Source organism: Salmo trutta, chromosome 34 (assembly GCF_901001165.1).
Source record: "Salmo trutta chromosome 34, fSalTru1.1, whole genome shotgun sequence".
Taxonomy (NCBI): domain Eukaryota; kingdom Metazoa; phylum Chordata; class Actinopteri; order Salmoniformes; family Salmonidae; genus Salmo; species Salmo trutta.
In genome coordinates, this window is record NC_042990.1 from 12,666,212 (window position 1) to 12,810,390 (window position 144,179).

General features: G+C 43.4%; 6 protein-coding genes across 9 annotated transcripts; 4 read left to right on the forward strand and 2 right to left on the reverse strand.

Moving 5' to 3' along the window:
* Window positions 1–10,198: 10,198 nt before the first annotated feature.
* LOC115173608 (DNA-binding protein RFX5) lies at window positions 10,199–23,501 on the reverse strand. Of its 3 annotated transcripts, none has more exons than XM_029731871.1 (11): window positions 23,336–23,501; window positions 14,574–14,723; window positions 14,363–14,396; window positions 14,187–14,269; window positions 13,602–13,685; window positions 12,962–13,087; window positions 12,663–12,779; window positions 12,264–12,342; window positions 11,947–12,145; window positions 11,710–11,807; window positions 10,199–11,575 (listed from the first exon to the last, which is right to left on the reverse strand). In XM_029731871.1, the coding sequence occupies exons 2-11, from the start codon at window positions 14,681–14,683 to the stop codon at window positions 10,520–10,522; spliced, it is 1,986 nt and encodes a 661-aa protein (XP_029587731.1). In that variant the 5' UTR covers window positions 14,684–14,723; window positions 23,336–23,501; the 3' UTR covers window positions 10,199–10,519. The 3 variants fall into 3 exon arrangements, with proteins under 3 accessions (XP_029587731.1, XP_029587732.1, XP_029587733.1); XM_029731872.1 differs by having other exon boundaries at window positions 11,713–11,807; window positions 23,336–23,498; XM_029731873.1 differs by lacking the exon at window positions 13,602–13,685 and having other exon boundaries at window positions 23,336–23,499.
* Window positions 23,502–23,925: 424 nt separating this feature from the next.
* LOC115173609 (proteasome 20S subunit beta 4) lies at window positions 23,926–28,098 on the forward strand. The gene is made up of 7 exons (XM_029731875.1): window positions 23,926–24,096; window positions 24,624–24,830; window positions 26,374–26,520; window positions 26,827–26,908; window positions 27,288–27,404; window positions 27,535–27,623; window positions 27,871–28,098. Exons 1-7 carry the CDS (start codon window positions 23,981–23,983, stop codon window positions 27,881–27,883), a joined length of 771 nt encoding a protein of 256 aa, XP_029587735.1. The 5' UTR covers window positions 23,926–23,980; the 3' UTR covers window positions 27,884–28,098.
* A 20,442-nt stretch (window positions 28,099–48,540) lies between these two features.
* Window positions 48,541–54,530, forward strand: LOC115173610 (retinol dehydrogenase 12-like). The gene is made up of 7 exons (XM_029731876.1): window positions 48,541–49,050; window positions 50,062–50,196; window positions 50,485–50,676; window positions 50,860–51,021; window positions 51,111–51,230; window positions 52,009–52,213; window positions 54,111–54,530. Exons 1-7 carry the CDS (start codon window positions 48,984–48,986, stop codon window positions 54,205–54,207), a joined length of 978 nt encoding a protein of 325 aa, XP_029587736.1. The 5' UTR covers window positions 48,541–48,983; the 3' UTR covers window positions 54,208–54,530.
* Window positions 54,531–54,924: 394 nt separating this feature from the next.
* Window positions 54,925–78,146, forward strand: LOC115173611 (vacuolar protein sorting-associated protein 45). Its single transcript, XM_029731877.1, has 15 exons — window positions 54,925–55,190; window positions 56,746–56,880; window positions 57,459–57,519; window positions 60,302–60,381; window positions 60,673–60,741; window positions 60,924–61,061; window positions 61,138–61,248; window positions 62,606–62,740; window positions 63,328–63,441; window positions 63,682–63,849; window positions 66,054–66,212; window positions 66,462–66,569; window positions 66,686–66,807; window positions 67,117–67,248; window positions 77,417–78,146. Exons 1-15 carry the CDS (start codon window positions 55,098–55,100, stop codon window positions 77,499–77,501), a joined length of 1,710 nt encoding a protein of 569 aa, XP_029587737.1. The 5' UTR covers window positions 54,925–55,097; the 3' UTR covers window positions 77,502–78,146.
* Window positions 78,147–79,590: 1,444 nt separating this feature from the next.
* On the forward strand, window positions 79,591–97,684 carry LOC115173612 (pleckstrin homology domain-containing family O member 1-A). Of its 2 annotated transcripts, XM_029731878.1 has the most exons (6): window positions 79,591–80,013; window positions 80,620–80,766; window positions 90,003–90,143; window positions 93,300–93,404; window positions 94,116–94,217; window positions 94,368–97,684. In XM_029731878.1, the coding sequence occupies exons 1-6, from the start codon at window positions 79,987–79,989 to the stop codon at window positions 95,676–95,678; spliced, it is 1,833 nt and encodes a 610-aa protein (XP_029587738.1). In that variant the 5' UTR covers window positions 79,591–79,986; the 3' UTR covers window positions 95,679–97,684. The 2 variants fall into 2 exon arrangements, with proteins under 2 accessions (XP_029587738.1, XP_029587739.1); XM_029731879.1 differs by lacking the exon at window positions 93,300–93,404.
* A 20,919-nt stretch (window positions 97,685–118,603) lies between these two features.
* On the reverse strand, window positions 118,604–134,950 carry LOC115173613 (acidic leucine-rich nuclear phosphoprotein 32 family member E). The gene is made up of 7 exons (XM_029731881.1): window positions 134,334–134,950; window positions 127,738–127,887; window positions 127,465–127,587; window positions 123,393–123,555; window positions 123,182–123,303; window positions 123,025–123,067; window positions 118,604–120,421 (listed from the first exon to the last, which is right to left on the reverse strand). The coding sequence occupies exons 1-7, from the start codon at window positions 134,385–134,387 to the stop codon at window positions 120,339–120,341; spliced, it is 738 nt and encodes a 245-aa protein (XP_029587741.1). The 5' UTR covers window positions 134,388–134,950; the 3' UTR covers window positions 118,604–120,338.
* Between the last annotated feature and the right edge of the window lie 9,229 nt (window positions 134,951–144,179).

Below are 144,179 nucleotides of genomic sequence, written 5' to 3' on the forward strand. Positions count from 1 at the left end.
TACCTGACGGGACTGTTTACGGTCGTATTGTTGTTTTGTTGCCTTAGAGTTAAAATAAAGTGAATATGAGCACTTCACACGCCGCATCTTGGTCCCCATTAGACGACCCACGTTACAGAAGGAATCACAATTAATCAATATTTATGGGCTGTAGTGATGTCATTCAGGGTAACAAAATATTGTCATACAATATAACACCAGTATTTTATATTAAAATACCTTACTTTTTTGTTGACTCGGAGAGACAAAAACAAAGCTCAAAGAATAAAATGAAAGATATTTTCATAGATGTTTGCATTTCTTTTCAGTGTAAGGCAGGAAGTTTTTGTAAAAAACCTTCAACATATTTTGAGTTGTACCCGTGACACATCAAATATGTGGTATTCAAATTAAAATGTAATTTTTTTCTGGGTAGTTATATTTCTGCCAGTCTAAGCATGGATATACAGTCGTGGCCAGAAGTTTTGAGAATGACACAAATATACATTTCCACAAAGTTTGCTGCTTCAGTGTCTTTAGATATTTTTGTCAGATGTTACTATGGAATACTGAAGTATAATTACAAGCATTTCATAAGTGTCAAAGGCTTTTATTGACAATTACATTAAGTTGATGCAAAGAATCAATATTTGCAGTGTTGACCCTTCTTTTTCAAGACCTCTGCAATCCGCCCTGGCATGCTGTCAATTAACTTCTGGGCCACATCCTGACTGATGGCACCCCGTTCTTGCATAATCAATGCTTGGAGTTTGTCAAAATTTGTGGGTTTTTGTTTGTCCACCCGCCTCTTGAGGATTGATCACAAGTTCTCAATGGGATTCAGGTCTGGGTAGTTTCCTGGCCATGGACCCAAAATATCGATGTTTTGTTCCCCGAGCCACTTAGTTATCACTTTTGCCTTATGGCAAGGTGCTTCATCATGCTGGAAAAGGCATTGTTCGTCACCAAACTGTTCCTGGATGGTTGGGAGTAGTTGCTCTCGGAGGATGTGTTGGTACCATTCTTTATTAATGGCTGTGTTCTTAGGCAAAATTGTGAGTGAGCCCACTCCCTTGTCTAGGAAGCAACCATACACATGAATGGTCTCAGGATGCTTTACTGTTGGCATGACACAGGACTGATGGTAGCGTTCACCTTGTCTTCTCCGGACATGCTTTTTTCCGGATGCCCCAAACAATCGGAAAGGGGATTCATCAGAGAAAATGACTTTACCCCAGTCCTCAGCAGTCCAATCCCTGTACCTTTTGCAGAATATCAGTCTGTCCCTGATCTTTTTCCTGGAGGAAGTGGCTTCTTTGCTGCCCTGCTTGACACCAGGACATCCTCCAAAAGTCTTCGCCTCACTGTGCGTGCAGATGCACTCACACCTGCCTGCTGCCATTCCTGAGCAAGCTCTGTACTGGTGGTGCCCCGATCCCGCAGCTGAATCAACTTTAGGAGACGGTCCTGGCGCTTGCTGGACTTTCTTGGGCGCCCTGAAGCCTTCTTCACAACAATTGAACCGCTCTCCTTGAAGTTCTTGGATCCGATAAATGGTTGATTTAGGTGCAATCTTACTGGCAGCAATATCCTTGCCTGTGAAGAGATTTTTGTGCAAAGCAATGATGACGGCACGTGTTTCCTTGCAGGTAACCATGCTTGACAGAGGAAGAACAATGATTACAAGCAACACCCTCCGTTTGAAGTCTGTTATTCGAACTCAATCAGCATGACAGAGTGATCTCCAGCCTTGTCCTCGTCAACACTCATACCTGTGTAAACGAGAGAATCACTGACATGATGTCAGCTGGTCCTTTTGTGGCAGGGCTGAAATGCAGTTTAAATGTTTTTTGGAGATTCAGTTAATTTGCATGGCAAAGAGGGACTTTGCAATTAATTTCAATTCATCTGATCACTCTTCATAACATTCTGGAGTATATGCAAATTGCCATCATACAAACAGAGGCAGCAGACTTTGTGAAAATTAATATTTGTGTCATTCTGTACAGTTGAAGTTGGAAGTTTACATACACCTTAGCCAAATACATTTGAACTCAGTTTTTCACAATTACTGACATTTAATCCTAGTACAAATTCCCTGTTTTAGGTCAGTTAGGATCACCACATTATTTTAAGAATGTGAAATGTCAGAATAATAGTAGAGAGAATTATTTATTTTTGCTTATTTCTTTCATCACATTCCCATTGGGTCAGAAGTTTACATACACTCAATTAGTATTTGGTAGCATTGCCTTTAAATTGTTTAACTTGGGTCAAACGTTTTGGGTAGCCTTCCACAAGCTTCCCACAATAAGTTGGGTGAATTTTGGCCCATTCCTCCTGACAGAGCTGGTGTTTCTCAGTCAGGTTTATAGGCCTCCTTGCTCGCACACGCTTTTTCAGTTCTGCCCACACATTTTCTATTGGATTGAGGTCAGGGCTTTGTGATGGCCACTCCAATACCTTGACTTTGTTGTCCATTTTGCCACAACTTTGGAAATATGCTTGGGGTCATTGTCCATTTGGAAGACAAATTTGCGACCAAGCTTTAACTTCCTGACTGATGTCTTGAGATGTTGCTTCAATATATTCACATAATTGTCCTCCCTCATGATGCCATCTGTTTTGTGAAGTGCACCAGTCCCTGCTGCAGCAAAGCACCCCCACAACATGATGCTGCCACCCCCGTGCTTCACGGTTAGGATGGTGTTCTTCGGCTTGCAAGCCTCCCCCTTTTTCCTCCAAACATAACAATGGCCATTATAGCCAAACAGTTCTATTTTTGTTTCATCAGACCAGAGGACATTTTTCCAAAAAGTACGATCTTTGTCCCCATGTGCAGTTGCAAACCGTAGTTTGGCGGTTTTGGAGCAGTGGCTTCTTCCTTGCTGAGCGGCCTTTCAGGTTATGTCGATATAGGACTTGTTTTACTGTGGATATAGATACTTTTGTACCTGTTTACTCCAGCATCTTCACAAGGTCCTTTGCTGTTGTTCTGGGATTGATTTGCACTTTTCGCACCAAAGTACGTACATCTCTAGGAGACAGAATGTGTCTCCTTCCTGAGCAGTATGACGGCTGCATGGTCCCATGGTGTTTTTAGTTGCGTACTATTGTTTGTACAGATGAACGTGGTACCTTCAGGCGTTTGGAAATTGCTCCCAATGATGAACCAGACTTGTGGAGGTCTACTATTTTCTTTCTGAGGTCTTAGCTGATTCCTTTTGATTTTCCCATGATGTCAAGCAAAGAGACACTGAGTTTGAAGGTAGGCCTTGAAATACATCCACAGGTACACCTCCAATTGACTCAAATGATGTCAATTAGCCTATCAGAAGCTTCTAAAGCCATGACATCATTTTCTGGAATTTTCCAAGCTGTTTAAAGGCACAGTCAACTTAGTGTATGTAAACTTCTGACCCACTGGAATTGTGATACAGTGAATTATAAGTGAAATAATCTGTCTGTAAACAATTGTTGGAAAAATTACTTGTGTCATGCACAAAGTAGATGTCCCAACCAACTTGCCAAAACTATAGTTTGTTAACAAGAAATTTGTGGAGTGGTGATTACGAAAAATGGGCATAAAATTATTATTATTTTAAAACACTTAATGTTATTCTGAATGACATTTTACTAGGGTATGAATTAGATCATATGCAAATACTCCACTAGACAAGTATTTATAGGGATTATTAATATGAATTAAATCAATCAATGCCTGGGATATATCAAGCAAGTATTTTTATATTCCATAAGTATTATCAGATTAACTGTTTTGTACAGATAATTATCAGATTCAAGTTACAAATGCTGGTAAACACTCAAATACATTTAGTTGAAATGTTTTCACAAAAGTAGTGCACCGGGCCTTTACTAGTCCTGTATTAGTGGACTGATATAGATGTCTTCAGCGCAGTCGTTATTTTTCAGTTCGTTCATACAATGTTTCAATATTCTCATAAACACCTTGTTGATGCAATGCTTCAATATACGCAGAATGTTTCCCTTACCTGGCGAATAATGCAGACGGGCAAATACAAAAATGAGCTGGGCGCACACATTATAAGGAACATCTCTGAATGCAGAGCAACCATTTTGGTGGGAATAGCACGAGACAATGACACTGTTATGGTACACTGTATGCGACTTCATATAGCCTGTAGCACGGGGTCTGCAACCTTGTTCATATGAGCAACAATTTAAAATCGTTCCTACAATTTCTAAAGATCTGCGTGCCAGTTGTGGTTTTCATATAAACATTGTAGGCTATCTCAACTGTGCCCACAAAATGTCTAACTGCCCACTAACTGAATAGCTTAATTCTAGCTGGCTACGAGACAGAGGCTGTCCATTCATCCACACCCCACGGAGCTCCCTGATGCCTATCGTCACCTGTAAGGAGCCGTGCTGAATCATGGGCGCCGCCTTAATGTGTACAAGCTTCTTCATAGTTTGTTTGTCTTTATGCGTCCTTGTCGATTGTAGGCCAAACTAAATTATTTTTGATGTATGCCTTTTATTTCAATGCATGTGTAGGATTTATCTGACATAGTTTGCATTCGCAGTCAGCTGTTTTACGCTCTGGTTACTTTCACATTGATGTCGGTATTTGAAGTCGTCCTTGATACCGTGTATTATGCATCTATTTCATGTTGCACTGTATGCACTGTAGTGATGGGCCGTTCGCGAACGAGTCGGCTTTAAGAGTCGGGTCTTGAAGGTGAACGTTGGGAGCCGGTTCGCATATTAGCAGAGCCGAATCTATTTATATAAAAAAATATTTTTTAAATTAAGATATGAATAATCAAAATATTTAAATTAATATAATTAACTAATTCAAAGAACGAAAAAAGAAATAAAATAATATAGGCCTAAATGCTCAAGCGCACACACATTCGTTCTGAAAGATCTGCAGATCCTCTGAGCTGGTGGAAGAGCAAGGCCTCTGTCTACCCACGGCTTACTAAAGTCATGACAGGGAGACCGCATAGTGGCCACATCCGTTCCCTCTGAGAGGGTCTTCTCGAAAACAGGACAAATAATTACTGAGAGAAGAAACCGCATCAGGAACTCGAAAGTTTGGCAGCTTGCATTTCTGAACGCAAATCTCTCATAAAAGCATAATATGGTCAGCATTGCTGTGAGCTGCTGGTTATAACATGGCAATGAAGAACAGAGAGAAAAGAGGGACCAGTTTAATGTTTTAAGTGGGATGCTGCAGTTTTGCACATTGTTATTTATTTTTCTTTGATATGGTGCAATATTCTATTATGCTGTTCAGATTGTATTCGTTTTGAATGGTTAGATTTATATGCACTTTGTTTATATACATTAAAAAGTTATACTTTAGATGCAAATGTTTAATAGCATTATTTTTCATAACAAACCAATGCATTTTTAAGGTAGAGTATGATTTAATTTAGTTAGAATTGTTTTAACACCAATCATAGTCAAACTATCGCAAACTGTTTGACTTGAAAAAATACAAAACAAATTTTTTTTAAAGAGCCGTTTTGGAGCCAAACGAGCCGGCTCTTTTTGGTGAGCTGATCCGAACGAGCCGGCTCTCTGAAAAGAGCCGGGAATGCCCATCGCTAATGCACTGTTCCACAGGTAGGCTAAATGAGTCAACGTAGCCTATGAGGTTGAATAGTACATTGTACACGCCAAACCTAATATATACCTAATATCGAGGTGATAATATCTGGGGGACATTTGTTTGTTTTTACTGTTCTCCAAATAGCATTTTAGAGTTTTAAAATTGTGTAGAATTACAGTAAATGAGCTTCAACTGGTGGATGTATTTCTACTCACCCCACTTTGACATACCGTCGTTTTTTTCCCAATAGTCATTAACTGAGTTTGACTCTTAGCATCTGGTTTGGAAGAGCTTAATATGGGTTCTGAAATTAGGAAGAGCTCAAAACGGCTCCATTGCCTTAATGGATTAAAAACTCTCTCCCTCACTCTCCCTCCCTTAAAGTCCAACTGCAGTGTCCTTTTCAGCTCATTTAACACCTGATTTACTTAACAAAAGGCACATCTTAATAGGTGATCCAGGTGTGCTCTTATAAATGTGTGTGTGTGTGTGGAGGCTTTCCTCTTTTGTTCTGTATTGTTCCTCAAGCAAGTGGGGAGGCCGATGACATCAGAGGGTCATCGGACCAACTACTTGAATGGCCTACTCCATGAAGTTTACACTATTTCTCTCGCTCAAATTTATATGTGGGATATTGTTTTTCAACAGGGAAAGTTTCAAAATAGCTGGAGTGCGTCTTTAAGAGAAGAGCAAAAAAATGACACAGAAATGATCAACACCCAACATCTCTCCAGTTACCTTTTAACAACATTTATTACAGTCAGCATAGGAAAATATATTCACATTAGTTGTTGTTGGCATCATTTTGTTTAGCTCTGTTTTTTTTTTAAAAGGAGGCATAGATATAGATGTAAATGACACAACTCTGAGACAATGATTTAGAAAAAACAACTCAAACAATTTCAAACAAGGGCATTCAGAGTTGCACGTATAAAATCACTAACATGTAAGGTGCAATTCTTAATGATCAAATCAGGATTCTGTTTTTTATGTGCACACCAAATTATAAATTATTTAATCTTCAGGTATAAATAAAGTGCAAAACACAACCTGGGGGAATATAATGTTAAACTAAAACAGATAACTTAACACATCTCATTGTTAAACCCTTAGTCAATACATTTTATGTTTTGACGTATGATTTCTAATCTAGGAGAGTAACAGTTTTTTTAATTGAATCTTAGAATAATAGAATTACTGTCACATAAAACCATGCATGGACAGATTTTTTTTTAAACTGGAAGTGCCTTTGAAATTCAAAGACATTCATGTTAAAACTGGACTTCAAATGACCTGTACAATGAATGAAACTTTAATGACTCATATCAACAAAAGCACATATGATAAATAATGTTTTTATAGATTTGATAAAACAACAATAGCAAAATGACTAATTTGCAATCTTCTTATTTGCATGACTCAAACAAACTGCAAAGCAAAGCTATGAAGCTATTTAATTAACCACTACATAGCTAGCCGGGCTAGTTTACAGAGGGTTACCACCATCAACAGAGCATCTACAGAGCTTGACCGTGGTCGGTCATGATGTGGTTTGACCGCCAGTAAAGGTCAAGGCACCGCTACCCGGATCCCGATCCTTATCTTTGATTCTCTAACCCGTTTCTTTTGAGCACCGTGGCTCCACAGTGAAAGTTCTCCCACTCACTCATTCACTTACTGCAACACTCATTTAACTGCACACTAAAGGACCTGTACTCACTTAGGGAAGGGGTTACCCATGTGTGTCCCCTGGGCCTCCAGTTTATCAGTAGTTTTCATTCAAAGTAAAACCCACCTCTTACTGATATTAACTTGATCTGTCAATTGACGAATACAACTCTGAGATCATTGCTAGCTCATACTCCAATGTCATCAACGACGATAAGTTGAGTTACTATAACTATGCTCATGTAATTACACAATTAACAGACCAATAGAATATACTAGATCAGGGGTGGCCAACCCTCCTCACAAGGTGTGCACTGCAGGATTTCATTCCAGCTCTGCTCTAACACAACTGATTTACCTAATCATGAGCAGCTGATTAGTAGAATATAATCAGGTGTGTAAGAACAGGGCTGGGACAAAAGCCTGCCAGCAAGAAGGTTGGCCACATGTATGTATATGGTTGGTCACCCTTGTACTACATACTGGTTTGGGGAGAAAATCTATTAACAGGGTTTGAAGACAGACATAGGGAATCCCTGTTTTCCCGGGAAATAGTGTAGTGTGTAGACAAACTTGTGTCCTCACCATTACAGTACCAAATTAATGCATCATGAATTTACATAAAGTTTCTCTCTTCATAAGCCCATAGTTTACAGAAGGACAATAACATGGCATAGGCTAATAATAAAGTCTAATTCCGTAGTACTTATTCTCAATTCAGTCAAATTTGACCATCAACTCTAATGAAAAATAAAGCTAACATCGCCTCTTTTAAAACTACCTTAAGCATATAGCAGGTTTTTAATCATTGTTTTAATTCCTAGTAATCACTACTATTATATGTTCTAACCAACAGGCTCTTCCCTTTTTGATTTCTTCATATCAGTGCAAATATTCTTGTCTGCTTCAATTTCATTCCAAAAGGGCTGAGGCTGGGGATTACAAATTGAAATCTCCCATTGTCAAAGGACGGAAGGTATAAAAAAACACAAAACCAGCCTATTTAAGGTTGATCATACTTTGGATGATATGCTGGGATTGGATTGAAGGGTATCAATATCTTACATTATCATGTACTGTTATGTATTGCAATATGTCTCAGTTCAGCACCAAAGATGTATGCCCCCCTAGGCAAAGCAAGAGGCTGAAAGTTTGGCAAAGGGTGACTAAGCAATAGTTGTCTCTGCCAGACAGTTTGAAAATGTGAAAATTATATAATATTTATACCCTCTAGGACTAAGATACAACATCCATAACTTATAAAAAAAAGGGCTTGGCAACCTACATTAGTATTAGCTTAGCATCAGGCTAAATCATTTACTAAATCTGCGCTAATATTTCATTATGTCTCTTTGCCACGCTCAAGGTTTTACACTAGGCTCGCAGGTTTGTGCTTTGACGCTTTCGCCGAGGTGATGCAAGTTCAAAATTCAAAGGCATATTTAATGACTGTCATAGTCTAGCCTATATGCTGTCTACGTTTCGTAATCTACGCTAAATCTTTGACAGGAAGTGCTGTAATATTGGCATGACAACCTGGTAAGTGCTCGTGTTGTGTCACACTCCAGCTTAATTGATTTGGAGAAGGGGGAGGGGGCAAACTTACAATCTTGTCACACAATTTTTTACAACACTGTGGCAGACCCAGTTCTGATGCTTGACGGGGGCATCATTTAAATGCAGCTCCACCAGCAGCGAGTCATGCCTTCTCCTTTACTCTGGAAGTCTATTTGAAAGCACAACTACAAACATCAACATAACACAACCAAAGATATACAGTTGAAGTCGGAAGTTTACATACACTTAGGTTTAAGTCATTAAAACTCGTTTTTCAACCACTCCACAAATTTCTTGTTAACAAACTATAGTTTTGGCAAGTCGGTTAGGACATCTACTTTGTGCATGACACAAGTCATTTTTCCAACAATTGTTTACGGACCGATAATTTGACTTATAATTCACTGTATCACAATTCCAGTGGGTCAGAAGTTTACATACATTAAGTTGACTGTGCCTTTTAAACAGCTTGGAAAATTCCAGAAAATGATGTCATGGCTTTAGAAGCTTCTGATAGGATAATTGACATCATTTGAGTCAATTGGAGGTGTACCTGTGGATGTATTTAAAGGCCTACCTTCAAACTCAGTGCCTCTTTGCTTGAAATAGAACTACTTGGCCATAATGACCATCGTTATGTTTGGAGGAAAAATGTGGAGGCTTGCAAGCCAAAGAACACCATCCCAACCGTGAAGCACGGGGTTGGCAGCATCATGTTGTGGGGGTGCTTTGCTGCAGGAGGGATTGGTGCACTTCACAAAATAGATGGCTTCATGAGGGAGGACAATTATGTGGATATATTGAAGCAATATCTCAAGACATCAGTCAGGAAGTTAAACCTTGGTCGCAAATGGGTCTTCCAAATGGACAATGACGCCAAGCATACTTCCAAAGTTGTGGCAAAATGGCTTAAGGACAACAAAGTCAAGGTATTGGAGTGGCCATCACAAAGCCCTGACCTCAATCCTATAGAAAATTTGTGGGCAGAACTGAAAAAGCATGTGCGAGCAAGGAGGCCTACAAAACTGACTCAGTTACACCAGCTCTGTCAGGAGGAATGGGCCAAAATTCACCCAACTTATTGTGGGAAGCTTGTGGAAGGCTACCTGAAACGTTTGACCCAAGTTAAACAATTTAACGGCAATGCTACCAAATACTAATTGAGTGTATGTAAACTTGTGACCCACTGGGAATGTGATGAAAGAAATAAAAGCTGAAATAAATCATTCTCGCTACTGTTATTCTGACACTTCACATTCTTAAAATAAAGTGGTGATCCTAACTGACCTAAGACAGGGACTTTTTACTAGGATTACATGTCAGTAATTGTGAAAAACTGAGTTCAAATGTATTTGGCTAAGGTGTATGTAAACTTCCGATTTCAACTGTATATTATAAAAAATAAAAAAACACTGAGGGGAGTTCCTCTCAGGGAGAGTAGCACTTAAAACCTTGTAAGGTCCGAACCCGTAAATACCCCCTCCTCGTCATCAGAACTACGGAACTGCTCACAATTACAAAGACAAACATGCAGTTAGAGTCACAGCAAAGAGTTATAAATGGAAGGTCAACAGGGATTAATAGTGTTTTGGCTTCATCGATCCTTCTTGGCTCTCTGCGCTGCCAATCTTGGATTTCCACCAATCGGGGAGAAGACGCTACCTGGGAGAAGATGATTGGGGGTGGTTATCCTCACCCTGAGGGTAGTGCTCCTTAGTCTCTGGGACAAGGAAGGCCAGGGCTAGGTTCTTTAGAGCTGTCATCGGGTGTGGGGCCGCCCTCCGACCTAGCCTGGCCAGTGGGGGTCGAGCTAGCCTGGGCAGTGGGGGTCGGCAGATCGTCCGAAGGCTCCATGGGGGTGAGGGTGATCTCCACCTCCCCTCGATCCTCCAGCACAGTGGGCAGGGGCAGGCGATGCTGGGGGGTAGACTGGGAGTTGTTGTTGTTCTTGGTGATGATGGTGGGTGGTCTCGGGGCCCTCTGGATGACCTCTACCATGGCCCTGCCCATGTCCCAGTTTGTGTGACTGGCCCCTGACAGCAGCAGCACGGGCCGTGGGTCAGTTTCGAGCACCACGCCCCGGTGCTCTGGGTCGCCTGTGTCCGCTACCGAATGCAGCTGACCTAGCACCAAGGCCTGCTGGTCCTGGAATACGACCTCCACCACCTGGGAGGAGGAGGAAGAGCAGGCTTTCTGGATCACCCCTCCGGTGAGGGAATTCATGATAGGGGCTTGGTTGACCGAGGGTAAGGGTGGAGGGGGCGGCTGCGGGGGGGCGGTGTCCTCTGGCCGTGGCTTCCTGGGTCGCCCTCGTTTCCGTTTGGCCGGCGTGCCTCCCGGCCCGAGGCCCCTGCTTGCTGCCTCGGGGGCCCGTTTGCCCGCTGTGCGGGCCCTCTGCACCACCGACATTGGTGCCACGGGCGCCATGGTGTTTGGCGGGGCTTTTTCCCTGTCGGGGTAGGAGAGGCTGACGCTCTGGGGGAGGATCATGACGGGGAGAGCGCCCCCTTGCTGCTGGGGCAGGGCAGTCATTGTGATGACTTTCACACCACCTGTGTCTTTGGGCGCCAGGGAGGGGGGCGAGGAGCGCACCGAAAGCTGGGACTTTTCCGGGATGGAGCTGCGAGGCAGGATTCGGGGCAAGTGCTTCATCAGAGCCTCCACCTGCAATTCACGACCCCCCGGGCGTACCGACTCCGCACCTTTAATTGGCTTGTCACTGGACTGCAGTTTCCCTGGCAACGACTGATCCCCAACGTCTTTATCCCTCTGAGAGAAACAACATCAATGTGTTACATAAACTCAATATAAGTAGACATGGCTCATTATTACAACTTCCAGCCCAGCAGTTTGTTCATGTACTTTGCGTTTAGTCTTTGAAAAGGTATTGTTGATGCACTCACTACCTTAGCTTCAGAGCCGCTCCCTTCCGTCTCCGGCCCACCTCCTTTGGATGGTACTGGGTTCTTCTTGATCACCTTGTGGGGCTTTGCAGGACCTCCTGTGAGACAGAGAAAAATCACACATGATTACAAGAAATTCCAACCATAAGATGGTTGCGGATGGTATTGGAGATGACTGAACACAGTGTAACGAGGACGACTGAACACAGTATGATGGAAATGAGGACACAGACTCACCTGCCATCGCGGCAGAAGTGACGAGTTCAGCCTGGCTGCAGCGCGGGTTGACGATGTGCTCCTGCACAAGAAAACGGGCGATCTCGACCACTGTGTCAAAGGAACGCTTGAGGATCTTCTGGGCCCAATCACAGATGAGCTCACAAGCCGCCTCCGTCACCTCTTGCTTGTAGGTCTGCACCAGCTCCGTCAGCTCCGACTACATGGACGTACAGCCTTAATCACTACTGACAGTCATTTTTGCACTTAGCACACTACCATTGCTTTTGCTATAGCTATCATCTAACCAGGAAGTGCAGTTGGCTAGTCATACATACCGGGTCGTTTTTCAGGTCCAGGTTTGGCAACAGTGGCATGTTGAGCACCGTCTTCCTGCGGATTCCACTATAACAATACGTGTCAGCGGAGGAGTTAAGGAAGAACTGTAGACAGAAAGGGGAACCCCACCCTCTCCACTTGTCAATCAATTATAGTAATACTTTTTTGATCCTTTGTACTCTGTGGCATCATTCTATCCACATTTCCTACATTGTGCAACAATATAAAATAGGATGCATTGAAGTATGGGTGAATCCCTGAATTCCATCCAGCATTCAGGGAGACGCTTGAATATTTCATTTACAGGTGTCAATGCAGTTGTGGCAAAAAAAAGTACAATTGTGTTAAAATGCTTAAAGGGCCTCCCAAAACAACCTCGTGACAGACTGAAAGGATATTTGGACTGTCCCCTGCCACCGAGCCTCCGGGCTTTGATGTTGGGGAAGATGTCACGGATGATCTTCCCAAAGTTGGCAGCGCTCAGAGGCCGGTGCTGCAGGTTTTCACAGTATCTCCTGGGGGATTAGAGTGTAAGAGATCATAACATTAGCTGGGTTGTTTTCATTAGGGCACACTGTAGCAAAGCGTTTGAAACGGAAAACGAAAATGAGTATTTCTTATTGATGTCCAGGTAGTCCGGGTTCACAAGTACATTTGTAAGTCACAGTCACAGCTGTGCCTCATGACATGAACTTACTTGTAAGTCTCGTAGACGTCTTGCTTGGGCAGGCAGGTGTCTGCGTGCTCCTCCAGGTGGCTACGGATCCAGTTGCAGGTGTGCAGCTGGTCAGCTGTGTTGAAGGAGCTGGGGTCACTGCTGCTGCTGCTCAGGACAAACACAGCAAAGCAGTACATCTCAGCAGCCATGTTTTGCTGATAAAAATATATATTTTTCTTATGGCGGGAAAGAAAGGGACAGTTCAATGTAGACATTTTGAAACAAGTTAAGGCGGTGAACATGAAAAAAAATTATCTAAGGAGGAGATATACACATCCCCAACCGGTGCTGGGCCCCCCCAAAAAGAAAGATAAAAAGCCAGCACAAGGCTCATGTTGCTGCTGTTTTATTCCAGCTCAAACATGCATTGCTGCACTGGCAATAATAATAATCAATGTGCACTCACATTTTGGCAAGCAACTAAATAACAATCACAAATTGTCAATCATTGTGTCAACTGTTTATAACAGATTTATAAACTACTTATAATAGCATTTATGAATTGTTTTAAGTGTAAAGTGTTATGGGGGGGGGGGGTAAGTCAGTATGTGACTGGGTTATTGAGCTTTGTATACATGTTGACAATAACACCCATGAAAACGTGGACCTCTTCCCTTACCTTGGCAGTGTTCTCTCCTCCAAAGCTGACATCGATGCAGAAATACACCACCGCCTAAGTTGTGCCAGCGGGGCCATTGCCAGACTGAGAAAAAGAGTTTGGGGAATTTGGAGATGCGTGCATGTTCGAGATACATAGACCTGCATGGTCTGTTGAATCTCTGCATCTCAAACGCACACAATAACATCCAGATCAAAACTAAACTTAAACCACCAGCAGGTAGGCACAATGCACCCCCTTCTGGATGGACCACTGCGGCAACGCTTGCTTGCATGACACCTAATGTATCTCTAATGGACTGAATAGGAAATAAAACAAAATGGAGGAAGGCCATCCACGGTAGGGCTGCACATCATGAAAAAGACCTCCACCGTGCCACTGAGGACAAGCGGCAACAACGAAAGGAGAGGCTAAACATCAACCACTATCAGCCACTACCACCACACACACACTGGCCTCTTCAGTGGGATTTGTGGGTCATACATCAGCCTCTTCAGTCATCTGAAGAGCCACAAATATGTCCCTCCAGGAGGACAATCATAGAGTGCTAGACCCAGAGTGATTGCTGATGATAATGATGCTCACCTTTTCTCCCCTGAACTGGGGCCAGAAGGCAGCTGGAGGTAAAGGTAGAGTTTGTCGTTGTCAGAGAAGCGCTGCACATCTTGCTGTGGGTAGGAGAGACATAGGATACAATCTGGGTCGTTCATAGACAAGGCAATTCATACACAGAGCAATACCAAAGATATCTTGGCACTCACCAGGATAACGTCCACTCTGCTCTGTACATTCTTACTGTGAAAAGAAAGAGCTATTACAAACACATTTCTGCAGACTTTCTAATGACACTGATGGATAAGCTGTATGAGATAAAGGGCAGGAAATGTTGGAGAGGGTGCTGATACTACACAATATTTTAGTTCATTTTGATGATTTAAGCAGTGGCTGTGTGGACAGAGGTGTGGGACTTACGAGATGTTGCTCTTTAGTTTCTGCAGCAGCAGGCTAGGCTCTGTGTCTCCCTCTTCTGAGTCCAGCCCCTCCCGCTTGGAGGGGTCCGCCTTCAGCCTGTCCTCCGTCATTGTTTGCTCACACAGCGGTGGCAAACACACCCTGAGGCCTCTGAAATTAGGAGAGGAGGGGTAATTGTGATAACACTGTTCTAAGCACTGTGGAATTTGCTGGGGGCTGTCATTTGATATTTTAAAAGCAACTTTTAGTTTTAGTTGAGGATGGAAAATCTATCCCTCCACATCCAATAACGCTAGTTTTTGGACATGCACAATGTTAGTAAATGTTCAACTCATAAGCTGCCCAACAAGACAAGACAGAAGAAGCCTTAATTTCGTTTCATTTAAATCGAAATGGAAACTATGGATCATATCTGACTATGATGATGGTACTACTGATAGGAGTTAGTTTCTGATTAAATCCACCAATGGAGTGGAGCAGAGACCAGGCTTTGTGGAATTCAGCTCCAATTACATCGATTTGCCCAAGGTCAATACTTAAAAAAAATATCTATGACTAAACCCTTACCTATGTTTATCCTCTTTATTTGCATGCCTTTCTTTGATTGCTGAAATCCACACTTTAAAAGAATACAACCATTGACTGTTTGCTCATTGCTCAACAGGTAGCTTAGTGGTTAGAGCGTTAGGGTTACTGGATCAAATCCCCGAGCTGACAAGGTACAAATCTGTTGTTCTGCCACAAGGCAGTTAACGCACTGTACCCCAGTAGGCCATCATTGTAAATAAGAATTTGTTCTTAACTGACTTGCCTAGTAAAATAAAGGTTCAATTAAAAAAGTAAGATGGCAACGCAAATGCGTATGTGACAATTGAATCTCACCAAGGAAACTGTCCGTGAGTATTTGATAAAAATGTATTGAAAAGTGGTAAAAAGTCTGGAAAGTTAAATCAGCTAGGCTGGATTCTGTGCAAGAATTAAGGCTATTGGCTATCTGACAGGCTCACTTTGCCGTTTAACTCGTCATCTTTCTTCTCGAATCCGCAGGACATAAAACAATATAGAGGTAAGATGGATATCGATTTTGAGACATGACATGTAGTATTTTCATATTTTGGTATACACTTTTCATATTAATTCAAAATTCCTGTTCTTTTTTCCAGGATTTCTCACAAAAACAAGCGTATCTCTGTGAAAATGTCAACGGAGCACTGAGCATATACCAAGATTTTTTCAAAGCCTTTTACATTTAATTCAGCTCGTGTCAAGTTAATTTTGATTTTTGTGACCCGCGGAAACAACTTTGAATATGACGACCACAAAATGTAATATCATCAAAAGGGTTAACCCGCACCGCTACGTCAACAGAGCTCTGTGGTTATTATTGTATGTATTAGGTTACGAAATCCAACTTTTTGGATACAACGTTAATGATATGTTAGATAAATACCCCACTGAACGATTCATTACATGAATAATCATATTTATCTGGGTAAAATGTATTTTAGTGAAATTTCATCACCAAAGCGCATTTTTACCCACTCTGGGCAGAGTGGCTGGACATCCTAAATCAGGGTTCCCCAACTGGCTGATTTTATTTGTCCCCCCAAGTTTTCTGAAAATTAAAAAAAAAAAAAAGACTAAAGATACCATAAAAGCAGCTCTAACGTGATGTCCAAACTGGCTACGCGTGTGCGTTTGCATATTGAGTTTGTCTATCCCCACCAGACGTGATCAGGACACAGAGGTTGAAATATCAAAATGGACTCTGAACTATATTAATTTGGGGACAGGTCGAAACATATGAAACATTAATGGATATTTAGCTAGCTAGCTTTCTGTTGCTAGATAATATGTCCTGGGATATAAACACTGGGTATTACATGTACAGGGTCCTTTTTTGCTGGATCTTTGTAGAATATCGACCTATTTTGAGTCACATAAAATCATGTGTTCTCTACTCCGACAATTAATCCAAAAATAAAAGGGGAAACCTAGTTAGTTTCTAGTAACCTCTCCTAGTTCAGTCATCATCTTCTTCTGTGGATTTTATATGGCGGTTGTCAACCAACTTTAAGGTGCCTTACTGCAACCAACGGACTGGAGTGTGGACCTCGTTCATCTTTCAATCACCCACGTGGGTATATGCTCATAAAAACCAACGAGTAGATGGGAGAGGTGGGACTTGCAGCGCTTCAAGCGTCTAAAATAGAGCAAAGTTCTATTTTAGCGCCTGGCTACACAGACACTTGTTGACGCACACGAGCAATTTGGATGAAATTATTGAATAACATGCATGGGCACATATATTTTGAAATACTTGGGCACGCAATGCGGCAGGTGTTGTCAGCATGTAAGTGATTTTAATTTTGGAAATCTGTTCCAAAGTATTATAATATAGAATATGATATATTCCAACGCATAATAGAGATATATACAGTGCGGTCCCAAATTATTGACAACCTTGATAAAAAATTGCAATAATGACTGTATAAAATAAATAATCCAAATACTGAGCTATATTGTATTCAAAAATAATAATTGGGAAATTACAGTGCCTTTAGAAAGTATTCACACCCCTTGACTTTTTCCACATTTTGTTGTGTTGCAGACTGAATTTACAATTTGCTTAACAAGTCACTTAATAAGTTGCATGGACTCTGTGTGCAATAATAGTGTTTAGCATGATTTTTGAATGACTACCTCATCTCTGTACCCTACACATACAATTATTTGTAAGGTCCCTCAGTCGAGCAGTGAATTTCAAGCACAGATTCAACCACGAAGACCAGGGAGGTTTTCCAATGCCTCACAAAGAAGGGTGCCTATTGGTAGATGGGTAAAAATGTAAAAAGGCAGACATTGAATATCCTTTTGAGAATGGTAAAGTTATTAATTACACTTTGGATGGTATATCAATTCACCCAATCACTACATAGATACAGGGGTCCTCCTAACTCAGTTTCGTAGAGGAAACCACTCAGGGATTTCATCATGAAGTCAATGGTGACTTTAAAACAGTTACAGAATGTTATGGCTGTGATAGGAGAAAACTGAGGATGGATCAACAACATTGTAGTAACTCCACAATACTAACATAATTGACAGAGTGAAAGGAAGGAAGCCTGTACATAATAAAAAATATTCAAAAACATGCACCTGTTTGCAGTGGTGTAAAGTACTTAAGTAAAAATGCTTTAAAGTACTACTTAAGTCGTTTTTTGGTGTATCTGTATTTTACTTTATATTTTTGGCAACTTTTACTTCACTACATTCCTAAAGAAAATAATTTAGTTTTTACTCCATACATTTTCCCTGACACCCAAAAGTACTCGCTCCATTTTGAATGCTTAGCAGGACAGGAAAAGGGTCCAATTCACGCTCTTATCAAGACAATATCCCTGGTCATCCCTACTGCCTCTGATCTGGTGGACTCACTAAACACACATGCTTTGTTTGTAAATGATGTCTGAGTGGAGTGTGCCCCTGGCTTTCCTTGAATTAAAAAAAAACAAGAAAATGGAGCCATCTGGTTAGCTTAATATAAGGAATTTTTAATTATTTGTACTTTGACTTTTGATACTTAATTATATTTGAGCAATTACATTTACTTTTGATACTTAAGTATATTTAAAACCAAATTATTTTAGACTTTTACTCAAGTAGTATTTTACTGGGTGACTTTCACTTTTACTTGAGTCATTTTCTATTAAGGAATCTTTAGTATGACAATTGGGTACTTTTTCCACCACTGCCTGTTTTTACCAAGGCACTAAAGTAATAATGCAAAAAAATGTGGCAAAGCAATTCACTTTTTGTCCTGAATACAAAGTGTTATGATTGGGGAAAATCCAATACAACGCATTACTGAATACCACTCTCCATATTTTCAAGCATAGTGGTGGCTGCATCATGTTACGGGTATGCTTGTAATCGTTAAGGACTGGATTATTTTTCAGGATAAAAAATAAATGGAATGGAGCTAAGCACAGGCAAAATCCTAGAGGAAAACCTGGTTCAATCTGCTTTCCACCAGACACTTGGAGATGAATTCACATTTCAGCAGGACAATAACCTAAAACACAAGGCAAAATCTATACTGGAGTTGCTTACGAAGAAGACAGTTAATGTTCCTGAGTAGCCAAATTACAGTTTTGACTTAAATCGTCATGAGAATCTATTGCAAGACCTGAAAATGGTTGTCTAGCAATGTTCAGCAACCAATTTGACAGAGCTTGAAGAATTTTGGAAATAATAATAATTGGCAAATGTTGCACAATCCAGGTCTTAGAGACTTACCCATAAAGACAACTGCAATCGCTGCCAAAGGTGCTTCTACACATTTTTGACTCAGGGGTGTAACAAGTTCTTCCACAACTATCTCGACAAACCATTTCTGTATGGACCTCGCTTTGTGCACGGGTGCATTATCATGCTGAAACAGGAAAGGGCCTTCCCAAACTGTTGCCACAAAGTTGGAAGCACAGAATCGTCTAGAATGTAATTGTATGCTGTAGCGTTAAGATTTCCATCACTGGAACTAAGGGGCCTAGCCCGAACCATGAAAAACAGCCCTAGACCATTATTCGTCCTCCACCAAACTTTACAGTTGGCACTACACATTCGGGCAGGTAGTGTTCTTCTGGCATCCGCCAAACCCAGATTCTTCCGTCGGACTGAAGATGGCGAAGCATGAATCATCACTCCAGAGAACACCTTTCCACTGCTCCAGAATTCAATAGCTGTGAGCTTCACACCACTCTAGCCGACATTTGGAATTGCGCATGGTGATCTTAGGCTTGTGTGTGGCTGCTCGGCCATGGAACCCATTTAATGAAGCTCCCGACAAATAGTTATTGTGTTGTCGTTGCTTCCAGAGGCAGTTTGGAACTCAGTAGTGAGTGTTGCAACCGAGGATAGACGATTTGTACGCGTTATGCGCTGCAGAACTCGGCGGTCCCATTCTGTGAGTGTGTGTGGCCTACCACTTCGCAGCTGAACCGTTGTTGCGCCTAGATGTTTACACTTCACAGTAACAGCACTTACAGTTGACCCGGGGCAGCTCTAGCAGGGCAGAAATTTGACTAACTTACTTGTTGGAAAGGTGGCATCCTATGACAGTGCCACATTAAAAGGCACTGAGCTCTTCAGTACGGTCCATTCTACTGCCAATGTTTGTCTATGGAGATTGCATGGCTGTGTGCTCGATTTTGAACACCAGTCAGCAACAGGTGTGGTTGAAATAGCCTAATCCACAAATTTGAAGATTTTTTTTCAATAAATTTGCCAACATTTTTTAAAACATATTTTCACTCTCATTATTGGGTATTGTGTGTAGATGGTTGAGAAAAATATATATTTTATCCATCTTGAAAATAGGCTGTAACAATAAAATGTGGAATAAGTCAAGGGGTATGAATACTTTCTGAAGGCACTGTATATTATTTTATACTTTCAGAGAAAGATATTTTGTTGAAACCAGTAATAGTTTCTTCTCACAAAAACGTAGGGGTCAAAATTATTAAGACCCCTATAGATTCTTATAAATACAGTAGTCAAAAGTTTAGTATTTGGTCCCATATTCCTAGCATGCAATGAGTAAATCAAGCTTGTGACTCTACAAACTTGTTGGATGCATTTGCATTTAGTTTTGGTTGTGTTTCAGATTATTTTGTGCCCAATTATAAATTAATGGTAAATGTATTGTGCCATTTTGGAATAACTTTTATTGTAAATAAGAACAGAATATGTTTCTAAACACTTATACATTACCCTAATATGGATGATTCCATGATTATGGATAGTCCTGAAATGAATAGTTAATAATGATGAGTGAGAAAGGAAGTTATAGAGGGTCAAAGATCATAACCCCAAGACATGCTAAGACATGCTACCCCTGTTATTGGTAATGGTGAGAGGTTAGCGTGTCTTGGGGGTATGATCTTTGACCCTCTATAACTTCCTTTCTCACTCGTCATTATTGTTTCAGGTCAGGATTATAATCAAGAATAGTCCTGCAAAAGTGAAATAGTCGTTTTTTTCATTGCAATCTCATGTCAATATATTCAATGTCGTATCAATATGAGCATTTTTTTTTATGAGAAAAACCTGAGTCTGGTGTGTACTGTATAGCCAAGATCAAGTACAGTGATGTGTGCTACAGCTACACAGAAGGGTGCAATTCGGGGCATTCCTGCATCTGCATTACCCTCTTTCTATTAGAGGTCGACCGACTATGATTTTTCGACGTTGATACCAATTATCGGAGGGCCAAAAGCCCCTATGCCGATTAATCGGCCGATTTTTTAAAATTGTTTTTGTGATAATGACAATTACAACAATACTGAATGAACACTTATTTTAACTTAATATAATACATCAATAAAATCAATTTAGCCTCAAATAAATAATGAAACATGTTCAATTTGGTTTAAATAATGCAAAAACAAAGTGTTGGAGAAGAAAGTAAAAGTGCAATATGTGCCATGTAAGAAAGCTAACGTTTAAGTGACTTGCTCAGAACATGGGAACATATGAAAGCTGGTGGTTCCTTTTAACATGAGTCTTCAATATTCCCAGGTAAGAAGTTTTAGGTTGTAGTTATTATAGGAATTATAGGACTATTTCTCTCTATACCATTTATATTTCATATACCTTTGACTATTGGATGTTCTTATAGGCACTTTAGTATTGCCAGTGTAACAGTATAGCTTCCGTCCCTCTCCTCGCTCCTACCTGGGCTCGAACCAGGAACACATCGACAACAGCCATCCTCGAAGCAGCATAACCCATGCAGAGCAAGGGGAACAACTACTCCAAGTCTCAAAGCGAGTGACGTTTGAAACACTATTAGCGCGCATCCTGCTAACTAGCTAGCCATTTCACATTTTTAAAAAGTTACAAAAATATAGCTATTTTTTTAAATCGGTGGCCAAAAATACCGATTACCGATTGTTATGAAAACTTGAAATCGGCCCTAATTAATCGGCCATTCCGATTAATCGGTCGACCTCTACTTTCTATTGCTAAATTCTTAAGCTAGGACAGGCGGGAGCGCTCCAGTACAGTAGGTGGTGTTAATGCACAATAATGTTGGATGCCAGCCGCTAATACATCCCACAGAAGAAGGGGCGGGGGCGACAACGGTAGCTAGCTAGCCGTACACCGGTAGACAGTGTCCTTCATCCCCACCTGTGATGCACTGTTTTCTTGCAGTTCTGTTAACTACAGTGGGGGCAGGTGTTTGGCAGGCAGGAGCGAAGGACACAGCAGGCAGGAGCAACACAGTGTGCTAGCTAGCACACGGTGTCCCTAACTATCAAGCTAGCTAACACACAGTGTCGCCTCAGCCTGCTGTGCTAGCGGGAGTGTATTTCACCACCGCCTGTCGGCCCACAGCAGAAATCTGTGCCTGACAGGCAGGGGCGAAGGACACGACTTCCACAGCAAGTGGGAGGCGGGGGCGACACCATGCCCTAGCTAATTAGCAAGCTAGCACACGGTGTCACTAACAAGCTAGCTAGTTCGCTAGCACGTGTTGTCCCCCCAGCCTCCCGTGCTAGCAGGAGGTGGGGGCGACCGGTAGACAGTGTCCTTTGCCCCCGCTTGTCGGGCACTGTTTTCCTGCAGTTCTGTTAAAGATAGTGAGGGCAGGCAGGAGTGAAAGGCATCGAGGTGGACTCCGCCAAAAAACTCACATAATACTTGTATTTTCCTTTTGACTCCACATTCAAAAGTGTCATAAGCATGAAGACATCGAGGAGGGGGGCATTCATCCAGGAACCAATGGGATGCTCATGGGGGGAGGGGTTCGTGAAGGAACCAATGGGATGCTCAAGGGATGGCCACATGCAGGAACACCCCGAATTGCGGGCTGCAGTTGCACACTATTGCAGCTACAAGGCTGTCCCCAAAATAGAAAATAAGTCAATCAGTTGAACAGCCAGGGACACTCCCACTACGACACCCAACGCACTATCAGTGTCTGGAAAAATAATAATACTTGGGAGTAAAACATGCACGATGCTGTCTGCATTTCCAAAACATGACAAACTGGCGATTACGTAGGATAATTAAAGTGTTCCTAATTATCAAGCTTGATTGGCATAATACAATGGCGCAATGACAGAGTGCAGCCGCTGCCAAGCTGGCTCACCCGGCTGTCACTAGCACGGTGCCGAAATACTATGAGGCATGGTTTTGGCGTACCAGTACCTGCCATGACATGGGTCTTTTTCTTACTAGCGTTGCAAACTACTCGCTTGCCTCTCAGCTAGCCACTTCCATTATTTGAGATGGTTAACAGTGGCTTTTTCATGTCACAGCGTATGCTATTGTATGGTCATGCGCTTGCTATTTGCATACTTCCCGCTTTATCGACACAACATGTTTCAATTCACTGTAGCTAGCTTGCTAGCTAGCCATCTCGCTAGGCACACACTGGTGGTCAGTTTTTTGGGAATAGAAAGCACATATTACAAACGAACAACAAATAAACTAGTTTGATAGGAATTTAACACATGTAGATTCACTGAATACTATTATTTAATCTTAGCAAGTGACTAACGTTAGCTGAACTTGATAGCTAGCTAGCTGGGCTAGCATTAGCAAGCAATGAAACACCTTTTGAAACATGAATTGTAACAGAATTCAAACTTTTTCAACAATATATCAAAGTAATGTTTAAATTGCGCATGTTATTCGGTGATATATATAATAAAAACCTATTTGACTATTTATTTTATAAAAGAAAAAGAAAGTACCTGAGCCAAAGATACAGCAAAAATCCCCTTTCAGATTTTTTTGTGATTGGACAAATATGTCATGTCTGCCTGACTACAAAGCAAACGTAAATTCCAATTGGTGGATTGTTCTAATTCTACTCGGATACCAAGTGTAACTTAAATTCTATTGGATCAATTGCTTTATTTTCTTGCTAAATATTATTCTGATAGGAGGCGTTATGGTTGGTCTGCCCAGTAACTGAGCTGATGGATCGTCTAAGAAAATTCTGCCTAGTGACAGAAACTTGATTGGTTTACCCAATATATCAATATTTTATTTTATTTTGGGCTGACCGACCCTATGCACAGATCTAGAATCAGTTTACTACTCCTCTATCCTAACGTCGCCTTCTAAACACTGGAAACGTAAACCTGATCTAGTGCAATTTAACTCCACTCTGATTTTACTCCTTTCCTTTTGACTAAATCATCGAAGATTTATAATAAAACTAACAGTTATTGATGAGTTTCTTGTTTTATTTATTATACTTCGGGTTAAGGTTTACATGTGGTTATAAATAAGAGACATAATGTTTGGGTTTTGTTAGAATTGTCTGCTTCCTGTATCCCATAATTCCATATTCTTTGCGTCAAACTGTGTCGTCACATCCGCACATTTGTAACATGGATCCAAGCGGTTTGAAGCTCAATTTCTGGGAGAATGGACCAAAACCCGGACAATTTTATTCGTTTCCTGGCAGCAGTTTAGCCCCAGGATGCGGACCTATCAAACACACTCTGTAAGCAAATCCTTTTGAGTGGAGATCCCTAATAATGTCATCCCACTTTCGATTTCCTCGGTACGCTGCAGTGCTGTATCATCATGGTGGAGCTAGCCGATGTAGTTAACGTTAGCTCACTGACTACTGCACTATTATTCAGTTGGGCTACTAGTTAGCTAAACTGAATATGTTCACGCGCTATCTTATTCTATTTCGCACAAATTGACTGACGTGATAAGTTTCCCATCTATGCCTCGCCAGTTATCTACCTTATCATATTGCGCTTATGGGTAGCTAATGCTAGTATGACATGGCAGTGAGGTAGCTATCTAGCTAACAAACTCACCACCATAAAGGATGCTGTAGAATCATAGAAGCATATTATGTAGCTAGTCCTACTCCCGCCATATATGTTATATATGCGCGTGCATGAGTCTAAATGGACGTTCAGCATGCATCCCTCTGTATTGCATTTTTGGTGTTACGTTAGTTTGTCATGGGAAAGTTTTATTAGCTATCTACATTTTTCCCTCCCCAAACTTTAGAAACCCCATGGTGACGGGAACATCAGTGCTGGGAGTGAAGTTTACAGGTGGAGTCATCATCGCAGCTGACATGCTGGGCTCCTATGGTTCCCTGGCACGGTTCCGTAACATCTCTCGTCTCATGAAGGTGAATGACACCACCATCCTGGGCGCTTCCGGCGACTACGCAGACTACCAGTACATGAAGCAGATAATCGAACAGATGGTGTAAGTTTGAGGTTTCTTTCAGAAAAATCTGATATGCTGTCTTGGTCCTTCATGGCGAATATTTACATTGTTTTAAAAGTATATCTTTTTGGGACATTTTAATTTATTTATTGTAGACTCTTGTTAAAAGGCACATACACAGAAAATGGAGTAGGGCATAATATATTCATGATAATAGTGTGGTTTTAGAAAGGAGAAACAGCAAGAGATGCCCCCAGTAACTCAGTGACATTGGCACACAGAAGCAGATCTGACTGTATCTCTGTCAATGACATCAGTGTGTTTGCATATGCTAGTGTCAACATTCTTTATATACAGATATTATCCATTGACAGAAGTATATGCACAACATGAGAGGAAATAATTAAGGAATGAGGTTGCGTTAAACTCCAACTTCTTTCCCTAATCAGCCAATTGAAAGTTGCTTAGTTTCCCAAGGTACCACATAACCGCTCCTAGCCGAACGTAATTGTAAGTAGAAAAATAAAAGTGCTTGGCAGGTTGTGCGTCTTGGAATGCACCATCCCCCAAAATTTCTGAATGTGTTTTGTTTTTTTTCTTCCTCCAGATACATTTGGAGATTTCTTCCAATAGACAATTTTTTTTAAACAATTTGTTAAAAATGTAACCTTAATTTAACTAGGCAAGTCAGTTAAGAACCAATTCTTATTTACAATGACGGCCAAACCCGGACGACGCTGGGCCAATTGTGCGCCGCCCTATGGGACTCCCAATCACGCTGGATGTGATACAGCTTGGAATCGAACTAGGGACCGTAGTGATGCCTCTTGCACTGAGATGCAGTGCCACTGAGATGCCCCGCTGGTGCCATTCGGGAGACCAGGTGGTGCTACAGGGAGCATTGAACTGAAAAAAAATTGTGGAAGGGTGTTCATTTTAACCACTGAATTAATACATTAATTTATGTACATCTGTTTTTGGTTTTTTTACATCTTTAAAGAATTTGTAAAAATGGTTGAGTACAATATTTTGCAATGAGGGATACATTTGTACACCCAGATATCTAAAATGCTGGACCGCTGGGATATGTAACGGAATAGATTACTCTCGTCTATTGTTCAGTGGTAGTAATGCAGACTTCCAATTGGTCTTGTATCCTGCAATTTTGCTAAAATCATTAAAGATATCTAAAAGGTGGGGGAAAGAGTGAGAAACAATCTGGAGGAATAATATGTCATCAGTATAGAGATGTGATATTTGGTGCCATAGATTGTAATGGGATCATAGCAGACTGACTACGGGTTTGAGAGAAGGTAATTAACAATGAAGAGGACATCCTTGGTGTGCACTTCTGGAGATGGAAAACTAACAGAAGCAGATGTTTGCAGATAGATTGGAGTATAGGGTCTGGATCATTGATACAAAGTATAATAATGGGTTTTAAGGAGATTGGGGCAGGCTCTTCTTGTTTTAATGGTTTCTGGCAATAAGGAGTAATTGCCCTCACTTGGAGTGCTGAAACCTTTGCTTGGTTATCTCCCTGAGGACCACCACTGATCAGGTCTGTGTGTTTGCATCCCAGGATCGACGAGGAGCTCCTGGGGGACGGTCACAGCTACAGCCCCAAAGCCATTCACTCCTGGTTGACACGGGTAATGTACAACCGCCGCAGCAAGATGAACCCACTGTGGAACACTGTGGTCGTTGGTGGATTCTACAATGGCGAGAGGTGGGATGATTTTTCAGCATCTTTAACTAGTCATTTTTTGTCCTTATCAGAAGTTATGCCAAGACGTGGAAGTCTTGAAATTGCTTAGCAATTTAGGAGTGCCGTTGACAATGTTGTCATGTTAGATTGAATAGTTTAACCATGACCGTGTTTTACACCATGACCCTGGTTAGTTTTTGCCTTTTTAACAAACCTCATACCATGGTCTTGATGTTAACATCAAACTGGCTTGAGACCTGCAGCTATAAATATTGTAACTAGCTACATCAAAATAAATGCATAACTTGTCATCTTGTATTTCTCTAGCTTCCTGGGCTACGTGGACAAGCTGGGTGTGGCCTATGAGGCACCTACAGTGGCGACAGGGTTTGGTGCTTACCTGGCCCAGGTGAGGACAAATAAGCTAATGAACACACATGAGGGGACTACTACTGAGAGTCAGTACTAACTTCTATACATTTCATAGTTTAGAATGTATCTTTATAAATCGGAAAGATGCCATAGTTTCTATTCTCACGATTGGCTAAAGTAGTCATTTATTTTTAAAGTCGTCGAGCTACACGTTCATATAGAAATAGTGGCAACCCCTTCGGGGATAAGAAAAGGAATGAGTATAATTGGAAGTAATCTGTACTACATGATGCGTCTGCATCAAATTCTGATGTTACTTCATGGTAATACTGTATGTGAAAATGAATGTTGGAGTTCAACACGGACCCTTGCAGTACGTATGGGTTTGTTTAAGGTTATTCTGTGTGTCCATGCAGCCCCTGATGAGGGAGGTGGTGGAGAACAAGGTGGAGATCACTAAGGATGAGGCGCGGGCGCTGATTGACCGCTGCCTTAAAGTGCTGTACTATCGCGATGCTCGCTCTTACAACAGGGTGAGTCGTTAAGTCTTGTAACACTCCTGAATTTTTATTAGTTATTTTCAACAGCATATAGTGAATGTTTGTTTTTGAAGCTACCAGTCTCATAGCTATTTGTGACATGACTGATGTGACTGTTTTTTAGCATGAGATTGCCATTGTGACAGAAGAAGGTGTGGAGATTGTTGGCCCCTTGTCCTGTGAGACCAACTGGGAAATTGCCAACATGGTCAGGTAGGTTATAGCCACATGACTCATCGTGACTGTCCAGTCAGAAGTGTCCAACAAGGTCTGTGAAGTTGGCATGTTTAGTGTACTTGTGTGTAATACATCACTTGATAGGAAATAGTTTTTAAAGCTGCTGTCATTTGTCCTAAATTGATCATAACATTTAACTGAAAAGATACGTTGTGGATTATTTCACACAGCATGTGCCTGTATCTCACGTGATATGAACATGTCATTTTCTTTTCTTTTGCAGTGGGTTTGAATGAGGACGATGTTGCCGATTCAGGACTGTACGTTAAGCCACACTATCAGTCTGTTCCATGACATTCTAAAATGTTAGCGCTTTAATAAGACTGCTATGTAACCAATTTAGTTTTTCCCCCTTTTGTAATATGAAAAATAAATGTACATTTCTGAATGGGTGAGTTAATTAAACTTGAATGACAATCAGGCTTAAAATAAATCTGGAAGTTCTGAGAAATTAGATTTATATACTGTAATTGGAAAGGTCCACACACAAGCAGAGCTAAGGGTAAAGGTTCTTGGGGGGGGAAAATAAGACACCTAAACACTTGTTTTTGGTTCAACCATACAGAACTGCACCTAACTACGCTGTTAGTACCTCAAAGGAAACCCCACCATTAAAGCAGGCTTGACGCTTTATTTGTTATTTAAAAATGGAAAATAAAAATATGTGAATGAGCCCAGGGGTAGGATGTAATCCAAGAGAAAGTCAGTAAGGCATTGAGATTTCCTTGAGGTAATTTATCACTGTGGACAGGATTTCTTTAAAGGCTAGATCGCTTTCAGTACATAAACAAAAAGTAGATCAAATGAAGCAATGTCTGTCCGCTTACATGATAAAAATAGAGAAGCCGGTCTTTGGAGGATATATTGGCACGGGTGTTAGGTGAAGCATACATTTGTCATTTAGCAGACACTCTTATCCAGAGTAACTTACAGTAGTGAGTGCATACATTTTCATACTGGTTCCCCCGTGGGAATCAAACCCACAACCCTGGTGTTGCAAGCGCCATGCTCTACCAACTGAGCTACACGGGGCCATACAGAATCATACATTCGAGTGAAGTTAAATATATCAAACAATCCCTACTAGAAGTGACATTTTGATCCCTTAAAAAAAAAAGATTTCCCCATATCCAATTTGGTAGTTTAGTCTTGTCCCATCGCTGCAACTCCCCTATGGACTCGGGAGAGGCGACGGTCGAGAGCCATGCGTCCTCCGAAACGACCCTACCGAGCCACACTGCTTCAAAACACTGCTCGCTTAATCCTTGAAGCCAGCCGCACCAATGTGTCAGAGGAAACACTGTCCAGCTTGCAGGCGCTCCCGGCCTGCCACAACGAGTCGCTCACACATGTCGCTACACCCGTAATAACATCTGCTAAATGTGTATTGTGACCAATAAAATTTTATTTAAAGCGCGATGGGACAAGGAAATCCCAGCCGGCCTAACCCGGACGACGCTGGACCAACTGTGCGCCGCATCATGGGTCTCCCGGTCACAGCACAGCCTGGGATCAAACCGATGCAGTGCCTCAGACCGCAACATTTTGATCTCTAAGCCAGGCTATGAATGACAGTTTCAATCAATTCTAAGAAGTTTGAGTACAAGTTATTTACAAAGTCTTTAGTCTACAGTGTTGATGGAAAGAGACTGATTAATTGCATAAAACAGGTTAGTCATATTTAATATGATTTAACCTTAGGGTTACACGTAAGACAAAAACGTGTACCACAGCAGCTTGTGATAGAAAATGTACAAAAACACTTCATTATGTGAATGTTCCACCCACAAAATAGCAAAAGTTACCTCACCTTCCCAAGCGAAAGGAATGAATGTGTGCACACAGTTAACAGGGGTTTGGTAAAGTCTCCAGAGCTATACTATCTCTGCTTCAAATGTCATGATTCCCTTGGTTTGAAACAGTGTTGAATGATCCAAGTCCGTAGTCTCTACAGTGAGTTGCGTGTCCGCAAATGATCAATCTCAGTTTCCTCAAAACCATGGAAAGATTCCAGATCGCTGTCCTTCTCAAACACCTGTTTAAGAGCTTGAGGGTTGGGTGTCGGCGAGGGCAAGGTGTACTCAGACGTAGTGTCCGAGACCACCCCTTTGTCCTCTGGCTCCACTTTCATTAGCACTTCAGAGCTCCTCTTTGCCGACTTTGCTTGAGAAAGCTCGACCAGAGCCTCGGTCAGGCTCTGCGCCAGTTCAGCTGGACCTTCCTCTCCTTCCTCCTGTGGCGGTGTGCTGACCATCATGAAGGACTGCTGGAGGATCTTGGGCTGTGTCGCCAAGCACGAGACCACGTCACCCAGACATTCCACCAGAAGTAGAGCCAGGTCGCCCGGCCCCAGAGCCACAGCTCCTTCATTCTGGGTGTGCATATCGCACCAGCGGGCCTGCAGGAACTCCTTCATAACAGGCACTACGCACAGCTCCAGGGGCTGCAGGCGACAGGAGCAGCCGATGGGGATCACCGCCGGCAGGGTGTTGCTGCTGTTGAGAGCGGCCAGGAAGTCATTGGCCAGGTGGCCGTGGTGGGTGTCCATGATCAACAGACCTTTTCCCCCCGCCTGGGGGTTCACGTGCTTCTGCCACACCTTAGAGAGCCACAGCTGGAGCCGCTCGTCGTCCGTAAAGCCCTCCGGGCGCGCCTCCAGGAAGACAGAGTTCGGGATGGCCTTGTGGCGGTGTGGAGGGTTGCCTTTGAGGAACACCATGGTGGGCAGCATGGTGCCATCGGCCAGCCCTGCTAGGACCACCTCTATCAGGGGCTCCCCGGTGCCGATCAACTGGAACGCCTCAGGGCTCGTCTTGAGCTTATCCAGGTCCAGGAACACAGAGAGCTCGTCGACGCATCCCATGGAGGGTGGCCGGAAACCGACATCTTTGACCTGCTTGCAGACAAAGCGAGTGAAGATGCGGACACTCTCGTAGACGTTGCGCGGCAGCGGGCGCTTGGCCGAGCAGGTGGCCTGCAGGCTGAGGTTGTGGCGGAGCATGAACTCCACAGCCCACTCGTAGAACTCACCGATCTCGTGCGACTCCTCCAAGGCCTGTGTGGCTGTCTGGAGCAGGTTTTCCTCTGTGACTGGCAGCTGCTGCTCCCGCTGGCACATCACCCACTCTGCGATGCGGTCCGTGCTCCAGATCCAGTCTTTCTGGAGGCGCTGGTTCTCCAGCTGCAGCATCCAGTCCTGGATGAGCTCTGGCTGGGTGCCAAAGCGCAGGGACGCTTGGGGGAAGCCGCTGCATAGGGCGTAGAGCAACACCTTCAGCTGGCGCAACGTCAATTTGGTTGCCCCCTCTTTCCTGGATTTGCCCATCCTGGCCTCTCCTCCATGGAACAGCTCTCCGTTGGACCCGTGGGACTCCACTGCCTGGGGTTCCATCACATGGCCCAATCCTCCGACCTTGGGGGTTGTCCAGGCACCATTGGATGGAGCAGTGGAGGGCATGGTTTTATTAGGACCAAGGACCGTGATAGTCATGCTGGGCTTGGAGTATAGGAGTGGTTTGATAGAGAGCTGGGTGGAACTATTGCCAGCTGGTAGCAGATGGATAGGCACAAAGGACCCACCTTGACCCGGGCTGATTTCCGTAATTACAAAGCTACAGGAGGAATGAAAACAAACATGTTCATTATTACATTTTTCAGGAAGCTCAGTCAATGACACACACATTTGATAATACAGCAATGGAGTGTCACAGTGCAACCAAAGTGTAAATAGACTTGAGAGCCAACTCCAGGTCTGTCCAGCAGTAAGTCATTTCACTCAATATGTAAGAGGATACTAAATACCTTTGAGAAGCCTCCTCGGGAACTCCTGGATGGAAAAAAGAAACATGAAAAAGGTTGTCATATAGAAAAGTTTGACCTTATACAAAGATACTTAAATATCAGAAGGTGGAACTCAAAACAATGTCTGGTCCCGTGTGGCTCAGTTGGTAGAGCATGGCGCTAGGTTTGTGGATTTGATTCCCATGATTCTCTGGATAAGAGCGTCTGCTAAATGACAAAAATCTAATGTAATTACCTTCCACCTCCGGCTTGTTGAAGCTTGCAGCATCATGGTCTTGGTGATCCACCAGATGGTTGGCCATCATATCTCCGACCTTGGTCTTGTAGTTACACGACGTGCACCTCATCTCATCCATTCTGACATGGGACCAACAGAGGGTTCAGAGTAGTCGGTATTATAAAAACACACTACATTCAGTTAAATACTGCTAAAAAAATTCAGACTAAATGATTGCTACCTTGGGTATGACTCGTACATGGCCAGGTATTGGGTGGTGCTCTTACGAGTCACGTGGTTACTGCAAGTGAAAAGAGACAACCTGTCTCATACACCTTTTTCCAATCGCACACATAATTTCAATGACCTTCAATGGAAGAAATCATTTGGGAAATCTTCAGTTGACAAAATCTTGGTGTTGAGTGACATCACTCACTTGATCATGTGGTTGGCATAGGCGCGGGAGCAGCAGGTGCAATAACGACACAAGGAGCAGTGGACGTAGGTGGGGAAGTGGTTGGCAAAGTCGGGAATCTTAAAGGCGCACTCCATGCAGTTCTGTTGGGCCAGCGATGCACTGTGGGGAAGGAGGTGAAATGAAGGCAGAGGCAGGTTACCCATAGTGCACAGCGATGGAATGTCCAAGCTTATCCATTTTACACATTCAACACTGCTCCAAATTATAAACTGTCAACAGTTTTACTATACGACAAAGCTAAACACTTTGTTTACAGTATTTATTTAAACACAATGGAGTCTGAATAAAGCTTGGAGTCAATTCCATTTCAAGTCAATCAAATCAGGGGGAAAAACGTCAACTCTCTTCTACCTCATCTGGAACTTAGTGAGCAGCTCCATCAGGCTCTCGACAGGCTTCTTCTTGGGCTCGGGTTTTTGGGGAGCAGACGGAACGTCAATCACTTTGGAGGGCCGGAGGTCTCCTCGGCCAGAAGACTCCTGATGGAAGTACTGCTTACCCTGCAGCGCGTAGGCCCTGATGGTCACCTGGAACAGAGAAATATTCTTAGACCACTCTACTAATATTCCCATTATGTACAGGGAAAATGCATACATCACAGCGATAGATTTTCCCATCACAGAGAAAGTACAGACAAAAATGCAGATTATAAACTGGGTGGGTCGAGCCCTGAATGCTGATTGGCTGACTGCCATGGTATATTAGACAATATACCACGGGTATGACATAACATTTTTACAGCTCTAATTACGTTGGTAACCAGTTCATAATAGCAATAAAGCACCTCTGGGATATGTGGTATATGGTCAATGTACCACGACGAAGGGCTGAATCCAGGCACTCTGCGTTGTGTCATGCGTAATAACAGCCCTTAGCCGTGGTATACTGGCCATATACCACACCCCCTCGGGCCAAATTGATTAAATATCACACTCTAGCAATCACTCACACGTGCGCACATACATTGACACACACTCCTCACCTTGGTCCCAGGCTTCAGGCCCTCCAGCTGCCGTGGCTTGAGGTGGGTCTTGTGGTACTGCACCTTGTGCTCTGCCCGGTCCTTGGCAAAGAGGAACTGCAGCCGGCACCGGTCGCATTGAAACACTGTTTTTTTCTGCACATAAACACACAGGAAGAAAAACACAAGGAGGGTTTCAGAAAGAAAATGGAGTGGAAGAGACTCGCTGCCAACGGCCATAGATGTAGCATGTCACCTCATTGGGTTTACCTGGTGGCGGCTGTAGTGGTTCTGGTAGTTGCTGCTGGAGCGGAACAACTTGAGGCAGTAGGGGCACAGCAGATTGGCCGTGCCGTTGTGGACCTCACGGAAGTGGGCGAAAACGTCCACATACAGGGACGAGCGGTAGTCGCACACCTTCACATGAAACCATGAGACTATTTTAAGGGTGAATTGCATTAGGAGACACTACATGTTGATATGGTGAGCTTTCCCCCAGGACAGGACATTGCATCTAAATATATAGACTTGGTTTGGACATTTAGGCTTAGCCCTTAAGTGTTCACTGAAGTTGTATAATAAAACAGCCCTCAAGTGATTAACGGTGAGTGAAAGTAAAAGAGAAAAGAGTGCAGAGATTCAGTGTGTGAAAGGAGAGCGAGTGGAAGAAACGGTACAAATAATGACCAAGTGGGCAACGTTTACCTGGCAAATGTAGGGCATCTCTCCTGGTTTGTGCATGCTCTTCATGTGCTGCAGGAAGACAGGCTCGCTCTCGTATGCCCACTCACAGATCTTACACTTAGCTGTGACGAACACAGAAAAAAGGCCGGCGTGTCACATAAGCATTCAAAGTGCTCAGTCCTCTTGCTCTATGCACTTACTGAACGTCACACTGGATAAGAGTGACTGCTTACTAGAGTAGCAACGAAATGTCTTAAAATTCACCCAATACCTAACAGGGTGATATTTCAGCACCCAGTGCTCATTCAAAATGATTTGACTGTGGGTGAAGGTGTGGGAGAATGTTGGTGGGATGGCAAGTGCCAATAGATTAACTTTGTTTTAGCGACTATATGTGGTAGGACAGTGGTTGGTGGGTGAGTGGGGAGCGAGCTAGTCCTCACCGGTGGACTCCAACTGGCTGTGGACGCTCTCCACGTGGCACTGCAGGCGGAAGGGCGTGGCCAAGTTGCGGAAGCAGTGCTGGCAGGCGGTGTGCGTATCCACATCGCCGTTCTGCTGCGCCGTCATCTCCACGTGGTGGCGCATGTGGTTCATCAGCCTGGAGGAGAGGAAGGGTGGAAAATGGAGGACAAAGAAAGGGTACGATTTCAGTCAATTCAACAAAGCAGAATTGTTTAAGAACGTAACCTGAATTCCCGTTCCACCACTCACTTGATGTTAGTCTTCAGGGTCTTTTCGCAGTGGATGCACTTGAAGACGCCCGGCGGCTTCTCCACTGGTGCGCCACTCAGGCTGCGGCCCTTGTCCACGCCGTAGTAGAAGTCCTCCACCAGCATGATGAGCTTGCCCTGCTGGTCAGCCTCCAGGATTGGGCTGCCTTCCTCCTCCGGGTACACCGGTCGCGCCGGCGTGGTGGGTGGCTCCTTGGAGGTTTTGAAGAAGGATGAAGAGGAGGAGGCGGCTTTGGATGACTTGGACTTAGATCTGGAAGATCTGGAGGGTTTGGAGGAGAGCTTGGCCGCCGCATTGATGGCATCCAGGCTCAGGGCGATCTGCTTGCTGCAGAGCTAGAAGGTAAGAGTGGGGTAAATATCAATATTCATACATCTCTATTACAGTGGGGTAAATATCAATATTCATACATCTCTATTACCATTATAAGAGTGTAATACTTCACCGGGTAGATGTCATAACAGCAGAGGATTTTGCCACATGAAGAGAAGCTTTTAACAACAGTCCTTCACGGTCAGGGCTAATAACATTAATACATCACCCAGAGATCCACTAAATAAGTTCTATACGTTCCCCAAAAGGAGAGTGTAAAGTACATCTAAGGCACACTTACACACATGAAGCCCCGGAGGGCGTTGACCAATTTGTACTCGGATCCACAGCGCTTGCACATCTTTGGCTTGGCTGTGGCTGGTGCAATCACTGCAAAGGGAACACAACAGAACTCTGGATAAGAAGAAAAACGATTTAATGTGCCAAATCACAGAACACAACAGTGGGCTTGGTCAGTAGTTAATGACCTTTGACTTCAATAGGATATTCTATTAGTATGGATCATTTCTTGTTTGGAGTGGTGAAAAAAACCGACAGGCTACACAGTAGTAATATCTGAAAGATGAATGCAGTACCAACCTATTTCTGTTTGCTGTTACAGGAAAGTGGTGTGTTCCTGGAGACTACTAACCTCTGAGGGGTGCACGAGGAGAGGGCGCCGTGCTCGGACCACTGGTAGCAGGGGACTTGGTAGAGCTGGGGGCTGGTTGCAGGGTCGGATACCGCTGTATTTTGGGGGCGACTGTGAGGGGTGCAGTCCTCACAACATGGCTTCCTGCTGCACCTGAAGAACTGGCTGACACAATCCCTACACACACACACACACACACACACACACACACACACGAAAATGGGATTAGTGTCCCAAGACAAAGCAATGATTCATAACAGATTACACAAATCAGAAGATGTTTTTTTTTTTTTTTTTTTTACAATAAAGATAGCCTTTATTTACTCTTGGAGACTACACTTAAATTCATACTGACAATAATTAGCTGAGACTGCAATTTAATTTATAATCCCTGTGTTCAACTTGTTTTTTTATTTATTTAACTCAGCAAGTCAGTTAAGAACAAATTCTTATTTACAATGACGGCTCACCCCGGCCAAACCCTAACGACGCTGGGCCAATTGTGGGCCGCCCTACGGGACTCCCAATCACGGCCGATTGTGATACAGCCTGGAATCGAACCAGGGTCTGTAGTGACACCTCTAGCACTGAGATGCAGTGCCTTAGACCGCTGCGCCACTCTGGAGAGACTGATGGCCCACAAGGACTAGAGCCTTCCTCACCTGTGACAGACGGCATGGTGGTGGGGAGGGCCGCGGGGGAGGATGAGAGGGTGACCCCGCCTGAGGCCACAGTGCTGATGGTCTGGACTCCGTTGGTGGTGCGGATGGTGAGGGTGACGGGGATCCGCACTGTGGTGAAGCCGCTGGTGCCCGGCCTGCCCCTGGACTGAGACAACACCTGCTGGGGCTGTAGCTGCAGCTGGGTTCCCTGGACTAGAGGAGACAGTAGTTAAGAGCCGCTCACAATAGGCGGGTTTTCATTAACAGGTTTATTAGGCAACAGCAATGTCGCAAAAAAAACAACATTGCGACACGTAATGAAAACGGCAGCTATAGGAGAAATGTTCTAATGATGGACAACATTTGTATCCGTTTGACAGTGGTGGATTTTTATTTTGTTAAACTGTCTTTATTTCTACAACTGATGACGGAAATTAATTTGTATTTCCTGAATTAATTTGTATTGCCGAATAATTTTGATGGTATGTGGGGTACGTGATGTCATCACTAAGACCTACAGTTGAAGTTAAAGTTTACATACACTTAGGATGGAGTCATTAAAACTCGTTTTTCAACCACTCCGCAAATTTCTTGTTAACAAACTATAGTTTTGGCAAGTCGGTTAGGACATCTACTTGGTACATGACACAAGTCATTTTTCCAACAATTGTTTACAGACAGATTATTTCACTTATAACTCACTGTATCACAATTCCACTGGGCCAGAAGTTTACATGCACTAAGTTGACTGTGCCTTTAAACAGCTTAGAAAATTCCAGAAAATTATGTCATGGCTTTAGAAGCTTCTGATAGGCTAATTGACATCATTTGAGTCAATTGGAGGTGTACCTGTGGATGTATTTCAAGGCCTACCTTCAAACTCAGTGCCTCTTTGCTAGACATCATGGGAAAATCAAAAGAAATCAGCCAAGCCCTCAGAAGAAAAAAAATTGTAGACCTCCACAAGTCTGGTTCATCCTTGGGAGCAATTTCCAAACGCCTGAAGGTACCATGTTCATCTGTACAAACAATAGTACGCAACTATAAACACCATGGGACCATGCAGCCGTCATACCGCTCAGGAAGAAGACACATTCTGTCTCCTAGAGATGTACGTACTTTGGTGTGAAAAGTGCAAATCAATCCCAGAACAGCAAAGGACCTTGTGAAGATGCTGGAGGAAACAGGTACAAAAGTATCTATATCCACAGTAAAACGAAGCCTATATCGACATAACCTGAAAGGCCGCTCAGCAAGGAAGAAGCCTCTGCTCCAAAACCGCCATAAAAAAAAGCCAGATTACGGTTTGCAACTGCATATGGGGACAAAGATCGTACTTTTTGGAGAAATGTCCTCTGGTCTGATGAAACAAAAATAGAACTGTTTGGCCATAATGACCATCATTATGTTTGGAGGAAAAAGGGGGAGGCTTGCAAGCCAAAAGAACACCATCCCAACCGTGAAGCACAGGGGTGGCAGCATCATGTTGTGGGGGTGCTTTGTTGCAGGAGGGACTGGTGCACTTCACAAAATAGATGGCCTCATGAGGAAGGAAAATGATGATATATTGAAGCAACATCTCAAGACATCAGTCGGGAAGTTAAACCTTGGTCACAAACGGGTCTTCCAAATGGACAATGACCCCAAGCATACTTCCAAAGTTGTGGCAAAATGGCTTAAGGACAACAAAGTCAAGCTATTGGAGTGGCCATCACAAAGCCCTGACCTCAATCCTATAGAAAATGTGTGGGCAGAACTGAAAAAGCGTGTGCGAGTAAGGAGGCCTACAAACCTGACTCAGAAACACCAGCTCTGTCAGGAGGAATGGGCCAAAATTCACCCAACTTATTGTGGGAAGCTTGTGGAAGTCTACCCGAAACGTTTGACCCAAGTTAAACAATTTAAAGGCAATGCTACCAAATACTAACTGAGTGCATGTAAACTTCTGACCCACTGGGAATGTGATAAAAGAAATGAAAGCTGAAATAAATAATTCTCTCTACTATTATTCTGACATTTCACATTCTTAAAATAAAGTGGTGATCCTAACTAAGACAGGGAATTTTTACAAGGATTAAATGTCAGGAATTGTGAAAAACTGAGTTTAAATGTATTTGGCTAAGGTGTATGTAAACTTCCGACTTCAACTGTATCAATAAAGCTCCACTACACATTTAATTCTAAATGCCAAAGCCTACTGCTTGCTAAATCTATTTTTTCTACTATAACAATTATGTTTTTCTTTGCAGGAAAAGGATTTTCCTGACTTTTAAGAATGCCTAAAATTGCTACACCTTGCTTTTCTGGGTTGGCTGGATGCAAGTTTCACCATTCAATTATTTCAGCTTTACAGGAGTGCAAGTTCCACCATGGCACGGACCGTGGCGATATGTTGAAACATGAGAATTATTAGAATATGGCAAATATTAGTCCATTCTAGCATTCTATCAACGGTGGCTTTTGTGGACTACTGGAGACATGAAACAGTTAAGTGGGAGAGGATACAAGCTGTTGCCAATTTATTAGTGTGCAAGGAACTCCATTTTTATTCAACACTAGGTTTTTGCGAGGTCCAGCTGTTTTTATTGACACAAGACAGTTCATTGGAAACGCACCGTAGCAGGCAATTGTTGCATCTATTTTCTATGCAAACTTACTAAATGTCAACAACAAAATTCACTGGAATAATAATGAAATCATACAGTAGCTATTGTCTATTTGCATTTTACAAAACACTACCCACAGATAAAATATACATTTTCGTTCTTTTGTGACACAATAATAGAACATAAAACACATTTCTCTGGATCCCACTAAAGGTGGTTACTTCTAGGTTTCAGGTGGGCTGTGAAATAATTAGTTAGGACATTGGTAAGATAACAAGAATAGACATGTCTAATGCAGGCTGCTGAGGGGAGGACGGCTCACTACTATGGCTGGAACTGCGCAAATGGACTGGCATCAAACACATGGGAAACCATGCGTTTGATCTATTTGATACCATTCCACCTATTACGATCCAGCCATTACCACGAGCCCGTCCTCCCCAATTAAAGGTGCCACCAACCTCCTGTGGTCTAATGTTAGCTACTTACCACCAGGCAGCACAGTGATGGGCTGGCCATTCAGGATATATCCTACTGGTTTGGCACTTATGGTCTGTCCTCCCCCTTGAATGTTCTGCACCACAAAAAGAGAACGTTCACAGCAATGACTCGAGGCTCATTATTCCTGTAGCAAAACACAAGTCCATGAAGCGCTGCCTGGTCCACTGTTGTCAACCTAAATGTTCGCTGCTCAGACGCAATCTAATGAGAACAATCAGGGCAGGGTTCAGATAGAAATATAGAATGAAGAACCAACACGTCCCTCACCTGTGTGGTGAATATGATGTTCTGCCCAGTGGTGCTGCCTGTGCTAGGCAACATAGTGGTCGGCATATGCAGCACCTGAGGCATGGAGGTCTGAAAAGGCTGCAGCACTTGAGTCATAGCCTGCGTCAAGACCATTGGCTTGGGTAGTAATGGTGCTGCAGAGATGGGCAAAAGTCAATATACTCCCTATGAGGCTTACACCGATTGCTTACATGTGTCCATTGAACCATGTTTTATTCTACTGTGACTACACGTCAGTAAGTAAAGAAATAAGTGAAGTCAAAATAATGGAAACATTTGAGTAAATGAGGGATAAAGTATATTGAAAGAAGGCGCTTCCACACAGGTGTAGTTCCTGGGTTAATTAAGCAATTAATATTGCATCATGCTAAGGGTCAAGTATAAAAATGCTGGGAAGTCCATCATTTTGGCTACCATGGCTATGCCCCCATAGGATGAAAATGGATCCATCCACAGGGCACGAGCATGAAAATGATGTAAACCATATGCCATGGCCGTCTCAGTCACCAGATCTAAACCTAATTTAACACTTGTGGGAGATTCTGGAGCAGCGCCTGAGATAACATTTTATTTTTGAAAAATGGTGTCACATCCCTCCAATAGAGTTAGAGTTACTTGTAGAATCAATGCCAAGGTGCATTGAAGCGGTTCTGGCTTGTGATGGCCCAACACCCTATTAAGACACTTATTTTGGCAGTTACCTCATATTCCTATATTTTTAAATACACTACATGACCAAAAGTATGTGGACACCTGCTCATTGAACATCTCATTTAAAAATCATGGGCATTAATATGGAGTTGGGCCCCCTTTGCTGCTTTAACAGCCACCGCTCTCCTAGGAAGGCTTTCCACTTGATGTTGGAACATGACCATTAGTAAGGTCGGGCACTGATGTTGGGTGATTGGGCCTGGCTCGCAGTCGGCATTCCAATTCATTCCAAAGGCATTTGATGGGGTTTAGGTCAGGGCTCTGTACAGGCTAGTCAAGTTCTTCCACACTGATCTCAACAAACCATTTCTGTATGGACCTCGCTTTGTGCACCGGCGATGAATTGTCATGCTCCTGAGTGGCGCAGCGGTCTAAGACACTGCATCTCTGTGCTAGAGGTGTCACTACAGACCCTGGTTCGATTCCAGGCTGTATCACAACCGGACGTGATTGGGAGTCCCATAGGGCGGCGCACAATTGGCCCAGCGTCATCCGGGTTAGGGTTTAGCAATCATTGTATGCAAGAATTTGTTCTTAACTGACTTGCCTAGTTAAATAAAAAATGCTGAAACAGGAAAGGGCCTTCCCCAAAATGTTGCCACAAAGTTGGAAGCACAGAATCGTCTAGAATGTCATTGTATGCTGTTGCTTCAAGATTTCCTTTCACTGGAACTAAGGGGCCTAGCCCGAACCATGAAAACCAGCCCCAGACAATTATTACTCCTCAACCAAACTTTATAGTTGGCACTATGCATTGGGGCAGGTAGCGTTCTCCTGGCATCCGCCAAACCCAGATTCGTCCGTCGGACTGCCAGATGGTGAAGCGTGATTCATCACTCCAGATAACTGGCTTCGACTGCTCCAGAGTCCATTGACGGCGAGCTTTACGCCACTGTAGCCGACGCTTGGCATTGTGCATGGTGATCTTAGGCTTGTGTGTGGCTGCTCGGCCATGGAAACCCATTTCATGAAGCTGAAGTTGCTTCGAGAAGCAATATGGAACTCGGTAGTGAATGTTGCAACCAAGGACAGACGATTGCTATACGCTTCAGCACTTAGCAGTCCCGTTCTGTGAGCTTGTGTGGCCTACCACTTTGCGGCTCAGCCGTTGTTGCTCCTAGACTTTTCCGCTTCACAATAAGAGCACTTACAGTTGACCAGGGCAGCTCTAGCTGGGCATAAATTTGACGGACTGACTTGTTGGAAAGGTGGCATCCTATGACGGTGCCACGTTGAAAGTCACTAAGCTCTTTAGTAAGGCCATTCTACTGCCAATGTTTGTCTATGGAGATTCCATGCTGGTGTGCTCGATTTCATACACCTGTCAGCAACAGCTTTGGCTGAAATAGCCAAATCCACTAATTTGAAGGGGTGTCCACATACTTTTGTATATATAGTGTACCATTCCAGAGCACTCACCAAGGGCAGACATACGTTTGGTTGTGATGTTACTGCCATCACTGAGGGGTATCACTGAAGTGTCATCGGGAGGTGCTGGTACTGGGAAGGCGATTTAAAGAACCATGAACTGACGGTAGAATATGACAATACAGACTCACCATTTACAGTTGTCTATTTTGAAACTGTTGCATATGAGAATTGAGTCCCAAAACATACAAAATGACATGACCCCGGGAAGCAGGTTACATTGAGCCTGCAAACCACACACTCACCTTTACTTGGGCCCTTGCTTGTTTCTTCCATTTCCTCTTCTGGTTGCTGTTGCCACGGCGTCAGATCCTCCTCCACACACTCCATGTGGAGCTCTGAGTCAGTCACATTGACCTCAGAGTCTGTCATGTTGACGTCTGAGTCCGCCATGCTCATATCTGTAGATTAGTTGATATAATAAGGATGTTATGATGATAATCTATGATCAACTTTTAGGATATTGGCACATAATGTGGACAAGACGGTGTGGCAATCATGCAGTCAGAAAGTGGAGGATCAACTCTTGCTCCTTGTGTATGTTATTCACTGTGTATGTGTTGTCCAGTTTTAAATGGACAGCCATTGTGGGTGTAGTTAGAGATTAAAAAAATAAAAAAAAGTATGTTATTTTTATTGTCTTAACCAAATTGTATGCATGAACTGTGTGTATAAATTCCATTAATATAATAATTTAAATATATTAAAGCTACAAATACACTAATAATAACAAATATTGAGGCATTCCACTGACATATATATATATATATATATAAATAAAACACGCCTAATGCACGGCCTAATAGAATAATGTTAAACAAAATGTACAGTATATACTTTGTAATGTATCATTTAACATGATCAAAATGTCATTTCAATAGCATGACCCCACCACGTTCTCTGTAGAGGGCAAACAGCAGTTTTGATTCTTCTGCTTTAATTACTCATAAGCAACGATCAAGTTTCAGTTATTAGCTACTAGCCGGCTACATTCGTTGGAAATAAAACATAGCTACATTTTGAGTTAGCTACGATTAGCTAACTAGCTACCAGTAACTCAGGGTGCGAGGAGAAAATGATGCTCATGTACGCTGGTCCAAGATCAGCTTCCTGTCTTCTAATCTTCACTTTCCATACAAGTAGTACAAACTAACTTGTCCTGGATCAGTAGCTAGTGACGTTCGGATATGTGCAGTGCGCGTGTGCATTGAATCCTGCAGCACACTCTGCAACATGGCTCCATGCAAAACAGCAAGACGTGAGCTTGAGCTAACACCACTGCTAGCTAACTAGTTAGCAAGCAAGCTAACTGAGTTCAACAACTAGCAACATCTAAATCTATTCACGAAGCATGCCATGACTCTGACCTTGTTCACTCTTTTTCCAAAGTTAAATAAAAAGGATAAAGTACAATAAAACGTGGATATACGTTACGTACCTTACCATGAAGTGAAAAACAGATCTGTAGAAGAATGGTGACTGCTACCGTTTTTCCCTTTTCGGCTCGCTTAGGACGGCACAAGCAAATGCCTACGTCACTTCCAGTTTTTGATGTAGACACTCTGATTCGCTACAATCTTAAAAACGGGCGGGGTGCCCATCTCCATCATGAAAAGCACACGATTCTAACTTTGTTGACGTCTTCCAAAAATCTAATTTGTTCAAATTGGATTTGCAACTCATAATACACCCGCAGATATATTTTTATACATTTGTGTAAATTATATGACTATCTCCACATTATGCGATTCTTAGTACAAGTTGTCAGACGGTTTGTTACAATGTTGCAGCCAATGTTAAAGTCTCACCACTTTCGCTTTCAAATAGTCGTAGAAACTGCGATTACCAGAATCAATAGTAGTATGCTAATCTACCTTCTAACCAACGTTAATTTAGTCAATCTTCCATTTCAACATGTTTTGAAGAATGATCTGCAAATGATGAAGTTACTTGCACGACCATCTTAACACCAACACTGCTCTCAAACGCCAACCCGATATAGTTAAGGCCCCACAACCAAACTAACGTTAAACTAGTTTATACTTCTGAATGTCTTTCTTAAAATATTGGGGGATTTGCGTGTATTGTTAGGTATTACTGCACCGTTGCAGTAAGAAATATAAGCATTTCACTGCACCTGGGATGACATCTGCAAAATATGTTTAAAAATAACATTAAATTTGAGCTAGGCGAAACCAGAGACTTAGCAGAACAATTCAGAGAAAACGTAGCTAGCTCGTGCTTGTGTGTGGGTTCATTTAAATAGACGACGTCGTAGGTGTTGGCTAGCTAACTAATTTAGCTAGCTAACAATCTGTATGTAGCCTCGAACACCAGTCCAGCTGCCCGATATAAGACCAGGGTCGAGTGACAACTGGAGGTATTAGCAGTGGCTGACTAACGAAGCTAGTTAATTAACAAACCGACAAAGTTGGTAGCAAACTGTTAGCTAGCTAACATCATTGCTAGCTAGCTAATAATTCACGTATCGAACTGGCTGGATAACGACGGTATAACTAAAGTTAGCTAGCTGAGCTATCTATCTAATATTGTTCTACATGTGAATATGAACCATAGCTAGCGATATGGGCAACCGCCTAAAACAAATATAACTTTACCTGGCTAGGCAAAGCGAAAGCTAGCTAGTAGCTAGGTACCGGTAAGAGTAATTTTACGCGGCATCGCCGGTATACGTACAGGAGCGCCCCCCTCTGGCGGGCGAATTACAAAATTCACGCGACCAACCATCAACCCCAGTGATTCTAATCAAACAATGTTTACGCATATTTCCTCAATGTTGCAATTGATTAGATTATTTCCAAATGCACTACTAACTCAATATCGATATCAGTGTAGCTTGCCAGTCAAACGTCAACAGTATGATTACCAGATTTTTACTTATAATAAAATAATTTGCCAATGCAAAATCTAGCTATAGCTTTTTGTCCTATTTGCTTTGACTATCGCTCTTTTAAAATAGTAGCCCTACAATAGGCCAGTAGATGGCACACTAGGTCCTACCCATAGACTTGGTCCTACCATGTGTCATCATACTGCTACCAATGTCGAAATTGAGGGGGAGCAGCTGGACCATGGTTAAATGGAATAGTAACTGAAATATGGAAACTGACTGTAGAAAGAAAAAAAGAAACGTCCCTTTTTCAGGAACCTGTCTTTCGAAGATAATTCATAAAAATCGAAATAACTTCACAGATTGTAAAGGGTATAAACACTGTTTCCCATGCTTGTTCAATGAACCATGAACAATTAATGAACATGCACCTGTGGAACAGTCATTAACTTCTTCAGAATTGGTGTCCCTTCCACAGGACAGCTGAGCAAACACAGGCTAATTTGATTAGCATGAGGTTTTATTTATTTTACTAGGCAAGTCAGTTAAGAACAAATTCTTATTTTCAATGACAGCCTAGGAAGAGTGGGTTAACTGCCTTGTTCAGGGACAGAACAACAGATTTTTACCTTGTCAGCTCAGGGATTCGATCTTGCAACCTTTCAGTTATAAGTCCAATAAACAAATTAGGCACATTTGGGCAGGCTTGATACAAAATATTGAACAGAAATGCAATGGTTCATTGGATCAGTCTAAAACTTTGCACATACACTGATGCCATCTAGTGGCCTAAATCTAAATTGCACCTGGACTGGAATAATACATCATGGCCTTTCTCTTGCATTTCAAAGATGATGGTACAAAAAAAATACAAAAGAATGTTTGTTTTTTTCTTTGTATTATCTTTTACCAGATCTATTGTGTTATTTTCTACTACATTCCTTTCACATTTCCATAAACTTCAAAGTGTTTCCTTTCAAATGGTACCAGGAATATGCATATCCTTTCTTCAGGGCCTGAGCTACAGACAGTTAGATTTGGGTGTCATTTTAGGCGAAAACTGAAAAAAAGGGGCTAATCCTTATGAGGTTTTAAGACACTTACAGCTTACAGACAGTAGGCAATTAAGATCACAGTTATGAAAACTTAGGACACTAAAGAGGCCTTTCTACTGACTCTGAAAAACACCAAAAGAAAGATGCCCAGGGTCCCTGCTCATCTGCGTGAACATGCCTTAGGCATGCTGCAAGGAGGCATGAGGACTGCAGATGTGGCCAGGGCAATAAATTGCAATGTCCATACTGTGAGACGCCTAAGATAGCGCTACAGGGAGACAGGATGGACAGCTGATCGTCCTCGCAGTGGCAGACCATGTGTAACAACACCTGCACAGGATCGGTACATCCGAACATCACACCTGCGGGACAGGTACAGGATGACAACAACAACAGCCCGAGTTACACCAGGAACGCATAATCCCTCACTCAGTGCTCAGACTGTCCACAATAGGCTGAGAGAGGCTGGACTGAGGGCTTGTAGGCCACTTGTAATGTAGGTCCTCACCAGACATCACTGGCAACAATGTCGCCTATGGGCACAAACCCACCGTCGCTGGACCAGACAGGACTGGCAAAAAGTGCTCTTCACTGACAAGTTGCGGTTTTGTCTCACCAGGGGTGATGGTCGGATTTGCGTTCATCGTCGAAGGAATGAGCATTACACCAAGGCCTGTACTCTGGAGTGGGATCGAATTGGAAGTGGAGGGTCCGTCACGGTCTGGGGCAGTGTGTCACAGCATCATCGGACTGAGCTTGTTGTCAATGCAGGCAATCTCAACGCTGTGCATTACATCTTCCTCCCTCATGTGGTACCCTTCCTGCAGGCTCATCCTGACATGACCCTCCAGCATGACAATGCCACCAGCCATACTGCTCATTCTGTGCGTGATTTCCTGCAAGACAGGAATGTCAGTGTTCTGCCATGGCCAGCGAAGAGCCCGGATCTCAATCCCATTGAGCACGTCTGGGACCTGTTGGATCGGAGGATGAGGGCTAGGGCCATTCCCCCCAGAAATGTTCGGGAACTTGCAGGTGCCTTGGTGGAAGAGTAGGGTAACATCTCACAGCAAGAACTGGCAAATCTGGGGCAGTCCATGAGGAGGAAATGGACCACAGTACTTAATGCAGCTGGTGGCCACACCAGATACTGACTGTTACTTTTGATTTTGACCCCCCCTTTGTTCAGGGACACATTATTCCATTTCTGTTAGTCACATGTCTGTGGAACTTGTTCAGTTTATGTCTCAGTTGTTTAATCTTGTTATGTTCATGCAGATATTTGCACATGTTAAGTTTGCTGAAAATAAACGCAGTTGACAGTGAGAGGATGTTTCTTTTTTGCTGAGTTTATAACCTTTCACATATAGTTTAATATAATAACTCCTGCAGATTTATGCATTTTTTGCAGTTAAATGATACAAAAAATATTAATTTTGTCTCGGTAACAGCAGTGAATTAATATTATCTCTTGAGAAAATGCTAAGTGCGTGTAATGTGTGTTATTGACTCTGTTATACAAGCAGACAGTATTTCAACCACATAAAATAATAGTGCCCAAGACGAACTGAAGTCTAATCAGAAACGTGTTTCATTGTTTTCTCAGCTTTTCATTTCCTTAAAACCTGTCAAACTCATTACATTGGACATTTTGCACGTCTTTCCACTGTTTTGGAGTTATTGCGTTTTCTCCTGGTCCCTAAAGGAAACAGACAACTTTACCGGTGTTAATTCGATTGTTCCATTCATTCTATCGACATAAGACATTATTCTGGTGAGCACTACTTCTAGGGCAACAAGTAATGACCGAAGAGTATGTATTTACATTTTAGTCATTTAGCAGACGCTCTTATCCAGAGCGACTTAAAGTAGTGAATGCATACATTTCATACATTTCATTTCATGCATTTTTTTTTTTTGTACTGGCCCCCCGTGGGAATCGAACCCACAACCCTGGCGTTGCACACACCATGCTGGCGATGCAAACACCATGCTCTACCAACTGAGCCACAGGGAAGATGTAAGATGTATCTATACTGAACAAAAATATAAACGCAACATGTAAAGTGTTGGTCCCATGTTTCATGACCTGAAATAAAAGATCCCAGAAACTTTCAATACGCACAAAAAGCTTAATTCCCTCAAATGTTCTGCACAAATTTCTTTACATTTCTGTTAGTGAGCATTTCTCCTTTGCCAAGATAATCCATCCACCTGACAGGTGTGGCATATCAAGAAGCTGATTAAATGGCATGTTCATTGCATAGGTGCACCTTGTGCTGGGGACCATAAAAGGCCACTCTAAAATGTGCAGTTTTGTCACAACACAATGCCACAGATGTCTCAATTGTTGAGCGAGCGTGCAATTGGCATGCTGACTGTAGGAATGTCCACCAGAGCTGTTGCCAGATAATTTAATGTTAATTTCTCTACCATAAGCAACAACTCCAATGTTGTTTTAAATAATAGGACAGTGTGTGTTTGAGGAGTATTTCTGTCTTTAATAAAGCCCTTTTGTGGGGAAAAACTCATTCTGATTGGCTGGGCCTGGCTACTCTGTGGGTGTGCCTGGCTCCCAAGTGGGTGGGCATATACCCTCCGAGGCCCACCCATGCCCAGTCATGTGAAATCCATTGCTTAGGGTCTAATGAATTTATTTCAATTGACTGATTTCCTTATATGTACTGTAACACAGTAAACTCGTTGATATTGTTGCATGTTGCGTTTATATTTCTGTTCAGTAAAAGTATAGTTGATAAACAAATGGCCTACCAAATGTCTGAAATTATAAGCAGAAACTTGAAAGTAGCCAGTACACTATACGGTCCAGTCTGGAGTATCAGCAAAACAAATGATTATGGTGGATCGAACTGCGCAGGTAGCCTACTTTTGAAGTCATCACACACAACACCCATAATAAGCGCGACTGAGCCTGCGCAGACCGCGAAAAACAACATTAGATGTTTACATGCCACAGTATCCCATCTAAAATCAACATATCCCAGGCATCTTGTCCTGGTTTCACATAACCGGGATACACGTTTTTTCGGGTTATTGTAAACGGGATATGATGTTTATATGCATCAACTCAAAAACAGAATACTTAAGTATCCCGAATAATAACGGGATATTGGTGTGCATGTAAACGTGCTCACTGACTGGTCAAGGGAGTAGTCCTGGTTTAATCGGACTATAAGACTTTAAACCTCGTATGTAAGATACTTAGACCTATTCATAGCTACTCGATATGTATCACTGCTTGTGCTATAACAACATTTAAAGCAACCCAGTTCAAGAAGACGAACCAGACTCGATAAGCTCATGATTTACTAGGCTAAAATGTAATTGTCTTGTCTGGGGTGGTCAAATTATTTTGGCAACAACAGCTGATAAGATGTGGAAAGAATTGAAGAAAAACCAGCTAGTCAAGTACGGCGCTGTGACCACGGTGTCAACCATCAGTAAGTCACAGCTCTATTGCTTTGCAAGTTATCTTGATGTATTGTAGGTTTCAGACCTCATTTCAATTACTTGTACAGTTTTCTGTAACGGTAAAATAGTTTCTAACATTTCTACATGGACATGTAGTCTCGGTAAATTGTAGCCTCATTTCAACAAAACCAGGTTAACACTAATAAACTACCCACAGAGAGTAGTGTATATCAAAACTGACCGCGTGACATATGTTGTGACATACGGGATGAACAATTCTTCAGATTGTATTATACATTTATCTTGATTTACATGAAAATCAAAAGAATCACTGAAGGATGACTGACCGTGGTATGTGGTTCATTTGTATTGTAGTGTCTGTTTAAGGGTTGTGATTTTAAACGTGTTTATTCCCTGTAGCTCCAACATGCTGATATATACTATTATGTGTGTAAATACTTTATAATTGCACATACAGTATATGCTACCTTGTCCATTAAGTATATTAACAATTCCTACTCCCACAACAAAGGGTCTATTGCATAGACTTGAAAAATGTTAAACCTGGATTAAATTTCGTTTGGTAGAGACATTTTAATCGTGATAGATTAGGGTTTGTGATATTCCTCCCATGTGGAACCAGAGTCACTGTCTTTTGAACTGTTGTCTCAACAGCACCTATTTAGACACTGTCTCCTATCGGCCTTAGACTTTTTTACACAATGCCAATAACAAAGGTCGTGCCCTCAGTTGCTTGATCTTTCCCTGTCCATGGATTGACCACATTGGTGCGCCAAAATGAGGATGTTTTATCTTCCACATGTTCCAAATATAGTCCCATGATTAAAAGCGATAAGTAGCAAAAGCATTGTGGGCCAATGTGACCAATGACCATGCTTTCTATTCCCATGACTTAGGCTGCTGACCTGTCAGTTCTTACACAATCTACAGGCAGGGTGCCTCTAGTGCAAGGTTCATAGGTCAACATAAGAAGAAGTAAGAGTGATATTTTGTCTCAGTGTCGTTTGTCTCCAAACCAGGCTATGTTTTACTGAGAAAGTGGATCGCCGGTGGGATATGCCGCAGCCGTGCCAAGCTGCATGGAAGGACTGTGGTGATCACTGGTGCCAACACTGGTATCGGCAAGGAGACGGCCTGGGATATGGCCATGAGAGGTACAGTAGGCATATACCACTTCTCTATTGGACTGTAACTGTGTTGTGATTTGCATTACCTTTCATGGGATGTCGCTTTTGAACACAAACAAGTTACAACGCAATCTGAGGAAAATGGGGGTTTTTGTGGGGGCTATTCAATGGAAGGCATGAGTATAGGGGGCTTAGTGATGGGGTGTGGTACATTTGTGGATGTTGTTCAGCTGATGATAGGGCTGATCCTATATATTCTATTGGAGGGGAATGTGATGAAGGTGTTCTCAGACGGACGGTACTGCGTGTTCTCAGGAGCCCGGGTGATCATGGCTTGCCGAGACCTCACCAGAGGAGAGGCCGCTGCAACAGAGATCCGCAGTTCTACTGGAAATACTAACGTGGTGGTGCAACAACTAAACCTGGCCTCCCTCGGGTCAGTACGACAGTTTGCCAGAGAATTCATTGCCACGGAGACCCGTCTGGACATACTTATCAACAACGCAGGTGAAAGCATCAGTTTCATTTACCCAACATGCTTTGAGAGCCTGAATTGTGTTGGTGTTGTCATCGAAGATCCTCCTTACTCTGGGTATGTTTTGATCTATAGCATGTTTTTCGTTGTCAAAGTTGTGGGCCTGATTTTTTTTGTAACCATCCGTTAAGTACTCAACCCTCTACTCCTCACAGGTATAATGCTATGTCCCAAAAGCTTCACAGTGGACGGGTTTGAGAGTCAATTTGCTGTCAATCACCTAGGTCACTTCCTATTGACCAATCTGCTCCTGGACATGCTGAAAGCTTCCACCCCCAGCCGCGTCGTCACTGTGTCTAGCATCGCACATCAAGGCGGTAAGCCCATTCTGACCAGATATTTTTGTAATGAAACAAATATCATCAATTGAGTTATAGCTTTATCTGGCTACCTCATTCTCTTTCAGGGAAAATCCACTATGATGACCTTAACTTTGATAAGAAGGGGTACAACTCAGTAATTGCCTACAAGCAGAGCAAACTGGCCAACCTCCTCTTCTCCAGGGAGCTGGCACGAAGGACCAAAGGTGAGGGGTTGCCTTATTACAGCTCTATTACATATTACTACTCATGTACATGTAGTTAGAAATTAGACCAATTAAAATGAATTAACCTAGTTATGTGTAGGAAATTAGGTAATATAACTAGGAGATTTTTACATTTCCACTACATATCCTGTTCAATGGCTAAATGTACTGTAATGGTAATGAACCCCAGTTAACCAATAAATGAAAATACAATACCAATGGGCCATAACTTTGTGCGGGTTCAGAAAACACCATAATAAATGCTTCAACACATACACTGTTAGTCTACATTTATTGGTTAACAATCAATGTGGATTTTACCGTAGTTATGGATGGATTTTACTGTAGTTTATGGTGGTTTAGCAATGCATGGCTAAAGATAAGGGAACTAATGTTTATTAGTGGATTCAAGCCTGTACCAGTTGGCTGAGAGGGGTGGTGTCAAGGCTTATCTTTTGTTTTTGTAATGTGCATTGGGGTGCGGAGTGATTTGAGGCCGTTGTTGCAGAGTATTCATCAGGTATCTTGGCGTTAACTGTAAAAAATAATCGGATCTATGCAATTACTGTATTTAACGATTCTTTACCTATTAATGCTGTTTTCCCCCATTCTCCCCCATCAGTAGCAGTGTTAGTATGCACAGCAAACATTATACAAACAAATCATGTTGCTTCAAAATCAGGTCATAACTGGTGTACAGTGCATTGCTCTCTGCCACATGATGTCTCTGAATGTCAACATTTTAAGGTTAGTGGCCCAATCCCCCTCACCCCACCAGGTACTGGAGTGACGTCGTATTCCCTGCACCCCGGGGTTATCCGGACAGAGCTGTGGCGCCACTCGCAGTCAAAGTACCCCACGCTGAGTTCCATGCTGTCAGCCCCCGCCTGGCTTCTGATGAAGACCCCCAGGGAGGGGGCCCAGACCACCATCTACTGCGCCGTCACTGAGGGGCTGGAGGAGAAGAGCGGCTACTACTTCAGGTACCACTTTGAGTTTAGCATCCCAGTGTGTAGAATGAATTAGCCTACATCAATCTCTCTCTTTGTGTGTGTGTTTGTGTGTTAATTGGAGGGGGATGATTTTCATTTACAGTGGGAGTGTATCTTGTGTGTGTGTATGTGTATGTGATAGTTAAGCATCCCATCAAAAGTATGTGTGTACAATGTGGTATATATTCTGAGTGTAGACAATATACACTGAACAAAAATATAAACACAACATTTAAAGTGTTGGTCCCATATCATGAGCTGAAATAAAAGATCCCAGAAATGTTCCATACGCACAAATAGCTTGTTTCTGTCAAATTCAGCGCAAAAATGTGTTTACATCCTTTTTAGTGAGCATTTCTCCTTTGCCAAGATAATCCATCCACCTGTTAAGTGTGGTATGTCAGGAAGCTGATTAAACAGCATGATCATTACACAGGTTCACCTTGTGCTGTGGACAATGAAAGGCCACTCTAAAATGTGCAGTTTTGTCACACAACACAATGCCACAGATTTCTCAAGTTTTGAGGGAGTGTGCAATTGGCATGCTGAATGCAGGAATGTCCACCAGAGCTGTTGCCAGATAATTTAATGTTAATTTCTCTTCCATAAGCCGCCTCCAATGTTGTTTAAAAGAATATGGCAGTACATCCAACCGACCTCACAACCGCAGACCACGTTTAACCACAGCAGCCCAGGACCTCCACATCAGCCTTCTTCACCTGCGGGATTGTCTGAGACCAGCCACCAGGAGAGCTGATGGAACTGTGGGTTTGCACAACTGCAACATTTCTCCTCAAACTGTCAGAAACTGTCTCAGGGAAGCTCATCTGCATGCTCGTCGTCCTCATCAGGGTCTGGACCTGACTGCAGTTCGACTTCATAACCGACTTCAGTGGGAAAATGCTCACCTTCGATAGCCACTGTCATGCTGGAGAAGTGTGCTCTTCACGGATGAATCCCGGTTTCAACAGTATCAGGCATTGTGTGGGTGAGCGGTTTGCTGATGTCAACATTGTGAACAGAGTGCCACATGGTGGTGGTGGGGTTATGATATGGGCTGGCATATGCTGCGGACAATGAACACAATTGCATTTAATCGATGGCAATTTTAATGCACAGAGAAACCGCAACTAGATCCTGAGGCCCATTGTCGTGCCATTCATCAGCCGCCATCAAATCAAATTGTATTTGTCACATGCGCCGAATACAACAGGTGTAGACCTTACAGTGAAATGCGTACTTATAAGCCTTTAACCAATAACGCAGTTTAAAAAAAAAAAGTGTTAAGTAGATAAGTTAAGTATAGATAAGAATAGATAAGTAAAAAAAAATGAAATAAAAGTAACAAATAATTAGAGAGCAGCAGTAAAATAACAATAGTGAGGCTATATACAGGGTGTACCGGTACAGAGTCAATGTGTGGGGGTACCGGTTAGTCGAGGTAATTGAGGTAATATGTACATGTAGGTAGAGTTAAAGTGAATATGCATAGATAATAAACAGAGAGTATCAGCAGTGTAAAAATTAGCCATTGAAGAGGAGTGGGACAACATTCCACAGGCAGCAGCCTGATCAACTCTATACAAAGGAGATGTATCGCGCTGCATGAAGCAAATGGTGGTCACACCAGATACCGACTGTTTTTTTTATCCACGCCCCTAACATTCTTTTAAGGTATCTGTGACCAACAGATGCAAATCTGTATTCCCAGTCAGTTGAAATTCATAGATTATGGCCTAATACATTTATTTCAATTGACTGATTTCTTTATATGAACTGTAACTCAGTAAAATCTTTGAAATTGTTGCATGTTGCCTTTATATTTTTGTTCAGTGTAAATAACTATGTGTTTAGGTGAGCTTTAAGTTAGGATGTGTTTGTTTCTCAGTGACTGTCAGGTAAAGGAGCCAGCTCTTGAGGGGAGAGATGATCTTGCAGCACTGAGACTATGGGGCGTTAGCGCCGGGCTAGTGGGACTCAATTAGAACAATGAACAACTCGCCTTGCAACACGGTGACACTCCCAACAGCACCTGCCAGAACCCCCCGGATACTGCAAAAAAATGTTAACGTTGGCTCTTAACCTTCATATCAGAAGATATCCTGTATTCTATATATATCCTGTATTCTACACATTTTCTATATTCTATATTTTTTGATGTTGTATTATAATACAGTATGTTTTGATCAAACATTTTTTTCTGTATTTTATTGTATTGAAGCTTATTCTCGTTACAATGGTCTTCATGCTGAAACTCTGTATTTTTCATGTTTTCATAGAAATAAAAAAATGTTATTTTGCTTCAGAAGTCTTTGCGTGAGTAATAGTGTAGTTTTATGAATTATAATTTTACATCCCGTTTTTTTAATCAGTTTAGCTAAACTACCTTTAAAAAGTGTTACTTATTTTAAAGACGTAATAAATTATATGCTATTTGTACATCTCAATATTTAGCAAGGTTGTCAGAAGTTGCTTGCATGCATGACATATTTCTCAAAATAACAAAATATATCTGTTTTATTTGAATGGTCTGCCCTTACCAAAATGGCGTCCTCGTCGTGCAACCATTGTGGGATATAACAAACACATGCTGACGTTGGATCAGTGAAATGCATGCTCAGTTTATGCTTTTGCCTGTGCTTTGCTCTATAAACTGATCGTAGATCAGTTGTTACACTCTTCAGTTGACCAATTCTTCACCCGGAAATGTAACTCGGGTTCATTTCGAAGCTGAGCTGAATATTTGTCAACAATAGACTAATTTAACATAAAACGAATTGAAGCGTTGCCTGGTGCAAGAGATCTTTAGTTCATAGAATTCGGCCTTTGGGTATTTTTCAAGATATCATTGCTAGAATTTCAGAACGTTGTCAAAATGAATGTGACACTTGCTGTCAAGCAGTATATCTCCAAAATGATAGAAAACAGCGGGCCAGGGATGAAGGTTCTGCTCATGGATAAAGAGACGGTAAGTAATGTAGCTAGAATGGTTACAATGTAGTGGTTCAAACGATCGACAGTGGTTACAATGTATCAGGTTACTTTTGTTGGTACAATACATGCCCAAAAGTATGTGGACACTTGCTCGTCAGACATCTCATTTCAAAATCATGGGCATTAATATGGAGTTGGTCCCCCCTTTGCTGCTATAACAGCCTCCATGGTGCGGGAATTTGTTTCCATTTAGCCCCAAGAGCATTAGTGAGGTCGGGCACTGATGTTGGTTGATTAGGCCTGGCTGGCAGTCGGCGTTCCAATTCATCCCGAATATGTTCGATGGGATTGAGGTCAGGGCTCTGCAGGCTAGTCAAATTCTTCCACACCGGTCTCGACATACCATTTTTGTATAGACCTCGCTTTGAGCACAGGGGCATTGTCATGTTGAAACAGGAAAGGGCCAAACTGTTGTCACAAAGATGGAAGCACAGAATCGTCTAGAATGTCATTGTATGCTGTAGCATTAAGATTTTCCTTCACTGGAACTAAGGGGCCTGGCCTGAACCATGAAAAACAGCCCCAGACCATTATTCCTCCTCCACCAAACTTTACAGTTGGCACTGTTAATTTGGTAGCATTCTCGTGGCATCTGTCAAAGCCAGATTTGTCCGTTGGAATGCCAGATGGTGAAGCATGATTCATTACTCCAGAGAAAGCATTTCCACTGCTCCAGAGTCCAATGGCGGCCAGCGTTACACCACTCCAGCCGACGATTGGCATTGCGCATGGTGATCTTTGGCTTGTGTGTGGCTGCTCGGCCATGGAAACCTATTTCATGAAGCTCCCGACGAACAGTTCATGTGCTGATGTTGCTTCCAGAGGCAGTTTGGAACTCGGTATGTTGCAATCGAGGACAGGTGATTTTTACGCGCAACAGCACTCGGCGGTCTCGTTCTGTGGGCTTGTGTGGCCTACCACTTCGCTGCTGAGCCATTGTTGCTCCTAGACATTTCCACTTCACAATAACAGCACTTACAATTGACCAGGGCAGAAATGTAATGAACCGACTTGTTGGGAAGGTGGCATCCCATGACGGTGCCACATTGAAAGTCACTGTGCTCTTCAGTACGGGCCATTCTACTGCCAATGTTTGTCTATTGAGATTTATACACCTGCCAGCAACGGGTGTGGCTGAAATAGCCGAATCCACTTATTTGAAGAGATGTTCACATACTTTTGGCCATGTAGTGTATGTGTAGTCCATCTGAGACGGACACATTGAAGGAACAGAACCTTGAATTATTCAACAATTCCTGATGGTGGAGAAAAAAAACGTGAAATCACAAAAAAGTCTCTGGACCAGTCTCTAAAATGCCATTCATATCAAAAGTAGAGATTTGGTTATAAAAAAAAGGAAACTTCTCTTTTAATAATATAGATAGGAGAACCAAGCTTTTGATAATGTCATACTGTCAGCAGCTACTCCCAGTGGAAGGTGCCAAATCTCTGGCTCATGTAGAAACAAATTTACTGCATTACAGTTGTGTTTTGTCATCATGCCTATTTGTTTGTGCTTGTCTCATCAGACCAGCATCGTCAGTGTGGTCTACACTCAATCCGAGATCCTACAGAAGGAGGTCTACTTGTTTGAAAGAATCGACTCACAGAATCGAGACAACATGAAGCACCTCAAAGCCATCTGCTTCCTCAGGCCAACCAAGGTGCCCCAGTCACTGTATAGACATTGCAGCCAGCCTTTGCTCTGCATTAAAGGTCCAATGCAACCATTTTTTATTTCTATATCAAATCATTTCTTGGTAACAACTGAGTACCTTACTGTGATTGTTTTCAATTAAAATTGTCAAAAAGAATGTTGCTTATTGGTATATTAACTTAAATTACTGCATGGCGATGTCAACATGGAAGGCCAAAACTCCATTCCACCAAAACAGACTGAAATTTACAAACAGCTGTTACACTAAAAACGATTATCATAATTTTCACAATTTCACAGTATTATTTCAACCTCATAGTGTGGAAATATAAATAAAACACAGGCAAATCATGTTTTTGACTGCACTGGGCCTTTTAAGACTTTTTTACTTACCATCTACATATATTGTATCTACTGGATTGTGTCCATCCACAACTGTATGAATGCATATGTCAACTTCATTGTACCTATACTGAATATTGCATTGCATCCATACACTATGCACTATTTGGAGGCAAAGTACTTTAGTCATGCTCAGTTTTGGATTTGTATGACAACCTGACTTTCTCTCTGTCCTCTTTACAGGAGAATGTGGAAAATCTGATACAGGAGCTCCGGCGACCAAAGTACAGTGTCTACTTCATCTGTAAGGACTTCTGCACTGTTGTTTAAATCGTATGGTTCTCTGTTCTGATTCTTGTGCAGGTTTTTAGACAGATCAAATACAGATAAAGTGGACTTAGATGTTATGTCCCTGGCTCGTTTATATGGTTTAGACCTAAAGACTCAAAATTGATTGACATTGCGATTGACCACACATCAACATTTCATGGTGGCGGCTATTGCCCATACAGAAAAATGATATATTGACATATATTTCAACAACATGTATGTAAATTACACATATCTAAATATTTAAATATATACAAAAATATATGGCCATATTCCAAAATTGTCTGTTTTCAAATACACTCAGTGGTCAGTTCGTTAAGTGCACCACCCCGTTCACGAAAATAGTTTTCTTCTACGGACAGTGAGTCATGTGGCCGTGGCTTGCTATATAAAGCAGGCATTGAGGCATTCTGTTCCGGTTCGATTGAACATTAGAATGGGCAAACTATTGACCTTTTGAGTGTGGTATGATCATCGGTGCCAAGTGCACCGGTTTCTCGATCTAAGAAACGGCCGGCCTCCTAGGCTTTTCACGCATTACGGTGTCTAGGACAGGGTACTCCAACTTTTTCACGCATTACGGTGTCTAGGACAGGGTACTCCAACCTTTTCACGCATTACGGTGACTAGGACAGGGTCCTCCAACCTTTTCACGCATTACGGTGTCTAGGACAGGGTGTCCAACCTTTTCACGCATTACGGTGTCTAGGACAGGGTACTCCAACCTTTTCACGCATTACGGTGACTAGGACAGGGTCCTCCAACCTTTTCACGCATTACGGTGACTAGGACAGGGTCCTCCAACCTTTTCACGCATTACGGTGACTAGGACAGGGTACTCCAACCTTTTCACGCATTACCGTGTCTAGGACAGGGTCCTCCAACCTTTTCACGCATTACGGTGACTAGGACAGGGTCCTCCAACCTTTTCACGCATTACGGTGACTAGGACAGGGTACTCCAACCTTTTCACGCATTACGGTGACTAGGACAGGGTCCTCCAACCTTTTCACGCATTACCGTGTCTAGGACAGGGTACTCCAACCTTTTCACGCATTACCGTGTCTAGGACAGGGTACTCCAACCTTTTCACGCATTACGGTGACTAGGACAGGGTCCTCCAACCTTTTCACGCATTACCGTGTCTAGGACAGGGTACTCCAACCTTTTCACGCATTACCGTGTCTAGGACAGGGTACTCCAACCTTTTCACGCATTACGGTGACTAGGACAGGGTCCTCCAACCTTTTCACGCATTACCGTGTCTAGGACAGGGTACTCCAACCTTTTCTAGCTTTAGAGCTACTTAAAAAAAATATATACATGTGGTGAGCTCCACATTTTCTCTAGCTTTCAAATAGGCACATTCTTCTCTTCTCCCCTGCAACTCTTCCCCGGGTACTTAGTGCACTACTTTCTCTTGTACACTATGTTTTCTGTCAATATACCTCAAAAGAATGGTTAATAAACAACTCTAAGGGGGGGGCCTATAAAATTTCCTCCAAATTAGGTTCTCAGTTACATTTTTCCTGGTTTTAGATTTAATCTTAAAATTACAATTTTTCCTAGAGGAAAAAACTAAATTGGATGTTATGAGTCCATGTCAATGCTTAAATCACATCAGAAGACACATTTTATTTAGGTCTGGAAGAAAACATTAAGATTCGAGTGTAATTCCCCTTTAATTGTGCATCTAGCGAGTGAGGAATGTGCGTCTAATACGCCGGCCTAGCGATGGTTCTGTACTGCTGCTGCTCATTTCATGGCAAAGTTTTCAAACAATAGATACAAATTATATACATAATATACAGTGTCACTAACTAGAAAGCTAGCTAGGAGGCGGGTGTGAGCGGTAGACTGTGTCCTTTGCCCCCCACCTGTCGGGTACTGTTTTCCAGCAGTTTTGTTAACTTCAGTGAGGGCAGGTGGGAGCGAAAAACACTGTCTACTGATAGCTAGGAAGGAGGAGTCTGGTAAGGCAGGGGCGAAAAAACTCAGATAATTCTTTAAACCCACCTCAGTGGCAAGTATTGTGGTGGCAGCATCATGTTATGGGTATGCTTGTCATCAGCAGGGACTGGTGAATTTGTCAGGATCAAAAGAAATATGAAAGGAGTTAAGCCCGGGAAAAAAAGTTAAAGGAAAACCTAACCCTGCGAAAGTTTTATTTTTCAGCGAGACAATTTAACACCAAAGACACACCAGAATGGCTTTCCAAGAGGTGTTGAGTGTTCCTGAATGGTCTAGTCTCAGTCCTGACTTAAATCTGCTCAAAAAAATCGGAGACACGGTTTAAATATCACTGTCCAACAAAAGTTACGAAGCCTGAACATTTTTGACAAAAATTATGGAACATTACAAATTGTGATTGACAGCTCAGGAAAATATATTTGAATCTATTTAAAAATATATTTACAGATATGGTCTACGTTTGTGTCTTTTCAAAATAAACCTCTTTTTTTTTATATATGTTTCATAAGTGGCAGGTAGGCTATACCTCAATAGCTGCAGAATTAATTTTCAATTACAACTCAATAATCCAACTTTTGCATGCAAAATAACTCTTTGGGAACCTAATGCTAAAGTACCAGAGGTCAATAGAGACTCAACGTTGTCATTGGGGTAGAGAAGGTTGTGAGACGTGAGCGTGTATTTATTTTATATATTTGGTAAATACATTTCCCCAATATATTTAAATATATTCCAATATATAATTTTTCCTGTATGGGTGACATCCTCCTCATAATCCTTTCTAGACTTCAGCAACGTCATCAGTAAGAGTGAGATAAAAGCCCTGGCTGAGGCGGATGAACAGGAAGTGGTTGCAGAAGTGCAGGTAAGTTAACGTTAAAGGCAGTACTGTAGGACAGTATCCATCAGTTAGGTACGCAACTATTATTATTTATATAAAAAAATGTTTTACCTTTCTGGGCTTTTCTTTTTGCTGTTTTTTTGGTGGAACGATGGTCCGCAGGTTTTTCCTACTAATCCTGAATCCACATTTTTCATCATTTCTATTTCTAGTTATAATCACTTTACAGTACACGTCGTCTTGTAATAGCCAGGTTATCCTTTGACGTTTAAACTGGAAACTAATAATTCAAATTTCTCTCATATGTGACTGCAGGAGTTCTATGGAGACTTCATTGCTGTGAACCCACACCTTTTCTCCCTCAACCTCAATGGTGTGGCAAGGGTAAGACATGCAAATGTGCCATGACGCTTTAGATATGTGACAATCTATAAAGGGGTTTGTTATTCATCTGCGTTGACTTTAGTTTAACGTTTTTTGTTTGTCTCTACACATGACATATTCCCTCTGTATTTTGGTTCTGTTTACAGAGTGCATTCCCATCTCATACTGTGTGTGTGTTGCAGGGTCGTAGCTGGGAGCCAACTCTCCTACCACGTACCACCCAGGGTCTGACCTCGGTGCTGTTGGCCCTGAAGAAATGTCCCATGATCCGCTACCAGCTCTCCTCAGACATGGCCAAGAGACTGGGAGAGAGCGTGAAGGTGACTAATATCACATGCACAACTATCACAGGCGCGCACGCACGCACGCAATCTCACTACCCCTCTCCTCCTCCAGCAAATCATCACCAAGGAGTATGAGCTGTTTGACTTCAGGAAGACAGAGGTGCCTCCTCTCCTGCTCATCATGGACCGCAGCGATGACGCCATCACCCCACTACTCAACCAGGTCAGCACTACACTACCGTTCAAAAGTTTGGGGTCACTTAGAAATGTCAGTGTTTTTGAAAGAAAAGCAATTTTTTTGTCCATTAAAATAACATCAAATTGATCAAGAATACAGTGTAGACCTTGTTAATGTTGTAAATGACTATTGTAGCTGGAAACGGCAGATTTTTTAATGTAATATCTACATAGGCGTACAGAGGTCCATTATCAGCAACCATCACTCCTGTGTTCCAATGGCACGTTGTGTTAGCTAATCCAAGTTTATCATTTTAAAAGGCTAATTGATCATTAGAAAACCGTTTTGCACTTATGTTACCCCAGCTGAAAACTGTTGTTCTGATTAAAGAAGCAATAAAACTGTCCTTTAAACTAGTTGAGTATCTGGAGCATCAGCATTTTGGGCTTCGATTACAGGCTCAAAATGGCCAGAAACAAAGATCTTTCTTCTGAAACTCGTCAGTCTATTCTTGTTCTGAGAAATGAAGGCTATTCCATGCGAGAAATTGCCAAAAAACTGAAGATCTTGTACCATGCTGGTTACTACTCCCTTCGCAGAACAGCGCAAACTGTCTCTAACCAGAATAGAAAGAGGAGTGTGAGGCCCCGGTGCACAACTGAGCAAGAGGACAAGTACATTAGAGTGTCTAGTTCTAGAAACAGACGACTCACAAGTCCTCCACTGGCAGCTTCATTAAATCGTACCCGCAATACACCAGTCTCAATGTCAACAGTGAAGAGGCGACTTCGGGATGCTGGCCTTCTAGGCAGAGTTGCAAAGAAAAAGCCACATCTCAGACTTGCCAATAAAAAGAAAAGATTAAGATGGGCAAAAGAACACAGACACCGGACGGAGGAACTCTGCCTAGAAGGCCAGCATCCCAGAGTCGCCTCTTCACTGTTGACGTTCATTTGAACTATTAGCCAGAAGATACATTTCAAAGATAATCTACCGGTTTTCTAGCCTGGCACCAGACTGAGCATTTTATCAGTTGGGAACCCAGGCTACATTTTTACAGAAAGGTTGGCAATAACCAGGTCATCTAGTCAAACGACATACCTGTAGAATATTCACATCATTCTGATATGTACTGCAGCCTCTGGTCACTTGGGGGCAGCAGCGTCTTATACATACATTTACTAGGCCTGCAACCTGCACATTAAACTAGGTCATGTACTCAAGGCCCTTTGTGTCACATGTAATGCACCAATCTTTAGCGCACATTAGAAAAGCTAATCGATTGGCGAAATCCTCATACACCCCTCGTCGCTGAGTGGAATTAGTAGAGATCAAATGTACTTTATTTTAATTGTGGGTTTCATTGTTTTGGTTTCATTGTTTGTTGCCCTGCTGCCTCTAGTGGACGTACCAGGCCATGGTGCACGAGCTGCTTGGCCTCAACAACAACCGTATTGACCTGTCCCGAGTCCCAGGGATCAGCAAGGAGCTGAAGGAGGTGGTGCTGTCTGCAGAGAACGACGAGTTCTATGCCAACGTGAGTCCCAGTCTCTAGGCCTGGTTCCAATTCTACACAAATTTTCCCTTCGGCATTCAGACGGTCTCATTTGAGCAGGCTGGCAGGTAGCCTAGTGCAGGGTTCTCTCGCTGGCCGAATTTGTTTTCTTATTGCTGGACATAAGACTGTAAAAAAAGCCAGCATTTCAGCACCAAGTGATTTTACTTTTGGAAATCTGTTCCAAAGTATTCCCACGCATAATAGAGAGATATGTGATCGTATACAAATGCAAGCAAGATTTGAAAGGATTAATGTTATAATCAAATGTTATATCTATTTGGTCTTCTTGTGGTAAATTTGCAGTCTACAAATTATTTGTAATTATGTTCCGGCCCCCTGACCATCCGCTCAAGAAAAAAAAAAATTGGGCTGCAGCTGAATCTAGATGATGATCCCTGGCCTAGAGGTTAGGAAGGCGTCCAGCAACCCTCTGTAACAAGACTCTGAAGGAAAAAAAAGTCTGGCAGAATGTGTAGCAGTCGGTCAGTGAGGGAAGGTTAAAGAATTCCGACAGGGCCAATCGTTAGCTGACAACCTCCAATTCACTCTCACGTTCTCTTATTCAGAATCTGTACCTGAACTTTGGAGAGATCGGCACAAACATCAAGAACCTGATGGAGGACTTTCAGAAGAAGAAGCCCAAGGAGCAACAGAAGCTGGAGTCCATCTCTGATATGAAGGTGAGAGCTGGGCACTGTAGGAACTCAATTTCCCAGTACAGGACCCAGCATGTCCTGTTGCAGCTGCTCATTTAGGACCACTAACACATCTCAGCCTCATTAGTTAATAACCACTTACAATTAGATGAATTCTCTTAATTACAATAATGATACAAGCTATAAATAATTGTGTGCAAGTTTAAGAAATCTCTTTCTTCTTTCTTTTTGTTTTAATCATTCCCTCTGTTTTTTTCTCTGTAGGCCTTTGTGGACAATTACCCCCAGTTCAAAAAGATGTCTGGCACAGTGTCGAAGCACGTGACTGTGGTGGGCGAGCTGTCTCGCCTGGTGAGCGAGAGGCACCTGATGGAGGTGTCAGAGGTGGAGCAGGAGCTTGCCTGCCAGAATGACCACTCAAGCGCGTCACAGGTAAGACTCTGCTCTGGGGTTGAAGGGATACTTCGGGATTTTGGCAACGAGGTCCTTTATCTACTTCCCCAGAGTCAGATGAACTAGTGGATACCATTTTTATGTCTCGATGTCCAGTATGTAGGAAGTTAGAATTAGGTCTGCAAACCAATGCTAACTAGCGTTATTTTTAAATTTACCGGTAGGAAACATTTCTATTCTTACCAATAGAATTTCCTGAATTGTCTGAAATTAATCAACACTCCAATCCTGCTCTGCACTGACTTGATGCCAGAGACTGACTAGAAATACACTACTAGATACAGTGCATTCGGAAAGTATTCAGACCTCTTGACTTTTTCCACATTGTTACGTTACAGCCTTATTCTGTAATGGTTAAATTGTTATTTTTCCTCATCAATCTACGCATACTACCCCACAATGACAAAGCAAAAACAAATTCCTATACTTTTTGTTGAAATATCACTTACATAAGTATTCAGACCCTTTACTCAGTATTTTGTTGAAGCACCTTTGGCAGAGATTACAGCATTGAGTCTTAAGTATGATGCTACACGCTTGGCACACCTGTATTTGGGGAGTTTCTCCCCATTCCTCTCAAGCTCTGTCAGGTTGGATGGGGAGCGTTGCTGCACAGCTATTTTCAGGTCTCTCCAGAGATGTTCGATCGGGTTCAAGTCCAGTCTCTAGCTGGGCCACTCAAGGACATTCAGAGACTTGTCCCGAAGCCACTCCTGCATTGTCTTGGCTGTGTGCTTAGGGTCTTTGTGCTGTTGGAAGATTAACCTTTACCCCAGTCTGAGGTCCTGAGCGCTCTGGAGCAGGTTTTCATCAAGGATCTCTCTGTACTTTGCTCCGTTCATCTTTGCCTCGATCCTGAAAAGTCTCCCAGTCCATGCCACTGAAAAAAATCCCCACAGCAAGATGCTGCCACCACCGTGCTTCACCGTAGGGATGGTGCCAGGTTTCTGCCAGACGTGACGCTTGGCATTCAGGCCAAAGCGTTCAATCTTGGTTTCATCAGACCAGAGAATCTGGTTTCTCATGGTCTGTGAGTCTTTAGGTGCCTTTTGGCAGACTCCACGCGGGCTGTCATATGCCTTTTACAGAAGAGTGGCTTCCGTCTGGCCACTATTATAAAGGCCTGATTGGTGGAGTTTTGCAGAGATGGGAGAACCTTCCACAAGGACAACCATCTCCACAGAGGAACTCAAGAGCTCTGTCAGAGTGTCCATCAGGTTCTTGGTCACCTCCCTGACCAAGGCCCTTCTCCACCAATTGCTCAGTTTGGGAAGAGTCTTGGTGGTTCCAAACTTCTTCCATTTAAGAATGATGGAGGCCACTGTGTTCTTAGGGATCTTCAATGCTGCAGAATTTTTTTTTGTACCCTTCACTTGATCTGTGCCTCAAAACAATCCTGTCTCGGAGCTCTATGGACAATTCTTTCGAGCTCATGGCTTGGTATTTTCTCTGACATGCACTGTCAACTGGGGGACCTTTTTTATATAGACAGGTGTGTACCTTTCCAAGTCATGTCCAATCAATTGCATTTACCACAGCTGGACTCCAATCAAGTTGTAGAAACATCTCAAGGATGATCAATGGAAGCAGGATGCACCTGAGCTCAATTTCAAGTCTCATAGCAAAGGGTCTGAATACTTATGTAAATAAGATATTTCAGTTTTTTTTAAAGATTGTTTTTATTAGCAAAAATTAATCAAAACCTGTTTTTGCTTTGCCATTATGGGGTATTGTGTGTAGATTGCTGAGAAAATATATATTTAATCAATTTTAGAATAAAGCTGTAACTTAACAAAATGTGGAAAAAGTCAAGGGGTCTGTATACTCTCCGAAGGCACTAGATAGATGGAAACACAAGTCAAATATGAACCAGACAGAGGCTAGACACTGACCAGACACAGTACTGAAATAGACATGACATGTGGTAGAGAGGTAGACAGACACCAGACAGAACTGCCCAATATGTAAATGTAGGGGTCCAGTACTTTGCGTTAGTTGAAGAAGAATACAACCCACTGCTGTATCGTATATTGACTTGGCCACTGCTAATAATGATAATAATAGTGACTTTCAGAATACAATAAAACACTGTACATAGAAACCATAGTGAAGTAGCATTAAAACATAAAGAATGGAAGTCTGTATTAAAGGCTATGTAAAATGTACTCCCTGTTTTTCCACAGAATGTGCGTCGGCTGCTGCAGAACCCGCGGGTGAGCGAGCTGGACGCGGTGCGCCTGGTGATGCTGTACGCACTGCGCTACGAGAGACACAGCAGCAGCATCCTGCCGGGCCTCATGGAGGAGCTCAACAGGAAGGGCGTGTCAGAGAGGCATCGCAGGGTAAGGGAACATTCTATATATACTGTACCTGGCCCTTGGGGCAATATGATGACTGTATACTGTTGTTGTACTCGTCTTATATTATGTGGAAGATGTTATTGTCCCTGTGAGTATAAATAAATATACAACTCAACAATGTGCATACAGTTTGTTGGTGTGTTTGATGCGTCTGTCTTATCAATCTTGACAGGGTTAGAAGAATCAAATGATGCCTTTTTTATCTTGTTTAACCGGCATCTTTTACCTCAGATGGTAACGTCCATGGTGGAGTATGGAGGGAAGAGGGTGAGAGGAAGTGACCTCATCAACCCCCAAGACGCAGTCGCCATCACCAAACAGTTCTTCAAGGGGCTGAAGGTACACCACTCGCCTCACAATTTACACAGATACTAGCTGTAGTTTTGTGTCCAACTAGCCGTTCTCAACCAGATTCTAATAAAACACCTTTGTTTTGTGTTCGTGCGTGTCTCCAGGGAGTTGAGAATGTGTACACGCAGCATGCACCGTTACTGCAGGAGACCTTGGACCAGCTGATCAAGGGGCGGCTGAAGGACAGTCAGTTCCCTTACCTAGGACCCAGCTCCCTTCGAGACAGGTAGGGATATATATATATATATATATATATATATGTATGTATGTATGTATGTATGTATGTATGTATGTATGTATGTATGTATACACACACACACACACACACACACACACACACACACACACAGTTAAAGACACAACCTCAGACCCTATACCTGAATAGCCACACACACTTCTACACACTATCAATGATACGTAGAAAAACCCACATATTCTGTGTGTATGAGCACATAAGCCCACAGTTCATCACCGTTATTGGATGACCCTAACCGGATGCTAGCCTATCAGTGATTACCATGTATTTCCTCTTCAGGCCACAGGATATCATAGTGTTCGTCATCGGAGGGGCCACCTATGAGGAGGCGCTGGCAGTCTACAACCTGAACCGCACCATGCCAGGGGTTCGGATCGTACTGGGCGGCACCACCATCCACAACACCAAGAGGTCAGAATCATCAACCGCTCCTCGTGACCTACTGTTGTCGCCTCAGTCAAATTTCATCCAGACATAGCCATTAGCCTTTAGACATCCATTGTCTGTTACCAGGTCAACACATATGATCAAAATGGCTTAATCCCCTAGAGTCGACGGCCACGTGGAAATCTAATTAGCATAATACAAAAATCCCCATTAAAAAATCTGGCTGTTTAGTCTAGAGATATCTGTTTTTGCATGGGCTGCGTCTCAATCCACTACATACGCCAATGGCTGCCTTCCGCATCGGCGGGGGGAGGTGGCTGAGCTACGGCGTTGTTTGTCAGATCATGAGTCATCCCTAAAATTGGTCTTCTCACGAATATGTCTGTAGCGTCCAAACGGTTTGGCCTAACTAATATGATCACTCCAATGGAATGATGAGACTCCCCCGAACACGATGGTGTTCTCCGTTTTCCTCTACAACCCCCACAAGCGTCACAGGTCTCGTCTGAAGTCGGCACCACCGATATGTCAACTTCTGTCTGTAGCATTCGAACAGTTTAGGCTACACACTGATATGACCCCTCTATGAAAAGGTGAGACTCTCACGAACGTGTACATGTCAGTGCTGTAGGGCATCCACAAGCCTCACTTGACCTGTCTGAAGGTAGCCCGGTACCAGTTTAAAAAAATGAATGGAAATATACACTGAGTGTATAAAAAATTAGGAACACCTTTCTAATATTGAGTTGCACCCCCTTTTTCCCTCAGAACATCCTCAATTTGGACACTACAAGGTGTCAAGCGTTCCACAGGGATGTTGACTCCAGTGCTTCCCACAGTTGTGTTAAGTTGGCTGGATGTCCTTTGGGTGGTGGACAATTCTTGATACACACAGGAAACTGTTGAGCGTGAAAAACCCAGCACCGTTGCAGTTCTTGACACACTCAAACCTGTGTGCATGGCACCTACTGCCATACACCGTTCAAAGGCACATAAATCTTTTGTCTTGCCCATTCACCCTTTGAATCATCACCTCATCATTGGGTGAGTCAGTGTTACTGTAAGATTTATTTTCTAGCCTACTGTAGCCTATATTATATACAGTGCCTTCGGAAAGTATTCAGACCCCTTGACATTTTCCACATTTTGTTACGTTACAGCCTTATTCTAAAATGGATTAGAGTGACCAGAGTGACCATCGGGTTCTTGGTCACCTCCCTGACCAAGGCCCTTCTCCCCCGATTGCTCCGTTTGGCCAGGCGGCCAGCTCTAAGAACGAGTCTTGGTGGTTCCAAACTTCTTCCATTTAAGACTGATGGAGGCCACAATGGTGCAGACATTTTTTGGTACCCTTCCCCAGATCTGTGCCTCAACACAAGCCTGTCTCAAAGCTCTACAGACAATTCCTTCCACCTCATGGCTGTGGGACCTTATATAAACAGTTGTGTGCCTTTCCAAATCATGTCCAATCAATTGAATTTACCAAAGTTGGACTCCAAGTTGTAGAAGCATCTTAAGGAAGATCAATGGAATCAGGATGCACCTGAGCTCAATTTCGAGTCTCATAGCAAAGGGTCTGAATACATACAGTAGCAGTAGAAAGTACCCAATTGAGATGGTTTGGGATGAGTTCGACCGCAGAGTGAAGGAAAAGCAACCAACAAATGCGCAGCATATGTGGGAACTCCTTCAAGACTGTTGGAAAAGCATTCCAGGTCAAGCTGGTTGAGAGAATGCCAAGAGTGTGCAAAATTGTCATCAAGGCAAAGGGTGGCAACTTTGAAAATATATTTAGATTTGTTTAACACTTTTTTTGGTTACTACATGATTCCATATGTGTTATTTCATAGTTTTGATGTCTTCACTATTATTCTACAATATAGAAAATAGGTGTGTCCAAGCTTTTGACTGGTACTTTATGTAAATAAAGTATTTGTTTTTTTATTTTTAATACATTCACTTTGTTATTATGGGGTATTGTGTGTAGATTGCTGAGGATTTTTATAAGGCTGTAACGTAACAAAATTTGGAAAAAGTCAAGGGGTCTGAATACTTTCCGAAGGCACTGTATATAATATAGGCTAAAGTAGGCTAGAAAATAAACCTTCCAGTGACACTGACTCACCCAATGATGAAGATGAAGCATAGGCTATGGGTTTGTGCCAATATGTCAAGATAAGCTACTTTTAAAAACAGTGCTGTTCACTCAAAAGTTGTTCAGAATAATCTTTTTAGCTTCTTCAGACAGATTACTCTTCTCTTTTTCAGGCATTTGCTTTTCAAAAGGTAGGCCTAAATGTTTCTCGCGATTGTATTTAGAAGTTTGGGAAAGGCAAACTGACAGCCGCAACCAACCATAGAAATATAATCCATAGATGGCAGTTCCCATTCAAGTCAGGACTGTCTGCCAATGCTAGTGTAGGGGCAGCAGGTAGCCTCGTGGTTAGAGTGTTGGGCCAGTAACCGAAAGGTTGCTAGATCGAATCCCTGAGCTGACAAGGAAAAAATCTGTCGTTCTGCCCCTGAACAAGGCAGTTAACCCACTGTTCCTAGGCCGTCATTGTAAATAAGAATTTGTTCTTAACTGACTTGCCTAGTTAAATAAAGGTTAAATAAAAATAAAAAAGTGCCAGGGTTAGAGGTTCCAAAATCCTTCTATGGATTATATCTATGGCCACAACGCAACAAGCTGTTCTATATTTGGAGCGCTTTCTGCCCTAACTGCGGCTTTCCCGACTATAAATGCTTGTGATTAAACTTAATCCACAGATATTTTTTAGAAGCTATTAATCCTCTATCAAAATGATGCTTTCTGGTGTAGTATTTTGAATACTTTTATCTATGTCTGGTCAGACAGGTGTATTATAATGTTGGGGCGAAAAAAATGTGTAGCCTAAATTGTTTCTATTTATCAGGGTGTGCTGTAGCACCCCTACTTCCCACAGCTATGGTCCCAGTCAGTATTAGATGGAATGTCATGGCCCCGCACGCCTGTGGGGAAAACAACCTGTGGATACCCTATTGGCTCACAGCAAACACTTAACCTTTAACAAATGCAATTTTCTTGTCTCTTGTTTTAGTCAGTTACAAAACTGCATTTTAAGGAAAGTACAACATGTCTAAAGATGACTCGACATTGCCTGCTCCCGAGCGTTCTCAATACTTAATGTTATAAAGTCATGTTGTATGGTGCTAGCAGCCACGGGAGTGAATGGTAGCTACAGTGCCTTCAGAAAGGATTCACACCCCTTGACTTTTTGTTGTGTTACAGCCTGAATTTAAAATGGGATTCAATTTAGATTTTGTGTCACTGGCCAACACACAATACCCCATAATGTCTAAGTGGAATGTTTTATGTTTTTAGATTTAAAAAATATAATAATAATTAAAAATAAAGCTGAAATGTGTTGAGTCAATAAGTATTCAACCCCTTTGTTATGGCAAGCCTAAATAAGTTCAGGAGTAAAAATGTGTTTTACAAGTCACATAATAATTTGCATGGACTCACTGTGTGCAGTAATAGTGTTTCCTTTTATTTTTTTATGACTACCTCATCTCTGTACCCCACACATACAATTATCTGTAAGATCCCTCAGTCAAGCAGTGATTTTCAAACACATTCAACCACAAAGACCAGGGATGTTTTCCAATGGCTCACAAAGAAGGGCACCTATTGGTAGATGGGTAAAAAAAAAGCAGACACTGAATATCCCTTTGAGCATGGTGAATTACATTTTGGATGGTGTATCAATAATCCCACTCACTACAAAAGATACAGGCGTCCTTCCTGTCTCAGTTGCCGGAGAGGAAGGCTTTCTGAAGGCACTGTAGCTACCGATGGGAACATTAAGCTAGTCAAGACCAGCAACACAAACGGACTATACAGCTACAAATAGTACTCCTGGAATTACAAATGGCCTATATTAAACAAGTTAAATGTCTTACTTGTGAATATATTTTCCACACGTATAGCTATGTGTAGCCTACATGGACACTTCCAACTCTCCCATGCCGAATAGCCTGAAGCCACAGGACTCTTCTCAGGCTCTATTTCTCTGCGTGGGAGCATTGCGAACTGTATGTTGGGATTTCTGACCTGGTTACAGGTACATTGAACAACACAGTAGCTTTCAGACATGTTTTGTTATTTCTTTATAACAAAAAATCGACAATGAAGTTGGGAAGGAATGGTTTTGTTTTCCCCAATTTGTTGGAATGGTCGAGGGGAATTCCTTCTTATGACGTAAATATCAACTCAGAGTCAGCCTACACTTTACGTGCAGAACACTAAGTTTATATTCAATTTACTGAAAATACTTCACTAATGTTAAGGGGCATTTTACTTGATAAACATTTCACTCGTTACATAATTATAATTTTTCGGGTAAAATGTCCCTTTAATATCTAACTTTTCTGCTCATGGTGGTTCACTGTTCAGATGATGACTACGGATATTAGTTGTGATAGGTATGGTTTACCATGTTATCCCCAGCTCGAATGGAGTCACCTAAAGAGTCATTCATCTTGCATACCTTCCTCTTTTGAGCCTTCTTAGTTCTTTGTGTTGTTTTGTGAGGCCCTTCTTCGGAAAAGCAGTTTTTGCTTGACCAGGTATTTACCGAATCGCTACTCTTCTCTCTCTCTCTCTCTCTCTCTCTCTCTCTCTCTCTCTCTCTCTCTCTCTCTCTCGTTCTCTCCCCCTTTCTCTCTGACTGTTTGCTGAATGAAGATTTTGTCTACTCACGCCTTTTCTTTCCCTCTCCCTCCATCTATCTCTCTGTCTGACTGTGTTGGCTGAATAAATAATTGTTTATCTATCTATACATATTTCTCTCTCTCAGGCTGGGCTGAATAGATCTTTGTGTGATGCGTCAGCGCTCTTTTTGCAGTGCCCCTTCTGACACTCCTGTGGGATCACCCCTGTTCTCTTTCATCACTGGGTCTGGACACACACAAACACACCCCTGTTCTCTTTCATCACTGGGTCTGGACACACACAAACACACCCCTGTTCTCTTTCATCACTGGGTCTGGACACACACAAACACACCCCTGTTCTCTTTCATCACTGGGTCTGGACACACACAAACACACCCCTGTTCTCTTTCATCACTGGGTCTGGACACACACAAACACACCCCTGTTCTCTTTCATCACTGGGTCTGGACACACACAAACACACCCCTGTTCTCTTTCATCACTGGGTCTGGACACACACAAACACACCCCTGTTCTCTTTCATCACTGGGTCTGGACACACACAAACACACCCCTGTTCTCTTTCATCACTGGGTCTGGACACACACAAACACACCCCTGTTCTCTTTCATCACTGGGTCTGGACACACACAAACACACCCCTGTTCTCATTCATCACTGGGTCTGGACACACACAAACACACCCACACACACACACACACACACGTCAAACCCTGACGTCAAACCATGCATTTCTCTCCCGGTTATATGACAACTTAGTGCTCCTCATCAGCCTTTTATGAGTTTCCAACCTGAGCAGGCCTGAGATTGACCAGGTCTTACACGACAAGGGATTTAGGCAAGAGAGACCAACGGTCCCGGTTTGCAGTGCGATTACATTACCTGGGTTGCTAAGCAGCACCTATGTGCTGAGTGATGATGCTCCTTGGCCCTGCGCCTTTGACATTTATAGCGCTTCCTGATGCAACTCGGGTGAAGTGTCTCTCGCTCTCGGTTATGCAACACCATCTAACAATGTCCACCTCTGGGAATTGAACTTGCAACTTTCTTGCTCTGATCCTGATGCGTTTTGTGTTGTACTGCAGCACTCACTTTTGTGCTGCCGAAGATGATAGGTGCACCTGTGTGTGTTGTGAGGTTTATTTTTAGCGTGCTGTTGCTGTCCCATGCTAGGGAAATGCTGATACTCGCTACATATGGGTTGTTTACATTTTAGTGTCTTGATGTTGTCTCTGTTTTGTCTGTCACAGGCAGGCTTGTTTATATAAGCTGACCTTGACATACTGTCACATGATCATATTTCAATTATCTGGTGCTAGCTGTATACTAATTATGTTTTCCAAGATTCAAAATTCTGCCATTTTATATTTGAGCTCTTAGGGTAGATTCTAGTGACCCTAGACAGATGCCGTCTCCTGTCGTTGTGACGTTGATTAAGGCACTTAACCCATAGGTTGCACATGTGTGCAGGGCAAGGTGTTGTCTTCCTGACTGGTTGATCCTGGCTTCCAACTCTTCTGGGCATTGGTGTGTGTTGCTTGGGAGGTTGGGTTAAAAGCAAAAAAATAAAATAATAATAACTAAATTCTATGATCGGAAAATGTTATGCACATTGAAGTACTCTTCGAAACATCTACTTGCCCATTATTTAGCCTTTTAATGTTGGCTGTGACGGCACGTCCCATGCTTTTTTTTGTTGTTGCTCATAGCGCAGCGTGTGGAGCATTTGAACCATGTTCTACCCCCTCACCCAGAGGCACTGTAAGCCAATAGAAATGGGGCTCTTTCATGCGTCTTTAAGCTTCTCCTCTGTCTCTTTCCCCCCTTGTGTACTGCATGAGTTGCTCGCTGCCCATTGGTACTTACTCACAAGTTTTTTCATGATAATGTTCCCTGCAACCAGCCACACAAAGACACAGTTAACCCCTTTGGGGGATTTGTCCTAGGCCACCCTCTACTGCTGTGTACCGCCTCAGTGGGCCAAAAGCTAGAAATACAGTGCCTTCAGAAAGTATTCATACCCCTTGACTTATTCCACATTTTGTTGTGTTACAGTGCAATTCTAAATTTATTAAATATATTTTTTTAAATCTCACCCATTTACACACAATTCTTCATAATGGCAAAGTGAAACATGTTTTTAGAATTTTTAGCAAATTTATTTACAATTTTGAACGTTATTCTTTTTAAAGTTCTTCAGGCTCTGTCAAGTTGGTTGTTCATCATTGCTGGACAGACATTTTCAAGTCTTGCCATAGATTTTCAAGCTGATTTAAGTCAAAACTGTAACTCAGCCACTCAGGAACATTCACTGTCTTGGTAAACAACTCCAGTGTATATGTTTTAGGTTATTGTCCTGTTGAAAGGTGAATTTGTCTCCCAGTGTCTGTTGGAAAGCAGACTGAACCAGGTTTTCCTGTAGAATTTTTCCTGTGCTTAACTCTGTTCCGTTTCTTTTATCCACCAAAAAACTTGCTAGTCCTTGCCGATAACATGATGCAGGCACCACCATGCTTGGAAATTTGAAGAGTGGTACTCAGTGATGTGTTGTGTTGGATTTGTCCCAATAATAATGCTTTGTATTCAGGACATAAAGTTAATTTCTTTACCACATTTTTTTCAGTTTTACTTTAGTGCCTTATACAAACCGGGTGCATGTTTTGGAGTTTTAAAAATAATTATATACCGGCTTCCTTCTTTAAACTCTGTCATTTAGGTTAGTATTGTGGAGTAACTACAATGTTCTTGATATATCCTCAGTTTTACCTCTTCAGGCTATATTTTCTAACAATTGTTTACAGACAGATAATTTCACTTATTATTCACTATATCACAATTCCAGTTGACTGTGCCTTTAAACAGCTTAGAAAATTCCAGAAAATTATGTCATGGCTTTAGAAGCTTCTGATAGGCTAATTGACATCATTTGAGCCAATTGGAGGTGTACCTGTGGATGTATTTCAAGGCCTACCTTCAAACTCAGTGCCTCTTTGCTTGACTTCATGGGAAAATCAAAAGAAATCAGCCAAGACCTCAGAAAGAAAAATTGTAGACCTCCACCAGTCTGTTTCATCCTTGGGAGCAATTTCCAAATGCCTGAAGGTACCACGTTCATCTGTACAAACAATAGTACGCAAGTATAAACACCATGGGACCACGCAGCCGTCATACCGCTCAGGAAGGAGACGAGTTCTGTCTCCTAGAGATGAACGTACTTTGGTGCAAAAAGTGCAAATTAATCCCAGAACAACAGCAAAGGACCTTGTGAAGATGCTGCAGGAAACTTGTACAAAAGTATCTATATCCACAGTAAAACGAGTCCTATATCGACATAACCTGAAAGGCCGCTCAGCAAGGAAGAAGCCACTGCTCCAAAACCACTATAAAAAAGCCAGACTACGGTTTGCAACTGCACATGGGGACAAAGATTGTACTTTTTGGAGAAAATAGAACCGTTTGGCCATAATGACCATCGTTATGTTTGGAGGAAAAAGGGGGAGACTTGCAAGCCGAAGAACACCATCCTAACTGAGAAGCACGGGGGTGGCAGCATCATGTTGTGGGGGTGCTTTGCAGCAGGAGGGACCGGTGCGCTTCACAAAATAGATGGCCTCAAGAGGAAGGAAAATTATGTGGATATATTGAAGCAACATGTCAAGACATCTTTCAGGAAGTTAAAGCTTGGTCGCAAATGGGTCTTCCAAATGGACAATGACCCCAAGCATACTTCCAAAGTTGTGGCAAAATGGCTTAAGACCAATAAAGTCAAGGTATTGGAGTGGCCATCACAAAGCCCTGACCTCAATCCTATAGAAAATGTGTGGGCAGAACTGAAAAAGCGTGTGCGAGCAAGGAGGCCTGCAACCTGACTCAATTACACCAGCTCTGTCAGGCAAAATTCACACAACTTATTGTGGGAAGCTTGTGGAAGGCTACCCAAACGTATATATTGGCCTCATGGTGAAATCCCTGAGCGGTTTCCTTCCTCTCCGGCAACTGAGTTAGGAAGGACGCCTGTATCTTTGTAGTGACTGGGTGTATTGATACACCATCCAAAGTGTAATTAATAACTTCACCATGCTCAAAGGGATATTCCGTGTCTGCTTTTTTTATTTTTACACATCTACCAATAGGTGCTCTTCTTTGCGAGACATAGAAAAATGTCCCTGGTCTTTGTGGTTGAATCTGTGTTTGAAATTCACTGCTTGGCTGAGGGACCTTACAGATAATTGTATTTGTGGGGTACAGAGATGAGGTAGTCATTCAAAAATCATGTTAAACACTATTATTGCACACAGAATGAGTCCATGCAATTTATGTGACTTGTTAAGCAAAGTTTTACTCCTGAACTTATTTAGGCCTGCCTTAACAAAGGGGTCAAATACTTATTGAGCTTTTCATTTTTTATTAATTTGTAAAAATTTACACTTTGACATTATGGGGTATTGTGTGTAGGCCAGTGACATAAAATCTCAAAATTTGTATCAATTTTAAATTCAGGCTGTAACACAACAAAATGTGGAAAAAGTTGAGGGGTGTGAATACTTTCTGAAGGCACCCATACAATATATGCCTTCCGCTAGCTACCGTGGTACCTCAGGGGTCGGAATCTGCCTTTTGATAACCAGGACTGTTATTGAACTCTAATATGGCTGGTTGAATGAGACCCAATCTAGGCAGCTTTGTTCCAAAAACAGCATATTTATGACCTGAAGGTTGTAGGTTCAATACCATATTGCTCTCTTGTGCCTTTTGAACTTAAACATCAGGATAAAAAAATATATATATATTTTTTTGTAGTTGGGTGGATGGTAGCCTGGTAGCCTATCTGACCTAGGTGCTAGACCATGTGTGTAGTCACTCATTGATATAGGCTAGTCACCCAGAGGAGGCTGCATGAATGGAAACCGACTGCGAACAGATGAGCATTAACATCAGCAAATGTCACACTGGTATCTCTGATATATCACTATAGTACTCTGTAATTACTGCTCTATCAAGTCAACTTTTCTTTTTTTTTTTTCATTGGCAGAGGTCTGTAAGAGAGACAAGATGGCTGCTCTTTAGAATCTTGCCTTTTGGTGACAGGAAGCCTAAATCTCTCTTGTTTCAAATCTCAAATGTTTTGGGTTGATCTGCTAACAGAAATAGGTATTTTGACATTTCTCTAGAGGGTCTCTTATTTTTGTTGTTGCCATGTCTCAGCCCTACCCTTGCTTTACAGACCGGAACCATAATGACACACACACACACACACACACTGACACAATAATTGTGTGTCTGTGTAACAAGGGGCCAGGACTGAGGTAATCGTGTCTGCATGTATACCTCTGTCACATGGGCTTCTGTTTTTAGATGAAAACATATTTTGTGAGCACAGAGATGATGCTGATGTAGCGGCAGTACTGCTCATGCTTCTCTCAGCCTCGCGAGGAATGATATCATAATGTCCCTTTTTTCTGCCCTCTCACAGCTTCCTGGAGGAAGTGACATTGACGGCGGGTGCGGGCCAGGCCGAGAGGGTGCAGAGGGCGGGTGGTCATCCCAACAGACGCTGAATGTTAGTTGACGCTCACACACTCTCACTCTATATTGTGTCTGTTCCTTATTGTTATTACTAGCCCATGCTTTAACTAATGGATGTGTCCCACTAAAAACATTCCAGTGCTGTCAGCTTTCACCACCACACAGCTGGACTCTTTTATCGACCCCTTAAAAACTTGCTGTAACTAGGCCAATTAACTCCAACCCAATGAACACGTGACCCAATTAGAAAGCCAGGTTACCTAACCCTGGGTACCAAAGCAAACTGACTTGTGACTGAACAGAGCACAACACTCTCAATGTTAGTGTCCAACATTTGAACACATTGCAGTGTAACATTTCCCTTTTAAATTGGAGTTAAGTGGAAAACTCCAGTCTGCTCTTATATTAGACCTTTTATTTAATTTCTGAAAACAGAAGTGACACATACTTTTGAGTCTTGTTTATCTTAAAAGTTCCTATTTGGGCCCAGCATATTAAAAGAATTCTCTCTAAGATAACATGATGTACAGTGTATGTTTTCCTTCCTTGCCAATGTACATTTCCCCATGCTATATACATGTCGTCCAAACCTACTGATTTTGAAATGACTGTGAATATTTTGTGGAAAATACCAATAAATGTAAAGAGTGATTTGTTCCTCGTTTATCTTGTACACATTTCCTGTTATGTTGTAATTCTTTCCCATAACCCATTTCTTGTCACAGATGATGGAAATAGCCCTCACTGTTTTGATTTCATTCATGTGTATTGTTATTGTGCACAAATGTCCACCTTAGATCAATAATGATAACATCATCATCTTCCTCTGTCCAAGTCCATTATGCCAAGCCACACTCTCTCTGAATATCTTCGAGAAATTACCCTCTGTTATACTATGCACCATGTTTCTGCTATGACTTGAAAGTACAGTTTGTTTGGTCCTTTTTTTGTGGGCTAGTGTGATTGCTGGTTCCACTCAGAGATGTCATGTTTGGGTAAGCAATTAAATGCACAGAGTATCTAAACCCAAGGTGGAGTCTTTGGGTTTTCCCCCCCACACGACAAACAACCCAAATGTTTGGCAGCCCATGTTTGGCAGTTGATTGATTCTTTGCCAAGTGCCTACCCCCACTACCAGCCACATGGGCCACAGATATTCAGCCTGCCTCCCTATAAAACCTCTCCAAACCCCCCCACCACCACCCCCAAATCAGATCCTCTAATCCTCCGCAACAACAACATTGCCTGGGTTATGTTCATAAGGAATACAACAGAAAGTGTTTTCAATAGGAAATGGAAATGAATGTTTCTTATTGCAGTCTCGCCCCGTTTAAGTAAATGTTTTTCCGTTTGCTGCCTAAGGAACAAGACGCTGTTCACCATAACACAGCAGCAACTCCACAGTCAGAGTGCATTCCCTGGAGATTGTGGGTGTGTGTGTTCTGAAATATCTGGAGATCAGGAAAAGGCTCAGAGTTTGTGCTCGGAGCAGCTTAATGCCGAATACTTACACACACTGCTTTTTCTTATCGGAGGTCCAAAAATGCGGGGTTCAGTCGTTTCAGTTTATTTAGAGGATAAGTAGATGGGAATATGACTACTAGGAAAGTTGCCCCAGGATGTCTCTAATTTGCCAACAACCTCCATCTGAACCCAAGAGACGTGAGTCTTAGGACAGGAGAATTTGCCCAATTTGTGTTTGTTTTCGAATGACCAAGGTAACTGTGCAGTCATATGTACAGCATTTGTATCTTCATACTTGTGGATCCTGTATATTGAGGAGAGGAGAGGGAATCGGCACAGCTGAAAATAGAGTTAAAACAATAGATGACAGAAAACCACGAGCCTACTGTCTAGGGTGCATGCAACATTCATTTAAAGGTCTCCATCACGAGACAAAACGTCGTGGAAAGAATAGATTCTATTTCTATGGTGGTCTCCAAATACTCACCTCCCCCTCTGTAATATGATTTAAATTGAAATATTGTATGGATAAATCTAGTTGGCCAATACAAGAATGTATATAGGTTCTATTGAAAATCAATGGTCATTATCATAATGATATCAATTGTGGATTTTTGTTTATTGTTCCCATATGAGCAGGTTATGGATTTGAGTTTGATTACTCTCAACTGACCCTTGCCCTTCTATTTCCCAAACGTACTGTAAGAGCGCTTTGACTTCCTCGGTCTTGGTGACATCACGCCGACAGCGCAATAGATGGAGCTGTGGAGCGCTTTAATAACGCGAATGCCCTTTCAGCCCGCTTGTTTGAGATCAGTGTAGCCTACCTACGGAGGTGGAGGGACGATGCCACCGTCTCGTAATAACGGGCAGTGCACGAACAGACCGCGTCATCGAAATTAAGAATATAAACCGTTATTGAAACAGATTGGGGAGAAAATAAAGGGAAAGACATTTTATGCAATTAAAAAAATTATCTTCTCCGAAAGAAAGGAAAATACTTAAAACTGTAGGAACTCCCTGGTTCACATCCACAAAAGTGATTTTGTCATTATGAAGAAGAGCAATTTAGCCAAACGGGTGAGATATAGTTTTTTTTTTCAATTGTTGGGTGCAAGTTTTTGGCCATGCATCTTTGCATTAGGCTATACATTTTCTAGGATATAACTGGCAATATGCCCATAATCGGGCGTTATGCGCGCTTTGACAGACAGCACACATTAACCGCTATATCACACACATTGTCTATATCACACATTTGATAGCCTACGATTCCTAAATAATGGTCGTTTGGCACCTCATGAGTTCCACATTCAATGTGTAGCCTATCAATTTCCTTGTGTGCCATTACACGGTTTTCCTCAACATACGGATTCAATCATCCAGTGAAGAGTACAATGTGTTGTCAGATGTCCGTTGCGCTATATCGGTTGGTAGCTTTCAGATATTTTATTTGCCACACCCTGGATGTTATAAGACATGCACTTAAATGTTACGCACAGAAGAGCGCACCGTTATCATTTTTGGGGGAAAAGACGCGAGGAGGCTCAGAGTGGACTTACTGAGGCTCAGATTGAAAAGTCATTTGCCTTTGAAAGAGCTCTTATTTTCTCTGTACTCTCGCGAACATCTTGTTACGTAAGCTAAACTAGGGTTTAACGGATGTATCCCACTTTTAACATGCAGGGTCCTCAAGATGTCAACCAGCTGTCATCGCAGCCAGACAAAGTAGGATGGATCCGCAAGTTCTGTGGCAAAGGGATTTTCAGGGAAATATGGAAAAACCGTTTCGTGATACTGAGAGGAGACCATCTGTACATCTCTGAGAAAGAGGTATGCACTTCTCTTTTACCTCCACAGTGGAGGCTGCTGAGGGGAGGACGGCTCATAACAATGGCTGGAATGGAGCAAATGGAATGGCATCAAACCATGTGTTTGATGTATTTGATACCATTCCACTGATTCCGCTCCAGCCATTACCACGAGCCCGTCCTCCCAGTTAAGGTGCCACCAACCTCCTGTGCTCCAACATTATGTGTAGGCCAGTGGAGGCTGCTGAGGAGAGGAAGGCTCATAATAACGACTGGAATAGAGACAATGGAATGGCATCAAACACATCATATGTGGTTTCCATGTGGTTGATGTCATTCCATTGACTCCATTCCAGCCATTATTATGAGTCATCCTCTCCTCAGCAGCCTCCACTGGTGAAGGCTATAATTGTGTCTACAGTGGGCGCACCTGTACTTGAAATTGTTAAACGAACAACCTGGCTGCCTTTGTGTGTGTGTGTGTGTGTGTGTGGCCTGTACTGCCATAGACATTTCAGGTTTCCTTTGTTGCAGGCTCGCTCCCCTTGCTCAGTAGAGATGCTTTGTGTGTGTGTCTGTGTGTGCACCACACAGTTGAAAACCAATGAACCACAAACACCACACAGCCTGTATAAGATGCACCTTTTAGATGACAGCTTTGACAGCAAACATGGATTTGACTTTTTTGGCCTGTGGAAGGACATCTTGGGTTTCCGAGTTCTGAGGAACTTGTTTTGTGAAATGCCTTTAATGTAAGCTACACCTGAGCTCTCAGCTCTTGGTCTGTTGTTTCCAGCAACACGTTTAACCAAGAGTCCCGTGGTTTTGAATAGACAGATGTTGTTAGAGGTCTGGAAGTCAAGGCCATGGAAAGGGGACAAAATCTGATTGAATTTCCTTGGCTGTTGAAAATAAATACGCTAAATTGTCAAATCTAAGCACAAATCACCATGCAAGCGCAAAAAAAAACCCGATGTGCTGAATTCAGATTACTTTCACTGACGCAAACGTTCCCACCTTCTGAGGTCAACAAAATGCCCACTGGACACAGGCGTCAATTCAACGTCTATTCCACGTTGGTTCAACATCATTTCATTGAAATGACATGGAAACAACGTGGATTCAACCAGTGTGTGCCTAGTGGGTACTACTATGGGCATTGGTGGCAGATGGTGACTCAGTATAATCGTTGGGCAGATTTAGAACACTGTCCATTACAATACAACAGGCTTTTGGCCATGGCATAGAAAGATAACCATTTTATTTGACCAAAAGTAATGGCTTATGTCCAAGTGCTTTTATCACATGAAAGGTTCTAGTGAACAGCCTCATTATCAGTACAAGTTTTGGAGATCAAATGGCCTCAGTGTTAAACCTTGAGATGTAGCGAATTCACACCCTTTCGTTCTGGCGGAAAGGCACTGAACCATCACATTTGGGGAGTAGCACTGGTATCTTTTTGTTGTTGATAATGACCGCACTATAGGGCATGGACAGAATCAGCCATCCATCTCTGTATTCTCTATTCTTTTCTGTCTTCTTTGTTTTTGAAGTCAGTTTCTGTTTGATATCACTGTTTCAATACCACCCCCCCCCCCCAGCAGTAATCATGGAGATAAACGCTACTGACAGCTGAGAGAGCACAGGTCTTTCTGAAAGTGGAATAATGCCCTTTAAATTATTCCTCTAAGGGATTCTCAGAACAGCGAATTGAAGTTCCACATAAGGGCCTGCATCTCTCTATTGGTCTAATGAAAGACAAACATTTTAAAGATAATAACTCGTAGACATGCACTTGGTTCAGTTCAGGTTCAGTTAAGGCTAACCTTGTTCATAAAATGTATATCTGGTTCAGTTGTGGATGTAGGTGTCACGCTCGCTAATGAAACAAACAACCCAATGACAACATTGCAGGTTCACGTGACGATTCAGTCATATGCAATGCCTCTCTCGCCTTATCTTCAAGCCCCAAAGGCCTGACTGAGTTTTGAGTGCTCCGCTGTCCATTCCAGAACCCCGAACAAGACCGCGGACAAGGCTCCAGCAGGGTACCCACAGGCTTCCCTTGAAGGGAGAGAGCGGGACTGAGGGCTCCAGCTGCATGCAATGCCAGTTTCCCTGATCATTTTAGAACCAAAGTTTTACATTTTATTTAATTTTTTCTTCTGTGAACCTCCTACCTTCCTGCCTGCGGGATGAGCAACAAACACGTGTCAGAATCTCATAAGACCACGGCTGACGCAGCTGCGCCTCACGCTGTGCCTGAGGATCCCCGAGCACCCAATGCCCCCACCCCTCCACCCTACCCTATACACACAGACACACAAAACACACGCACGCACACACTGAGGCTGAGGTTCAGTTTCTGTGTAATGCCATCACCGTACCTCACCTGTGGTACAGGACGCATCAATTCAGTGTAGTTAAACGTTATCTCTCTCTTTTTTTAACTCTTTATCGTGTCTCACACATGCTCTCTAATTTCTTGGATGTTTTAGTTCTGTTATGTAATGCATCGCTGGCTCCTTTTACACTTAACACTTAATACAATTCTATTTTTGATGAGGAGATATTTTTATATTAGGGTAATTGGTAAGTGGCATGCTAGCTATTTGCCAGGTGAAAGTAACTGCTCCCTCAGTGCTGTTTGACCTGTGTGTCCTGTGCTCCGCTGCAACTTCTTAACCACGATTAATGGTGGCGCATTATTCAAATGTGAACTTTGAAAAGACAAGCACGCTGTTCATGAAGTAGGCCAGAAGGCTAAGATGAACACTAAGGCTTTTGTATCTCTGACACTCAGCGTAACTACAGCTGTACGGCCTCTTGGGGCCCGGAATAATCTTTTCATGTTTCCTATAGAGTGCCCTCTTTGAGTTTGATTTAATGGCTTATCGACTTTGAGTGCTATCATTTTGTTAGCGAAGTTACAGCACAAATTACACTTTTGAACCATAATCACGGAATTAATTGCCTCAATAATTCCGATGAATCACAGATGAAGGACACTCATACTGTGAGTTCACTCCAGCATGTTATACTGCATTTCAAAGCAGGTCTGGTTTTGAATCAACATAATCAAGCGTCCACAAAATATAGAACATTTGCGGGAGTATTTGCTTAAATGTGTTAAACACTTGTGTTAAAACGTGACCAGCGTTGTAGTTTAACTTTATCTGTAATTGATTGAATTGTGGCATGAGTGTGCAAGCTGGCCAATTGTCTGCTGCCTCATAAGATTAGCTACATAAGCTCGGGGAAGCACAGTAAGCAGGTATACTGTTCTATTACCTCGAAGCATCTTCACACGGGGCACCTGTTCGATGTGTCAGACATTCTCATAAGAGGATTTGCAGCCGTGCAACTGGGACTCTGAGACGTTACCTGCTGGTGACATTACTCTGTACTTCCCCAGATTCAAACTTACTTAATCATTTGACCACTAATACAAACATGTTCTCTTGTCAATTTTTTGAAATGTTTGATTGTGGGGGTGATACTGTATTTAGAGGGAAGTTCACAGAGAGAACTAAGGCGTAAGCTGGGATGAACTCCTGCCGCAGGAGGGCATATAGTCTGGAGGTCAGCAGCTCTACCACGAGACCAACCAAGGCACAGAACACTTTATATACACTACCGGTTAAAAGTTTTAGAACACCTACTCATTCATATATTTGAGATTCTTCAAATAGCCACCTGTTGCCTTGATGACAGCTTTGCACACTCTTGGCATTCTCTCAACCAGCTTCATGAGGTAGTCACCTGGAATGAATTTCAATTAACAGGTGTGCATTCTTAAAAGTTAATTTGTGGAATTTCTTTTCTTCTTAATACATCTTAGCCAATCAGTTGTGTTGTGACAAGGTAGGAGTGATATACAGAAGATAGCCCTATTTGGTGAAAGACCAAGTCCATATAATGGCAAGAACAGCTCAAATAACCAAAGAGAAACGACAGTCCATCATTACTTTAAGACATGAGGGTCAGTCAATATGGAACATTTAAAAAACTTTGAAAGTTTCTTCAAGTGCAGTCACAAAAACCATCAAGCGTTATGATGAAACTGGCTCTCATGAGGACTGCCACAGGAATGGAAGACCTAGAGTTACCTCTTGTGCAAAGGAGAAGTTCATTAGAGTTACCAGCCTCAGAAATTTCAGCCCAAATAAATGCTTCACAGAGTTCAAGTAACAGACACATCTCAACATCAACTGTTCAGAGGAGACTGTGAATCAGGCCTTCATGGTCGAATTGCTGCAAATAAACCACTACTAAAGGACACCAATAAGAAGCAGAGACTTGCTTGGGACAAGAAACACGAGCAATGGACATTAGACCGGTGGAAATTTGTCCTTTGGTCTAGAGTCCAAATTGGAGATTTTTGGTTCCAACCGCCGTGTCTTTGTGAGATGTGGTGTGGGTGAACGGATGATCTCCGCATGTGTATTTCCCACCATAAAGCATGGAGGAGGAGGTGTTATGGTGTGAGGGTGCTTTGCTGGTGACACTGGCAGTGATTTATTTAGAATTCTTACCAGCATGGCTACCACGGTATTCTGCAGCAATACGCCATCCCATCTGGTTTGGGCTTAGTGGGACTATCATTTGTTTTTCAGCAGGACAATGACCCAACACACCTCCAGGCTGTGTAAGGGCTATTTTACCAAGAAGGAGAGTGATGGAGAGCTGCATCAGATGACCTGGCCTCCACAATCCCCGACCTCAACCCAATTGAGATGGTTTGGGATGAGTCGGACCGCAAAGTGAAGGAAAAGCAGCCAACAAGTGCTCAGCATATGTGGGAACTCCTTCAAGACTGTTGGAAAAGCATTCCATGTGAAGCTGGTTGAAAGAATGCCAAGAGTGTGCAAAGCTGTCATCAAGACAAAGGGTGCCTATTTGAAGAATCTCAAATATAAAATATATATAGATTTGTTTAACACTTTTTTGGTTACTACATGATTCCATATGTGTTATTTCATAGTTTTGATGTCTTCACTATTATTCTACAATGTAGCAAATAGTAAAAATAAAGAAAAACCCTTGGATGAGTAGGTGTTATAAAACTTTTGACAGGTAGTGTATACTGAGTGTACAAAACATTAGGAACACGACATGACATAGGCTGACCAGGTGAATCCAGGTGACAGCATTATCCCTTATTGATGTCACTTGTTAAATCCACTTCAATCAGTGTAGATGAAGGGGAAGAGACAGGATACAGAAGGATTTTTAAGCCTTGAGACAATTGAGACATGGATTGTGTATGTGTGCCATTCAGAGGGTGAATGGGCAAGACAAAATATTTAAGTGCTTTTGAATGGGGTATGGTAGTAGGTGCCAGGCACACCGGTTTGTGTATGTCATTAACTGGGTTTTTCACGCTCAACAGTTTTCCGTTTGTATCAAGAATGGTCCACCACCCAAAGGACATCCAGCCACCTTGACACAACTGTGGGAAGCATTGGAGTCAACATGGGCCAGCATCCCTGCGGAACGCTTTCGACATCTTGTAGAGTCCATGCCCCAATGAATTGAGGCTGTTCTGAGGGCAAAAGGGAGTGCAACTCAATATTAGGAAAGTGTTTGTAATGTTTTGTACACTTAGTGTATTTTAAGACTATTGAATTTCATCACCTCCCTGTTACTTTGCAGTGTCAGGGGAAACTACTCAGAGAACAGCTCCAGTATTTTTGTGTTGAACATTTCAAGATATCATTAAAGGTTTCATCACCTCAAAGAGCCTGTTAACTGCGGTGTATTTTTCATATTATGCTCACTCAGCTACTGCTCAACGCAGGATTTTGAATAATTTTGATCATCTTCCCATAATAGGCTACAGAACCATAGCTCGTAGAGCCTCAATTGGCCACGCAGACATGCTGCTATAAGAACGTGTATTACACAGCACAGGAACTGCATAGATGCGTGTGTTACAGAGAGGTCTGTTCGTCCATAGAAGGCTGCTGTTGTGTGCGAAGTGTACAGTAGCGTATGTTGTCATAGTTGAGAATGAGATGTGTGTCTGTGTGCTGAGAGAGCAGGTTAAGGAGGTGCGTGTTCTCTGCTCCGACGATATCAACCCTGCGCATCGCTCTGTTCTTATCTTACAGTTGTGCTATTGGCTGTAGGTTACGTACATCATACACCTTTCATAAGAGCACTCTGTTCTCTTCTGTGGTCTTTGCACGTGCAGGCAGAGAGATGCTCCTGTAGAATGCTAAAAGTGCTTCCACTCGAGCGCTCAATCTATGATCTATGTGAATAATTGATGGGATTTCCATCTATGTTTATATACTGTATATATAGAGTTTTCATGGTTTTCAGTGGTGACTTGCACGGCATATGAAAGAGGACACTCAAACAAAACAGGATTTAGTGAGAGAGAGAGCGAGTGAGGGAAGCTTGTATTCATCGGATACCGTATGACCTAGGCCAAGGGGTAGCTGAGGTAAGATTTTAGGCCATGCATTGAAGAAATGTGGTGACATAGTTGGACAAGTGTTTTGTAGTTGGTCGAGATCTTTGTGATTGACGTAGCTTACAGATACTGCAATGTGATTGGCTCAACATCTGTGACAGAAGGCGAATGTGTGACCAAGTTTAGTGGTTGACAGAGAATCCCTCTGACTGGGGGAGCTTAGCATGACATTGGACTAACACACCTCTGAAATTGGTCAAGGACCGGACAAGTGTTGTTACCGGTCCAACGGATCAATGTGATCAGTGGAGAACTGGGTTATTGGTGGAAACCCGTATGTAATTGGAAATAGTGCAAGATGACTGGTCGTCAAGCATATCATATGGTCAGTGTAACAAAGCTATATGATTGGTGCAGTGAGGCCGTGGTGGTTTAGATTTCCATACTTGTTACACTAGTTATTTCAGGAAAACCTACTGGCCAGTTCTGAGAATATTATATATATGTAGTATTACATTATAAATAAACCAGCCTCTTTCAACTCCCAAGCTCTAAACTGCATTACATTTTCTAGAGTGGTTGAAAAGATGCTTTTAATCCATTTCTCCTTTTAATTCCAACCTGGTTTATATAAAATCCTCTCGGGCTTGATTACAGGGTATTACAGGCATGTCCACCAGATTTTGGAGTGTGACCAAAGGGACATCGCCTTTCCATTCGCTCTAGGGTTTCCCCCTGCATTCTACTGTTGGATGGGCTGCCGCCGGCTAGTATAGACTTTCTGTATCTTTGCGTTTCAGGGCTGTATGTTACTGGGTTATTCTCAGTGGTTCAGTGCAGCATTTAACCCCCACTGACACCCCCGACTCTGCTTTTCCATATAGGGAGCAGGAGGGGGGCAGGAGGGCCACAGCAGGGGTGCAGGAGGGGCACAGGAGCGGTACAGGAGGGGAGCAGGAGGGGGCAGGAGGGCCACAGCAGGGGTGCAGGAGGGGTGCAGGAGCGGTACAGGAGGGGAGCAGGAGGGGGGCAGGAGGGGAGGGAAATATTGATGGGAGGGTGGGGTTCCAGAATGGATCCTCAGGGCTTCTTTTGCCCCATATTAGAATCTCTCACTCACTCACTCACACACACACACACACACACACACACACACACAGCTCAAGCTTATCTTCTACATTTTAAATGCAGTTTGGGTGGCTAACGAAGAGGTAGCAGCATGCGGGCGGACACAGTTTGGATCTATGTTTAGTCAGGAAGAAATTGGACTACCCTTTGATGTATGTATTGTGCTCATACAGTATACTGTATATCGCTAGGCATAATAGAGTTCCTCAATGAAATTAAAAGACACAAATGGCCAAATGTAGCCGTAACAAGTGCATTTCAGGCTGCTAGTGGTTTAATAGTGGTTGATACTAGGCTGCGACACGTTATATAATGATACAGTATGTGGTGGTTTCTTTGATCACAGAAGCTCTCAGTTGCTCCGTGTCTCGTTCGAACGTTGGCAGATTCCTCTGATGCAGGGCTCTGTTGCTGTGGAAAATCTCCATGCATCAAGATGAAAGTGGAACACCCCTGCCCCTTCCAAAAAAACGCACTCACAATGACGTTCAACCTTATTTCTCTGCGTCTCCTTTAGTTCTCACAAGAGGCCAACACACAGGCTTGTACCCATGTCAATAACCAACCCCCAACACCACCAAACACACACACACCTGCCTTGACCCCCATTGACCCCGTTGGTGTGTAGAGTCTAATGGGGCTCTCTGGGAGGTCCCACCACCCTTGAGGTTGTATGTAATCACCTGTCAGTCAGGCTCAGTGGAGGGGTCGATGTCTCTGCCCCAACGCTGTTGATTACAATTGATCTGTGTTTAAACAGACACTGTGCTGCGGGGCCACGAGACCGATAATGGGAGGCAGGGGAGTAACACAGGAACACCCGCTCCAAGACTACATTTTTCTACCAATTTGTCTGGCTATTGCTTTTTTGACGGTATTGGGAAGCAGGTTTTGGAAATAAACACATCTTTCAATGCTCTGTGTAAAAGTATGATCATAACATGGTGACATTATGATGTCAGACCTGTAATGGATTTTTTTTATATAGACATTTGGACTTAAAAAGACGTTTGTTACACCTACAGAGAGCTTCTGTATATGGATTTAAGGCCTGCTATTTCAGAACCTTTCATTTGAAACCTCAATAACATAATGGATAATACGAATGTGAGAATTGGCAGATTTTTACCCAGGCAACGTGGTGTGTGTCTGTGCTGTTGAAAGCTGCTGGATAACAGAGAGTGGTAATTAAGCAATAAGGCATGGGGGGGGGTGTGGTATATGGCCAATATACCACAGCTAAGGGCTGTTCTTAGGCACGACGCATCGCGGAAGTGCTTTATTGTTATTAAAAACTGGTTACCAACGTAGTTAGAGCAGTAAAAATAAATGTTTCGTCATACCCATGGTATACGATCTTATATACCACGGCTGTCAGCCAATCAGCATTCAGGGCTGGAACCGCCCAGTTTATAATTAGTCTTTTCCCTTGGGTTAAACTCAAGATGACCTGGTGTGTGTGTGTGTGTGTGTGTGTGTGTGTGTGTGTGTGAGAGAGAGTTTGAGCATGTGTGTGTGCGTGTGTGTGTGTGAGAGAGAGTTTGAGCGTGTGTGTGTGTGTGTGTGTGTGTGTACATATGCGTGTTTTTTTGGAAGACAGATGTTTTAAGGTTCAAAACAAATTTCCAAAGCTAATTAGCCAGTGCCATCTTGCACATCTGTATAGACCTGAGTTGTAACTACTTCCTGTTTTGTCTGTGTGTTTCCAGGTGAAGGATGAGAGGAAGGTCCAGGAGTTGTTTGACCTGGCTGACTACGAACGCTCTGAGGAGCTGCGCAAGGCCAAGAGTCGCAGTAAGAAGAACCACAGCAGGTTCACCTTGCTTCGCTGCAAGCAGCCTGGGAATATGGTGAGTCCTTCTGCCCAGGGAGAGTGAAGGAGTCAGGCAGGGAGGCTGCGCAGGGCCTGGGGAGCGTAGGCCTCAGTAAGAAGCCCTTACTGCAGGTGTCAATTTTAGCTGAAAATGCACTTAGAAGTTTTATTTTGCTGAAAACTGAAACTTGAGGCAAGTTTATCCTCAGACATAGTTTGGGGTTTTCTGTAAAGAGAGAGTATGATAAATACTCAAATCAATCAAATTGTATTTGTCACATGCTTCATAAACAACAGGTGTAGACTAACAGTGAAATGCTTACTTCCGGGTCCTTTTCCAACAATGCAGAGTTAAAGATAACGGAGTGGCTACGGACACCGAGATTTTGTATCTCAATAGAGAGAAATAGTAATGGCGTCTTTTTGTAGGAACTATCTCTGCCGTGGTTCGTTGGACAAAGCCTATGGGGAAATTAATAGTGTTTTGGGATAAACGCCAAAAATAAGGACGTAAAGGCTTCATAATTCATAAAGGTCACGTTAACATTTTTACATTTTAGTCATTTAGCAGACGCTCTTATCCAGAGCAACTTACAGTAGTGAATGCATACATTTCATGCCTTTTAAAAAAAAAAATTGTACTGGCCCCCTGTGGGAATCGAACCCACAACCCTAGTGTTGCACACACCATGCTGGCATTGCAAACACCGTGCTCTACCAACTGAGCCACAGGGAAGCCTTGTTAACATGACATATTATCTCATAGAAACAAAACGTATAACGTATCTCCTAAGCCTGTGTTAACCTCAGACCTTGTTTTCTGCTGTGTCCACTCCGCTACCTACGTAGCTGCTGCGCTGTCTGCTGTATCCACTCCGCTACCTACGTAGCTGCTGTGCTGTCTGCTGTGTCCACTCCGCTACCTACGTAGCTGCTGTGCTGTCTGCTGTGTCCACTCCGCTACCTACGTAGCTGCTGTGCTGTCTGCTGTGTCCACTCCGCTACCTACGTAGCTGCTGCGCTGTCTGCTGTGTCCACTCCGCTACCTACGTAGCTGCTGCGCTGACTGCTGTGTCCACTCCGCTACCTACGTAGCTGCTGCGCTGTCTGCTGTGTCCACTCCGCTACCTACGTAGCTGCTGAGCTGTCTGCTGTGTCCACTCCGCTACCTACGTAGCTGCTGCGCTGTCTGCTGTGTCCACTCCGCTACCTACGTAGCTGCTGCGCTGTCTGCTGTGTCCACTCCGCTACCTACGTAGCTGCTGCGCTGTCTGCTGTGTCCACTCCGCTACCTACGTAGCTGCTGCGCTGTCTGCTGTGTCCACTCCGCTACCTACGTAGCTGCTGCGCTGTCTGCTGTGTCCACTCCGCTACCTACGTAGCTGCTGCGCTGTCTGCTGTGTCCACTCCGCTACCTACGTAGCTGCTGCGCTGTCTACTGTGTCCACTCCGCTACCTACGTAGCTGCTGCGCTGTCTGCTGTGTCCACTCCGCTACCTACGTAGCTGCTGCGCTGTCTGCTGTGTCCACTTCGCTACCTACGTAGCTGCTGTGCTGTCTGCTGTGTCCACTCCGCTACCTACGTAGCTGCTGTGCTGTCTGCTGTGTCCACTCCGCTACCTACGTAGCTGCTGCGCTGTCTGCTGTGTCCACTCCGCTACCTACGTAGCTGCTGCGCTGTCTGCTGTGTCCACTCCGCTACCTACGTAGCTGCTGTGCTGTCTGCTGTGTCCACTCCGCTACCTACATAGCTGCTGTGCTGTCTGCTGTGTCCACTCCGCTACCTACGTAGCTGCTGTGCTGTCTGCTGTGTCCACTCCGCTACCTACGTAGCTGCTGTGCTGTCTGCTGTGTCCACTCCGCTACCTACGTAGCTGCTGCGCTGACTGCTTCGCTGCCGGTCCCCCTCCTTGATGATCGCCTTCGTCCGGTAGCTGGTGTAGCCTACAAAACTTCACGCTGTACACAAAACTGGTCGCACTATTGTATTCCCTCAGTCGGCTATTAAGCATGAGCGCAATTACCTACAAATGTCATGTTGCGCACCAAACTCTTCAAACTACTGCATTTCATGCCTCAGTAAGCATAAGCGGGATTTCATGTTCTTCTTTGAGGGGAGTAGGCTACGTGTAGCTATTTACACGTTTTACACGAATACATTATCGACATGTACAAACTTTGTTGTCGGTATTGGTGTCAACGGTGCAGGCTGGTGGCGGTGGTGTAATGGTGTGGAGAATGTTTTCCTGGCACACGTTAGGTCCCTTGATACCAATTGAGCAACGTTTCCATACCACGAAGAATTTCGGCTGTTCTGGAGTCTGACCCGGTACTAGATAGTTGTACCTAATAAATTGGCCACTGAGTGTATGTGGTGAAAGTGTGTGTGTGTGTGTTGGGGTGTCAGTGTGTGGTTAGAGTCCAGTGTGTGCGCATAGTCCGTTCAAGAGAGGTGCAACACAAAATGTGCCTAGCTGGTGGCATTTCTTCAATTTTCTCTCTGGGAGATGATATGGTTGTGTTGCCACATTGGATTGAACATTAACACACCCCCACCGCAGGCCGTGATTGGCGGATTTCTCCAGAAAGACATAATCCACAGAATCCCATTACCACTGAAGAGGCTTTCTCTATAACGGCCAAATCCTATAGAGATTCCACCCACAGTTGTCACTTCTGACCCACTGCAGTTCCTTTCGATCTCGGCACCAACTGCTCGTTCATTTTACTTCACTGCTCGCTGTCTTAGTGTGAGATCCTGTAACTACGTTTCAGGAATGGAAGAAGTGTGGGTTTGAGAGGAAGATTTTAATTATATACAAGAAGATGTAATTGGATTAAGGGCAGATGCTCAATGTACCTGTTTTTGTCAAGCTTTGCAGAGATTCTTCCTCCAGTTTACAGCTTAGACCCTGCTTTAGATAAGAACCATCTTTAACATTTAGTGAGGCGCAATCTCCTTTTCTTGGCGATTTAGGCAAAGCCGCCCCATTAAGCTTTCTGTCCTCCTTTCCATCTCTCACACACTGGCTACGTTCCCACTCTCCCTCCAGCCAATGCTTCCACTCATTTATTGCTTTAAAATCCACGATGAGAGTGTGCAAGTGCACACTTACAGTAGGAAGAAGGGCGAATATTGGGAGAATCCCTTTCTCTTCTTTCAACCACTCAATCGATTCTGTCCTTTCCTCAGGTGCCCAATCTTGTGTTTTTGGCCGTTAGCCCAGAGGAGAAGGAGTCGTGGGTCAATGCCCTCAATACGGCCATCATCAAAGCCAAGAACCGCATCTTTGACGAGGTAGGTCAGTCACTCTTCTCCTCCACCTTCCCTGTCCCTATGTCTCCAGCTCTCACTTCTCCCCAGCTTTCTACATCTTCCCTTATTTTTCTCTCTCATTAGCATGTCTCTCATGCAACATTTATGATTTCAAATGAAACCACCGACACTCAAAACGCCCTCACGGCCAGCCTTAAAAAGTTTCCAGACAAAATTTAGCCGTTGCAGTTGCTAAGCCCACTATGTAAAATTGGTGAATTTAGACAAAAGCGAAAGTAAGTGGCATCTCCCCAGGCGTGGATGAGAGATCAAAGTGTTTCCTCGCTGACTCATCCATCTCCGTCGGGAACAGTCCTCGTTAACACTCCGTCCCTGCCGACGCCCACCGGTTTTCCTCGTGCCTCTCGATCAAACAGTGTCTCCCTCCCCATCACACACTATAGGGTGAAAATCCATCTTCCGTATTTAGAGATCGTCGAGAAGTGAGAATGAACTCTGCAGCCACCATAGTGTGAAGTGCACAGCAGGTTGAATTCCAACACCCAACAATGGACTCCACTCTAATGCTCTCTACTGTTCTCTACACTACATCCTCAGCTCATGCTAAGGGGAAGCTACGTGTTGCTCCTATAACCTTATACTCTTTCATCCATTCCCAACTCTCCCTCCACAAATATACATTTCTGTTATTCTGAATGTAATTTTTTTTTACATTTCTGATTGTCTCCATAGGTCACAATTGAAGAGGACAGTGTCCTGGTGCACCCTACACGTGATCGTGCCAAGATTCCCCATGCACGGCGCTTGCCCACCCGGGGACACCTCATGGCTGTGGTGGGTGTTGCTACCTTGGCTAACACTGACATTTTAGTTCCAAGTCGATATTTTATTTGTGAAAGGCAAATAAGAAATTGTACTGTTTGTATTGCAAGGATTTATCCTGGTCTGTTTCATTGAATGCTAAACTCTCGTTGCTCTCCCTAGGCATCCACCTCTTCAGACGGAATGTTGACCCTTGACCTTGTCCACGAGGAAGATGACTCCACCCCAGATGATGAGGAAGAAGGCTTCTGGGAAAATAACTTCCGGGTTGACCTAGACAAACGGACCACAGGTCGTCAGCGTTCTGGCACAGATGTCTCCAAACTCTGTGTCACCACAAGGGACCCGAGGGTACCCAAGACGGGCAGCCTGCCTCGCGGGAGCGAGCTCTCCTGGGGCCGGGCGCACCATCTTGAGGCTCAATCCCACACCCCTCAACCAGGGAAGAGGTTCAGTGCCCAGGGTAGGAGCCGCTGCGCCTCCATGGACGAGGTCCTTTCCTCACGGCCAGTCAGAGGTGTCCTTCGCCCTCGCCCTACAGATGAACCTGTCCAGCCTGTTGGACAACTGCAGAGTCTTATCGCCCAGAAAATGCAGAGGGCTCAGGAACTGCTGGAAGAAATGCGATTGGAGGAACTTCAACATGCAAAGGGCATTGACTCGCCCTATCTGAAGAGCATTGACTCGCCCCGCTTGCACCATCTGAGAGGGTCTGAGTCTCCTCACTCCAGGGCCTCAGGCTCACCTCGCAGCAAGAATAGTGACTCCCCACATTTGAGGGTAAAAGACTCGCCTCGTTTGAAGGGGAAAGACTCACCTCGTATGAAGGGCAAGAAGTCCCGCTCAAAAGGTACAGACTCACCCCATTCAAAGAGTGATGACTCTCCTAATTTGAGGGGTAAGGACTCTCCCCGTCTCAGGGTTACTGACTCTCCCCGTCTCAGGGCTGCAGATTCTTCCCGTTTCATGGAAACACACTCGCCAAGTCTGAAGGGTTCTGACTCCCCACGTCTCAAGAACATTGGTTCACCCTTTTCAAAAAGTTTTGACTCATCTAGTCTGAAGGATTCTGTCTCGCCTCGCATCAAGGATACTGATTCTCCTGTTCTGAGGGGTAAGGACTCGCTAAATATAATTGGCAAGAATTCTCAGAGTCTGAAGAGTATCGGCTCAACTTGTCTGAAGGGTGCTGACTCGCCCCGTCTGAAGGGTGCTGACTCGCCCCGTCTGAGGGGTAATGACTCGCTCCATAGTAAGAGTGCACACTCACTTATCAGTGACTGTGATTTGGAGAGTAGACGGGCGGAGGCGGAGCGTCTTCTGCAGGAAGCCGTCTCCTCCTGGCGTCAGGCTAAGGAGGTGCTGGAGGAGGTGAAGGAGCTGCAGACGCAGTCACTAAACCGCCGCTCTGAAAAGAAAACAATAGAGAGGCCCCCAACACCGCCACAGGACTACAGGCTGGAGGACCAGTGACTCTGTCGCCAACACAGCTGAAAAGCATGCTGGCTTCTCTCCAAACAAAGACAATAAGAAAGAGCACTAGGGGCATGGAGTACCTTCAGTAAATTTTCTGTCATGTTTTTGTTGTCATTACTTGCCAGTGTTGAAGCACAAAGCTTTTAGGGTTTACTGCTCATTTACACTGTTCTATCTTGATCCTTGTTTCCATACCGTATAGTAGTCAAATTAATCTGAGCAAGTAATGACAGAATTATTTTATTAGCACTGCTGTTTCCTTGCTGGTGTGAATAGGTTAGATGGACCTTGACCCCATAATATGATTCTGGGCATTAGTTTTTGTTCCCTTTGTCAAAGGCTCTGTGGTCCACTCTGTGGATGGAGGGATGGGCGTCTGGGCTGTAGGAGCAGAGCAGAGCTTAATCCTGGTTTGTGGATGGGGGGGGTGACTCAGACTGAGAGGCATAAATAGGGCTAGAGTGGGGGTGCCGTGCCTCGGTGACACTGACACCCCCAAGGAAAGTCATGCTGTTCATGTATTATCCGCCAGAGGTCGATTAGGTTTCATTGCAAAATGCTTTGTACTGTAAATATAAGCATAAAATGCTTTTTTATAATGGACAAATGGAATGAGAATGTTTGTGTGGAAACATTGTCTGAGGAGCATTATTTCAGTCTGAAATGCATATATGGAGAAGATGCCTGGGATTTCTCTCTTTCGGTAAACTTCAGTTATTGACAACTTGCAGTCAAGTCCAATGACCTTGAAACATCAAGATTTTCTCCAGTCAGAAACCTAGTATTGTAGTTGTTGGTCTTCTCAGAGAATACAAAGGCAATCTTTCTCTTACTGTGAGCACGTTATATCCTCTTTCCCTCTGTGCCCTAAACTGAGCAATACTATTCCAGGGACAGATTCAAGAGGCCCGTTAACATTATGCAATCAAACTGATTCATTTGACAAGTTGGATTCCTGACATGTATAGCTAAAACTCACAGACCACTTTTGATTGCAAGGATATCAAGTAACTAACTGCTTTGCTTTATTCAATGCACTTCTATTTTCGGGTCATGTAACATGGTCTCTTCCTTGTACCCTAGAATTCCTCTATTGTTTCGGTTAATTGGGGTTCTGTGGTCTACCGAAGCCTGCGTGCGAGTGATTCAGCGGAAGCGAGCAAGAGAACATGCTCATTAACTCTGATCAGCTTCTGAGGAGAAATGCTGTTATGGGATTATAATTGCAGGCGTCGTGTTGGGTCTCTGTAGTGTTTGTTGCACTTCTAATCAGGTGGGAAGATGATTTTAACAGTTCTTCTGTCTCTCTTCCAAAAGGGGCACAGGGTAATCTCATAACAAGAGGATCAATGATTTAATGAGAGAGAGAGAGAGAGAGAGAGAGAGAGAGAGAGAGAGAGTTAGATGATGATGACAGCTTCTGAAAGGTTTTCAAAGCACAAAGATGTTACATTTGGAGATTTGAAAATGGGTTAGTTGCACTGCACTATTTCATACCAAAATAGGGTGGGAATCAATGTTCTAAGTGTCATGTCCTGGTTTAGTCACATGGTCAGTATTTCCCACCGTGCCATTGGCTGACTGCCAAAATATGATTCATAGGTCACTGAGTTGATATTAACATGCACAGTGCATCTAGGACAGGACAAACATCGCTCCATTACACCAGGCTCACCTCACATACGGTTACAATCACTCATGTGTGATTGCGGTTTATCCGTTTATTTGATTATGTGTACGTGTGTGTCCCTTCAGCAGTAATTATATGGGTTTGGTGCACATGACAACATGCAATACAGTAGGCCTAATGTTGATAACGAAAGAGATCTCCACCACTGCTTTGTAATCTGAACTAAGCCAAAGACCAGTGTATAGCAACTCTGCCAGAAAGAGGTGAAAAGTGGTTCAAATGTCTCAAGCAATCTGCATAAATAGATTTTATTTACAGCAATTGAGAAATTACTAATGTATGCATAAGTTAAAAATAAATAATTTACACCGAATTCCCTTTGTCTTTCATCACTTTCCTTTTAACTACTGATTTGCGTCCCTAGGGGCAGAATTGCATTTTTATCATATTACCCATTAGGACTGAATTAAGTATTCAAATGGAATTATACATGATTACGAATGTGAAGCATGGCTCCATCTCCACTGCTGTGCATTCGCAACGAGGATTCAATTCATTTTGCAGCCCATCCATTTTGTATTAGAGGAGTGTTACTGCATGTTCTTGCCAGTAGCCCTGTTTAAGCAGAGGGATTAACAGTTTAAAGGTTATATGGTTGAGCAGATGTGACTGTGTAGAAGATTCCTATCACCTGATTCCTCTGTTAGAGGGGAGGGAGGGAGGGAGGGAGGGAGGGAGGGAGGGAGGGAGGGAGAGGGGGAGGGAGGGAGAGAGAGGGAGGGAGAGGGGGAGGGGAGGGAGGGGGGGGTGGGGGAGAGAAGAGGGGTATGGGCTGTGGGGGGGAGGGGCTGCTCCATGCTCCATTGTGACTCAATAGCCTTGCAGCATCTGGCTATAGCGTGGCCCCGCTGAATCAAATGGATTAATAAGGACGCTCCAGTGATGGCATTAGTAATACCGGAGCCTGGAGCAAAAATGCTACTGCCTGGCCCCCGTTTCCAGCGGATTCTTTCATAGAAGAGGACTTCATAATGATAATAGCTAAATATGACCCAAATACATGTGAATGGGTGTAAGACGACAACTACAGACAGGTAGTTACTGCACACTACTGTAACCAACAAGAGCGGGAATACTGAAGCACAACATCAGGTCATAGCATGTATAAAAGAACCCAATGACAACATTGGGATGCAGGAGAGAAAAGCCATTTCCTCACTGGCTGCTCCACGTTGCCATGCTCGCCTCGGAGGAGGAGAACTTGTTCATTTGGAGGGTGGTTGCAACTTGCTCCTTGTCATGGCCCAGCGAGGGACATTAGCAACGGCACAAAAAAATACATCCTACTTATTACAACCACGACACAACAAACCAACGGCGCGTGCAGAAGCTGTATAGGAGGAACCGTGTCTCTGAAGCGAATGTGTCGTTCCTATGCAGATGAGCGCACAGCGCACACGATTGCTTATAAAAATAACATGACAACGAAATGCTTTTAGGGACACAAGGGACTAAATATTTCAGAGGCAGTAACTTGGGACTGCGGCGATATGATAGCATGCTATCTCTGCTGTTATAAACGCCTTGATGTGGCTCAGCTATGGGAATGCTCAGCTGGCCGGTCCACTCACTTCAGACGGTCTGGGCATGTTCTGTTGTGCATTGGCTGACACTAGGCCAAAGGCATATTTCAGTTTGATTATGTGTTTAACACTATTTTGGGGTTTATATGTTCCTATCCTCATTTTGTGTTAAAAGGACTCTTGTCGTGGTTTTTCTATTTTTGGAGTTAAAACGACACTAAATGGATTAAATATCCAACTCTCAGAGAGTTGCTTAAATGTAACTCCAATTGCCATTTCACTCTTTTCAGTGTCATTTTTAACCGACTCCCTTGCCATTTGACACTTTTACTGTGTTGTTTAAACATAACAATCAACTCCAGCAGAGTACATTTCTCTTTCAGTTTACTTCCTTTGAGTTACGAAGGTGTACAGCCTCATTCTATTTCTTAACGTGTCATATTATGGTGGTTTGCAATGTGATATTCAATCTCCGTTGGAAGCCAATTTACAGCAAGACATCCGGCCCTCACAACTTGCATTTAGAGTGGGGACTAATGCCAGTCAGAGTAGGGAAGAAAATACAGTACATGAAGACTACCTACATCATGTAAACTGGGACAACTATAAATCCAACCACCTACAGTGCCTTCAGAAAGTATTCACACCCCTAGACTTTTTCCACATTTTGCTGTGTTACAAAGTGGGATTATAAATGATGAAATATAATTTTTTCGGGTCAATGATCTACACAAAAATTATAGATGTTTTTTTCATGGAAAATAAAACACTAATATATCTTCATTAGATAAGTATTCAACCCCCTGACTCAATACATGTTTGAATCACCTTTCTAGGTAAGTCTCGAAGAGCTTTGCAAACCTGGATTGTACAATCTTTGCACATTAATCAATGCTAGACAGCCATTCTCAAGGTCTTGTCATAGACGTTCAAGCCGATTTAAGTCAAAACTGTAACTAGGCCACTCAGGAACATTCAATGTCATCTTGGTAAGCAATCCCAGTGTATATTTGGCCTTGTGTTTTAGGTTAATGTCTTGCTGAAAGGTGAATTTGTCTCTCAGTGTTTGTTGGAAAGCAGACAACCAGGATTTCCTTCAGAATATTGCCTTTGCTTAGCTCTATTAAATTTATTTTTATCCTAAAAAACTCCCAAGTCCTTGCTGATGTCAAGCATACCCATAACATGTTGCAACCACCACTATTCTTGAAAATATGAAGAGTGGTACTCAGTTATCTCCTCTCACAGCCATTAAACTGTGTAACTGTTTTAATGGTGAAATCCCTGAGCGATTTTCTTCCTCTCCGGCAACTGAGTAAGGAAGGACTCCTGTATCTATGAAGTGACTGGCTGTATTGATACACCATCCAAAGTGTAAAATTAATAACTGCACCACGCTCAAAAGGGATATTCAATGTCTTTTTTTTACCATCTATCTAACAACAGGTGCCCTTCTTTGCGAACCATAGGAACACCTCCCTGGTCTTTGTGGTTGAATCAGTGCTTGAAATTCACTGCTGGACTTAGAAATCTTACAAGTGCGGGATACAGTGATGGCGTAGTCATTTAACAACCATGTAGTCATTTAACAATCAGAGTGAGTCCATGCAACTTATTATGTAACTAGTTAAGCACATTTTTACTCCTGATGTTACTTAGGCTTGCCATAACAAAGTAACTGAATACTTAATGACTCAAGACATTACAGCTTCCATTTTTTGTATTCATTTGTAAGGATTTCTAAAAACAGAATTCCACTTTGACATTATGGGGTATTGTGTGTAGATTAGTGACACACAATCTCTATTTAATTCTTTTTTTTTGTTGCTGTAACGCAACAAAATGTGGAAAAAGTGAAGGGGTGTGAATACTTTCTGAAGGCGCAGTACAGATTGGATTAGTATAGAAAACAAAAACAATCAATGTACATGTGGAAACAGATATTGGAACAAACAATAAAAAAAAAATCGACTTTCAACAGAGCATGCTGGGAAATATGACAAATATGACAAGCTGTATTGTTCAGATGGATTGATGTACATGAATGGGCATTTAGTCACAGGTGCATTTCTGGTGTACCTTTTAGAGCATGAATGAATATCAAGTCCCTGTTTGCGTTAACAGGCACCATCTAATTTGTACTTCACATACTATGCTACATTGCCCTCACATGCAACGCACCACACCATTTATTTCAAGTGTCACGTTTTTAATATCACTTGCACAAGTACAGTCAAATGACTTTCTTGAATTCTCAAAACCCAACAATACAATAATCAATAACAATGTAATACTAGAAAAATACACAAGAAATATGAAGAACACAATAAGTAAGTAAGCATACTGTATACAGGGTCAGATCAAAATCACATCACATTTTATTGGTCACGTATACATGTTTAGCAGATATTATTGTGGTTGTAGAGAAATGCTTATTTACGATGTGCAGGGATACTGGAGTGATGGAGGTAGATACTGTATGTATAGAGGTAAGGTACTAGGAAACAGGATATAAGATTAACAGGGTAGCAGCAGCTTGTATGTGAGTGGGTGTGTAGAGTCAGTATAAATGTATGTGCATATTATGTGTGAGTGAGCAAATGATGGAGTGAGTGTGTAAGGCCTGTGAGTGTGTAAGGCCTGTGAGTGTGTAGGGCCCTGTGAGTGTGTAGGGCCCTGTGAGTGTGTGGGGTCCTGTGAGTGTGTGAGGTCCTGTGAGTGTGTAAGGCCTGTGAGTGTGTAGGGTCCTGTGTGTGTGTAGAGTCCTGTGAGTGCGTAAGGTCCTGTGAGTGTGTAGGGCCCTGTGAGTGTGTAAGGTCCTGTGAGTGTGTAGGGCCCTGTGAGTGTGTAAGGTCCTGTGAGTGTGTAGGGTCCTGTGAGTGTGTAGGGCCCTGTGAGTGTGTAGGGTCCTGTGAGTGTGTAGGGCGCTGCGAGTGTGTAGGGACCTGTGAGTGTGTAGGGACCTGTGAGTGTGTAGGGCCCTGTGAGTGTGTAGGAACCTGTGAGTGTGTAGGGCCCTGTGAGTGTGTAGGGCCCTGTGAGTGTGTAGGGCCCTGTGAATGTGTAGGGTCCTGTGAGTGTGTAGGGGCCTGTGAGTGTGTAGGGTCCTGTGAGTGTGTAGGGTCCTGTGAGTGTGTAGGGCCCTGTGAGTGTGTAGGGCCCTGTGAGTGTGTAGGGCCCTCTGAGTGTGTAAGGCCTGTGAGTGTGTAAGGCCTGTGAGTGTGTAGGGTCCTGTGAGTGTGTAAAGCCCTGTGAGTGTGTGAGGTCCTGTGAGTGTGTAAGGCCTGTGAGTGTGTAGGGTCCTGTGAGTGTGTAAGGCCTGTGAGTGTGTAGGGTCCTGTGAGTGTGTAGGGCCCTGTGAGTGTATAGGGTCCTGTGAGTGTGTAGGGACCTGTGAGTGTGTAGGGACCTGTGAGTGTGTAGGGGCCTGTGAGTGTGTAGGGCCCTGTGAATGTGTAGGGTCCTGTGAGTGTGTAGGGTCCTGTGAGTGTGTAAGGCCCTGTGAGTGTGTAGAGTCCTGTGAGTGTGTAGGCTCTTGTGAGTGTGTAAGGTCCTGTGAGTGTGTAGGGTCCTGTGAGTGTGTAGGGCCCTGTGAGTGTGTAAGGCCTGTGAGTGTGTAGGGTCCTGTGAGCGTGTAGGGTCCTGTGAGTGTGTAAGGCCCTGTGAGTGTGTAGGGTCCTGTGAGTGTGTAAGGCCTGTGAGTGTGTAAGGCCTGTGAGTGTGTAGGGTCCTGTGAGTGTGTAAGGCCCTGTGAGTGTGAGGGTCCTGTGAGTGTGTAAGGCCCTGTGAGTGTGTAGGGTCCTGTGAGTGTGTAAGGCCTGTGAGTGTGTAGGGTCCTGTGAGTGTGTAAGGCCTGTGAGTGTGTAGGGTCCTGTGAGTGTGTAAGGCCTGTGAGTGTGTAAGGCCTGTGAGTGTGTAGGGTCCTGTGAGTGTGTAAGGCCTGTGAGTGTGTATATAGACAATGCGATCGAAGGCGGTGCTATTGCCATACCAGCCAGTGATGTAGCCAGTCAAGATGCTCTCAATGGTACAACTGTAGAACTTTTGTAGGATTTGAGGGCCCATGCCAAACTTTTGAACTTCCCGAGTGGGCCCCAGCGATGTGGATGGGGATGTTCTCTCCCCCCCCCCCCCGTTTCCTGTAGTCCACGATCAGCTCCTCGGTCTTACTGACGTTGAAGGAGAGGTTGTTGCTCTGGCACCACACTGCCAGGTCACTGATGACCTCCCTGTAGGCTGAATCATCGTTGTGTCGTCAGCAAACTTGATGATAGTATTGGAGTCGTGCGTGGCCTCGCAGACGCGGGTGAAGAGGGAGTATAGGAGGGGACTAAGCACACACCCCTGTGGGCCCCTGTGTTGATGGTCTGCGTGGCAGAGGTGAGGTTGCCTACTCTCACCACCTGGGGTCGGCCCGTCAGGAAGTCCAGGATCCAGTTGCAGTGAGAGGTGCTCAGGCCCAGAGTCCTAAGCTTCACACCATCCCTGCTCTTCTCCCCATCATCATATCATGTTCTCTCCAATTTCATCCAGGTTATTATGCTTCACAGGCTGATTTTCCCATCCATCACACCCGAATTGGAGCACATCCCCTATGCACTGAAATCTGTCGGCGTGCACTCCAGAATCCACATTGACTCACAGAGAAATCAAGTGTGTCTGGAGCGTGGCAGTGGATCAATTGGTAATGAGAGACTGGCTGCAAGATAGACAAACTAGTCCCAAGGTTCCTTTAGATTCATTAGGCTCTCCTCACATGGTGTCTCATCATTCACACAACATAAACCTATTTCACAGCACACAAGGAGGCACACACCTTTGATACATAGGTTGAACTGCGAGAGGACTTCTGGTGCTAGCCTTGACCATTGTAGCACAGCTTTTGTCACTGAAACTTGTGGGCTTTAAGCTGAATCCTCCCCAGTCAGTTGAGGCCCTGCCTCCTCATGTAGTATTCATGAGCTACAGATTGCCTTGTCTGTAATTCTAGGTTTACCATGGAGACAGAATTGAGCATCCCTTACTATTGGTAGTTGTTGACTGTCGGGACGGTTGCTATCCCTTTTTAATCAGAAGTCATCACCTCGCCCGATTTACCTACGTCAGTACGCTGATCTCTGATTGATGTTTTGGTAATGTCATTTGATGAGGCTGATAGTAGGGCTGGAGAGATACCAGGTGGGGTCCAGTGCAGTGATTGGGTGCGGGAGGGAAAAGGGCGTAGTGGGTTCCCAGGGGGATGGTGGCAGGGGACTCTTCAGGGTAGTAATGGAGGGGGATGGGGTGTCACAGCTGTTTGGCTTTTGTCCCTTAGTGCCTCGTTGGATCATTTATCTGAGGCAATTGTCGTCCATTTTGAAATCTGGGCTGTGATTAACATACCCTTAAGTGGTATCTCTAATAGCATGCTGCTTTTTTTTTTTGCATTGCTATAAGCATTATGTGTTAGAAGTCTTTCGATTTAATTAGCCATTATCTGCTTGAGTGCAGCTTGAGTGCAGTGTGCGTTAGGGTACACTTATATGTACGTGTGTCCATATGAACAGTAATCTTCAGGATTAGTGAAAAAGGTTTCCTCCACACTGTTTAACAGGAAACCAGTGTTGTCTTCGTCTTGCTATGCTGTGCACATCACGATCCAAAATCATCTCTAATTTTCAACTGTAGGTCTATGGTGTGTGTGTGTGTGTGTGTGTACCTCTTGATCCTGAAATAGGGATTATGTGGTGTCCTCGTGGGAAGTGGGAAGAGAGACGCTGTGACACAACGGAAGCCAAAACGGCACGCTTTACCGCTTGAGCGATGCATTTCCATGCCAACCTAGACTTTCAATATAAGGCGTAAAGAGGCCCTTGCTCCTAAAATACCAAAAAGATCCTCCGTGTACAACGTACAACACCAGATAATACACGCAGAGCAGAATTAAGCCGATACCCGCTATTGATCAAAGTCCAGAAAAGAGCCGTTAAATTCTACAACCACCTAAAAGGGAGCGAATCCAAAACCTTCCATAACAAAGCCACATCAGCAACACAATTAGACCCAACCAATCATGAGAAAATAAAAAGATAATTACTTGACACATTGGAATGAATAAACAAAAAAACCAGAGCAAACTAGAATGCTATTTGGCCCTAAACAGAGAGTACACAGCGGCAGAATGCCTGACCACTGTGACTGACACAAACTTAAGGAAAGCTTTGACTATCTACAGACTCAGTGAGCATAGACTTGCTAACGAGCCAGACCTGGCTCTCAAGAGAAGACATGCTATGTGCACACTGCCACAAAATGAGGTGGAAACTGAGCTGCACTTCCTAACCTCCTGCCAAATGTATGACCATATTAGAGACACATATTTCCCTCAGATTACACAGATCCACAAAGAATTGAAAAACAAACCCAATTTTGATAAACTCCCATATCTACTGGGTGAAATACTACAGTGTGCCATCACAGCAGCAATATTTGTGACCTGTTGCCACAAGAAAAGGTCAACCAGTGAAGAACAAACACCATTGTAAATACAACCCATATTTATGTTTATTTATTTTCCCTTTTGTACTTTAACCATTTGCACATCGTTACAACACTGTATATATACATAATATGACATTTGTAATGTCATTATTATTTTGGAACTTCTGTGAGTGTAATGTTTACTGTAAATTGTTTCCCATGCCAATAAAGCCCTTGAATTGAATTGAGAGACAGAGCCAGAGAGAGAGAGACAGCGAGAGAGAGAGACAGGGAGAGAGACAGAGAGAGAGACAGTGAGAGAGAGAGACAGAGAGAGAGAGAGAGAGCGAGAGAGAGAGACAGGGAGAGAGACAGGGAGAGAGAGAGACAGCGAGAGAGAGAGACAGGGAGAGAGAGAGAGAGAGAGAGAGACAGCGAGAGAGAGAGACAGGGAGAGAGAGAGAGAGAGAGAGAGAGAGAGAGGGAGAGAGACAGAGAGAGAGAGAGAGAGAGAGAGACAGGGAGAGAGAGAGAGAGAGAGAGAGAGAGAGAGAGAGAGTGAGAGACCGGGAGAGAGAGAGAGACAGGGAGAGAGAGAGACAGGGAGAGAGACAGGGAGAGAGACAGGGAGAGAGAGAGAGAGACAGGGGAGAGAGAGACAGCGAGAGAGAGAGAGACAGAGAGAGAGAGAGAGAGAGAGAGAGAGTGAGAGAGAAAGAGAGAGAGATACAGGGAGAGAGACAGGGAGAGAGAGAGAGAGACAGGGAGAGAGAGAGAGGGAGAGAGACAGGGAGAGAGAGAGAGACAGGGAGAGAGACAGAGAGAGAGAGAGACAGCGAGAGAGAGAGAGAGAGAGAGAGACAGGGAGAGAGAGAGAGAGACAGGAAGAGAGAGAGAGAGACAGGGGAGAGAGAGAGACAGCGAGAGAGAGAGAGACAGGGGAGAGAGAGAAAGAGAGAGAGAGAGACAGGGAGAGAGAGAGAGAGAGAGAGGGAGAGAGAGACAGTGAGAGAGCGAGAGAGAGAGGGAGAGCGAGAGACAGGGAGAGAGAGAGACAGTGAGAGAGAGAGAGAGAGACAGTGAGAGAGAGAGAGAGACAGAGAGAGAGAGAGAGAGAGAAAGAGAGAGAGAGCGAGAGAGAGAGGGAGAGCGAGAGACAGGGAGAGAGAGAGACAGTGAGAGAGAGAGAGACAGGGGAGAGAGAGAGAGAGAGAGAGAGAGAGACACAGGGAGAGAGACAGAGAGAGAGAGAGACAGCGAGAGAGAGAGAGAGAGAGAGAGAACAGGGAGAGAGAGAGAGACAGGGAGAGAGAGAGAGAGAGAGACAGGGAGAGAGAGAGAGAGAGGAAAGAGAGAGAGAGAGAGAGAGAGACAGAGAGAGAGACAGTGAGAGAGAGAGAGGGAGAGCGAGAGACAGGGAGAGAGAGAGACAGTGAGAGAGAGAGAGAGACAGTGAGAGAGAGAGAGAGAGACAGGGAGAGAGAGAGAGCGAGAGAGAGAAAGAGCGAGAGAGAGAGAGACAGTGAGTGAGAGAGAGAGCGAGAGACAGGGAGAGAGAGAGAGAGAGAGAGAGACAGAGAGAGAGAGAGAGAGAGAGACCGGGAGAGAGAGAGAGTGAGCGAGAGAGAGAGAGAGAGAGAGACAGGGAGAGAGAGCGCGAGAGGGAGAGAGCGAGAGAGAAAGTTGCGATGCCTGGCAGCTACAGCAGATCAAAACAGCAGGTCTGGGACAAAGTAACACATCCGGTGAAACAGATCAGGGTTCCATAGCCGCAAGGAGAACTGAATCGGCAGCACGACTGGATATACTGGGATTGTTGATGTATTTGGATTTCAAATAAAAAACATCATTTTAAAATAGAATTATTGTCGGAATATGGTCCAGTAATCGTCTGGACATATGTTGAGTTGACAAATACAAGGTCTCTAGTTTGATCCCAGCTGCTATCCCCCAGATTTGCTACAGTTTGAAGGAAGAACATCAAACCAGGACAAACCATCTATACCTGAACCTCAGGTGTTGAGCCTCTATCTCTCCCTCATCCAACAAACCCCAGGGTAAGAGAGGTGGTAACAGAAGGGTTACAGTGCCCCCCATGGGTTAAGACAAGCACAAACACACAAGTGAGGTCAGGCTTCGATACACAATGACTATATACTGTATAAAGCAACTCAACCAAAAAATTTTAACTTGTGAAAGTAATTAGCCCAGAAACCAACCTTTACCATAACAGTCAAAACTGGAATCAGACAACTGGATGAACAGATTTTTCTGTATAATTGTACATGCACACAGATGTAGGACCTTAATTTGATCCCCCGTTGCAGGAGAACTTTCCTGCAATGCAGGATGATATTTCAACCCCTACAAAAATGTCCATTAAATATAATACACATAATAATTCACATTTCTTGTAGCTGCAGGATTATTTTCCTGCTGTAGCAAACTGTCTCAAATTAAGATCCTACATCTGTACACAGAGAGGGGATCGTTTCTCTGGATGCTTACGTTAGTTGGTAGGCATAAATTGAAGGAGTCTGACCTGTCAGCACAGCAGTGTATTCAACTGGCCTCTGGTTGTCTAATGCACCAGCTGTGCCTTGCAGCTGCCCACGTATCGTCTGGATACCATTACAGAGAATATCAGGTTAGCCAGTGTGCCTAATATGCAGGAGGCTCTTACGTATTCCCATTCCATCTTCAGCTCCATAAAACTGGCTGAATGTGGTGTAGTTTGGCGATCAGTATAATGAGTGTGTATTTGTGTAAGCGTATTCGAGTGCATAGGTGTGATTGAGTGTGTGTGTGTGACATGCATGTGTGCTTTAGCGCACGTGTGTGTGTACAGTAGCGACCAGGCACGTGTGAGTTGAATGTGTGTCAAAGCATCAACTAAACAGATGTTTTTCTCCCTCTGGACAGGCTGTTTTGTGTGTTTCTGACTTGTATTGAGAAAGAGAGATGAGGACTCCTGATCCCTTCAGACCCACTTCATTGAAGAGGCCGACTCCTCTGAGAGGTCCGGCAGGGTCAAAGGGTCAAGCTGTTGTTCCCCTGTTTTAGAAACAACAATCAGCCAACGGTGCTTAGGTTTATGTAGTAATTAGTAGTAATCACAGTGCGCGTGCATTTATGAATGTGGGAATGTAATACAAGCTTATGTCTGAAAATGTTTTGGGCAATACTGGTGCGTGTGTGTGTGTGTGTGTGTGTGTGTGTGTGTGTGTGTGTGTGTGTGTGTGTGTGTGTGTGTGTGTGTGTGTGTGTGTGTGTGTGTGTGTGTGTGTGTTTGTATGTGTATGTGTATGTGTATGTGTGTGTGTGTGTGTGCGCATGTGTGTGTGCGCATGTGTGCGTGTGTGTGTGTGTATGCGCACATGCAAGTGTGCTACAGCCTCTGTTACTCAACCAGATGTGGCTGATCTGAATATGGAAAGACAATCATGTTTTAGCCGCACGGTTTCCAATGAGCCAGTGCTGACTGACACAGTCATACCAAAATAAAGATTGGAGCTGAACATAATATGTGATATAATAGTATATATACATTGTAAAGTGTTGGTCCCATGTTTCATGACCTGAAATAAAATATCCCAGAAATGTTCCATACGCACAAAAAGCTTATTTCTCTCAAATTCTGTGCACAAATTTGTTTACATCCATGTTAGTGAGCATTTCTCCTTTGCCAAGATAATCCATCCACCTGACAAGTGTGGCATATCAAGAAGTTGATTAAACAGCATGATCAGTACTCAAGTGCACCTTGTGCTGGGGAAAATAAAAGGCCACTCTAAAATGTGGGATGCTATTAGAGCACTCACACTCGCCTCAGACAGTCCAAAAGGGATGAAAAAAAAGAACAAATTATACAAAAATGATGGTAACAACAGAACAAAATTACATCAAATAAATACATTTGGACTGGATAAAGGAAAACATGGAATGACCCACATAACCTTTCGTGTCAATATTCTTTATCAAGCCTGAGCAGCAAACACCAGCTGCTTTGACATCAGAAGTGGTAGCCATCGGTTACAGTACCGACCATGTTGCCATCTAGTGGGACAGTAAAGACAGTGCTACATGCACTTCATTCTGGATTCAGTTTCATTTGTTTTTAAACATGGAACTCACTCCACAGTTTTCAACATGGTTTAATAGTATTGTATTTCACTTACTGTGATGCATTAGGGGAAATATTAAATTACACTGAACATAAATATGAACGCAACATGTAAACTTTACATTGTAAAGTGTTGGTCCCATGTTTCATGACCTGAAAAAAAATATCCCAGAAATGTTCCATACGCACAAAAAGCTTATTTCTCTCAAATTCTGTGCACAAATTTGTTTACATCCATGTTAGTGGGCATTTCTCCTTTGCCAAGATAATCCAGCCACCTGACAAGTGTGGCATATCAAGAAGTTGATTAAACAGCATGATCATTACTCAAGTGCACCTTGTGCTGGGGACAATAAAAGGCCACTCTAAAATGTGCAGTTTTGTCACACAACACAATGCCACAGATGTCTCAAGTTTTGAGGGAGTGTGCAATTGGCATGCTGACTGCAGGAATGTCCACTAGAGCTGTTGCCGGATAATTTAATGTTAATTTCTCTACCATAAGCTGCCTCCAACATAATTTTATAGAATTTGGCAGTACGTCCAACCGGCCTCACAACCGCAGACCATGTGTAACCACGCCAGCCTGTGTTTGTAATAAACCCCTTTTGTGGAGAAAAACTCATTCTGATTGGCTGGGCCTGGCTCCACAGTGGGTGGACCTGGCTCCTAAGTGGGTGGGCCTATGCCTTTCCAGGCCCACCCATGGCTGTGCCTCTGCCCAGTCATGTGAAATCCATAGATTAGGGCCTAATGCATTTATTTAAATTGACTGATTTCCTTATATGAACTGTAACTCAGTAAAATTGTTGAAATTGTTGCATGTTGCATTTATATTTTTGTTCAGTATACATATATTGTTACTGAAATGTATGCTAGACCATGCTAAAGTTGGTTTGATGTTGGATAGCCTATCTCTGGGGCTAGTTAGGGGCCGTCAATAAATTACACTGTAAGGTTCTGTATTTATTTTCATAGTCAAACCTTGTATTCTGTTTCGTTGGGTTCTTGAACGTTGCCCTGTTTCTTTGTGTTCTTGAACGTAGTCCTGTCTTTCATTTTTGTTCAATGATTTCACCAGTGTTAGTTACTCACCTGGTCTCATCAGCTCCTTATTTAGTTCAGTTCATTTTGTTTGTGCCTTTGTGAGGTATTGTTCGTTTTGACTTTTCCTAGCTCGTTTGTGTGAACCAGTTATAGCCTTCAGTCCTAGTTTTGATTCACCTGCCTGTTTGCCTACCTGTGTACGACCATTACCTGCCTGTGACCACGATTCCTGCCTTCTGCGAAGGCGTAATAATCACCTACCGCGCTCTGCGCGTGAATCTATACCTTATTCATTACATACACAATGTAAATTAGACAATATTTTCATATTGCACATCTTTTTGTCTCATTAAATGCTTTCAATATTTGTATGTGAATTTCTACAATTTATAGTTGGTTTGAGGTTAAGTCATTGAAATTTGGAGCTATTGACGTTGAAAAAATATTGTCCCATGTACATTGTGTAATTTACTGATCGTCCCTAACTAGCCCAAAAGAGATATTGAATGTCAAACCAAATTGACCATGGGCATTACAATCAGGTCTCATGCAGCTTCATTCAGAATGGATGATTACGTGGATGCCAGCTGTGGACATGTGGGTAGGATTGAAATAAACCCAACACGAGGAAAACTGTTACCCTTCATTTTGTGACATACCATTTTCTTCTGTCATCTCTCAAATCCTATTTACACTTTGTAGTCGATTTTGATATTGGAATATATGTTGCTGACTTATAATCGATGTCACATAGGCCGTTTTCAAGGTGAGAAGTTGTTTTTCAGGAACAATCACTAAGTTTTCTGTGGGTTTGGTTATTGATAGAGGAAAATCTGAGATGTTTCTTACTGTTAGCAGTAAAACAGCAATTCCCCCCCCCCCCATATGCAGATCAAATAAAATGTTATTGGTCACATACACATGGTTAGCAGATGTTAATGCGAGTGTAGCGAAATGCTTGTGCTTCTAGTTCTGACCATGCAGTAATATCTAACAAGTAATCAAACAAATTCACAACAACTTCCTTATACACACAAATGTAAAGGGATGAATAAGAATATGTACATATAAATATATGGATGAGCGATGGCGTGCGGCATAGGCAAGATGCAGTAGATGGTGTAGAATACAGTATATACATATGAGATGAGTAACGTAGGATATGTAAACATTATTAAAGTGGTGTTATTTAAAGTGACTAGTGATACCTCTATATAAACATTATTAAAGTGGCGTTATTTAAAGTGACTAGTGATACAGCCCGTCAGGATGCTCTCAATTGTGCATCTGTAAAAGTTTGTGAGTGTTTTAGATGACAAGCCGAATTTCTTCAGCCTCCTGAGGTTGAAGAGGCCTGTTGCGCCTTCTTCCCCACGCTGTCTGTGTGGGTGGACCATTTCAGTTTGTCTGTGATGTGTATGCAGAAGAACTTAAAACGTTCCGCCTTCTCCACGACTGTCCCGTCGATGTGGATGGGGGGGGGGGGGGGGGGGTGCTCCCTCTGCTGTTTCCTGAAGTCCACGATCATCTGCTTTGTTTTGTTGACATTGTTGAGTGGGAGGTTATTTTCCTGACACCACACTCCGAGGGAACCTCACCTCCTCCCTGTAGGCCGTCTCGGCGTTGTTGGTAATCAAGCAGCCTACTGCTGTAGTGTTGTCTACAAACTTGATGATTGAGTTGGAGGCGTCACGCAGTCATGGGTGAACAGGGGGTACAGGAGAGGGCCGAGAACGCACCCTTGTGGGGCCCCAGTGTCGAGGCTCAGAAGGGTGGAGATGTTGTTTCCTACCTTCACCACCTGGGGGCAATCCGTCAGAAAGTCCAGGAACCAGTTGCACAGGGCGGGGTCGAGACCCAGGGTCTCGAGCTTAATGACGAGTTTGGAGGGTACTATGATGTTAAATGCTGAGCTGTAGTCAATGAACAGCATTCTTACATAGGTATTCCTCTTGTCCAGATGGGTTAGGGCAGTGTTCAGTGTGATGGCGATTGCATCGTCAGTGGACCTATTGGGGTGGTAAGCAAATTGGAGTGGGTCTAGGGTATCAGGTAGGGTGGAGGTGATATGGTCCTTAACAAGTCTCTCAAAGCATTTCATGTAATCGGGCCTGTGTGTTGCTGGTGTAGAGAGTCAGGCGCAGGACAGCAGATATGAGTAATCAACGTACTTACTCAAGTATTCAAAAATACAAGACAATAATCCGATCCCACAATAACGGACCGTATACAAGACAAACAATCACTCACAAACAACCATGGGGGAACAGAGGGTTAAATAATGAACAAGTAATTGGGGTATTGAAACCAGGTGTGTAAAACAAAGACAAAACAAATGGATAATGAAAAGTGGATCGGCGATGGCTAGAAAGCCGGTGACGTCAACCACTGAACGCCGCCCGAACAAGGAGAGGGACCGACTTCGGCGGAAGTCGTGACAGTACTCCCCCGACACCGACCTCAGGGACGACCCGGAGGACGAGGCGCAGGGCAATCCGGGTGGAGACGATGGAACTCCCGCAGCAACGAAGGGTCCAAGATGTCCTCCACCGGCACCCAGCATCTCTCCTCCGGACCGTACCCCTCCCACTCCACGAGGTACTGAAGGCACCTCGCCCGACGCCTCGAGTCCAGGATGGCTCGAACAGCATACGCCGGGGCCCCCTCGATGTCCAGAGGGGGCGGAGGAACCTCCCGCACCTCAGACTCCTGGAGTGGACCAGCCACCACCGGCCTGAGGAGAGACACATGGAACGAGGGATTAATATGGTAATCTGGGGGAAGCTGTAACCTGCAGCATACCTCGTTCAATCTCCTCAGGACTTTGAATGGCCCCACAAACCGCGGACCCAGCTTCCGGCAGGGCAGGCGGAGGGGCAGGTTTCGGGTTGAGAGCCAGACCCGGTCCCCCGGTGCCAACACCGGAGCCTCACTGCGGTGGCGGTCGGCACTCACCTTCTGCCGCCTCACGGCCCGTTGCAGGTGCACATGGGCGGCGTCCCAGGTCTACTCCGAGCGCTTAAACCATTCGTCCACCGCAGGAGCTTCAATCTGGCTCTGATGCCAAGGTGCCAGAACCGGCTGATACCCCAGTACGCACTGGAAGGGAGGGAGGTTAGCGGAGGAGTGGCGGAGTGAGTTTTGGGCCATCTCTGCCCAGGGGATGAACGCCGCCCACTCCCCTGGCCGGTCCTGGCAATATGACCTCAGAAACCTACCCACATCTTGGTTTACTCTCTCCACCTGCCCGTTACTCTCGGGGTGAGGCTGACCGAGACCCCCAGACGTTCCATGAATGCTCTCCAGACCCTAGACGTGAACTGGGGACCCCAATCAGAGACTATGTCCTCAGGCACCCCGTAGTGCCGGAAGACGTGAGTGAACAGGGCCTCCGCAGTCTGTAGGGCCGTAGGGAGACCAGGCAAAGGGAGGAGATGGCAAGACTTAGAAAACCGATCCACAACGACCAGGATCGTGGTGTTGCCCTGTGAGGGAGGAAGATCGTCAAGAAGTCCACCGACAGGTGCGACCACGGCCGTTGTGGAATGGGTAAGGGTTGTAACTTCCCTCTGGGCAGGTGCCTGGGAGCCTTGCACTGGGCGCACACCGAGCAAGAGGAAACATAAACCCTCACGTCCTTGGCCAAGGTGGACAACCAGTACTTCCCACTAAGGCAACGCACCATACGACCGATGCCAGAATGACCAGAGGAGGGTGACGTGTGGTCCCAATAGATCAGACGGTCGCGGACAGCAGACGGAACGTACAGGTGCCCAGCTGGACACTGAGGGGGAGTGGGCTCTGTGCGTAACGCCCGCTCGATGTTCGCGTCCAGCTCCCACACCACCGGTGCCACCAGGCAAGAGGCCGGAAGTATGGGAGTGTGATCCTTGGACCGCTCCTCTGTGTCATACATCCGGGACGGTGCGTCTGTCTTAGCGTTCTGGGAACCTGGTCTGTAGGACAGAGTGAAAACAAAACAGTTAAAGAACATGGCCCACCTTGCCTGGCGAGGGTTCAGTCTCCTCGCCGCCCGTATGTACTCCAGATTGCGGTGGTCAGTCCAGATGACAAAAGGGTGTTTAGCCCCCTCAAGCCAATGTCTCCACGCCTTCAGAGCCTTGACAACAGCCAACAGCTCCCGGTCCCCCACATCATAGTTTCACTCTGCCGGGCTGAGCTTCGAAAAGAAAGCACAGGGGCGGACCTTTGGTGGCATGCCCGAGCGCTGAGAGAGCACGGCTCCTATCCCAGCCTCGGACGCGTCCACCTCCACTATGAACGCCAAAGAGGGACGCGGATGAGCCAGCACAGGAGCCGAGGTAAACAGAGCCTTCAGGTGACCAAAAGCCCTGTCCGCCTCAGCCGACCACTGCAGTCGCACCGGTCCTCCCTTCAGCAGTGAGGTAATGGGAGCCGCTACCTGAACAAAACCCAGGATAAACCTCCGGTAGTAGTTGGCAAACCCTAGAAACCGCTGCACTTCCTTTACCGTGGTGGGAGTCGGCCAATTATGCACGGCTGAAATGCGGTCACTGTCCATCTCCACCCCTGAAGTGGAAATGCGGTACCCTAGGAAGGAGACGGACTGTTGGAAGAACAGACATTTCTCAGCCTTGACGTACAGGTCATGCTCCAACAGTCTACCAAGCACCCTGCGCACCAGGGACACATGCTCGGTGCGTGTAACGGAGTATATCAGAATGTCGTCGATATACACCACTACACCCTACCCGTGCAGGTCCCGGAAAATCTCATCAACAAAGCCCTGGAAGACTGATGGAGCATTTATCAACCCGTACGGCATGACGAGGTACTCATAGTGCTCTGAGGTGGTACTAAATGCCGTCTTCCACTCGTCCCCTTCCCGGATACGCACCAGGTTGTAAGCGCTCCTGAGATCCAATTTTGTGAAGAAGCGCGCCCCGTGCATTGACTCGATCGCACTGGCGATGAGAGGCAGCGGGTAGCTGTACCTCACAGTGATCTGATTGATACCCCGATAGTCAATACACGGGCGCAGACCTCCATCCTTCTTCTTCACAAAAAAGAAACTCGAGGAGGCAGGTGAAGTGGAGGGCCAAATGTATCCCTGCCCCAGGGATTTGGAGACATATGTTTCCATAGCAGCCGTCACCTCCTGTGACAGAGGATACACGTGACTCCTGGGAAGTGCTGCTTCTACCAGGAGATTTATCGCACAATGCCCCTGTCGTTGGGGTGGTAATTGAGTCGCCTTCTTCTTACAGAAGGCAAGAGCCAAATCGGCATATTCTGAGGGGATGTGCACGGTGGAGACCTGGTCTGGACTTTCCACCGTAGTTGCACCGATGGAAACCCCTACACACCTCCCTGAGCACTTTCATGACCACCCCTTGAGAACCCTCTGTTGCCACGAAATAGTGGGGTCATGACAGGCCAACCAGGGTAGGCCCAGCATCACGGGAAATGCAAGAGAATCAATAAGGAAGAGACTGATTCTCTCCTTGTGACCCTCCTGCGTAACCATGTCTAGTGGAGCGGTGGCCTCCCTAATCAGCTCTGACCCTAATGGTCGACTATCTAGGGCGTGCACAGGGAAGAGCATATCCACAGGAACAAGGGGGATCCCTAAGCTATGGGCAAATGAACGGTCAATAAAATTCACAGCTGCACCTGAATCTACGAGCGCCTTATGCTGGGAATGCGTGGAAAACTCAGGAAATTTAATAAACACACACATGTGAGCAACAGAAGGCTCTGGGTGAGCCTGGTGCCGACTCACCTGGGGTGACACGATAGTGCCCTGCCTGCTGCCTGGACTCCCTGAGGAACCCCCCCAGCACCAACCAGCAGTGTGCCCTCTGAGGCCACAGATGGTGCAGGGAATGGCCCCTCCTCCGGTCGCCCTAAGTGCAGCACCTCTCAGCTCCATGGGCGTCGGAGCGGAGGTGCTGGGGGATGGAACTGACAGGCCCCGATCCGGACGTCCGCGGGTAGCCAGCAGGTTGTCCAGCCAGATGGATGGGTCCACCAGCTGGTCCAACGTGAGGGTGGTGTCTCGGCAGGCCAACTCCCGACGGACGTACTCGCGCAGACTGCACCGGTAGTGATCGATCAGGGCCCTGTCGTTCCATCCCGCGCTGGCGGCAAGGGTCCGGAAGTCCAATGCAAAATCCTGCACGCTTCTCGTCCTCTGCCTCAGGTGGAACAGACGTTCACCCACCGCTCGACCCTCAGGCGGGTGGTCAAAAACTGCCCGAAAGCGGCGGGTGAACTCTGCGTAATGGTCCAACGCCGCGTCTCCTTCACTCCATACGGCGTTGGTCCACTCCAGGGCTTTTCCTGAGAGTCAGGAGATGAGGGCGGACATGCTCTCATGTCCCGAAGGAGCCAGGTGGACGGTCGCCAGGTAGAGTTCCAGCTGGAGTAGGAACCCCTGGCATCCGGCAGCCATCCCATCATACTCCCTCGGGAGCGCAAGTCGAATCCCGCTAGGACCGGGTGAAGGAGGGGTGGACAGTGGGGCCTGCTGTAGTGGGGCTGGTGGAGGCGCTGGACGACCTCCTCCTCTCTCCCAACGATCCATCGTCTGCAGCACGCGATCCATGGCGGTGCCCAGACGTTGCAACATGGTCGCGTGCTGCTGGACGCGCTCCTCTAACGCCACAGGGAGGGCGTCTGCTCCTGCTGACTCCATCTGAAAGGTGAGTGATTCTGTAATTGGGCATGTGTGTAGCTGTAGAGAGTCAGGCGCAGGACAGCAGATATGAGTAATCAACGTATTTACTCAAGTATTCCCAAATACAACACAATATTCCGAGCCCACAATAACGGACCGTATACAAGACAAACAATCACTCACTCACAAACAACCATAGGGGAACAGAGGGTTAAATAATAAACAAGTAATTGGGGGATTGAAACCAGGTGTGTAAAACAAGGACAAAACAAATGGAAAATGAAAAGTGAATCGGCGATGGCTAGAATGCCTGTGACTTCGACCGCCGAACGCCGCCCGAACAAGGAGAGGGACCGACTTCGGCGGAAGTCGTGACACTTCATGATGACAGAAGTGAGTGCAATGGGGCGATAGTCATTTAGTTCAGTCCCCTTAGCTTTCTTGGGAACAGGAACAATGGTGGCCATCTTGAAGCGTGTGGGGACAACAGACTGGGATAGGGATTGGTTGAATATGTCCGTTAACACACCAGCCAGCTGGTTTGCGCATGCTCTGAGGACGTGGCTAGGGATGCCGTCTGGGCCGGCAGCCTTGCGAGGGTTAACACGTTTAAATGTTTTACTCACGTTGGCCACAGAGAAGGAGAGCCCACAAGCTTTGGTAGCGGGCCTTGTCAGTGGCACTGTATTGTCCTCAAAGCGCGCAAAGAAGTTGTTTCATTTGTCTGGGAGCAAGACGTCGATGTCCGCGACAGGGCTGGTTTTCTTTTTGTAATCCGTGATTGGCCGTAGACCCTGCCACATACATCTCGTGTCTGAGCCGTTGACTTATGACTCTACTTTGTCTCTATACTGATGCTTTGCTTGTTTGATTGCCTTGCGGAGGGAATAGCTGCATGGCACTAAGCAACCTAAGACCAGTATAATAAATTGTTCATGGCATGGTCCAGTGGCCCCACCCCTGCATCTCTGACATAACCCCACCCCCTTCATGTCCGATGTCCTCTAACTACCAAGACCTCCCTCATGAATTATTCATGCCTGTGACGCCCAGCAGATGGCACCTGTGTGTGATATTAGACGCTGAGCCAGCAGACTGTTCGTGAGGAACTGTAACTCGTAGGCCTTACGGGTCACATTACACTCCCACTCCTCACATCTCACTGAATACCTTTTTATAAACAGAGAAACAGTTTGGATGGTTTTGTGAAACATTTCTCATACATGAATTGGTGACGGCCAAAGACGTTTGGTCAAGCCACTGAAATTCTCCCTCCTTTGGCCACTTGTTGGTAAATTGTACATCATTTGTACATAAATTGTTGCTACATGTGATATAATGTCCCTACTACTGCCTAGCAGTGAATGACATTTGTGTAATTAGGTAATCATTTTCTGAAGACAAAAAACAATACATTTATTTTAAAGCATTCTCTTTTCTGTTTATATATTGTTTTATTCAAAATCCTTCTTTTAAGATGTTTACACCACACAAAACACAACGTGTCACAACAGCCAAGGATGGAAAATAATCTATATTGAGTGTGTTAGGTCAGAGTTTGGCCCCTTGACCTGTGCTTTATATTAAAACAAAATGACGAAAAATGTCATAAAAAACCCCACAAAAAAAACACATGAAACATCAAACTGTTGGAACTGAAACTATTTACATATTGCCTTACAAATAATAGATTAAAGTTCCTGCTATGTAAAATACCAGTACAATTATAAACTAACTTGCATCAACAGCAAGACAAAGGTAAAAATTTACTTCGGGATGCAGTTCATTCCTACACCGAAGCGGTTTGACCTTAACTTTTTCAATATAAACATTATGGCCGTGCCACTCTATCACCGCGACAACAACATTAATAGTCAGGTTACAGTATTTAAAGCTGTTAACAGAAATGGCCTGTTGAACCAGAAGGAAATATATTGGTTTGCATCCGTTAAGGACAGATAAGGTTAAGGCCAAACCGCTAGGTTTGATTTAGAATACAGATTTCCAGCCCCAGTCCTGGAAAGCCACAGCTCTATGGCCCTAACAAATGTTGTGGTCGGTTTGCAGGGCTAACGCTGGTATTGAAACTGCTAGACTACTTTTCTGGATCTCCCAGCCTCCCACTATTTAAAAAATTCCTAAAACAAGTCATGTACTGTGTGAGGGATCTAACACAGTCTTTGCTATGCTTACGGGAGACAGGACTTTCATTGATGGCTGGAAACTATCTGGTACAAATGAGTTGGGGGGGGGGAAGAGGAGACTGCTTGTGGCAGACAGTGATGATGGTAGAGGTTCCTAAACTTCCTGGTGCCTTTTTTTCTAGCCTGGTATCCCTGGCTGCCTGAGTAGTGAGGGTGGTTCTGTATAGTGTTGTCCTGTAGGGGGCATTCTCTTCTCACCGTGGCCCAGAGAGGTAGATGAGACTTGGCTGGGCCATAGAGAATGATAGAGGCCTCTAGTGGCCAAAAGGCCGTATTAGCATGGGCAGCGCCATTGAGGGCTTTTAATGTAGTCAACTGGGTAGGACTTCTAACTTCATTGGCTGACCCCTCCTGGTGACCCTGTTGTGAGTCATCAGGAGGGATCAGCCAATCGTGAAGAAAATTGACTACTTCAAAATGGAGATTACCTCAATGGCGCTGCCCATGCAGTCACAGATTGCTATAATGGCACAGATACAAAGATGAGTCCTCTATCTCTTTGGGCTGGACTGGACTCTGGGCTGCCTGGCCTGTCATGGGTCTTGGAACGTCACTGGAGGTTTGTTGAACACAGATGTCAACGAGGGACAGCGTGGCCCACTTCTGTTGTGCGGATGGCTGGTCATTGTAGCGACAGCCCTTCTTAAATTAGCCCATAACATAAAATCCAGCCCCACCCACCCCCCTACATCCATTTATTTTAGACTGCCTGCATATTGACGAGATTGTTGGAGTGGTAATTTAACTTAGAATGATGAACAAATTATTTGTTGATAAAATCTCCCTTTCGTATAGTATCTCATATATATATATTTATATATAAAAGAAACAGCCTCTACAGTGATATCTATGGTATACAAAGAGAAACAATCTGCAAGATCACACTTTTTTGTGGTTATTGTTCTACAGCTTGGATCTGGATCCAGAGGTTCGCAGGGGGAAAGACAAGCCTAGTCGTCATCATCATCATCCTCCTCCCCTTCGTCCTCAGCATCCCTCTTCCTCTTCTCCCCTTTGACTCCTGCCTTCTCCTCTGCACAGGGCACAAGCCAATCAAAAAGTCAGAATTTGTCTGATTTTAATAAAAGGTGGCGACAATCACTTCTAATCAGGACCAAGTAAAAACAACAACAGCAATCAAACCCAATTGGCATTTCCCTTAATTCTGAATTCGGCATCCTTATGAAATTGTATCCACAGGCAATGTGGGAGTTGATACAAGACCCACCGTATGTTCCGCCCACCGACAAGTCTCAAAAACACCAGAGGGGGAAAACAAAACACAGTACCACTCGTATACATCTTTTCAGTCACGTAACAAAGGCCACTTTGTAGACTGAATTACCATTAGCGAAAAAATGTAGAGGCTAAGGAGTCCATTTTGGTTTAATGTTAATGCGGTTCTCTTACATCAAAGTCTACTTTCAAAGGATCCCCAAGACCTCAGATCTACTGCTTACGTATAATATAGTAGCAAAGTATTTCCCCTGGCATGTTATATAGGAAAGGGTTGATTTATACTCCTTGCACACACATGCAAGTGCGCTGCTTACTGATGTCATCTCACAGTAGGCACAGCTTCCCACTCAGAGTCCTGAAGGAGTAGTTCAAGTACAGAGCATTCGGAAAGTTTTCAGACCTCTTGACTTTTTCCACTTTGTTGCGTTACAGCCTTATTCTAAAATGGATTAAATACATACAAATGCTCATGAATCTACACATAATACCCCATAATGACAAAGTGAAAACAGATTTGTAGACATTTTTGCAAATTGATTAAAATAACTAAAGTAAAATATTACATTTACATAAGTATTCATACCCTTTGCTATGAGACTCGAAATTGAGCTCAGCTCATCCTGTTTGATTCCATTGATCATCCTTGAGATGTTTCTACAACTTGGTTGGAGTCCACCTGTGGTAAATTAAATTGATTGGACATGATTTGGAAAGGTACACACCTGTCTATATAAGGTCCTACAGTCAACTTGACAGTGCATGTCAGAGCAAAAATCCAGAATTGTCCATAGAGCACAGAGACAGGACTGTGCAGAGGCACAGATCTGGGGAAGGCTACCAAAACATTTCTGCAGCATTGAAGGTCCCCAAGAACACAGTGGCCTCCATCATTCTTAAATGGAAGCTTGGAACCAACAAGACTCTTCCTAGAGCTGGCTACCCGGCCAAACTGAGCAATCGGGGGAGAAAGGCCTTGGTCAGGGAGGTGACCAAGATCCCGATGGTCACTCTGACAGAGCTCTAGAGTTCTTCTGTGGAGATGGGAGAACCTTCCAGAAGGACAACCATCTCTGCACCACCAATCAGGCCTTTATGGTAGAGTGGCCAGACGGAAGCCACTCCTTAGTAAAAAGGCACATGACAGCCCATTTGGAGTTTGCCAAAAGGCATCTAAAGACTGTCAGACCATGAGAAACAAGATTCTCTGGTCTGATGAAACCAAGATTAAACTCTTTGGCCTGAATGCCAAGCATTACGTCTGGAGGAAACCTGGCACCATCCCTACGGTGAAGCATGGCGGTGGCAGCATCAGCCGTGGGGATGTTTTTCAGCGGCAGGGACTGGGAGACTAGTCAGGATCGAGGGAAAGATGAATGGGGAAAAGTACAGAGATCCTTGATGAAAACCAGCTCAAGAGCGCTCAGGACCTCAGACTGGGGTGAAGGTTCCCCTTCCAACAGCACAACGACACTAAGCACACAACCAAGACAACGCAGGAGCGGCTTTGGGACAAGTCTCTGAATATCCTTGAGTGGCCCAGCCAAAGCCCGGACTTGAACCCCATCGAACATCTCTGGAGAGACCTGAAAATAGCTGTGCAGCAACACTCTCCATCCATCCTGACAAAGCTTGATAGGATCTGCAGAGAAAAATGGGAGAAACTTCCCAAATACAGGTGTGCCCAAGAAGACTTGAGGCTGTAATCGCTGCCAAAGGTGCTTCAACAAAGTACTGAATTAAGGGTCTGAATACTGTCATATTTCAGTATTTCAGAATTTTTTTTCACTTGCAAAAATTACTAAAAACCTGTTTTTGCTTTGTCATTATGGGGTATTATGTGTAGATTGATGAGGGGAAAAAACAATGTAATCTATTTTAAAATAAGGTTGCAACGTAACAAAATGTGGAAAAAGTCAAGAGGTCTGAATACTTTCTGAATGCACTGTATACACATGGGGACTTTAGCTGCATTCACAAGGTAACAACTAAATGGCCTGAACCATCTCTGGATTACATGTACACAACCTACGATACCTGTAAAGCCCAAAGGATTTATCTGCCTACTGTGTAGGGAGGACTCTAACCTTGTTTTAAGTGTCGAAGGTAGACCTAGCTTGGCTCCAAAACACACAGATAAGTGACAAATGAATAGTCACACAGGGCTGAGGAACGGATCAATAGAGGTCAAACCCTTCTGAGTCAAAGAGCCAATGCCCCTTTTCACAGAGTCATTGCCACAAATTGAGTAACAGCCAGCATGGAACCGATGTCAATAGAGATGTTGATGGTTGATTCCATCAGGAGATCTGTGACAGACAAACATATCTGCCACTTCCAGGCTAGAGTACTTGGGTTTGATTACTAGTGGCAGGTCAACACAACAATTCTTGTCCTCACCTTCTTCCTCCTCCTCTGCGTAGTCATCATCATCTTCTTCGTCCTGTGTGTGGAGGGGGGGGTTAAGATTCTTTAAATTAAGCGTCGACTCGAGTCGTCGGAAGTAAAACATTATGACGTTTTGGATAAAACATGACAGACATTTCACTTGTCTCACCTGGATCCTTTCCTTCATCAGGTAGGAGAGCCCAACCTCTCCTCCTTCCGAGCCCTCCTCATCCTCATCTTCATCATCATAGTCCCCTGTGGGTCCGGCTCCGTCCTCCCCCTCATCATCATCTATGAATGAAGAAGTATTTTGTTGAAGAAAGTTAGGCTGAAATACCACCAGCCCCACCATATGGTTGTGTTGTGGTAGCCATGCTCACCATCGTCGTCTGCCTCTGAGTCAGGGGCCTCGTTGTCCTCCTGGTCGAAGCCGTCCAGGTAGGTGACCTGAGGCAGCAGCTCAAAGATGCTCTCACGGTACTCCTCCAGTGTGGTGATCTCACAGTTAAACAGGTCCAGGCTCTTCAGGTTCTTCAGATTTTGCTGTGGTTTTAGAAAGCAGAGGTTAGAGTTTACCAGACAATCCTGATTAACAAGTTCTCTCCATGCACAAGGCTGGCAAGCATAGCCACATATCTCCTTGTGAATGGGATGATTAGTTAACATATATATATATATTTTTTTAAAGCACTTATTTAAAAAAATGTAATTCTACAAATGTTGCAATGGGGCAGAGAGAATATTTTTGCAGTTTTAAAGTTTCCTGCAATTCTACACATTTTGCCATGACTTATGCCATGTTAATGATATGAGTGAGAGTGACTAACAAAATCAATAGAGGCCGCCTGGATGTCAGAGGCACTAGTAATGCGTGGGTTGACTCATAACCAGCAGTTCACGCCTTCATATCCCCGGGGCGGACGGGTTTAGACTCATTAAATATTGTGTGGATGAAGGGCGGGTGGATGGCGGACGGGATGAATCAAGAGAAAACAATACTTGAAATTCATAATTGTATCATTTATTTTACCAGGTGACTGAAAACACATTCTCATGTACAGCAATGACCTGGGGAATAGTTACAGGGGAGACGAGGGGGGATGAATGAGCCAATTAGAAACTGGGGATGATTAGTTGGTGATGGTAGTATGAGGGCCAGATTGGGAATTTAGCCAGGACACCAGGGTTAACACCCATACTCTTACGATAAATGCAATGGGATCTTTAGTGACCATCATTCTTGTGCAGTTTACACCGAGTATACAAAAGATTCCACTTCAAAATCAGTGTAGAGACAGGTTAAAGAAGGATTTTTAAGCCTTAAGACATGGATTGTGTATGTGTGCCATTCAGAGGGTGAATGGGCATGGCAAAAGATTGAAGTGCCTCTGAACGGGGTATGGGAGTAGGTGCCAGGCGCACCGGTTTGTGTCCAGAACTGCAACGCTGCTGGGTTTTTCACGCTCAACAGTTTCCTGTGTATATCAAGAATGGTCCACCACCCAAAGGACATCCAGCCAACTTGACACAACTGTGGGAAGCATTGGAGTCAACATGGGCCAGCATCCCTGTGGAACGGTTTTTGACACCTTGTAGAGTATATGCCCCAATGAATTGAGGCTGTTCTGAGGGCGGGTTGGTGAAGAGGTAAAAGAGGATGATAGCAGTGCTGGCTATGTTATGTGTGATGATTGTGAGGCGCTATACAAATTCTATAGTCAAAAGACAGGGACTTCAAATAGGCTTATGACACGTCAAGGGAACTGTAGTCTACAGTTCAGACGGGTTAAATGGAAACTGAAATCTAGACAATGACTATAGGTCTATAACCTCTCACATAGCCTTAATATTAACTCCTGCAGAATTAAGCATTTCTTGCAGTAAAATTATACACAAAATGGTAGGCAACATTTTTACTCGGGAACAGAAGTGGAGAAATATGATTTCTTTCTCTCAGCATCTTGAGAGGATGCAAATGCTCAGATACCATCTTTGAGGTGCCATCTTTATCAGCATCATAGAAGCTGCTATTATTTCAACCACATAGAATGTGCTTCCAAGCCGAACTGAAATCTTATCAGAAACATGTTGGGTCATTTTCACAGCTTTCTATTTCCTTACAACAGGTCAAACTAATGTCGTTTGGACATTTTTCACAGAAAATCTTTCCATTTCTTTTTTTACATTGCATTTTCTCTCCGGTCCCTAAATGGCTTTGCTCCGTGAAAGATGATGACAGAAAACTTTACCGATGTCAACTAGATTGAAGCATTCGTTCTATGATTCATGACATTATTCTGGTGACAAAAGGTTTATTTTGTCTTCTAGAGCAAAATATAATGACAGAAGAGAAGCTGCATATAAGCTGCATTTGGAAAGTACTCAGACCCCTTCACATTTTCCACATTTTCTTACATTACAGCCTTATTCTAAAATGTATTAAATTCTTTTTCTCTCATTAATCTACACACAATACCCCATAATGACAAAGCAAAAACAGGTTTTTAGAAATGTTCGCAAATTTAAAAATGAAAAAACAGAAATACATTATTTAGATAAGTATTCAGAACCTTTGCTATGAGACTCGGAATTGAGTTCAGCTGCATCCTGTTTCAATTGACTATCCTTGAGATGTTTCTACAATTTGATTGGAGTCCACCTGTGGTAAATTCAATTGCTTGGACATGATTTGAAAAGGCACACACCTGTCTAAATAAAGGTCCCACAGTTGACAGTGCATGTCAGAGCAAAAACCAAGTCATGAGGTCGAAGGAATTGTCCATAGAGCTCCGAGACAGGATTGTGTCAAGGGTACAGATTTGGGGAAGGGCACCAAAACATTTCTGCAGCATTTAAGGTCCCCAAGAACACAGTGGCCTCCATCCTTCTTAAATGTAAGAAGTTTGGAACCACCAAGACTCTTCCCAGAGCTGGCCACCCAGCCAAACTGAGCAATCAGGGGAGAAGGGCCTTGGTCAGGGAGGTGACCAAGATCCCGATGGTCCCTCTGACAGAGCTCCAGAGTTCCTATGTGGAGATGGGAAAAACTTACAGAAGGACAACCATCTCTGCAGCACTCCAATGATCAGGCCTTTATGGTAGAGTGGCCTGACGGAAGCCAATCCTCAGTAAATGGCACATGACAGCCCGCTTGGAGTTTGCCAAAAGGCACATAAACGACTCTCAGACCATGAGAAACAAGATTCTCTGGTCTGATGAAACCAAGATTGAACTGTTTGGCCTGAATGCCAAGCGTCACATCTGGAGGAAACCTGGCAACATCTCTGCAGTGAACCATGGTGATGGCAGCATCATGCTGTGAGGATGTTTTCAGTGGCTAGTCAGGATCGAGGGAAAGATGAGCGGAGCAAAGTACAGAGAGATACTTGATGAAAACTTGCTCCAGAGCACGCCAACAGGACAACGACCCTAAGCACACAGCCAAGACAACGCAGGAGTGGCTTGGACAAGTCTCTGAATGTCCTTGAGTGGCCCAGCCAGAGCCCGGACTTGAACCCGATTGGACATCCCTGGAGAGACCTGAAAAGAACCGTGAAAAGACGCTCCCCATCCAACCTGACAGAGGTTGAGAGGATCTGCATAGAAGTATGGGAGAAACTCCCCAAATACAGGTCTGCCAAGCTTGTAGCGTCTTACCCAAGAAGACTCTAGGCTGTAATCGCTGCCAAAGGTGCTTCAACAAAGTACTGAGTAAAGGGTCTGGATACTTATGTATATGTGATTTAAGTTTTTTATTTTGAATAAATTAGCCCAAAAAAATCTAAAAACCAGTTTTTGCTTTGTGATTATGGGGTTGTGTGTGTTGATTGATGAAGGGAAAAAAATATTTAATCCATCTTATAATTAGGCTGTAATGTAACAAAATGTAGAAAAAGTCAAGGGGTCTGAATCGACTGTATCTAACTTTAGAAAAGTTGACTAATAAATAGCCTATCAAAATGTCAGAAATTATAAATAGAAACATATCTAAATCAGGCAACAACAACAAAAACTTCACCCACTGTTAAATAATTGTTCCGCCGTCTTTGACTGTAGAGTACAGTGCATTTTCTATATTAGTGGGTTAGGGTCAGGTGCAAGCCATATATTTTCACTTTATTACATATAGTCGGGCGGTTGCGGATGGGTTATTAGCAATTGCGGGTGAACAAACAGCTGACCCGCGCACCACTACTGTGCAGGTGCCGTGCATGCCCAGTTGATATTCGGCCATAATTACTACGAGTTTACATAGCTAGCTAGAATATCTTACCAATCTAAAAATGGTTAGCTGACATGGCTAATTGCGTAAATGATAAAAATTGCCGATCCACAACAACATTTCTAAATTGCACCTTGTGTATTCTACCTCAACAGTAAGTTGAGACCCTGACTGAATTCCAAAAGTAGCCTTAACGACCGGCCCTGAATAGCCTTAACGACTCAACTAACCAGGGCCTCAACGTTGTTCAGCCCCTTGATCTTGTTGCCACTCAGGTTTAGATACGTCAGGTTGGGGCACTTCTCTGAAAGTGTCTCCAAATGACCTGAGATGTTGTTGTCACTCAGCTCCAACTGTGAGGAAAGAACACACAATTTCCTGATGAATCGTTTGAAAAATGTAAATCCTGCATATCAAAATAAAGCCAGAGTTTCTTATAATTTTGCAATCTTATTTTAATTGAGATAATTGATTGCTCAAAAGGATCCAGCTTCCCTATTCACCTTGCGCAGTTTGGGCAGTGAGGGTAGTTTGGCCAGGGAGGTGAGTCCAACGTTGACCATGCTGAGGAATTCCAGCTCCTTGAAATCATCCGTCAGGCCCTCTACTTCACCATCACTGGTGCGGCAATTATCCACCACCAGTTCTTCCACCTGTAGGAACAGTAATCAAGATCAATTGGACACTTGATGACGCATCAAGAGATTTCATCCTGCACATGTTAATGAATGAAACCAAATTAAATGCATAGCTAGTTTGTTGCATTTTTTTTTCTCATTTCTTTGGGTTAATTCACCATGTCATTTTGTAATCTTATTACATGTTGATTGGAAAAGCTGACCCTTGACCTAAAGTCCGCTGTTTCCTGTGAGAGCACACGCCTTTTCAATTATTGTTTGCTTGAATGCTTTGCGGTGTTGACACAAGACGGAGGACCTGTGTCTGAAAAACGCCACGGCTGGAGTAGCTAACTAGCTACAAGGCTTCAAAAGAGGTAATAATATAAAATGTGCATAAACCCTGGGTGACTGACAGTTGGCGCTGTATTGAAGCCAACACAGCCATCTTGGCACTCCTCCATTGTAGAAAAGAATTTGGAAGCTATAGATATTAATAAATGCATGTCTAAATTCATTTTTTATACATATATTCTATTAGACACCTTAATGCATACTTTTAAATGATATTATGTGAGCTAAACATAAAACAATTATGAAAAGATATACACTGAGTTACAGTTGATATAAGGAAAGTCAATTGAAATAAATTCATTATGCTCTAGGAATACAGATTTGCATCTGTTGGTCAGATTCCTTAAAAAAAAAGATAGGGGCGTTGATATGAAAACCAGTCAGTATCTGGTGTGACCACCATTTGCCTCATGCAGTGAGATACATATGCTTTGCATAGAGTTGATCAGGCTGTTGATTGTGTTGATTCCTGAAGTCAGCATGACAATTGCACATAACCTCAAAACTTGAGACATCTGTGGCATTGTGTTCCGTGACAAAACAACACATTTTAAAGTGGCCTTTTATTGTCCCCAGCAAAAGGTGCACCTGTGTAATGATCATACTGTTTAATCAGCTTCTTGATATGCCACACCTGTCTGTTGGATGGATGATCTAGGCAGAGGGGAAATGCTAGCTAACAAAGAGAAATAAGCTTGTTGTGCGTATGGATCTGGAATCTTTTATTTCTCATGTTTTTTTAGTGTTAATGCTATGGTCACCACTAAAACAAAAATACATGTAATGGTGTCCTTGAAACATTTAATTGAAATACTGTAGAATTACATTCATTCCTATTGAGGGCTGTTCCTACTGGGGAGTGCCAATATGGCCGACCGGTGACTTCAAAGCCTCGCAATGGCCAATACATAACATCAACAATTAAGGATTTATGTACATAATTGGTGCTAACCCATAGCAAGCCCTAGTTATCGTCTAGCAGCTCAACATTTGTTAATGACAGGTTAGCTAAGCTACAGTTAGAAAACGCACTAGCTCGCTAACAAAGTGTCTAGCTAGCTGGGGAGCAAAAAAAAGTAATCCTAATTTCCTAGTTTTTACCCATTGGTTAAACATGTTTGCTTATCACGACAGGTGGGAATATTTAGCTATTTAGTTAAGTTATTTGGACAGAAAACAGGAGACAGTGAGTCTAGAAGCCAACTACTAGCCAAGATGTCAGCTAGATAGTAGTCATGCTAGCTAGTTAGCTAAAAACAATTGTGACAATGATTGTCGTGGTTGACACACTGTTAAGAAATTGAACGATGGTTTTTAATATCTGTATAAGCTACTATTTATATCAGCATGTGTGGGATATTTTGGTTTTACTGCGTTCAATCTTCTCGGTGTGATGGTTGGGATAACGGGACAATTCGGAGTACAATGCATTTCTCATCCCTGGATTGAGGTACGTTTGCCGAGCCATATCTCGTGCGGTGTCTTAATCTACACAGAAAACCTTTCCAACCTTAGTGCAGCTGTAAGCCAGCGGGTTGGATCTGCTGGCTATAATTATCCCAGACCAACCCTGGGGTTTTTCCCCATGCTACTGTATAATGCATTAGATATTTAGTTTTTTACTGCTGATACTGTATCAGGTAGCAAAACCGCAGGTGGCCTAGCGGTTAGAGCGTTGGGACAGTAACCAAACAGTTGCTGGTTTGAATCCACAAGCCAACTAGGTGAAAAATCTGTCGATGTGCCCATGAGCAAGGTCCTTAACCCTAATTGCTCCTGTAAGTCGCTCTGGATAGGACAGTCTGCTAAATTACCAAAAAACATTTTTTTTATTAATTGTCAGGGAGACTCAGAGTCCCGGGATGTAATTGCGTGAATGCTGTAGGCTGTAACATCTGCTTAAACACGTGTATACGACCAATAAAATTTGGTGGAGAGAATTTTGCAGGTTTAAAGCTTAAGCGCTATTATTCTGCCCTGCCGACCTCACGCCCCACTCGTGTAATATAGCCTACTCTAACTGGGATTTCTGGTTTTACAGTGTTGCAGCATCTTGGATGCAAATAACATCCAATTCATCATAGTTATATTTATAAGTAGTAGTATTCAAATCCAATTTTATGTCACATGCGCCGAACACAACAGGTGTTTCACCTTACAGTGAAATGCTTACTTACAAGCCCTTAACCAACAATGCAGTTAAGAAAAATACCTAATAAAAAGTAGCAAATAATGACGTAACAAATAATTGAAGAGCAGCAGTAAAATAACAATAGCGAGGCTATATACAGGGGGTACCGGTACAGAGTCAATGTGGGGGGGCACCGGTTAGTCAAGGTAATATGTACATGTAGGTAGAGTTATTAAAGTGATTATGCATTGATAATAACAGTGTAGCAGCAGTGTAAAAGGTGGGGAGCAATGCAAATAGTCTGGGGTAGCCATTTGATTAGATGTTCTGGAGTCTTATGGCTTGGGGGAAGAAGCTGTTAAGAAGTCTTTTTGACCTAGACTTGGCGCTCCGGTACCGCTTGCCATGCGGTAGCAGAGAGAACGGTCTATGATTAAGGTGGCTGGAGTCTTTGACAATTTTTAGGGCCTTGTATAGAGGTCCTGGACGGCAGGAAGCTTGGCTCCGGTGATGTACTGGGCCATACGCACTACCCTCTGTAGTGCCTTACGGTCGGAGGCCGAGCAGTTGCCATACCAGGCAGTGATGCAACCCGTCAGGACGCTCTCGATGGTGCAGCTGTAGAACCTTCTGAGGATCTGAGGACCCATGCCAAATCTTTTCAGTCTCCTGAGGGTGAAAAGGTTTTGTCGTGTCCTCTTCACGACTGTCTTGGTGTGCTTGGACCATGTTAGTTTGTACTGGAAGACAGGTGTTGGTGAAAAACGGTTTGAATGTTGTTATTAGGGCCGGAATGATACCTGTATCGTGATACTCGTTACTATCGTGGCAAGGAAACAAAACATGAAGTGGATTTCACTTCTTTCGAAAAACATCCTTAATGTTGGAAACAAACATCATGTTGCCATTTAGTCACATGTATTTATTTATTTTCAAAGTTATAGCACAACACAGAGCGGGTTTTTAAAGGAGCAAAAGAGTAAGTCTGTTTTGTGTTTTCATTTTTGTCATACTGGTATCATCACAGCCCTAGTTGTTATCACCAACGCTGGCCAAATGAAATGTGGCTTTGGTCAGAGAAGGGGAAGAGAGAGGCCCAACTCGGCGGAAAATCTCTCCCTCCAGCAGGTGGCGTTTTTTTTTTATTGTTTCGCCCACCAAGCATGGAGTTTGGTGGACAACGACTCCCATTGTTAGGGCGGAGAAACCTCTCTCGTCGATATATCTATAATCTTTGCTATGGTGTGTTCCGCTTGCGACTGGCGACCTCAGTTTTTAGTGAGTGGGGAACAATTGTGGCAAAAATCTAAATAACACCCTTCTCATTGACTTCAGTACCAAATACAAAAATAATACAATACAGTGACTAATAACTGATTATTGATAATAACATGTTACAACTACAAATCATCTTGGCTTTTGATTCAGTTTGTAGCTTGACAGCCTTCAGGGCCGAGGTTCACACGTTTACGGCCCTCAATCTTTTTAATATATATATTTTTATTTAACCTTTATTTAACTAGGCAAGTCAGTTAAGAACAAATTCTTATTTACAATGACGGCTTACATTTCCAGCAGTATCATTATGATGTATATTCTTATTCAAAATAAGTAACGATATAAACAACCTCCAAAGCCTTTCTTATATTCCTTAAAAGTTTTAAACGTGGTAGACGGGGTCTCAAATGTATTCTCAGAAGCACGTTTGTTTCAGCACCCTCTTACCGGTACAAAGCTCTGCTGCAACAAGGCCTTGAGATTATGTGTAATCAGTATGTAGTTTCAGTTGTGGTAGTCAGTCATTTTTTCTATACTTGGCAGCACAGGGGCCTTGGAGAGTGATGGTTATGAGGAATGGCTAAGTAAGTTGCCGTGTTACATTGGCATCAAGGAAATTGACTCCAGTTGACTTGCACTTGTATAGCATGTGATATGTGAGTTGTATTCAAGAAGCCTTGAATAATTCCAAGCATGATGCTACCCTTTTTTGTCTATAGGCACTCCTCGGGGTGGTTATTCGGGTGTTGCACAAAATAGCACTGTACTTGTACCAAACAGGGTTGTGGTCAATTCACAACCCTGGAATTCCAATTCCCTTCAATGCTTTTCAATTAGGAAAATTTGGAATTGGAATTTGGTTTACTTGAATTTGGTTGACTGGAATTTAAATGAATTGACCCTAACCCTGGTACCAAGTTATATATGGCAAAGTGTTTTAACAATGTTATTTATCATCAACAAAATGTGTATACAATGTGTATATAAATCGTACCACTAAAGATATAAATAACACGCTCCTCATAACCAGAGACGGCATTGTCACTGTTTTAGCCTGGTTTTATCTTCACGTAATACCACGATGGTGAACGAACAGTTCTCTGCGCGTCATCTCGACATTGTCGTCGAGAGAGAAACATCAGTTGAGATGTAGCCTGCATCCTATACAGAGGCACCTGCACAATGGACTTCACTGCCGAATGCACAGCAGAGTTCTGTAACTATAGAAATTGTAAGAGAAATACATTTGCCGAATGAAGGCTAGAGTCAGTGGCATGAATGAATGGGTTTTATCCATCCTCAGACAAGCGTCGTCTCTGAGGGTTGGGGGGGGTTACTGTAGCCTAATCTATTAAATAGGGGCGGAGGTCTGAGCCCCGCATGCCATCTGCCATATTACTTAAATTCGTAAAACGCAGTGCAGGACCACAAACTCTGCTACACTTGAATGTGTGTATATATACACACACAGACACACCTTTTACAAAGACTTCGTCGTTAATCATACCGAGGAAAAGCCTGTTGTTACATAATCACTATAACATGGAGGCGAAAGACAACTTGCTTTTTTACAGTAGGCTATTTAAATGGCCGGCTGGGTGAGTCGTATAGGCTATAGGACATTCGTTTGGAAGTTGACTTTCTACATTTGGATTTAGGCCTACTATATAATACGCACAATGTATCCATTTGCGTGTGTCTAAATTGAGTTAAACCGTTTATAGCCGTCAAAATAGGCTCGTGTATAGATGCAACAAAATGACTTCCACTCCCCGCACGTCAGGAATAGGGCTCGAAAGCCCTGCACTGTACAAAAAAACAAAAAAAAACAGCTACACTGTCGCCACCGTAGTCAGTGCCTGCGCGTCTCGCTCCGAGAACGGTCAACTCGCGTGCGTGCTGGTTTTAAATTGCGTATACATTCTTGCAGGCGTTGTTCATATAACATCGAATTATTGATGTGTACATCCCGTGGACTTAAAAAAAAATACTATGGTAAAAGAAATGGGTATTAGCTAAACCCAGTCGATTCGTAAAATGTCCGCTCAGAGAAACCAACCAGGTCGTTGTGCCATTTGGTTAACCCGGTAAAACCGGTCGAAACGCTCGTTACGCATGGAAAGCTTACGTTTTTACATTCGACTTAAATAGTTATTTGCATCGGCATCCATGTGGAATAACACCAGGGAACTTTCAAGACAACCCAATTAATCGCGTCTCAAAAGTTATTTCACATTTCCACGGTAGTCGTGAATTCTCTGTATTTCGATTAGCCTGCTATACTACAGGAGTCAACACGACGTCAGCAGAGCCTTATTACGATGTTATTGGCTTTTCACAATTGAATTACTCTCACAACAATAGCATAATGTTCTTCATAATTATGCCCGCTCCGCCACCTTGAACGTTCAATGGATCTCTGGCCGGGCGCAAGGAGGATGATAGCAAAGACAGTGTTGCAGATCTATAAAATGTTATTAGAACCACAAAGCGATCAAAATTGCTTTGTGATACTTGCAGTTCGTTTTTGTACAGAAACCAACATATATTGTGATAGGACGAATAATCAGAATAATCCCCCCAAAACTAAAAAAAAAACTTGTAATCGGACTCGCATCCTCTCTTGTTGTCCATGTGCAGAGCGGAGCCTCGCAAGAAGTCCGCTCTTCTCTGGGTTATCGGCTCGCATAGTTATCACCTCATTTTTAATATAACTTACCTCCGCTGGTGTCCTATTCCTCAATTCTAAACTGATCCTCTTCTTCATCTCCATTATTAATCAAATATAAAACACTATGTTAACGTTAAAAAAAATGGCTATCAAATTTTCTGAAACTCCAGTGCTTGGACCCACAGCTCAGCTTTCTTGGATGGCCACAGTTCTCTTACTGATCCTCCATGATACTTCGCACCCAGCCCCCTCTATCAAATCCCGCCCTGTGGAGTTCTTGATAGGCCAGTCCTGTCTTCCCTAATTTTAATCGGATGATCGACACACCAATCAAACAGATCATGCAGAGCAACATAAGACGCCGGAGGTGATTGGTTGTGATTGCGCGCGCAGTAGATTTAGATGGGTCAATGCGAACGTCAATATCTTCTTTTAAACCGTCGGGGTCGTCACTAGTTAGCACAGCCACAAAGTCATAATTATGGATAAACCACGCCCATTTCTAAAATGTATCGTCTTAAACCGAACCTTAACCCTAACTTTAACCACACTGCTTACTGTATGCCTAACATTAAATTATTAAGACTAAATGCCTCATTTCTGTAGCCAATTTTGACTTTGTGACTGTGTCATCTAGCGGAAACCAAGATTAGAGTGGCTGCCGATCCTACTTTTCTCTGACCTTTTTTCCTCCGGACAAAAAAAATCCTGACGCTTCTGCACATGTGCCTTTCACGTTTTGCGCATGTGTTTAAATTCTACTTTACGTACAGGCTGTGTTCGAGAGGATCAAACCCGTAATGTATCATGGGTACATTGTGACCGATTGATCTACAAATAATAATGAGTACTAGTTATTTATGATACAAGGTTCTTTGTAAATCAGTCAGTCGGAGGTTGCCTGTACTGTCGGCTACAAACAAGCCCATAGCCTCTGCTCTACCAGATATCTGTAGACTACAGATGAGATGCTCATGTCTCCACCCTAGCAATGGGAGTCGTTGTCCCAATGCGGGAAGGCAAAATAAGCACACAGAAACGCTTTGGTCTAATTTTGGTACGAGTGAAACCTCTCGCTTCACCTCTTCCTCTGGCTCTACTCGTAGAGAACAGGCTACTCTGGCAATGGTGTTAATTTAATACAGTTAGATCAAAGCTGAATCAATGGGCGCATTCGAGCAGATCACTTTTGTCAAATTGGTGACCCAATGGTCACGTCTTCCAAAGTGTGTTGCATTATGGGGTTAAAAATTGTCCGATTTGCGACTACATGAGCTTTACAAAAAATATGTGATCAAAGGTCATTAAGTTTTGACTGCAGTCTACTGCAAATCTCTGCAGTTGCTCTTCACCAACTTTATCATGCATCCATTTTTAAATATATATTTTATTATTAACAGCAAATCAATTCAAAAAGTACATTGGGGAACAAGTATATATACACAGAATATACAAAGGACAATTGGGCTAGGCGGTACAATATCATTGTGCAGCCATCAGCTGCATAGAGTACCATAGTATGAGTCATAATACCCATAAAACCTAGCGGTCAAACAAGGAAATTGTTCCAATTGGTTTTTCCACCCTTCATTTTGCCCATAGAGGATTTTAGAAACACTTACAATAAGGGCTGTGTTTTGTTTAGGTGTAACAGTATAGCTTCCGTCCCTCTCCTCGCCCCAACCTGGGCTTGAACCAGGGACCCTCTGCACACATCAACAACTGACACCCACAAAGCATCGTTACCCATTGCCATTTCACATCGGTTACATAGGTTTACCCTGGCATAACATTTTGATAACCATGTAAATCTCTTTAGGACAAGGGGACATTTATCAAGATATTTGCCTGTATTTATCCCCTAAAAATGAAATGCTAATTAGCTGCTAATGTGGCTATCATAAAGAACTACAAATGCCATGATGATCTGGACGAGACTGCCGAATAGAGGCAAAGGTAAGAATCTCTGGATTAACTATCTAATGTTAGCTAAAGTTAGTCATTCATAAATTGGCTACATTTTTTAAAATGGACAATTCTGTGAACTGTCTTGTGCAAGTTTTAAATTGACACAATACCTGTTAGCAAAGGTGTCAGCTAGAGATGACTACGGGATTCGTAGTCTTGCATTATGTATACTTTGACGCTAATTAGCAATTTTGGATCTGAGCATAGATAGAGCTGAATATATTGATTAAAGTCGCCTTGTCCGGGAGAGATTGACATGGTTATCAAAACATCATGCCAGGGTAAGCCTACATGAAACACATCCCTTGTTTTTTTTTCATTGGTTATCAAAACGTCACACCAGGGTAAGCTTACACAAAACACAGCCATTAAATTCCCTATGGGAAAAATGAACGGTGTAAAAACGATTGGAATCATTTTCGTGTTTGACCGCTAGGTTTTGTGGGTATTATGACACCCCCACTGTGGGGCTCTATTGTCAACCAATCATTAGGGTGTTTTTGTTTGCTCACGCAAATGTGACCAAAGACAACTGAAACGGGAACTAACTTCGCATGATTCATGTATACAGTGGATATGTGAATGTGCTATTTGAGTCTCTCACCAATTGGTAGTACAACGTACGCACATGTATTTATATATATTTTTAAACACTACAAAGAAAAACGTATAAACAATGGCAGCAATGCCATGTTGCACTGAGCCTTGCTGTTGGAAAACCACATCAGTGTCCGACTTTCGGCTGTCACAGTAGCATCCCCCCGACTTCACTTCTGGACTTTCGTCTAAAGGTCTAGTCGTTAGCTTTTGCCTTACCATTCAAACGAGCCCACTGTCTGCAAGATCGAATCATAATAGTATTCTACATAACCACATATTTGGTTATGTTATGTAGAATACTATTATATATAACAAAACTGAATATAATAGCGTAGTATTACTTTACTGTAAGACAAAAACGCCACCGCATTTTCCCCTCGTGTGGCCAAAATTCAACAGCGCGCGTCACTAGGCAAAATACACAGGTAAACTCATTTACAGTTTAACACAATCTGCTCTAAAACTCATTCACTGTACATCATTAAAAACAACACTGAAGGCTACTTCGAAACAAAATGTACAACTCGAGAAGATCTAAATTCATATCTCCATGAAACTGATTGAGTTCAAATGGTTGGTATGCACATGCTGCATGGATGTTTTACCGGTAAAACGTGTAGAATTATAATTCACGATTAACACGATTAAATGTGAAGGGAAGGAGACCACCAAAAAATGTTTGCGTAAAGAAACATATGCTCAGAACCTGAAATATCTGATCCAGAACTCCACCCACTCTTTGGTGCCTTTATTCAAGAGCAACAGCCCTTGTCACCCCACCAGCCTTTAATTCCCTCACATTTTATGTATCGTCAGGAACCTGAGGTTTAAGGTCTAGAATGTAAAACATATTCTAAGGCATTTTATATACAAGGATTTGAGTTTCATAACCCCCCAATATATGTTTTTAAATGTCGAGTCCAAGGCAGCAAACAGACTTGCTCTACCATTTGATATGCAAGGCAGAATATCCAGTTGAAACTGTAACAAAATGGCTGACCATGAACCACCCCAAGCATGGGGGCTTAAAGAGGACAGGCAGTAAGCCACACCATCTGTGCAATGTTGCTTTGCTCTCATAGACCAAAGTCCTTTGCACTCAGTCTTGCATCATATCAAGAATGTGGTGTTTTAAAAGCTATGCTTGCACTCTAATCTTTCATTATTGATCAAATGGGGATGGCGACTCAAAATGGAATGTCTGTTCGATGGTATTACTATAAATCTGTGTAGGCCTATTTTGTGTATTTGTCTTGGACAAATGTGTGGTCTTATGATGCAACATTGCAGGAAACATAATGTATTCCAAAACATGCATATTAGGCTCAAGCTCTATTGATTTAGTATGTCACATTATCATAAAGTATCCGCTAACCCATTGTAAAAAAATAAAATAATAATGTTTATAGAATGATAAAGGATGAATGCAATGCCTCAAGGTGACCACCAGAGGGACAACCCACACTGACCTCTGAGAGGAGTGAATATCCTGAGACTTCCTCACTAAGCTGATTTGTTCATCATGTTACCAGAATGGAGTTTGATATCCAACGTGGCTCTGTCGCTACAAGCGATTTTCTTTAGTGTCACTTATGGATCCACAGATATTGCACACCCAGTTATGAAATTGTTTAAGTCATTATTACTACACTCGGACTCCCGAGTGGTGCAGCGGTCTAAGGCACTGCATCTCAGTGCTAGAGGTATCACTACAGACCCTGGTTCGATTCCAGGCTGTATGACAACCGGCCGTGATTGGGAGTCCCATAGGGCGGCGCACAATTGGCCCAACCACAACTCTGGTAACTGTACAGGAGGAAGTTATCCTCCAAAAAACAGTGTGCTATACTATCAGTGTCCACAAGATGGCAGACGGCGCAAGGATGAAGTCAAAACCAGATAAAACTGGATATGTGTAATCACAATGCACAGACATTGCAACGCCTTGTATCCTGCTACATGTATTTTTAATTGCAAATCGCTAGAGGGTGCAATAATGCTTCAACCAACGAGTTTATCTGCCTTGTCAACTTTGACTTTGAATAGAGGCTTAATAATGCTGTTATAACATTCACATAATGTTTACCACAACTTAGCAGCTATTCTAGCTACTGAAACAGTGTTTTTTTTCTCTGCCATTGCACTTCTCATTGAGTACTTGTCAATAACCTTGATTGGTTAATATTCCAGCACTGATTAGGGCGGCTATACATGCTTTGTGACCCGAAAATATTCAGAAGTGCTAAAACTTTCAAGGTAGTAAGATGTCATAGACCTTTTGATTTATGTTCTGAAATGATCATTTCAGAAACATAAGAGGTCAGGGGTCAAATTCGAGGACTCATTGCTGGGGAATTCCATTCATGGTGGAACCCCAGTGATTCTCCTCCTTGACCCTGATAGTGGACTGTTCTCACATAGTTGCAGCGTTTCCTACAGTCCTTTGTCCGCCGGCAACGTTGTGACCTACTGCTGTTCATAGACGGTGGGGGTTGAGGTGAGATCAAACTAGAACAATGCTGAACACACACTGGTGTATTCTCATGGATGACCTCAACAAGGGGCAGCTGCGACAATGACTCTCTTGGGTCCTCAAGGGGTTGAAAATGGGATTGAAATGCATTGAGACACAAAGGAATAAGAAGCTACCACTGCATTTCCTCACCTACAAGTCTTGTCGTTGAGTTAATTGAATGTGTATGTTAAATCACAGGAGGTTAGTGGCACCTTAATTGGGAGGACAGGTAATGGCTGGAGCGGAATCAGTGGAATGGTATCAAACACATCAAAGACATGGTTTCCATTCCATTTGCTCCGTTCCGGACGTTATTGTGAGCCGTCCTCCCCTCAGCAGCCTCCTGTGGTTCAAATATGAACGACCCTAAAACAATGTGATGGCACTTTTTAGCCTTCACACTGTGTATGACTTGTCCAGAGGATTTGCGAGCTGTTGTAATGTAGTTTTGTATTTTAAAACCACAAGCTATAATGGTTTCTTCAGCCAAACGGCAGCCCCGCCACGTTGCTATAAAGCTTTGGGATTGGGCTTGACAAATGTAACCACTCTCAAATGTATAGTTGGAGTATGAATGCAGGACTGACGGTCCATGACATTAACATAAGCATTTTAAGCATATTTTTCCCAGTAAGTTTAAAAATGTACTTGTAAAAAATCCTCTGGACTTTTCATAACATGTCAAATTATTGTTCAATATGAAAACATATGACTACATTCCCAAAGCTGTAAAACCTTCCCCTCCTAAATGAAACTACATGTGTAGTATATGTATACTATTTCGATCAACCTGATAAAAAAGGCAAATGATTTGCAAATAAAACTGATTTAAAGACTCAAACTTGAATGTAAATGCGATGCAAAACACAGCAAACAAATGGGGGCGGAAATAAGCAAAAAGTTAAAAGAAGTTGAAATAGGCCTATACATTTTCAGAAACATTTTGTGGTGAGACTGCTTAACCTGAGGTGATGAATGAGAGTGCTGTCTTCCAAGTCTTTCCTTGTGTGGCATAACCAACGAAACATGAATGACTATTGTAGTAAGTTGTAGTGTATACAGACCAGTGGATGCACAGGGTCTTTTCCTGCGCCCAGGGTTCCCCGAGGCAAGAGCTTGGCTGCAATCAGGCAGTTTGAGTAGGCTTGGAACAGGCACGACTGGCTTAGACAGCTCACTAGAGTTGGTGCTACTGGGCTGCTCAGCAGAGACCGATTAAGAGTCTGTGCGGGAGAGATGTTAGCAAAGTTATCACCAGGCTTCAATTATCTCTATGACTGTGACATTCGTTCGCTAGCTAGCAGTCCAGAGCATTTAGACCCAGTGATATTCAAGGTGTGTAAATCCACTCACAGAACCCATCTCATTGTGATAACATAGGCAAGCCAAAACAGAACTCTTTCATTACTTGATAAATCTGTAGGTTTGGGCTCGGTGTGGAAGGAGAGCAGCAGGCTGGGTTTGTCCTCATGGTCCTGAAATAAGATGAAACTGCAGTTTAACAAATAGCATTGATAGCCTAATTGTTGTCCTCTTAGGCCAGCTATGGTATATAGAGCAAGAGCAAGAGAAGGCCTCAAGCTGACACTGGTTAATGTAAGAAAATATATTTTGTAACAGATTGAATAACATTTTCCATAAGAAAACAAATCTTAGAGAGGCAGGGAATGCTGTGAGCTTTTTGTAAAAAAGAACAACTGCAGTATCAGGTGCATTGGTGTAGAACAAACAAACACACAACCAAACAAATTTAGCTTTACTCACCATTGTAGAAAATCCGATTTTTCTGGTTTCTTTGTCTGAAAACAATTGAATGCTCTGCTTACATGGCTACGCTAGTTACATGGCTACGCTAGTTACATGGCTACGCTAGTTACTTGGCTACGCTAGTTACATGGTTACGTTAGTTACATGGCTACGCTAGTTACATGGTTACGCTAGTTACATGGTTACATGGTTACGCTAGTTACATGGTTACGCAAGTTACATGGTTACGCAAGTTGCATGGTTACGCTAGTTGCATGGTTACGCTAGTTACATGGTTACGCAAGTTACATGGTTACGCTAGTTGCATGGTTACGCAAGTTGCATGGTTAAGCTAGTTGCATGGTTACGCTAGTTGCATGGTTACGCAAGTTGCATGGTTAAGCTAGTTGCATGGTTACGCTAGTTGCATGGTTACGCTAGTTACATGGTTACGCTAGTTACATGGTTACGCAAGTTACATGGTTACGCAAGTTACATGGTTACGCAAGTTACACGGTTACGCTAGTTGCACGGTTACGCTAGTTACACGGTTACGTTAGTTACACGGTTACGTTAGTTACAAGGTTACGCTAGTTACATGGTTACGCAAGTTACATGGTTACGCAAGTTACATGGTTACGCAAGTTACACGGTTACGCAAGTTACACGGTTACGCTAGTTGCATGGTTACGCTAGTTGCATGGTTACGCTAGTTACATGGTTACGCTAGTTACATGGTTACGCAAGTTACATGGTTACGCAAGTTACATGGTTACGCAAGTTACACGGTTACGCTAGTTGCACGGTTACGCTAGTTACACGGTTACGTTAGTACACGGTTACGTTAGTTACATGGTTACGCTAGTTACATGGTTACGCAAGTTACATGGTTACGCAAGTTACATGGTTACGCAAGTTACACGGTTACGCTAGTTGCACGGTTACGCTAGTTACATGGTTACGCAAGTTACATGGTTACGCAAGTTACATGGTTACGCAAGTTGCATGGTTACGCTAGTTGCATGGTTACGCTAGTTGCATGGTTACGCTAGTTACATGGTTACGCTAGTTACATGGTTACGCAAGTTACATGGTTACGCAAGTTACATGGTTACGCAAGTTACACGGTTACGCTAGTTGCATGGTTACGCTAGTTGCATGGTTACGCTAGTTACATGGTTACGTTAGTTACATGGTTACGCTAGTTACATGGCTACGCTAGTTACATGGCTACGCTAGTTACATGGTTACGCTAGTTACATGGCTACGCTAGTTACATGGCTACGCTAGTTACATGGCATAGAAGTCCATTCGAGGATCCAATACCTAAATAAAGTCTGCGGCTTCAGTCAGATTCTCCACCTTTATCCCCAAGTGTGCACTTGGTACACTCCCCTTCATGAATTCAGCTGTTCGTGCACCAGTCCAAACTTTTAAATGCATGAGGAGGAGTGACCGAGTGCAGACTTCTGGCTGAATGGTAGATCATTGTAATATACAACCTGCATGCCACACCCCTCCCCATTGTAATGTATAATGTCATTTCAAACAATGGCTGTATAAAATGCTCTGGTGCTTAAAAACAAAAAAAGGAATGGTTGTGGTTGGCGTGAGCCATCACAGGTGAGTTCGAGGCTCTTTTACTCCACTCACCCTGAATAGAAACACAAACCCAGCAGAAAACACCAATTTGCATCAGCTTGACCACTGATTTACTACTGTAATTTGACAATGTGCCAGACAGTTCTCAAAGAGGTACTACATCTCCCCACAAAAGGTCCCCACATGGTCCCTTTCCGTGAACCTGGTATCAGCTGATTAGTAGTTACAATTTGACAGTCCTTAGTGTTACTGTTTTGACCGGTTCCAGATGTGGTTCCATGTCTTGTATCCCACGTGAAGAGATCTGTGTGAAGGATCTTAAATCAAGTCAGAACTGAGCAGCGGTCAAGGAGATGGCCTTGTCCCTGGAGGTGTGCCATTGTGTAAAATGCACCACTATTACCATAATTCATGAAGAGAGAGATTTCTGTACTGCACAGACTGTCTTCGAATCATTCTAGCGTAACGTACAGTATACAGTATGGTGAGTATAGAGGTGTTCTATATGTACAGTTTGATGGTGACTCAGTCCTTTCAGACTGTCTGTGTGTTCTTTAACTCTTCCAAGTCCCATCAGCAGTTAGACTGGCCAGGACTACCGCAATCTGTAGAACCATTTTCAAACCTAAATCAAGAGTTAGGCCTAACTTCTGACATATGGAACTCTAACTAACTCATAACAGTGAGTCAACATGCCTTTGATTTAATTTGTCTGGCTACGGCTCATGATTTGGCAATGGCCATTTATCCCCGGTGTAGGGCAACGTGCCAAGGGCAACGTGCCAACGACATGCATTCACCATTACACAGATGGCATACCCCCAAAGAGGAAAACATCTTGACCAGCCAAGTGATGTCATTGTCTATACAAGCGCTCTTGCTGTGAATGAACACTGCCATTCATTATATCACAGATAGAGGAAGTGGAGTGATTGTCTGGCACAGTTATGGGGTTTGTGTGTAGCCAGGCATGTGTGTGTTATGTAGGAAGGTGAGCTATGAAAAGGACTGCCTGAAACTTTTTAGGGTTTTTCATTTTCTCACGCAAAACAGCACAAAATTGTGGGAAAAGCTGCATAGCACAATATAATGGTACAGCCAGGGTTGGGGATTACAAAAAAACGCTAACTGTAATCCGTTACGTTACCAGCCAAAATATTGTAATCAGATTACAGATGCTTTTGAAAAACTAGATGAAGTACTTTGAGGATTACTTTTAATTTCAGAAGGATGTTTGCGAGAAAAAAAAATCTTTGACACTTCTCTGTTTTCTCAATGACATTCAAATCAGCATTGAAAAAAGGCACAAGTTTAAGTTTGTTCCACCTGAGTGAGACTGACCACAAGTCAGAGACCACTATGATGACACACCAAATGGGTTTGATGGATTGCGGGAAATTAGCAGGAATAGGCTTTTGTAGGCTACAGTCCAAGCTATGACTTCCAATGGTACGACTGCTGTT

Coding starts and splice junctions, on each gene's coding strand:
- LOC115173608 (XM_029731871.1), bottom strand. CDS start 14,683: ATGACGGAGGACAGGCTGAAGGCGGACCCCTCCAAGCGGGAGGGGCTG. Junction 14,397..14,573: donor AAACTAAAGAGCAACATCTC/GTAAGTCCCACA, acceptor TTCTTTTCACAG/TAAGAATGTACAGAGCAGAG. Junction 11,576..11,709: donor GCGGCTCTGAAGCTAAGGTA/GTGAGTGCATCA, acceptor TGTTTCTCTCAG/AGGGATAAAGACGTTGGGGA.
- LOC115173609 (XM_029731875.1), top strand. CDS start 23,981: ATGGATCCAAGCGGTTTGAAGCTCAATTTCTGGGAGAATGGACCAAAA. Junction 24,831..26,373: donor CAGATAATCGAACAGATGGT/GTAAGTTTGAGG, acceptor TTTGCATCCCAG/GATCGACGAGGAGCTCCTGG. Junction 26,521..26,826: donor GGATTCTACAATGGCGAGAG/GTGGGATGATTT, acceptor GTATTTCTCTAG/CTTCCTGGGCTACGTGGACA.
- LOC115173610 (XM_029731876.1), top strand. CDS start 48,984: ATGTGGAAAGAATTGAAGAAAAACCAGCTAGTCAAGTACGGCGCTGTG. Junction 49,051..50,061: donor GACCACGGTGTCAACCATCA/GTAAGTCACAGC, acceptor TCTCCAAACCAG/GCTATGTTTTACTGAGAAAG. Junction 52,214..54,110: donor AAGAGCGGCTACTACTTCAG/GTACCACTTTGA, acceptor TTTGTTTCTCAG/TGACTGTCAGGTAAAGGAGC.
- LOC115173611 (XM_029731877.1), top strand. CDS start 55,098: ATGAATGTGACACTTGCTGTCAAGCAGTATATCTCCAAAATGATAGAA. Junction 61,249..62,605: donor TCACCCCACTACTCAACCAG/GTCAGCACTACA, acceptor TGCTGCCTCTAG/TGGACGTACCAGGCCATGGT. Junction 62,741..63,327: donor ACGACGAGTTCTATGCCAAC/GTGAGTCCCAGT, acceptor TCTCTTATTCAG/AATCTGTACCTGAACTTTGG.
- LOC115173612 (XM_029731878.1), top strand. CDS start 79,987: ATGAAGAAGAGCAATTTAGCCAAACGG. Junction 80,767..90,002: donor TGTACATCTCTGAGAAAGAG/GTATGCACTTCT, acceptor GTGTGTTTCCAG/GTGAAGGATGAGAGGAAGGT. Junction 94,218..94,367: donor GGGGACACCTCATGGCTGTG/GTGGGTGTTGCT, acceptor TGCTCTCCCTAG/GCATCCACCTCTTCAGACGG.
- LOC115173613 (XM_029731881.1), bottom strand. CDS start 134,387: ATGGAGATGAAGAAGAGGATCAGTTTAGAATTGAGGAATAGGACACCA. Junction 127,588..127,737: donor CACTGCCCAAACTGCGCAAG/GTGAATAGGGAA, acceptor CTTTCCTCACAG/TTGGAGCTGAGTGACAACAA. Junction 123,304..123,392: donor CTCAGAGGCAGACGACGATG/GTGAGCATGGCT, acceptor CTTCATTCATAG/ATGATGATGAGGGGGAGGAC.